The following is a 144179-nucleotide window of genomic DNA, read 5'->3' as shown; positions in this document are numbered from 1 at the left end:
AATATATAATTAAATATAACACCATTCAACCGATTGGGCACAACCTTGGGGAAGAACTAGCAGTACACTTGTATGAGTAATTTAAGGAATCAAGTAATCTCTGTCGCGTCTTTTAAACAATGTAGAATCTTTTAAAGAAAGTTGATTTTAATAGCACTGGTTATAGTTATTTGCACATATATGATGAGAATACACAGGCTGAATGTGGTTTGTTTGGTTTCTTGCAGGAAAGGATGGCACGCCCACTTGGGCAGAACTTAGACTCGACATTATGAACATTTTTGTGGTGGTTAAAAGCCCACTAGGGCGGAGATTTTCGTTGTAACAACTTATCAGAACAAGCATACGTATAATTTTCTGACATATATTTTGTCATGAGATGAATGTGACACATGATGTTAACTAAAATCCTAGATATGTAAAAAGCCCACTTGGGCGGGGATTTTCTTTGTAACAACCTATGCAGAACAAGCATATGTATAATTTTCTGACATTTATATTTTTCATGAGACAAATGTAACACACGATGTTAATTTTATGCTTGGATATGTAGCCACTAAGCCATTAATTTATTTTATTTTATGTTAACAACTGAAATGACTGAAAACAAACTCAATGATACATTGTAGCCCGATTGCAGTATCTCTTCATTGTCTATGGGCACGTGATGCATGACAGAATGCATCTGGGTGTTTACTTTAAAAGTTTGGTGAAATGATGTTACTCCACCCGTGACCAAGAGGTAGGCTTACCTCGAAACGCGTTGGGGCTGTTTATTTTTGCCAATTAAACCTTGAGCACTTAAAACTCAATTTGGGCTTCGACTCTGGTTTCTACATACAGGACCATACCAGTTTTCTTGACATATATATATATATATATATATATATATATATATATATATCAATCAAACAAACGTTTCCCACCAAAGAAACGACCAGGAACCCAGGGGAGAGGTTGGAGGGACTTTATTGTTCAAAGGCTTTCAGTCCAATGGCGGCGAATGCATTTCGGGCATTCCCTTCTTCAGCGCCCAACACCAGACTCGTGCATCATCACCCTGTTCTTCTCCTGCTGCCTCAACAGTGTGTCACATGGGTACCGCTCCTCCCCCTTTGGCAATTAAGCTCACCTGCTGCAGTCCAACTTGATCCTGGGACTGCAACACCCACAATGCAGTGTGGCCGCAATGATGGTAGGTGAAAATAGTGGGGATGGGTTGATTGTCCTCTATGGCGGCGCCCTTGTAGGCTAGCAGGCTCGATGTGTCACTCCACTGTCTTCAAACACCAAGACCCTCCTAGAGTCCCCATGACCGCCACAGCCTCTAGCGTCAGGAATCCGTGTGCAGGGGCGCGACGCTAATAGCAATCAGCCCTGGGAGGTAAAATACCTCGACTGCTCCCTTTATCCTTTGGCCAGGGCGGGTACCAGAAAGTGTTCGTACACGAACCACCAGGAAAGCCGTGAGGCATGCCAGTTGCAAACTGGACCCAGGAACGTGGCGGGGGTATCCTGCAGTGCGCTGCTGGCCAGCGCGGAAAATGTCAAACAAACGTTTCCCACCAAAGAAACGACCAGGAACCCAGGGGAAAGGTTGGAGGGACTTTATTGTTCAAAGGCTTTCAGTCCAATGGCGGCGCCATTATATATATATATATATATAGATATATAGATATATAGATATAGATAGATAGATAGATAGATAGATAGATAGATAGATAGATAGATAGATAGATAGATAGATAGATAGATAGATAGATAGATAGATAGATAGATAGATAGATAGATAGATAGATAGATAGATAGATAGATAGATCACTCGGTATGGCTTCATAGTGATAGGGCGAGGATCATAAAGCATTCATGTCTGTCAGCAAGAGAGGTGAACGTACCGGTGGAAAGGAAAAACATATGTAAGCTTCTTGATTACACGTTTTTACTGCACTCGAACTGCAGGCTGTCATCCTCTCTTACTATAATGTTGCTCCCTGTAGACAGTTTACAAAATGGATGCCAGAATAAGTACGAAACATGTTTATTCAAATATTCAAACAGCAGTTGCTACAGTTATTCAGTGGGATACAAATATGCAGAAGTAAAAAAATATCAGTGGTGGCCGTTGTATTGCATTTCTTTTTAAGTGTATGCCCTCTTAAGAATTAAAATAAGAACACGCTATGCCTCACAGGGGCTCGTGGGGCCCTCGAATGCTTATATATATGTATAATTAGAAACAACTCATTAGTGCATGTGGATGGAGAAACGATGAGGTAGGTTTACAAAAAACGATTTCACCATCAGCTTTGAGGCAATTTGCAAAACAGACTCATTTAGATATGCAAAGATTCACTTACCAGATCTAGCCATGCTTAAAATGCACAACTTGTGTGCAGTTTGTGTTTTCAATCGACATATTACCCTGATGCAAAATGTCCATTCGAGAGCAGAATCAGTAGTGTGGCATGGGGGTATCTTACCACATCCCTTATTTATTCATTTTTTTGCAGGTTTATATAGCGCAAACTCAGGTACTGTAGCTCTTTACATGGACGCCAGTTACGTTACAGAAGAACACATTCATTTTTGGTAGGCATGGGGAGATTAAGTGATATGCTCAGAATCATAGGAAGCTGCGCCAATGCCCAGGCTTGAACCTGGTTCACCCGCTCCAAAGTCGGCAGCTCTGGCAGTAAGGCCAGAACCTCTCCCCTAATGTGCAATGTGATGCAGAAAGATGGGTGACTGCGACATAAGCCATTCCCCTGCAGGGCCCCTCCTAGGTGGAGGCTTAACAGAAAGGCTTTCAGCAAGATTTGCACCTGCAACACACCCACCTACATTATTAGCATTGCAAGAAGTAAGGTAGGTACAGACAAAGGCCTAGAGCTAGCTGAAACATCCCCTGCAAGCAAAACAGGCCTCCTGTACTACACTGCTCATGTTAGGAATCAGCAGAGACCACACCCTTACAAATGTGATTTATCAGGTGCACAAACACTGTGCTAATATGCAAAGCATGAGCTAAGCTCGCTGCAAGGCACTCCCCTTGCCCAAAGCCCAAATTGTAAATCTAGACCTGCAAACACAAGGGCTGCAACAGTACAATTTCTGACTGTGAACACTTTGGGGGAGATTTACCAAGATTTTGTGTTGTGTTTGCGTCACAAAAGTGAGGTAAAACGGCTCAAAATCTTTTTTTCCTAATTTACTTTCCAGTGCTAAACTTGTTTAGCGCTGGAAATAACATAAACGTGATTTGAATCATCGCTAGCGCTGCTTTGCATTACTTTGCGCTATATGGGCATATCAAGAGTGATGCATGGGCATTCCCATGCAAACATTCAAGGTTTCTCACACTAAACCTAATTTAGAGTGAGAAAACGATGCCCTTTTAAACTAGGCGCAAGGAAGGAGAAATGCTTTCATTTCTCCTTCCTTTTCCGACTGTGCATCCGTGCTGTACTGTGCAGCACGCATAGAAAGTGTCTGGGCATAGTATTTTGAACAGGAAGGGTACCCTTCCTGTACAAAACCTATGCTAGACTCACACACACACCCCAGCGCTATGGCGCTAAGGTGGTGCATGGCGCACGGCAGCTGTAATCATCGGCAGGACAAGGGAAAAGGGAGGAGAGAGACATATCTTTGAAAATATGGCGCTCTCCAGCTCCTTCGCTGTCGCGCAACGCAGCGCAGCCTCGTGGGAGGCTGCGCAGAGATTTGTTAAATCTCCCTCTCAGTGTGTGCAGGTGAGGGTATGAGGAGGAGTAAACTGTGAATTCAATGGACGAGTGCAGGTTTTCCTTGATGTACTCCACTTTTTGAGGCATTGTAATTGTTTTTTAAGTTAAAGGGCAGTGATAGCATTGGCAGGAAACTTTCATTTTGGTTGCTGAGAAATAACACTGCTGTCTCATACAGGGCTCATTCCCAGCAATCTTCTGTTGTATTTTTGCTCCATTAATTTAATTAAGCTCACTGACACTGGAATTAACTACGAGTAACCCATTACTTGGTGCAGGGATAGTGAGGGGGCAGTGCAGGGCTATGCTAGTTGTGGGGGGGCATGATCTCCTCCGCCTCTGGTGACAGAGAAGGTTTGTTTTGCCAATTTTGGGGCGCAGTCAGACCCTCCAGGATTTCGCGATTTCACGGTTTGCAGTGAAATCGGCACTTTTGTAAAAATGATGTGGTTTTATTACAAAAGTGCCAGCGAAATCGGCACTTTTGTAAAAATCGCCGCGATTTTTACAAAAGTGCCCGCGAATACCAGCCTAATATTAAGAAACTCACAATGATTCCATCTGTGGTGAAACTGCCATAGGGAATCAAAAAATATGAGAACTACACTAGCCAATATGGCACAGCACAGATCACCACATAAATGATAAGGGAGGGAGACAGGAATGTTCAGCCTGCTTTTAGTGGTAGTCTCAGTAGGCCACCAGGAAAACTCTGCTTTAATGACTAGCGCCAGCAAGATTACCAATTAGTTTATGGACTTCAGGAAGGATGATGTTTGTGTCTGTGGTACATGCCGACCAGAAGGCCCTACTGTTTGGTATGGCAACCTCTCACCTCCCATGCCAGTGCACTAATTGAGGGGAACAGGAGTAGGTCACTTTGTTGACCACAAGAAGCATGTGCAGCAGGTGAGGGGTGAGGAGTAGGTTGACTGTGGTCCCACTGTGCTAGGGTGACCAGAATTTTAAAGCAAGAAACCGAGACATTTCTCAAAAATAGAAAAAGGACTATAATTTTACGTCAACTGAGCGCACAGAATGACAACGCTCCTCAGTAGAGAATTACAAAACAGCAGTAAGAACATACATAAGATGCAATGTTTAAACCCAGTAGCTTGCCTGTGAATTAAATTGCTTTTTGGAACAACTGCTAACAATTTCTGCTTTGTAAAACATAAAAAACACCTCCCCCGGTTCTTAGTCGACCCTCTCTAAACACCGGGACATGGGTTAAATTCCTCTAAATCTGCCCGGACAGCTGGTGAAGAACAGGGACCGTCCGGGCAAATCCGGGACGCCTGGTCACCCTACACTGTGCTGCAGGTGCTACCCTCACAGAGAAGGTGGTGCTACTGGGACAGGAGTCAGATGAGGTGAATACTGTTGAGCATGTCAGAAAGTAGACCCCATCCTAATTGCAAGTGATGTATTCCTGGGAGCACGTGGCCGTGTATGATGAGTAATGAACAGACCCTCAAAAACGAAGATATCTGTGTTTGTTGTAGGAAAAAATGCCAAATAAAATGCCGCAAAATTGCTGTTAAATTTCCATATTTGTGCTGCTAAATTTCCATATTTGTGCCGCTGAATTTGCTAATCCATGCTGCTATATCCTGGGGGGTGACAGTTTGCAGCCCCTGCCTAGAAGAAGATTCAGAGACAGTAAAACCAGGTTGTAGGTTCCAGGATGGGGTTACCCGGTCTGGTAAAACGATGCCCCGTGCTTTAAATGTAAATATAGAAGTGCAGGTACTCAATTTTTAGAGTACTTGTTTTTTCCTGAAAAGTGCTGGTACTCTCCATTAAATGCATTGTGGCAATGCTGCGAAGTGCAGATACTCTACCTTTAAAATTATAGTAGTACAGACACTCAGTACCATCCATGTCACTTAACATTGCCCAGGGCGGCATCCATCCCCTATGACACCACTTCGAACAATTCGCTGTAAATCCTTCACTTGACTTAAGTTGACATCAGCTCAGTGACCAGCCCCTTTGAGAATCAAACCCCCTATTTATTGTTTAATTTCCTACGGTGCTGATAACGTTGCAGCGCCTGAAAACCCCAGTCTACACTGCATTACAAATTGAGGAACCTTCTGTAGAAATAGCCAGCGCTAAAATAAGCAGAGAAATTATTGCCACAAGACAGAGTAAAAGTGCTAAGACAAACAAACGTGTCATAGCTGCTCTGACTTTCTCCTCGGCATCACTTTGTTCAAACAAAATTGAATGCGGCACCGCAAATCATTCTGTTCAGTAAATGATATGACTTTTAATTGGATAGTGATTTCTATGTAAAAAAAAACTGCTGGCAAAATAGCTTTCTGACTGTGCTTGAAGACCACTCTTCAGGGATCGCCCATCGATTACCTTTCATTGCTAATAGCTACCGCGCCTTTTCTTTGGAAGGCCCACTCTTACTTTTATTGTAAATCCTGATTGCTTGACAGACTGCTTGTGAGTTTTTGAAAATGCGCATCGTGCTGAAATGTCAAATGCTGCTGCTATGCGTCGGGGCTGACGGCAGGGAGCCTGAAATGTTTACAACTTGGGCACTGCCAGGGCCGGACAGGCCTTTGATTTAATCGGGCATTTTACCGGTGGAATGAAGTCCTTGGAGACCAGTTTTGAATGACCTGCCTCTGCCACTTTCCCCAGCTCCTTGAAGATAATTCGCAGGTGCAAGGGGGCACCAAGACAGAGAGAAATGGAGGGAAGTGGAGGAGGAGTAGAGGGAAAGGTGCGCGAGAGAGAGTAGAAGGCGAGAGAGAGAGAGAGAGGATGGATGGAAAGAAAGATAGAGTGTGGAGTGGATGGGAGTGGGGCTGGTTTAGACATTTTTGCCAAGGCTTATTTAGGTTTCCAAGGACTCTGCTTCTCATAAACTTCCCCCAATGCAAATGCATTTGACCCAATTAACAAAACTATTTTAGCAATGTATGTTTTCTACTGAAAATACCTCCATTTATGCCTGGCAGCAGCTCACAAATGATGCCTTGCATTTACTACTGCAGGCTCATCTGCCACAAATACAGAAAAACCTGCAGAAGAATACTTACTCAAGGGGTGGAAAGTGGGTATTATAAGGGGAGGTTAGCCTTGTAAGCCCAGAAACGTGTAATTTTGTCGCATTCACCAACTCCAATTTCGATCCCTTCCAGTCCTGAAAATGCATGTCCTCTGGGTAGTGTAACAGATCATCCTCAAGTGTGGGGGAAAGACTTACTCTAATGGGAAAAAATATCCTTGTGGAGAAAAAAAGTAAGCATTTGCACAGAGGGGTCGTTTCCCTGTGCATAATTCTATGTCACATAGAAGTCTAACAGCAGGAACAGGAGTGAAGGGCACCTGCTGCAGCTTTCAAGTCATACTCCTAGGAAAGTTTGTCAACTGAAAAAAGTAAAAATATGTTCTAGAAGAGATTTATATTTCTTCATGGTCTCACATGTGTTTTAGTTATATTTTTTAATCAGGCCAATTAACTTTCCTAGTCAAGGTCTGAGGTATTTCAGAGACATATCACTATTGCAACTGCTGGGTTTGAAACCAAATGGGGGAAGAAAACCGCCATTGTCTTTAGGTCGGCATTAGCCAAAACCTTTTCATTTTAGTAGGTTTTATCTATACTACTAGAGAGAACTGTGTCCTTTGAGCCAGGTAAACTCGAAAAGTACACCACCAATCCAAACACCCAAGACATCTTTGAAAACGTCACGGCAAGCAGAAGGACATAGGCTATATAAAAATAAAAAACATACGTCCTTTAAAAAATTTACGAATAAAAAAAAGTAGTCCCTTGGAAGTAGCGCCGGCCGCGACGTGCGTGAAGACATCGGGAGCGCGGGTAGGAGCGGCGTTCAGGAGCAAGAGGGAGAGCAGCCGACATGAGCGCGGGGAGGAGCTACGGACAGGCAGGGAGGAGCGGCGAGTGGACAAGCGGTGAGGAGTGGCGAGAAGCGGAGGAGCAGTGGAGCGGTAAACTCAGCAGCGCGGGGAGGAGCAGCGGATGAGGTAAGTGAAGCAGCCGTGGGTGCGCACCAAGGGACGGGCAGGGGCCATGAACACCGAGTGCTCAAAAAGCATTTTCCTCAAAGTCGGGACGTCTGGGGAAACAAAGCGTGGGCAGAAGCGGCCAGGACCTACGACGGGCGTGGGCCATGAACACTGAGTGCTCAGAAAGCCTTTTCCACAAAGTTGGGACTTCAGGGGAAACAAAGCATGGGCAGAAGCCACCAGGACCTCCTACGGGTGGGGGCCATGAACACTGAGTGCTCAGAAAGCCTTTTCCACAAAGTCGGGATGTCGGGGAAAACAAAGCGTGGGCAGAAGCGGACAGGACCAACAAAACGGCCGCTCTGCTGCGCCTCTCCTGCTGCGATGCAGCCCCCAGCCCCTTCTGCCCCGGGCAACGCCGGGGCGGGCTGCTAGTATATGATATATATATATATATATATATATATATATATATATATATATATATATATATATATATCCTACTGGCTATCGCCAGTAGGTATATATAGTTAGGATTATTTGTCTATGGGATTTTTGAAAATTCTATGTCTAATAACTTTGGCGTTTGAGGACGGAATCGGCTGAAATTTTCAGGAAAATGGCACATTTTGTTTCTGAGCAGCCCCTGAAAATTTGGTGGAGTTTCGTCAAGGGGGGGCTGAGAAAAAAGGGGGGTCCCAAAACGCGTTTTTCCCATTCATTTTTCCATAGGGCGGTTGGACTCACTTTTAGCTCGAACGGCTGAATGGATTTGCACGAAACTTGGCAAAATTGTAGGGACTGTTAGCCCGATGTGCCTTTGCTAGGTCTCAATATATGTGCTCCAGTAGTTTTTGAGAAATTAACGTTCAAAACAAGATATATATCTGTAACAGCGCTCCGGGCAGCGATCCGGTTCGCTTACTTTTCGCGAAACGGAACTTTGCGCGCAGAAAGCTGATTGGCTCTCCGGTGTCTGTCAACATTCTAAACAGTCCGGAGCGGCCGCCATCTTATCTCTCGGTAGGATCGAGAGAGAAGAGGTGAAAAACGAAGGGGGAATTTATTGAAAGGGTGCAAGGTATATCCCTCTTGACCCCCTAGGATTGTTGTTGGGGTTATTAAAGGGTCCCGTGGGGAAAATAAAAAAAAAATTATTTTTCACGGTAGAAGCGTTTCCCGGGCCGCGAACTGGGCCGCAAACTGGTAGCGAAACGGGAATTCGCCATTTTGTGCTTCGTTTTAATTGTTTAGAGACAAAAATTATCGCCGCACATCGGCCACAATGCATGAATATCGTTGAAAAGTCAGCGATATTCATGCATTATCCAGCAAATGCTCTTAGCCATGTTATCCACCTTCCATTGGATAACAGAAAGCTGATTGGCTCTCCGGTGTCTGTCAACATTCTAAATAGTCCGGAGCGGCCGCCATCTTATCTCTCGGTAGGATCGAGAGAGAAGAAGAGGTGAAAAACGAAGGGGGAATTTATTGAAAGGGGGCAAGGTATACCCCTCTTGACCCCCTAGGAATGTTGTTGGGGTTATTAAAGGGTCCCGTGGGGAAAATAAAAAAAAAATGATTTTTCACGGTAGAAGCGCTTCACGGGCCGCGAACTGGGCCGCAAACTGGTAGCGAAACGGGAATTCGCCATTTTGTGCTTCGTTTTAATTGTTTAGAGACAAAAATTATCGCCGCACATCGGCCACAATGCATGAATATCGCTGAAAAGTCAGCGATATTCATGCATTATCCAGCAAATGCTCTTAGCCATGTTATCCACCTTCCATTGGATAACATGGCTAAAAACCGCTCTGTGCGTGAGCTTTTTTTTTTTTTTTTTTGGCTGCGTGACGTTTGTTAACGTTCGATTCGATGGAAATCAGGAAGTGTTGAACACCATTTTGTCACTGCGAGTAAATATTTTGTTATAAATGAATCCTTATTGATAAACATTGTCTGCGCCATCTTGCGTTTTTGTCCAATGCCACAATTTTGTCGTGCACGGCAGCCATTTTAGATGCCTTGACCAGGGCCACTCTCTGCACGCCGCCGATTCTCAGCATGGCTCCCCACCCTCGCACGCATCTCCCCCACGCAATGGTCACCCCCGCTCTCTCTCTCATGCATGGGCCATATACTTCCCCCATCTGCGCTGCTCTTCTCTGAGAATCACACCCTGTGCCCGCTCGACACCTCCCTTTCACCCTATTCACTACCGCACCCTCTGACACTTCTCTTCCTCTGAGTCCGATTGTCCAGGCCGGACCTAGGCTATCACCTAGCCCTGCGGATGTAGTTTATGGCTCCAGCTGTAGAGTATCCAGACATGCCAACCCTCCCGATTCAGGTGTGAGACTACTGATTTCAGTGCTAGTCTTTCGCTTCCCGATTCCTGCAAGGAAAAACCCGGGGGCATATTTCCAACAACTAGCGGTAATTTTTGTCTCTAACTTGTTTAGAGACAATAATTATCGCCGCACTTCGGCGAATTTTATCGCACATAAACCTTGCTATTAGCAAGGTTTATCGCAAATGCGATAAAAAACGGCCGCAATGCATGAATATCGCTGAAAAGTCAGCGATATTCATGCATTAGTCAGCAAATGCTCTTAGCCATGTTATCCACTTCCCATTGAACAAGCGCATGGTCTTTTAAAGATTTGTGAAGTACTCGGGGCGGCGGTGTGTGTGTGTCCTCTTTCAGGAGCGGGCGGGGGGGCACTGCCAGCAATTTGCAGGCCAGGCAGTGTTCAACACGTGCATCACCTTTTCTCTGCCTGCTATTGCGCTCCATGCTTCGGAAAGGTAAGAAAAAGAACGTGCATTTGAGTTTGAAATGTCCGATCTTGTAGCAGTACACTTGCAAAGCCCACACATGACAATAACCCGATTCAAGGCCCCATTCACCCGATTTTTAAAAAAAATATAGTACTCCAAGACAGTTACATTTTAAAACTTTATTAATATTTAAATATAACGAACGCAACAAAAACTGTAAATATATTTAACCATTTTTTTAAATTAACCAGAACTATAACGATAACAACAACAACAACAATAATATAACTTTTATGCCTAAATTACGCAAACATTTAGCTAATCTGCTAAAGGGGGGAGTCGCCATTTCTTTACAATAATCAATAATGAAAAATCCACATCAATAGGGTTGCCCGTTTTCTCGATGCAGCACTATAGTGCAATATACACAGCACCTGGGGTGTCAAGAGTGAACAGGTCTTTCTTTGTTCCTTAAGATGTTATCTCCGAGAATGCTGATGCATTGGTGTCTGTACACTTCTTTGTCAATTCTGTCAAGATGATAACTGCTTTATAAACAGACGATATCTTTGTTTAGTCATTAGTGTTAAGTGTGTCTGAAACTACAGTGCCCTTCTGTTTTTTTTTCTTCAGGCTCTACAGAGTTTTGTGTGTTGTTCTTTTGAGCGACAATTATTCCAGAGGTTTCAGGTTCACTTGTTTTGTTCTGCAGTGAGTTAACAGCTTTAGAGAGTTCATGTTTATTTGCTATGTCCTGCTGTTCGTGAACTGCTTCAGAGACGTCAGCCTCATTTTTTATGTTTCAGTAGATCCTGGACCTGCCCGGCCGCGCCCAAAATGGCGCCGGTGTAAATGGGACTCGTAACTGCTTGTTCTGTACTGGTTGCCCAACCTTGATATCACGAGATACATATGCAGTTTTGAAGCACATGGCGGAGGCTTGTCTGCTGTAGTGGGGCGCCCCTTTATCGTTTCAGTCGCCATTCCGCCCGCTTTTGCTACACTGTGCCTCATCCGCCATTCAGCTGTTTACCGCCCGCTCTTACGGCTACAGCGTCTCGCTCACCATGTAGTTGAGTTGCTCCCACTCTTGCGGTGCAGCGGTAGGCGGCTGCCACAGGACTCTTAAAATGGCGGCCGGCTCTTCGGATTTGGGCCTGGTCCAGTAAAATGGCCCTGGGACACCTTGGAACTCGGACACTTGTCTGCCAGGGCTTGGGTTCCATTCTCAAAAGCGTCCCCTCAGCCTTGAAGATTGTACAAAAGTCTTGGGGGCCCTCGACTCCCGCAGGCTTCCGGTGGGGAGCGGCTGCCATGATTGCTTGCGGAATGGCCACGACGGAGCTACGAGATGGTGGTGCTCTCATGGTGACGCCAGCTTCAGTCTGAAACATCCAGAAACAAGGTGGGGCTTTCATCGTTTGGGGAAAAAAAATGTTTTAATCCAATGAAAAGTGTTATTTTTAGGTCACATGACCTAGTCTTACATAATTAGGAAAAGAAAAGTAAAATGAACCAATGAAAAGTTTTATTAACAAGTCACATGACCTGTTATGCTTACGTTACGCGCTGCGCGGCGCGCTCTGGATCGTTTCCGGGAAGCTGCGCCTTGCGCACCGGAGCACTTCCGGGTGCGCTAATGCGTCGCGTCATATGACGCATTACGCGACAATGCAGGTGCAGAATATAGTCAAAATGTCTCCACCAACCAGCGGTCGGAATTCCACCGCTTTCAGCAGTCCAAAAAGTTCGGTCAAATCTTAAGAGCGGGAGCAACTCAACTACATGGTGAGCGAGACGTTGTAGTCGCAAGAGCGAGCGGTAAACAGCTGAATGGCGGAAGAGGCACAGAGTACCAAAAGCGGGCGGAATGGCAACTAAAACGGTAAAGGGGCGCCCTACGACAGCGTGTCTTCAGGTGAAACGGATTGTGGGACAAGGTCCAGAATGAAAGATTCTTCAAAAGGGAAAAAATTCCGCCGGACCCCGGGAGCCGGCCGCCTATGCCGGGGGCGATCTCAGGCCTCACCAGGGCAACACGACTTGGGGAGGGGGCAGGAGCCAAGCGCCCCCTCTCAGTCCGCGCCATCTCACCGCCCCTCGGGGGCCTCCGTCAAGCGGTTTAGGGAGGCACCGTATCACATTGTTTTCCAATGCAGTCAGGTCCACAAATGGACCCCACTTACTTTGAATAGTGAAGCTGCAGCAGGTGCAAATAAGGTTTAAACAGTGTTACAAGAACTGCTTAGAACTCTGAAGTATGGCACTCAATAACCAGGACTTATGCCATTTATGTAAGGCAGTGACATGGAAGCAACTCAGGGACAAAAAGCATGAATGAACATTCACGTATGAAAATCTTATTTGGAGAAGGGGTAGAATCCAAACGCCCCCTGCCAGTTCGCGCCACTACACCGTATGTGAAAAATCTGAAGCCATCATTCTACAAACTCTCAACGCTTGTTATCAGTGCATGACTTTCATGCTCGATCGATTGAGCTAGCCGGATCGGGCAATAAAAAGTATAAAATAGTTATGTAAATAGTTATTTAATAAAATGTTTTATTCTGTTTCTTTGGTGGTGTGTTGTGTATATTTATAATATTTGCATAGGGTTTGCCGTTATTTTGGGCGGTGTGGGTGGCGGAGTCGAGCTGTTTTGCAGCCCTCATGGTGTGGAGCTCAATTCATTTCACTATTTTCGTATTTCTCATGAAGGGTTATTCCTAATGTTTGTATTTTACCGAGGTTAAAAAGAGATCGAATAAGTGGTCTACTGATTTTGCTCGATTACTTTTATTTTTTTACACGATTTTTCACTATCTGCAAAGACTAAACAGAGTATTGCGACTTTGTGCTTGTTTGTAAATAGAGAATGATCCAAAGAGAACCAATTGTAAAACAGTAAATGCTTGGATAATAATCAATCAAATGGAGAGACAAGCAGGTACGACGGATTACAACAGGGGTAAAGGTCTGCGTTAACTACCGTTCACTATCTGCAAAGAGAGAGTACTACTAAGAGAAAAGAGGGGAGTGGGGGGGGGCAGCGTTCAAAGCACATCAGCGTGCATAAACACGAAAACGTTTTTACCTATCACGTACTTGACATTTGACAGCTTTTGATGTTTGCTATTAAAAAACCATTGAAATTCACAGAAAAAACCATAGGTTATACTCCATATATAGTTAGGAATTTGCATTTACAAAACCTTGAAAATTCAATGAAAAAACCATTGGTTTTAGGCCATATATAGTTAGGGATTTGCATTTAGAAAACCTTATTTTACTCGCATAAAACCATTGAAATTCCATATATAGTTATAAGCGCTAACTATATATCGCGCACCCGCAATCCACTGCTGATGATGTCACATATTACATCATTCATGACATGGTTAGTGACATCACTGATGACATCACTGATGACATCTCAAATGACATCACTGATGACATCACTGATAACATCTCATTTGACATGACTGATCACATCACTGATGATATCATTCATGTGATAATACCATGAACCTCTTCAGACTCTAATATAACCTTAGATACAATCAGTGTAAACAGACAGTCACTCATCCATGGAGTTACTCACACACCTAGTCAGTTATGCCAAAAATCAATCACACCTCCATTTTCTCAACTATACAGTTATACACACCTTACTTATTCAAACATATACTAACACATATTTACTTTACTCTCTTATACAATCTCTGATACATGTTCACAATGATCCATACAGCCACTCACACATTCACTAGCTCTTATGCACAGTTATTTATAGATGTCAACTCTCACATGTACTGTGTTTTACATATGTACTTAATTTGACATGTAGCACTGAGATATCCATTCACTCACTAATACACTCATGCACAGTCAACCGCCCATACAGCTGTTTCCACATGCAGTTTTGAATCTATACATATAGTGAATCAACTACTCACACATCTATGTACAGAGTCACACACCTCCCAGCCACCCATACACACACACTCAGTTTCCCATACAAATACTTGGACAACCAATCAATAACCCATACAGTTACTCATATAGCTACTGATCAACATATGCAGCAGTTTGTAGAACAACAGATATAATGATGCACAAATTAAAACAGTTTAGTCACTAACCCATGCACTCAGTGAGACACATTTAATCACTCACTCATACAGTCAGTCTTGCACCTACTAAATCCTTCATCCAGACACTTATACATCCACTCATTCTTCAATATGTAAAACATATTTTAACTTTACAGAAACATACAGTCACTGGATGTTGTAATCAGTGATGTCATCAGTGATGTCATTTGAGATGTCATCAGTGATGTCACTAACCATGTCATGAATGATGTAATATGTGACATCATCAGCAGTGGATTGCGGGTGCGCGATATATAGTTAGCGCTTATAACTATATATGGAATTTCAATGGTTTTATGCGAGTAAAATAAGGTTTTCTAAATGCAAATCCCTAACTATATATGGCCTAAAACCAATGGTTTTTTCATTGAATTTTCAAGGTTTTGTAAATGCAAATTCCTAACTATATATGGAGTATAACCTATGGTTTTTTCTGTGTATATATATATATATATATATATATATATATATATATATATATATATATATATATATATATATATATATATATATATATATATATATATATATGTATATATATATATGTATATATATATATATATATATATATATATATATATATATATATATATATATATATATATATATATTCACTGAAAAAACCATAGGTTTCACACCAGTTATACTTAGCTGGAAATTTTACTGACATAAAACCATTGAAATTCCAACGTTATAGTTAGTTGGACTCACTATAACAAGCGCGCCTGCAATGCACTGCTGATGACGTCACATATTACATCACTCATGAAATCGTCAGTGACATCACTCATGACATCACTGATGACACCAGCCAGTGAATGTGTGTCTTTCTGAAAAATTAATGTGTTTTATATATGCATTTGTAAAGGTTGATGGAAGAATAAATGGTTAAATAAGTGTGTAAATGGATGTTTTAAAAAAAAATGATTGGTTAACTGCCTTATTAAGTGTATTTTATTGAATACATATATTAGCGAGTAACTTTTAAATATTGAAATATATGTATCAGTGTTTCACTTTGTGTATAAGAAGCTGCATGGGTTGGTGACTGACTCACTGTTTGTATGTGTTTTGAAGACAGTATATGTGCAGGACTGTATGGGTGGATGAGTGTGTATATGTGTGTGTTAGTGAGTGAATGACTGTCTCACTATTGTCTTTATTAGTAACAACATATATTTTAATCTAGTGTATGTGAGTTTTGATGTATATAAGTGAGTATATGTGAGAGTAAGAGATTGTAAGAGTTCCTGTTTAAATAAGTATATGTTTCTATAAGTGATTGTTTAAGAGAGTAAGTATGTGTAAGTTTCCTTAGAAGTAAGGAGGTAGTGTGTGTATAGTTGTATATGCAAATAAATGGATGTTCAATAGTTTATTTGCATGTGTATGTGTGTGAGTAACTTTTGGATGACTGTCGGTGAATAACAGGATGTATAGATGTATCACTACATATGATGAGTGAGTATATGTATGAGTGACTATATAGAACTGTTGGTGAATGAGTGGATGTGTATATAGATGGTGGAATTACTGAATTGGTTGTTGTAACTGGTATGGGTATCTCCATTTTTTTGAAAATGTTAGTTTCTATTTTTGAATATGTATTTCAAGGGTTACATTGCACTAAAAGGAGGTCTGTTACTCTGTCACAAGGATGGTGTCATGAGTGATGTCACTGACGATGTCATGAGTGATGTAATATGTGACGTCATCAGCAGTGCATTGCATGCGCGCTTGTTATAGTGAGTCCAACTAACTATAACGTTGGAATTTCAATGGTTTTATGTCAGTAAAATTTCCAGCCAACTATAACTGGTGTGAAACCTATGTTTTTTTCAGTGAAATTAATAGGTTTTTTAAATACTAATGCCAAACTAAAACTGGTGTGAAACCTATGTTTTTTTTAGTGAATTTCATAGGTTTTTTAAATGCTAATTCCTAACTATATATAGGGCCTCAAACCCATGAAAAGTAATATTTTTTATAATGAATCCTATATTGTATATTTATATAATACTATTTTTACTTATTTTTTTGCCCTGGAGCGTTGCCGGTGCGCGCCCCGCTGAGCGTCCTGTTAGCACTATTGCCGCGAACGAAAACATCATCGTGCCGTATCGCGTAGCCGCGTCCGCATGATACGCACGGTGTAAGCGCACCCGGAAGCACTCGAGCGAATACGATCGCGCAACGTAAGCATCCGACGCGCGGGCGCGCCTGGGGGCGTGTAGCGTAAGCGCGTCTGGTCATGTGACCTGGAAATAACACTTTTTATTGGTGCAGAACAGTTTTGGTTTCCAAATGATGAAAGCCCGGGTCATCTGACCTGAAAATCACACTTTTCATTGGTTCAGGACAGTTTTTTTTCCAAATGATGAAAGCCCCCACCTTTTTTCCTTATTCTGACTTTGTCCTTTGACTGAGGAAGACCTGTTTGGAGATCTGTGACTAATATTTATACTTTAAAATGGCTACAGTAGCAGCAGCAGCTGGAGCATCTGCACCACCACCACCACCACCAGGAGGACCACCACAACACCACAGTGATGGAGATGAAGAAGAGGAGGAGGAGGAGGAGGAGGGGAGTAGGACATTCCTACCAGAAGACAATACCCCATATAGGCCAAAGCAGCACATTGTGTGGGAGTTTTTTCCATCCCAGAAGGCAAGAAGAAAGTGAATGCGCCAAAGGTGACTTGCCAAATCTGTGGCATTGAACTTTCAAGGGGGAACCCTAATAAGAAATACTCATTTGGCAATAACACCATGATTCGGCACATGCAGCGCAGGCATCCCTAGAACTATGCTGCGGCAGAGGTGAGAGAACTGGACAGCAACCCTCCCCAATCTTCACCCAGTACCTCCAAACGAAAGCAACCCACTCCATCGGGACCAGAGACAAGGGAGATGGTCCCAAACATAGTTTGGGGAATACAAGATCTCCTGTATATTTTGTGGTAAGACCATCACCTATGGTGAGCAAAGCATAAAGCTCATCAACCGTGCTGGTGACGACCACAATTGCCCCAAAAACCAATAATTTTGTCCTGATTTTTTTTTGCTCCAGTTGAGCCGTTTACAATTCCCTGTTTTTTGTTTCACCCCATAAAAATAACAAAAAAAATATAAAATAGTTCATAAAAGCCAAAAAAAGTACAAAATGTTCAAAAAAACATTAAAAAAAATATAAAATAACAAAAAGAAGAAAAAAACCAGTTCTTTTTAGAACTACCTCCAATTTATAAAAAAAAGGCTACATTTTTTTGTCATTCTTTTTTTCCCCATGGTACGCTCCCCGGTCCGCTCCCCTGTGCGCGTACCGAGCACTCCCCCCGCGCAAATCGAAAAAAAAAATGTTTTTTGTCCCGCGGGGCCCTTTTATAGCCCCCACATCAAACCTAGGGGGTCAGGGGGGTCTACTCTGCCCCCTTATGGTCATTTCCCCCTTTGTTTTTGCCACCTCTTGTGTCTCGATCCTACCGAAACACAAGATGGCGGCCGCTCCGGACTGTTTGGAATGTTGAGAGCCAATCAGCTTTCCGTGCGCGAACTCACGTAGCGCGCTGGTTAGCGCCCGGGGCGCGCTTATAGATATATATTTTTTTTTAACCTAAATTACTCAAAATCCACTGGAGCACATATCTTGAGACATAGCAAAGGCACATCGGGCTACCAGTCCCTACAATTTTGCCAAGTTTCCTGGAAATCCATTCAGCCGTTCGGGCTAAAAGTGAGGTCGACCGCCCCATGGAAATTAACATGGGTAAAACACGTTTTGGAACCCCCCTTTTTTCTCGGCCCCCGCTTGACAAATCCCCCCCAAACTTTCAGGGAAGGACCGGAGCGCGGTGAGGCAAATTTGAGGAAATTTTCAGGCAGATTCCTCAACCGGCGCCAAAGTTATTCACAATAGAATGTTGCGATTTCCCTATTGAAAATAATCCTAACTATAACTACCTACTGGCGACCGCCAGTAGGTAGTGTATATATATATATATATATATATATATATATATATATATATATATATATATATATATATATATATATATATATATATATATATATATATATATATATATATTCCAAACAAAGCACAGGGTCCTGCTGGGATTCTTCTACCGGGCCAGGTGGCGCATAAGGATCGGCGGACCACAAAAGCCGATTACCATATAATCCAGGGATTGCTTCACAGCAATAGAAAAATGCGCACTCAGGAATAATTGTGGATTCCTGAGTGCGCATTTTTCTATTGCTGTGAAGCAATCCCTGGATTATATATATATATATATATATATATATATATATATATATATATATATATATATATATATATATAATCCAACTTGTCCCAAATGTGCTTCGCAGCGCAGACTTCTTATTCAATTGCTTTTATTTTTCCATGTTGGTGAAGTGGTGCAAGCCTTCAGACGCGTTTCGGACGCTGTGTCCTTGCTCACTGATATATATATATATTTATATATATGCAGACACTTCTGTTCTCTCCTCAAGGGCAAAATCAGAACAACGAACCACCAACAGCATGAAATATAAGTAGAAGAGATTTATTATCCCTTAGTGCTCAGCAGGACGCGTTTCGGGTAACAGGTACCCTTGATCACATGACAGGTCAGCAGTGCAAAAGCAGTTTTTTAAATACATTTTTTTCTCTTTTCTCCATTTTTTTTTCATCACCATGTGACCATGAAAAGTGAAAACATACTTAATCATTATAACACGCAAATCCAAAGAATGCATGGTTTTACACAAAAGTCAGTGCTAAACACGCTCATCAGCTAAATGCATAAAACACCTTGTATGACAATTTACATGGTAGGTGAAAAAGCATATATATTACCTACTGGCCAGTAGGTATAGATAGTTAGGATTGGCTACCATAGGAAATTCCGAACATTCTATTGGGAATAACTTTGGCGCCGATTGAGGGATCTGCCTGTTATTTTCCTTAAAATTGTCTCGCTGCGCTCTGCTCCTTCCCTGAAATTTTCGGGGGGGATTCATGAAGTGGGGGCTGAGAAAAAAGGGGGTCCCAAAACGTGTTTTCCCCATGTTAATTTCCATAGGACGGTCTGACAAGTCTACAGCCAGAACCGCTGAATGGAATTACGCCAAACTTGGCAAAATTGTAGGGACTGGTACGCAGATGTGCCTTTGCTATGTTTTTTTTGCTCCAGTGGTTTTTATGAAAATTAGGTTCAAAAACACATTAATATCTATATGAGCTTACGGGTCCGCGCACCGTATGCGTACCGTACGCGTACCATACGCGTACATGCACGTACCCTTACGTGTGCAAGCCCGATCCTGATTGGCTGGCAGTCGACTGTCAACATTCCAAACTGTCCAAACCAGGAAGAGTTGGCCACCATCTTGTTTCTCAGGAGAACTGAGGCACAAGAGAGCCCAAAACAAGAGTGGAAAACACGAAAAGGGGGCAGGGTAGAGACCCCCCAACCCCCTAGCCCTTCTCAGGGGGTCTCAGAAGGACCCCCAAGGGCAGAAAAAAAAATCGAAAGATCGCGGGGTACGCGCACGGTACACGTATAGGTGCAAGTACGTACGCGTACCGTGCGCCTATCCCGCGATTTTATGAAAAAAAATAATAATGTTGCCCTTGGGGGTCCTTCTGGGACAACCTGAGAAGGGCTAGGGGTCAGGGAGTCTTTACCCTGACCCCTTTTTGCGTTTTCCACTCTTGTTTTGTGCTCTCTTGTGCCTCAGTTCTACTGAGAAATTAGAGGGCTGCTCAGGTGGTACCAGAAGGATATTAACATATTAAAACGTTATTCGCTAATAGAATTTGCATTTAAAAACCTTTGAAGCTTTTTGGAAAAAAAATAGGTTTCACGCCAGATATAGTTCGGAATTAGCATTTAAAAAACCTTGCAAATTCACTGAAAAAATCATAGGTTTCAGGCCATATATAGTTAGGAATTAGCATTTAAAAAACCTTGCAAATTCACTTAAAAAACCATAGGTTTCAGGCCTTATATAGTTAGGAATTAGCATTTAAAAAACCTTGCCAATTCACTTAAAAAAACATAGGTTTCCAGGCCTATATAGTTAGGAATTAGCATTTAAAAAACCTTGCAAATTCACTTAAAAAAAAACATAGGTTTCAGGCCTTATATAGTTAGGAATTAGCAATTAAAGAACCTTGCAAATTCACTTAAAAACCATAGGTTTCAGGCCTTATATAGTTAGGAATTAGCATTTAAAAAACCTTTGAAATTCACTGAAAAAACCATAGGTTTCAGGCCTTATATAGTTAGGAATTAGCTTTAAAAAAACCTTTGAAATTCACTCAAAAAAAGTTTTAGGGGTGTTATAGTTTGCTGGACATTTCACTCACACAAAACCATTTAAATTGCTCCTATATAGTTAGTTGGACTAACTATATTTCGCGTACCCGCAATGCACTGCTGATGATGTCACATATTAGATCATTCATGACATGGTCAGTGACATCTTTGATGACATCTCAAATGACATCACTGATGACACCACTGATGACATCAACCAGTGAATTTGGTTTGCTTCTTTATTTAAATATGCATTATATATATAGCAATTTGCATTGAAGAATGAGTGGATATATATAAATAAATATTTGGATGGAGGATTTAGTAGCAGTGTAATTGACTGTTTACTTGACCAATTTATAGTGTCTCAAAAAAATCATCGATCTCTTTTTGCAGGACATAGTCAGGAGCCTGAAATCCTATGTACAGTATACGAGTGACTTTCTTAGGAAAATTCATGACATAGGATGGAGGTCCTCGTATCTGTTAATAGCTCTTGATGTGTCTAGTTTATATACATGCATTAGAAATCGGGATGGCATGCGGGCTATTGAATATTTCCTTCGAAATAGGCCAATTATATACTCTCAGCATTCAAACATGTTGCTAAAGATGATAGCATTCTGCTTAGAGAATATTTTTTTTCTTTTTGATGGGAGGATGTACCAACAAATGCAGGGTGTAGCTATAGGGGCCAGCTTCTCCCCTAGCTATGCCTGTTTTTTCATGGGCTGGTAATAGGAGCTGGTCCTCAGGCGGCAACATGAGTTGGTTTTCAACAGCAATGTTATAACTTGGTTACGTTACATTGACGACTTGTTCATTATATGGGACGGAAGTATAGCCAGTGCCACTGATTTTATTGAAAAGTTGAATCTGAATTAAGTTAACCTACTCTTCATGGCAGAGATGAGCAGAGAAAAGTTATGTTTCTGGACGTAAGGATACATGTGGTTGAAAATGAGCTTACAACTACCTTATACCGCAAACCTACATCCGGCAATACACTCTTACATGCCTAAAGCGCGCATCCCCCCACTTATTGAGGAGCATCCCGTACGGGGAAATGCTCCGTATAAGACGTATTTGTAGCAGGGAGGCTGATTGTGAGGAAAAACAAAATGAGTGCAGAGTCAGGTTTCTGGATAGAGGGTACAGGTCAAAGGTGATTGAGGCAGCTATTAGGAAAACTAAGTCACTAGTCAGAACAGATCTGTTGCAGTACAGGAGAAAACAGAACGTTGAAGGAACAGAACAGGAACCGATTAGACTTATCCTTGGCTTTTCGAAGCAGCAGAAACAGATCAGGGAGATAGTCCGGAAAAACTGGCCTATTGTCAAAGGCGACCCGGTAATAGGGGGTCAATGCCTAAAATGCCATTGATAACTTTCAGAAGAAATAACAACATGGGCTCCGCTTTGGTCAGAAGTAATTTTCAGACCAGAGGGAAGGGTTCATGGTGGATGGCAAGGAAAGGTTTCTTCAAATGTTCTGTATGTAAGGCGTGCCAGCATGGAGTCAACACGACTAGCTATACCCCTGCGTTTGGCTCTGCGGCCTGCAAAATCAGCCATTACATAACTTGCAAATCTGAATTTGCAGTGTACGTGCTCACCTGCAGTTGCGATCTATGTTATGTAGGAAGCACTAAACTACCTGTGCACAAGAGGGTGCTGCAACATATCCGTGCCATATGCAACAAGGATGATAGTTACCCTGTGGCACGGCATTTCCAACAAAGTCATAACAGCGACCCTAAGCACCTGAAATATTATGCAATAGATACCATCCTGCCTCAAAAAAGAGGGTGTGGCATTGGGTTCTCCAGGCCTACATACTCCGCAGAATACCCTCTACACCATAAGAACTGTTGGCACGGAAACTAGAAAATGCAAAAGACAAGTTTATTAAGACCCCGTGGGGTGGTGGTACATTCCTACAGCACCCTTCGGCAATGCAAGAAGTATCACACCGAACATCGGTGCAAGTCCTTCTTTTATACAATTTTACAGTCATTAAAAGGTAGGCGGTACATCGTTACAGAGTTTTAGGTACATATATGGTCATTTTTGGAACACAGCCAACTCATGGGAGGAGCTATAACACCACTGGTCAGTTTGGCGGAACATTCCTAAGTGATGACTGGTCAATCTAAACTGCGCATGTGTGGGCTTGACCATTACTAAAAATAGCCTGTTGCTGGGCAAACTCGAGTGGTCAGTGGTACAGAGGAAGGACAAAAGGGCATGCTGACCACGAGGCAACGCATTCTCTAAAATGGCCGCCGTTACATACAAAATGGCATTCAACAACTATAGCCAAGATAAGGGAGGAAACACGTGTAGCAAAGCTTAACACTAACCCGATCATTGTCAAATTACGACAGACGACCCTTTTAGCGTTTAGCTGAAGCTACCTCATAGTGGACATAGTCGGGGTACTCATCTTCTATATCGATAGACATAATCTGTGCACCTTCTTTATGAACCATTTGTTCATGTTTCGCAAAAGCTCGATTGGATGGAATACAAGCAGAGAGACACATAGAGCATAATACAAGGCCACACTGAATACAAAGGCATAAGAAGAATAATATCCCAACTATTACACATAGAATCGTCAGTAACTTCCAACCCCAAGTACTAAGCATTGACCAAAACCACCCCAGAAAGGTCCATGTACCATTATCAGGATGTATCTCAGCAGCAATTTTATGTAATTTGGATATGGCATCATACACAGAAGGTGAATTATCTGGCACCTACACACAGCAACTACTTCCGATAATGCGGCATGCCCCCCCTCGGTCAGCTAGCACTACGTCTAACACCATCCTGTTTTGGAGCGTTACAATTCTAGATATCTGAAGCTCCTCAGTTAAATTTCCTAACGCAAAAGGAGTATCATTGGCAACAGCTTCTACAACCCGAGTTAACCTTCGTATTTTTTGACTATTCAGAGCAGCTCCAACAAAAGAAAACAGGCCTAAATTAAAATCAACATATTGTTGCAACGCAGTGTCCGTTTGGTCTATATCATCAAGGACTACTGCTCTCTTTACCCTATTCAATATGAAATCGTGGTAGAGAATATAGTTGTTATGATACATAGGCGGGGCAATAAACACAGGGGGTAATACAAAGGATATATAACATGTTCCTAACCATCCTATAGGGAGACGATGATAGCCTTTATTTCCACATATAAAGTACGTATTTCGGGAGGCCACAAATGATATACCGTTTGGAGTGTCAAAGGTGAGAGTGGTGTTACATTCACTTCTGCCAACTGGGATTGTACCTTTATTACGAACACATAGGTCAGCTTTAGTATCAATAACAGTGATTACATGAGAATTGGACACATTGACACTCCGTTGATTATTGTAAACTCGTGGTGCTGACACGTTGTCAGGGCGGTACTCCTCCCATTCAAACTTAGTTCCTTCAGCTTGCGGATAGCCGTCTCGATCATTATAACATATCTTATTAAGTCGAAAGAGCAGCCCCCCTTTCGTTGGCCATCGCAAAGTGAATAGGAGGGTGTACCAGGCATTGCAAGAACCATTATGAGAAAACGGGAGTGGGATAAGCGGTGTGCCTCCTTTCTTTTGGTGTCCAGGCAACATCCCACATACCCAGCAGTTCGAAGTATTAGTCATATTGTGAGTGTGATGCAGAATCTGAATAAAACTATTGTTCAAATAAGTTTGTCGGTGTCGCTCTTCATGATAAGGCAGAGTGAAATGAAAATGTTCAGATGGAATCGGGGTAGTCGGTAACAAATGTTCTCGCACCGGTACCACAAGTTCTACTACCCAAGCTATCACAGCTATCACAACAATTGTCAATACAAATAATACAGCACCAAGAATTCTCTTGTCTCGCACTGCAGAAGACGCCATAGTTCAAAGTTCAAAAAGTGTCTCAAAAACACAACTAAAAAATAAAAATATGAGTGCTGAGCTCCGAGGTAGCCGTTGGTTTCTTCTCCGAGATTCAAGACGGGTGTCGCTACACTTGGCAGAACAGATCCCCCCCCCTTGATATTCCCGGCTTCCGTTTCACAAACCCCAGAGCGGTAACTCAACCAGTCTCGCACCCAAAAAAAACTTCTTATCGTGGTCGTAGATTGTATCTTTCTCGTCCAGAAACAGTGTGGTCCGGGAAGGCTCCCTCCGATTCGGCAGACGTTACAGCTGGGCTCTTCTCCTCGTCCAAGATGTCTTAATAGTCAGACAACACAGTTGGGCTCACCAGATCCGGAGAGACACGGCGGCAGTGAGTAGAGTGCACCCACCGCTTCCTGTTAGTGACTCACACAGCCGTACAAGTTGCCAGCAATACCTGTTCGGGACCACGCCACCTCGGTTCCAGGCTGCTTGTTCTCTCGAAAGAACGGATCATGACATGATCCCTAGGACGAAGATTGTGAGCCTCTCCAATGGAATTGTCGGGGAGCGCTTCTCGAACCTGTTGATGAATAGAAGGTAAATCATTTGTTAATCGTGCCAAATAATCGTTCATCATTATACAAGGCACATCATGTAACAATCGAGGCTTAGGAACTCCCCATATGTTCATAGGCCTTCCAAACACCACTTCATAAGGTGTGAGGCCAGTTCGGGAATGGGGCACTGATCTGATAGATAGCGATGCCAGAGGCAAAGCATCCGGCCACTTCAAGAACGTAGATGCCACAATCTTTGCTAGCTTTAATTTCAGAGTAGCATTATATCGTTCAACAAGACCTGCTGACTGAGGATGGAACACAGCATGAAATTTCTGCTGAATTCCCAATCCCTTCATCACGTATTCCACAATTTTCCCAACAAAATGAGGACCATTGTCGCTCCACAAAAATTTACAAACGCCGTATCGAGGGAAGTACTCTTTGAGCAAAACCTTAGCTGTTGTCAACGCTGTATTATCCTTCGTGGGGAAGGCCTCAATCCATTTACTGAAAGCACACACCACCACTAAGACATACTTAAGGTTATTACAACGCTCAAGCTGGATGTAATCCATTTGTAGTACTTCAAACGGTGCAGTAGGTGGAACAAACCCTCCTTTCGGAGTATGAGTCCATTTTGCAGGATTGTGCTGCAAACATATCAGACAGGTCTGCACTACTCTCTTGGCCGTATTGGCAATCTCAGGATGCTCCCAAACTCGCGTTAGCAATCGAGTAATTGCAAGAGCTCCAACATGTGCCAATCCATGTGTCATTTGGACCATCGCTTGCAAGTAAGCTGCAGGCAATTTCCATCTTTCCATGTCTTTACTTCGCCAACAACCCTAATCATCCAGCACTCCCTCTGCTGCCCAGGTTGCGAGTTCTGCTTCAGACGCTGATCTCTGAATGTCTATTATTTCCTCTCTAGCATCATGCCATCGCTCAACCTGTGACTTCACCACATACATTGGAGAGTCATTTCGTGACATAGCCATTTGTCTTGCTATACTGTCTGCAAAGGCGTTACCTTGTCCCACTTTGTCAGTGACCTTTTTATGTGCGCTGCATTTGATTATCGCCACTTTCTTTGGACAAAGCAAAGCATTCAAGAGATCACGCACTAGTTCTCCGTGCATAATGTGTACTCTATGCGAAGTCAAAAACCCACGCTCTCTCCAGAGTAGGCCAAAGTCATGCGCTACTCTGAAGGCGTACCGGCTATCTGTGTAGATGTTCACACATAGGCCAGCACTCAATTCTCAGGCTCTTGTCAAAGCTATTAGCTCCGCTGCTTGGGCCGATTTCTGTGGTATTCGTGCTGTTTCTACCACTGTCTTAAGCGTCGTGATCGCATATGCTGCAGAGGTTGTGCCATCTGGCAGCCTTAAACACGATCCATCAACCCACAGTTCCCCATCCACATCTGGAAGTGGCGTATCCTGTAAGTCGACACGACCCTTTGTTTGTTCTTCAGTCAGGAAAACACAATCATGGTGTTCTTCCTCCTGGCCCTCAGCAACAGGATACGGCAATAAAGTGGCAGGGTTCAGGGTAGCACATCTCTTTAGTGTGATGTGTGGCGCCAACAGTGTGAGCTCATATCCTGTTAAACGTGCACTCGTGAGATACTGGGTTTTCGTTTGATTTAGCAAAGCATCTACCGCATGGGGAACTAACACCAACAGTTTGTGTGACAACACTATTCCCTCACTCTGCCGTATAGCTACTGCTGTTGCTGCAACTGCTCGGAAACACCCAGGTAATCCTCGAGCTACAGGATCAAGTATTGCCGAGAAGTATGCACAGGGCCTCTGCTTATCCCCGTGTGTCTGCACTAACACCGACAATGCGCAGCCCTCTTTCTCATGCACATACAACGTGAAAATCTTTGTGTAATCTGGTGTACCTAGCACTGGTGCAGAACAAAGGGCTTGTCTCAATTGTTCAAAAGCATTCTGACATTCATCTGTCCATTCAAGAGGCATTGGTGTAGTTTTGGACAATAATGCTAACAAAGGTTTTATAATGTGTGAAAACCCCATTATCCACTGTCTACAAAAGGACATTAGACCTATAAAGGCACGTACATCTCTCTGAGTGCGGGGGACTGGTGTATCTAAAATTGCTTGAATTCGATCAGATGTTAATGCACGTCCCTCCTTAGACAAAAGATGACCGAGGTAGGTCACCTTTGGTCTACAATATTGTAACTTTTTCCTAGAAACTTTGTGATTGTTCTTAGCAAGAAAGGAGAGCAAAGCAAGAGTACTCTCCTCACACTGCGCATATGTGTCTGCAGCCAGTAAAAGATCATCCACGTACTGGATAAGAGCTACTCCAGACTGCAATTCAAAAGAATCAAGCTGTCTCTTTAAAGCCTGGCTATAAATGCTAGGACTTTCTGTATAGCCTTGAGGAACACGACAAAATCTACATGATTTATTATTTAACGTGAAACCAAATAGATGTCTGCTGTCGGGATGGATGGGAATTGAAAAGAAGGCATTTTTAAGGTCAATGACAGAAAACGTGGTGGCAGTGGGGGGGACCAAAGTAAGTAAGGTGGTGATATCAGACACCACCGGGTACTGGGGCACCACAATTTTGTTTATTTCTCTCAAATCAAAAATAAATCGAAAGACTTTGTCGTCTGTGTCTTTCTTTAGGATCGGAAGAATCGGGCTGTTACAAACATTGTAGGGAACCTCTTCTACAACTCCTGCAATAATCAAATCCTGAACAATGTGCGTCAGGGCGATTTCACCTTCTCTAGATATCTTATACTGGGGTACACGTGGCAAAGACACTCCCTCCTTAACAGTTATTCGAATAGGCGGAATGAGCATCTGTCCCACATCCGTGTCTGATGTAGCCCATAACGTGTGTGGGAGAGAGGCTAATGCTTCAATTTCCTGCATGGTACAAAGTCTTCCTGCATCCGGGTAATTGTCATTCAAAATAACCCGCACTCCTTCAGGAGCACAGCGTATTGTTGCTCGAAAGTATTTAAGTAAGTCTATGCCCATAATAGTGTTTGGGGTATGAGGTGACAATAAGAATGGGCACAGACTAAAGAATCTGTCAATGCAAAATGCAAGAGGTGGTGACAGTGGGCTTGGAGAGGGTGTGCCATCGAACCCTATACATGTAATCGTTTCGCCAGACAGGGGAGCCCTTGGAACCAAGTTTTTAGACAGAGCACTACGAGTAGCTCCTGTGTCAACTAAAAACTGATCAGTAGAACCCAAAACGCCCGCTGATACATATGGACCTCTTTGATCTACTGGCACTTCAACCGATTCCACACCCCATCCTACGCAATCCTATGCGTGCACATAATCCTAAGACTCTACGTTCTCCCACTCCGATATCTGGTATTGATTCCGTCGATCAAAGGTATTTCGATCATCCTGACCACGACCCCTCGCCTCAAACCTACCACGATCACTTCCTCCACCTCTCGCCCCCGAATAACTATTCCGTGTCCTTCCACCTCCTTGACCACGCTGACTACGTTGCTCACGAAGCACCGGACAATCTTCAGCCCAATGCCCAAACTCTTTGCAGTATGCACATTGGTCCTCAGCAATATCGGTACGACCATAAGACGTACCATACCCTCCTCGTCTGCCTCTATCATTCACCCTTGGCTGCGTAGCACGAACCTGAGCCAACATCACCTTCGTCTTTAACTCCTTCGCCTTCTTATCAGTACTTTCTTTAGCCTCTAATTCCTGCCTCTCATAATACTGAGCCATAGTTAACAAAGACGCAGGGGTCGCCGTGGTCCAGGAACTTTCACTAGTTTTCATATGGCTGAGATACCCGCCACCCCCTCTCAACACAATCCCCAAAGGAGGGAAACCGGAAACAGTTCTTGAAGTTTTTGGAAGTGGGAGGGAGTGACCCTCCTGGCCGTATTTATTAAAAACAAAAATTAAAACATTAAACATTTTCATATTAATGTACAATTTCATTACCACATTGCGATGTTTGGCTAACCTTAACAGATGCTCTAATACAGAGGTTCTCCTAGCCGAACTAACATCCTACAAAACATTTTCTTGAAATATTGAAATTGTACATCCTAACGTTTAAGGGCCAACGGCAAGGTCGTAACCGGTGTCAAGATCCCTAACCAGACATACCCCCCCCACTTGGGAGGGGCGACAGCACTGAGGCGTACTCAAGTGCAACTACTACCAATTTCCCTTGACTTGACGGGGGCACCTATCAACTCGACGCCAGTTAAAGGTCGTTCGAAGACTCGTGTGAGGTATCTAGAAGGTATCGTAGACCTCCCCCCAACCCCACACAACTTACCGCATCTGCCGTCGCAGATGTCACTGGCCCCGGGAAATTCCCCAGGAGGGGGCTGTAACCCCTCCTACACAGGAAGGGGCCTTGACCGCCTTTCCTTTTCTTTCGGCGACCCATCCTTAGAAGGGACCGCCTCCCCGTTGAGGGGCCAAAGGCCACCTCCCCCCAGCGCTCCCATCCGTGTTGGGTGACGCCCACTCATAGGGATCTTCCAATTAGTGCTCACCGATCATGACCTTACCGCCCGACCAAAATAAATACGACAAATGCTAACTAGACTAAAATTACATTGGCCACTATGACCGAAAAGCATGTTTATAAATGGACGTTAAATCCGAATTTCTTTAATCACCAAACTTATAAAAATAGGCCAATCTTTATTACACATTCAACATCAACACGATACTAACACAACCTGTAAATGAAATAGAATTAGCGATCAATTTTATTAAAACAACTGGCTGTCTTCAGGGGCTGGTGGGTGGGTCAAAATTGGCTCTTCGTTCCGTCTCGAGCTCACGTGCAGCGAGGAGGTGCAGCTTCAGAGCACAGGAACAAGAGGATGTCTTCTGGTCTTGCGTCCCTTTTTATCCATCTTCAGGGCGGGCGTAAACCCGCCCCTGCCTGCCCCGAGGGCGTGGCCGGTCGCGTCAGTGTCTAGGCCAGCCCACTCTAGGGCGGGAAAAAAGCGCGCCCCGGCTACGCCGCTTCGGGCATACCAGCCGAGACGCGCCTCCCGCCCAAAATGGCTTCCCGGGGGGATCGAGGCACTCTGCCATACGTTCGGGGGGACCGAGTGGTCGCCCCTTTCCATATGGCTGAGATACCCGCCACCCCCTCTCAACACAATCCCCAAAGGAGGGAAACCGGAAACAGTTCTTGAAGTTTTTGGAAGTGGGAGGGAGTGACCCTCCCGGCCGTATTTATTAAAAACAAAAATTAAAACATTAAACATTTTCATATTAATGTACAATTTCATTACCACATTGCGATGTTTGGCTAACCTTAACAGATTCTCTAATACAGAGGTTCTCCTAGCCGAACTAACATCCTACAAAACATTTTCTTGAAATATTGAAATTGTACATCCTAACGTTTAAGGGCCAACGGCAAGGTCGTAACCGGTGTCAAGATCCCTAACCAGACATACCCCCCCCACTTGGGAGGGTCGACAGCACTGAGGCGTACTCAAGTGCAACTACTACCAATTTCCCTTGACTTGACGGGGGCACCTATCAACTCGACGCCAGTTAAAGGTCGTTCGAAGACTCGTGTGAGGTATCTAGAAGGTATCGTAGACCTCCCCCCAACCCCACACAACTTACCGCATCTGCCGTCGCAGATGTCACTGGCCCCGGGAAATTCCCCAGGAGGGGGCTGTAACCCCTCCTACACAGGAAGGGGCCTTGACCGCCTTTCCTTTTCTTTCGGCGACCCATCCTTAGAAGGGACCGCCTCCCCGTTGAGGGGCCAAAGGCCACCTCCCCCCAGCGCTCCCATCCGTGTTGGGTGACGCCCACTCATAGGGATCTTCCAATTAGTGCTCACCGATCATGACCTTACCGCCACAGGCCGGATAGTTGACCGGCTATCCGGACCCCCCACAACACTCCTACCTAAAGGTCATGTTTCAACGATTTTAACCATGCTAAGAAGTCTCCTAAGAGTAACTCATTCCCCACCCAAGATAAATGCACACCATCCCCCAAATACATACTGTCATCATTAATACAGCTATGAGAAATAGAATGCAATGTCCTGGAACGGAACAACCTACTCACTTTGTTGTTAAGCTTTCTAACAGAATGATTCAAAGCAGGAATAGAGACAGCCCCCCGCCACACCTTTCGTGGAATCAAATGGGACCATGCAATTGTGCACCCCGGAACTCTCCTCGCCAACCAACTTACAGTGGAAAGCATTGCCTCCAGGAGTAGTCGTCTACCGGTGGTGACCAAATCATTGCCCCCTACATGTACTATAACTATAGACGGCGGTGACCTTGTCCGCCCTAACAAACCCTCGAAAAATGTTTGAAACTGGTCAATACAGAGACCGCCTCTTCCGTAGAAGGACATCCTGTACCCGTATTCCCCAGCTACGTGAATCATGTCACCTGCTTTGAATACGTCTGCGGCACGCCTCACGTATGAGTGGCCCACGACCCACACCTCCTTTTTCACAGCCGGTGACGTCTGACCGCTGGCCCGGTGTAGGGTCGACTGCATAGTCCGCCCCGCCTCGTAGGCTTGCGTAACTGAAAACCAAACAAAAACAAGAAGCGTGAGTACATTATTACAGCTTCACAACATGTGCAACCGCACGTATCTCTTATAACAATTGGAGGACCAACGCCCCACTCGTTTCACTTGCTCAACATTAAGACCCCTGGCTGTAGCTTCCGTAGCAGCCCCTATCCGAAAGGAATGGGTCCCAAATTCGCCCGGGTTCAAGCCCGCAGCGGCAATTGACATCGCAAGCACCCGCTGAAACTGAAATTTCGTCAGTGGGGTGGCGTCTGCGTGTCTTAACAAAGTCCCCCCCCATGATGCCACCCTTCGTGCTAGGTAATCTTCTAAACACTTTACCGGACACATGGAGGACCCAGGAATCCTGCGTATGATGACGCAGTCACCCATCCCATCTTGATCAGTCTTGGACCTTACAAAGGAGACAGTCATTGTTTCTCCCCTGATCTGAACGTGTTCTTGGCACAAACCCCCTGCCACATCCAGTTTGTTCCTTGCAACTAGTTCGCTTACCCGCATTGCCCCGTGAAATGCTAGCGTAAAAGCGGCTCGGAACAGCACCGCCTCAAACTGAGATGAACATGTGGCCGGGAGTGTGGCCAACAACTGGGACAATCTGTCCAAACCTATCGGGCGCCTTTCATCTACTCTGCGACCCTCAAGGCGTTGCCACCCACGCAGCGCTTTCTGTACAACGAAAGACGCTGTCGGGTCCTGGATAGCGTGTGCTCTGGCAACAAAGGAAATGGCAGCACGATGCCTCTGGGCCGTAGCCACCGATTTCCCAGCCCTACGTAAGGACATCAGAAAATTCACTACCCATTCCTCGTGACCCCAAAGCCGCTCTCTATCAGTCCCCAAAAAGGCTAAATAGGCCCGAAACGCCCCTTCGTATGCCTTCCTCGTCCTTGGTGCTAGACTCTCTCCCACGAGGTGACGAAGTTCGGGGCACCGAGAGACCAGAGAGCTTCGGGAAAGGGTGCCGGCTCTGGGTCCGCTGAGGGGAGGAAACCCGAGAAAGCCTGCATTTGAAAACGAGACAATGCGTCAGCCGCCTGATTCATCACCCCTGGAACATGCTTTGCTCTGAATAGCACGTTCAATTGCATACATAGTAAAACAATTTCCTTAAGCAGTCTTAGCATCAGTTTACAACGTGCTGCCTGACTATTGATACACTCGACCACGGTCATATTGTCAGACCAAAATATGACAGAGTGATCTTTGAACCCATCGGGCCATGTTCTCAAGGCCACCAAGATGGGAAACAGTTCCAGGAAAGCAATATTACTCGTCAGACCATTCTCATGCCACCATGTCGGCCATTTCTGCGCCGACCATTTTGTGCCGAAGATGGCGCCAAAACCTATGCTTCCTGCTGAATCTGTCCATAGCCCCAACTCTTCAGAGGACACGGCTGGTTTATTCCAGACGATTCGACCATTGAAGTCCGCCAGGAATGCTAACCAAATACGCATGTCCTGGCGGACCTCAGCCGATAGTCTCGTGCGATGATGGCCCTCTTTTAGGCCGACCATCGCTTGGGCAATTGAACGGGAAAAGGGGCGGGCCATTGGTATTACCCTCAGGGCAAAATTCAACTGTCCCACCAACTGCTGTAATTGTTGCAGCGTAACTTTCGATGCATTGATACACACTTGCAGCGCAGCCCTGAACTTCAACACTTTGTCAGCTGGCAAACGGAAACAACCCTCTATGGAGTCTAACTCGATCCCCAGAAACTCGAGGCAAGTCGTAGGACCCACTGTTTTTCCCGGCGCCAATGGCACACCAAACTGTTTCATTAACACACAAAATTCGGCCAAGGCCCGGCCACATTCAAGATCCCCGGCTGCCCCAAGAAACAAAAAATCATCAAGGTAGTGCATTACATATTGGAAACCCGTTTTCTTTGTGAAGACCCATTGTAGAAAACGACTGAATTTCTCGAAATAGGCACAGGATATAGAGCACCCCATTGGCATACACCTATCCATGTAATAACAACCCTGAAACATGAATCCCAGGAGACGCTGGTCGTCTGGGTGTACCGGGAGCAATCGGAACGCTGACTCGATATCCGACTTCGCCATCAGCGCCCCGGGCCCCAGGCGATTCAAAATGGCTACGGCCTCATCGAAGGATGCGTACCGCACCGAACACACTTCTGGATCGATTGCATCATTTACGGAAAGACCTCGTGGAGCTGACAAATTATGAATCAGTCGGAACTGACCTGGGTCTTTCTTGGGGACCACCCCTAAGGGAGAACAAACAAAATTCTGAACCGGGGGTACACTAAACGGGCCGGCGACCCGACCTCGTGCCACCTCTTTACGGATCTTATCCTGTACTACGGGCGTATGCTGCAAGACGGAAAGTTGATTTTTGCACTTCCCCACACCCTGAAAGTCCCCTACCGGGATGCGGAAACCATACGAAAAACCGTTCCGCAGCACCCCAGCAGAAGTACGATCCGGGTATTCACTGAGCCAGGGAATCATCGCCAGGGTATCAATCGGGGTAGGTAAAGGCGCCCCTCGGACTATATTAGACCTGTTTGGCGCCTCCTCTCCCCCCATTATCACCCGTTCTGGCTCTGCACGAGGACTCAGGATGGGACGACCCGCAACCACTACATTCATGTTTGAATTTACACGATCCCTGGGGTCTAGTACATTTACCTCTGTTGAAATTAAAGCAGAAACCCCTTTTCCCAGTATTGCCGGCAGGTTTCGAGTAATCGTCGGCACCCGTACCTGATCGAAAGGGCGTCCCCGCATATTGCCGGGAAGATTCGCCAACATTACTTCCTACCAACGGCATTTTCAACATTCCTGTCTCCTTCATTTTATCCCAAGTTAAGGAATCATAACAATCCCAGGTTAAACTTTTATTATGCTCCTTTGCCTTTCTAAAAAGATTATCGTAACAGAACCAATGGTTACCCTGATGCGATGTCGAGTACCCCATGATTCGTGATTGATAGATTGGAAACTCGGAAAGCAACTCAGGCCTACGTTCCCCCAAGATTGACATAAAAATTCCCCAAGCATTGCCCCAATTGCCAATATTCTCATTCACTTTAAAGGCGGCCATCTTTGCGCGCCAAACACTCGGATGCATGAGATCCTTCTGACTCTTAACATGCTCCACCTCATAATGATCAACAAGCAATGAGAAAATGTTCACATATTCCCCCGCCCAGATCTTTTCCTTAATTGCCAAAGGAACATGTTGACCCAACTTTTCTCTCCGAGAGGGTGTTGACTCATCCCTCGCAATCGGCAATGGCCGCTTACCTGCACCTGACGCTGCCTCTGTGGTCGCAATCGTCCCTGGTGTCTTGTCCACTACTGCAGCCGGCACGGACACCTTGGCTGCTTCCCGTTTCTCACGCAATTGCTTTATCAGCGCCTGCGCGTCGACAGCCGTGGCGCCCTCGTTACCTTTACCCAACCACGCTGCCAATTGTGCCGCCAGCTCGGGCGGCATATCATCCTCGGACACGGGGGTGACCACAACGGGAATCGGATTCCCCTCCTCCGGCACGGGAGTTGGTGCCTCGAGCGGGGCACTGGGACCCGGGATGTCTTCTCCCGCTGCTCCCCTCCTGGGCCTCTTGTTTTTCCCTCCCGGGGTTGTTCCCGCCAAAGGACGTTTTGGTCCCCCTTCCTCGTTCTTATCCACCCGCTTCTTTAGTTCGGACATCTCCTTCATGAGAACACGCAGCATCTGTTCAGTAGTCATGCGTTTTCCCACCTTTTTCGGCATTCTCCAACAACGTAACTGTAAAACAAACAAGAACGATTAAAACGCTCAAAATTGGCTCTTCGTTCCGTCTCGAGGCAGCTTCAGAGCACAGGAACAAGAGGATGTCTTCTGGTCTTGCGTCCCTTTTTATCCATCTTCAGGGCGGGCGTAAACCCGCCCCTGCCTGCCCCGAGGGCGTGGCCGGTCGCGTCAGTGTCTAGGCCAGCCCACTCTAGGGCGGGAAAAAAGCGCGCCCCGGCTACGCCGCTTCGGGCATACCAGCCGAGACGCGCCTCCCGCCCAAAATGGCTTCCCGGGGGGATCGAGGCACTCTGCCATACGTTCGGGGGGACCGAGTGGTCGCCCCTTTCCAATCGCTTTGCAATCTCCGGTAGGAGATTAGCCACATACTTATCGACAAACAGATGCCTACCCGTATCATCCGTTAATAATTGCCCACTGTAATCATGGAACGCTTCTTCAAAACGTGAAAAGAAGTCAGATACCGACTCGTCCTGTTTCTGTTTGCAAGAGGCTAACATAGTCCAATCAATTTTTTTAGGGGGAACAAGCGTTTTTAATTTGTTCAGAATAGCTGTTGGTAGATCTAGAATTAACTGACAAGGCTTACATGCAGGTTCCCTGTCTAAGTCAGCTTGGCCTATAGTTTTCCAATCCGCTCCTAAAATCGCTTGATCATCAAACTTACGAATTGCTCTCCACATATCAGGGGGCAGTATTAACCCAAAGAAAAGATCGATATCAACTAGTGTCATAAAACAGGAAGAAATAGCCCCCTCCACTCCTTCATAGAAAGCTGCCGGATTTTTACGGGGATCAGGTAAAGCGTTTTTCAATGCCATAACATCTGCTCTATTCCAAGGCGTATACACCCAAATATATATAAAATACCCTTTTGCATCCCCGGACAATTTATCATCACTGGTACCTTGCCCTTTTGTGGGAACATACAAAGGTGCAGCTTCACGCATAGGCATAACATGAACTTTAGAACTCTTATCTGCTCCAAAGATAGAACACTCTTTGGATTGCTCCGTCGACCCCGGCGCAGGCACGTCTGCTGCTTTTTGTGCTTCCCGTAATCTGGACGCCTCATCCCGTAGCTGGACCAACCGTTGGAAAAACCCATCCGCATCTGTAATAACAAATAAACCTTTACGCATATTCTCACGATGAACTGATATGTCCTTAGGTTCTAGATCATCTGAATATTTCCTAAATCGTTCTACAACTTCATCTCCGAAAGCACTTAGAAAATACACTTGTTCTCGCTCTGACCATTTATTCCTTTCAATATTAATCTCTGACATAGTTATTTTATTCAAATTGAGTTTCCGAGCAAAACTGCGCAACTCCTCAGCTTCACTAGCAGTTAACCTCTTACTCTTACTCCCTCGACCATCGTCGTCCGAGCCCTCGTCCGGAGCCGTAGGCAAAACGTACGGAGGCGGGCACCGATCTAGTAATGAAAAATCATCAACTTCATTAGTAAGGACAGGATAAAGCGGACGCCGAATAGGAAATTGACCGCTCGTTTGCAAATTACGTTCCCGTGCCTCCCTCTCTTTCTTTTCCTGCAACTCCTTCTCCTCCAGCTGTAAAGCCTTATCTCGAGCAGCCTTGTGCTGCTCTTTTTCCACCAAGGCAATCTCACTCTTCATTCGTTCACGCACTGCTTTCTCCCACATTCGTACACAATCAAACATATCTTGTCTAGACCTGCGCGGAAACAAACATTGCTCCACAAACTGAACCTTTCGTAAATCAAACGACCCATGTAGTGGCCATTGCAACTTGGGATCAGATTTGGTGTATTTATTCCATAATTTACTGTACAATATAGGGGGAAGGCCAAATTTGACATACATTTCACGGTTGGGTGTCCCCTCTGGGGGAGCCGGCTGAGATTCATTTAGTCGATAAGTGGTACCATTCCCAAGACAGCACATTCCTCGGAGTGTACTTAAAACAGGCATGTTCAAAAAGTATCACGAAAACGCGATACCACAAAAATGGCACTTACTATACTTCTCACAAAATGTGCCGCTCAAACACAAACAAAGTTAGAGAAATATCTCTACATGCCTGCCTATGTGAAGTGCACTGCACATATAGTTCAAATCATAGGATCAAATGTTAGCTAACTCAAAACATATTCATAGAACCACAGTAAGTGTCCGCAGACTACCTTACCAATCACAAGCTTACCAAAATCTCAGATATCCAGGTTCCAACTGCCAAGGTCTTTAATCGAATCAGCCAAACCGGCACTGCACGACAACTCAAACAAGCAGGATCTCAGTCGGGGACCGGCGCCACCTGGAAGGTCAGATCAGAAGGAAAGGAAGGAAACACCGTGGGTGCCAAGACTCGGGTCACTCAGAGGCAGCGTACGCGTCCATGGCGAGTTTCCAATCCTTCGTCACGACCTCTCCTTCGGGCATCCGAGTCGCCGATGAGTCCCTTCGTGGTCGCCAATTTGTGGTATTGGGTTCTCCAGGCCTACATACTCAGCAGAATACCCTCTACACCATAAGAACTGTTGGCACGGAAACTAGAAAATGCAAAAGACAAGTTTATTAAGACCCCATGGGGTGGTGGTACATTCCTACAGCACCCTTCGGCAATGCAAGAAGTATCACACCGAACATCAGTGCAAGTCCTTCTTTTATACAATTTTACAGTCATTAAAAGGTAGGCGGTACATAGTTACAGAGTTTTAGGTACATATATGGTCATTTTTGGAACACAGCCAACTCATGGGAGGAGCTATAACACTACTGGTCAGTTTGGCGGAACATTCCTAAGAGATGACTGGTCAATCTAAACTGCGCATGTGTGGGCTTGACCATTACTAAAAATAGCCTGTTGCTGGGCAAACTCGAGTGGTCAGTGGTACAGAGGAAGGACAAAAGGGCATGCTGACGACGAGGCAACGCATTCTCTAAAATGGCCGCCGTTACATACAAAATGGCATTCAACAACTATAGTCAAGATAAGGGAGGAAACACGTGTAGCAAAGCTTAACGCTAACCCGATCATTGTCAAATTTGACAAGGGGGGATAGGGAATGCAAACTAAGAAGGTTGGAAACTTCTTATATTCTTAGATTTGATTCTAAACATCCAAATGGTCTTAATATTAGTGAAGACCAACATACCGTCCTCTAACACATTTTAAGACTTATAGGTTAAAGGATACAATACTACAATGAGATAATTACTAAGGAAGGACCTGATATGACATGAATGATATGATTTTAGAGAAATGCATTCAGACATTTGTCTGTTCCACCAAAAATTAAAGCTTATGAATTTTATAGTGTAAATGTATTTAAGGATAGTATAAATTTGTTGACATATTTATTAGGATTAGGGATACTCTGCGACACAATGTGCCTCCTCTCTCTCTTTACTCTCTATATCTCTACACCTCTCCTTTCTCTTCACGCCACCAGGGGAGCGAAAAGACAATCAGACAGTCTGCAAGAGACATGGGGGAAGCCTGAAGGATTACGAGAAGAAGAAGAAGCAAGCATGAGAACATGGACAAACAGGCACAGGCCAATCGAGACAATGCTTGCCCCCCCCCTGCCCCCCCCCCTGGGGCGCTTTTCCCTGTCTTTTCCCATCCCCCATGTGTTTTTCACTCTGCACCATGTATATATGTCTTTTTTTCAATAAAAAAAAGGGATAGGTTTTTAGAATCATTATATAAAAAGTATATATATTTTTGATACTTCGGATATTTATGATGGTTTTATCTAAGGATTGACCCTGGTAATTATATATATGTTAAATTGACTGCCCTGATTGCACTTTGCACTTTATATTCATACAATACTTTGCACCTAAGATACGTCGCTTTGCTGGCAAACTGAATAATGAAATGATTCTTATTTATTGCTTATTCACTTTATGGTATTGCACTATTATTATTATTTATTAGGCACTTAAATAAGTTTACTTTCAATTCATGGTGGTATACAATGGCACTATTAGCATTTATGCAATGAATTACTCTTCTGTTAAGAAACACATAATTGGAAGGACCCATAATGGGATTAATGTGAAGAACTGAAATTACATTTTGTATGATGTTTCTTAAATTACATAGCAATCGATGCGGAATCTGAGTTTGGCATGTCCGTTCTCTATTGCTTATAGGCCGTATTCCAACGGGGAAGCTGTCATGGGTGGAAGGCCTGTACCTCTGCGGGTACTGTGAATTACTTATCTTGGATGTCAGTCCAGTCTTCATTACTCCCTTCTCACCAGGGTGGAAAAAGGAGTTGTGTGACAGGACTGCTTCATGCTCACAGGTCCTGCTGAAGCTAGGTTCTATTAATCTTATTATACTTGTATTATTTATTTTGCTGACACAACGTGGGCACTTAATCTTATATTCACTGACATATATATTATTGTACATATTTTGCAAGAACATGTATTATTTGATATCTCTATTATGAGAATAAGCGATCACTTTCTGTTTAAAATAAAAGGGCAAAAGCTTAGTAGTACTTGTTATACATTCAAGAGAATAATTATATGTGTGATGGCTATTAGAGAGCTTTCAGTGGCAAGGTCCTTAAAGCTAAAAGTAAGCAATCAAGAAATGTCTCAACCAGACTATGTATTTACGGCATGAGTAGGGCTTGAAGTTGTAGGGTCTTTACACCTCAAATCATGTACATGAGACAGGAGTTTACCAGGATGTTTGAGGAATTAAAGTAAGACAGGATGAAAAGTATGATAAAAATGCTGCTGCAAGTGAATGCATGAATTCGTGATATACAAACTGTTGCCTGATTTCTTATACTCTCTCTGTAAAATAGGGAGCCCCTTAACAATTTACCAGGCACATGCTTTAGACAGTGAGGCACATTTATGACACTGCATGACAGGGAAAGGGCAGGAGTGTGCCGTATTTAAGGCAATATGGTGTATTCCTGTCCTTTACCTTGCACTGGCATCGTTTTGGCAGCCTAGCGCTAATGCAAGAACCCTTGCCTCATGGTGAAAAAACAATCCTGGGATGCATATTCCTCTTTCTCTGTGTACTGCAGGATGCACAGAAAGAGGAATAAATGAGGAGAAATAGAAATTTTTCTCCTTGTTACGCATCCCATGGGAAATACCCAGGTTTATAAGTTCTAACACCAACACAACGCCCATGGAATGCCTTCCCAGTGCAGAGTAAAGGAACACAGCCATTTGCACTGCATTGCGTGACTACAGATTTTCTAACCCACTGAAAGCCAAGCATAGTAACTATGAGTGGCTTAAGGTTAGCGTCACTCTTGCACCACAGTGCGTGGTGCAAGAGCAATGCAAGCCATTCATAACTAGGCCCACAAGTCTTTAGTCATGCAGTCATAGGATCCTAGAAGTGGAGAGGTGTGATGCAGTGACCAGGGCAGCTGACTTCACAGCACAGGGTTCACGTTTCGATCCCCGGCTCAGTCGGCATCTCAGCTCAGCACCATGTGACTCTGGGCAATAGCTCACTTAATTTCAATGAAGGCCCCAGCTCATTGAGACCCGTAAGGGTGAGTAGTTTGCGCTTTACAAATACGGATTTACATTACATTTATATAAGTCACAATTGTTAGGCGTGTGTGCCTTTCTCTATTTAAGCAGTGGCTGAAGGACCCAATCAGCTTCTTTCATACTGCCCTTACCAGCCTAAATGTGTCCATCTATGTCTTAATGGTGAACGTCTAGGTTTAATGATACACATCCCACACATATTGGTGGCAATTCCTGACATAAAGAGCTCCATGATCTCATGCATAATAGTAGTCTTTCAGGAATATTGTGGCTGCTCATGGAATTATAGAGGCTATCTGTGGCATAATGATCATTTCAGAAACTGTTCAGGGGGCCTCAGACAGCGGCTACTGGGCAAAAGCTATGTGACGCTTCTGGAAGGCCCCCCTTCCAGGCCTCGACCTCCATTGATGCAGGTGGGCGAATAGGCATCAGTAGGCCAGGACCTGAACTTCTGATGAGGTTGGTCGTGTTGGGGCTCTCTTGTGTGGAGGCAGCTGACAGTCCTTTTCTCACAGCATTGAGTTCCAATCACAGCAACTTCCAGTCACTGAACTGGGATGCAACAGCAGTCACCCGAATGGGTGCTGAGATCTTCAGGTGCCTTGGCTGCAACGGCATAATATCATCTGAGTAGGATGGCACAAAGCAATTCTGGGCAGTGCAGGGTTTCCTACACATTACAGGAACCTTGTGGCACCTCAGGTTTGGTAGTCTTTGCTTCTTGGAACCTGGTTGGGACCTTATAGCATGGTTTGGCAGTATTATGGTCACACCATCCACAGCTTCTTGTGCCTAGGAGACGATGCTTGGGATAATGCAAGAAGACTACCTCGCCCACCTGGTCTTCAAAGAAGCTGCCCAGACAGATCGGCAGACCCAATCATTGTGTTAGGTGGTGAATCCCTGTTGGACAGAGCCTTACTTCAGTGTCAATTCCTGCAGTTCTTTCTGGGATCAGCCAGTCCTCCAGGGTTGGTGCTTATTTCCCTCTTATAGAAGCTAGACTCCTTGGTTCCCAGGACAAGTTCAGCAATTCCTCCTGCCGTTCGGAGACCAGGTGGTGTTCCCTAACCACTTGGGCTATTTATGACTTCTACTGACCGAGATCAGGAAGAGCCAATGTTTGGCACCCCTTTAAAGGAAACCTTCCTCTCTGGTGACAGATACAGTAGTCTTTTCCCTTCATCCAATTCGATCCATTAAATGGAAGTTACAAGAAGTCTAATTAATAGACCAGAGAATCAGAAAGGACCTAAACAAATTCTAAGTTAAAGCCTGTCTCCTCTTTCCTCCATCCAGTGTCTGGCTTTTCCTGCTCCTATCTCCAGAAGGCCAGCAATACAGGTATGCCACCTGGGGAAAGCAACCTCACCTTCAATCATGTATACATGCCCAGGTCATGGCCACCTGTGGCATATTGTGCCCGCCCCATAATTATGGTCATTCCTACGCTGGCATGCTGTGCGTATCCCTGACAAAATGAGAGAGAGGCTTGAATTATAGTAGCTATCTTTGGCACAAGGGGGCACCGTATACATCCGTTGGCAACCGCTAACGATATATAAAATGCACTACTTGACCCTATGGTCCTCGTTGCGAGTTCAGGGCAAAATTCCAATCCAAGTGCAAACACGTGTTAACACAGGGATTTAACACACCTTCTCAGTTTTGCCTGATAAATTCCGGCAGGTTAAGCCTGCCGAAATCACTGGGGGAAAAAAGCTCGGAAAAAGTCAAAACATGTGGAATTCGGTGTGTTTAAAACAGATTCTGCATGTTATGCCTCATTTGCAAGTTAAAAAGTCGGAACAGGGGGAATTTATCATACGTGGTAAATACCTCACTGCGGAGTAATGTAATTTCCCACTTGTAGTAAATAACACACCTATTCCGTCTAGCTTGTAATAGGCGCTTATGTCTTTTGAAATTTGTCCAAGATAGAGTTGCTCCCAAACTTTGGCTGTCCCACACTCACAGGAAGTCAATCTCACTCACTTTCCTCATTCACACTTTGGCAGGTCAGGACTGTATTTACCCGCCATTACTTTCAAGCACCACAAGCCACCACCTCTTGTGGATGGGAGTTTTTTTTTTTAGCATTCCCTCTCTTGTGGGAGTTTTTTTTTTAGCATTCCCTCTCTTGTGAATAGTATCCTTTATATTCATCAATATTTTCCTTTGAAGGGTCTTGGTTTAACGGTGCACTTTAAACCTTGAATTTCTCTACTTTACTTTGTCATAAAGTTTCCAGAGTAGAACGTTACATCATCCTTGTCACGTGGCCTCTGTAAACCTTGGTAATCCATTAGGTTGCTTGTTCTCTTTCATGTCCTGGAAACGCTAGACACTCTTGAGGTTTCAAAAACGCCCGCAGATATGGAATGTTGTCCTTGTCAAATAAAAACTGTAAATTATTGAGAATGAACTGACTTGTAAATTAGGTTCCTCTCATAAAGTGCTTTTTACTCGTTCGGTAAGAGCAGCATATTTAAGGATGTAATTTGAAAAAGACGTGTATCAAATGTCTGACTCTTCAATCCAAAGGGGCTGCAAATAATTTCTGTGTAATTATATGGGGGCTTCTCATGCTAGTTCTCATGTAAATACCTGTAAAAACTGATGTGTTTACACGAACATAAGAAAATGACTAACACAAGAAAGAATCTGACCTACTGCACACATTCCTTGGGACGGCTTGTTTTTTGATGACGACTTGCTAAAGTGTGGGTTTACGTCAAATGTTTGCACACTGGTTTGAACATTCCGCTGTGTCTGTGCACAGTTTACCCTGTGAGATGCTGTACGTAAATACAGGATGAGGGAAGAAGGTCAATAAAACACAGCTCATTCAAACAACCACTGTTTAGGGCTTTTTACATGGCCTGTGGAGCCCAGCTTCCATCTTGCAAGTACCTGTGACATAATCAACAACAATTGACAAAACCAACAATGCTTGCTTTTGTTGAGGGCAAGCTTGTGTACAGAAACACAACAAAAGTAACTGACTAATATCCACCACTGAAATTACTTAATATTTCACCATATTAATTCACCACAAATCCTTTGTAGCGTGCTACTCGCCAGAAAAGTGCTCAACACCTATCAAGGGTAACAAGTGCTATATGAATGCAAATCTTTCTTCCCCTTTATCCCTCTGCTATCCTTCTCACTCCAAGTAACAGACTAATATCCACCACTGAAATTCACCACTAATCCTTTATAGGCTTCCTGAATAGCGTGCGTCAACAAGCGCTAAATAAATGCAAACCTTTGTCCTCCTCTATCCTTCTGCTATCATTCCAAATCCAAATAACTGACTAACCTATCCACCACTTAAAATGTACTTGCATGTTTCTCTATACTAATTCAACACTAATCCTCTATGGGTCCCGGAATAGCGTGCTACTCGCCGATAAAGTGCTTCGACGCCTCGTCAGGGGTAGTAAGCTCTATATAAATGCAATTACAATACAATTACAATACAATATATATTCATACATAGAGCGCACATGCATGCACATATGCAGGTCAAATACATGCAGGCACCCATGTGCACAGACAAGTAGACATACAGATGTCCATGCATATAAATCCATAGGCACTCCTGCTAATCGCAGATGTTTTCTGAATTCCAGTCAGGCTGTTGGACATGGTAATAATGTTGTCACAAGAATGAGTAACGCAGCGCAAGGAACGAAAAAAGAGACATAGAGGATAGACTGTTTCTTCATCTTCCAGACACAATCAAAGTCCAGAGTTTGGACGTCACAGGACTTCTGCCAAGCTTTTGGGGAATGTCATACTTTACGGAAGAGGAAATCTCTAGCACGTAGTAGTGTCATGCTTCATCATCTGCATCTTCTCCCCACCCTGATAAGTCAGTGCAACCAGGGCGGACTCAACCTCCTCGAAGACTTTAAAAAAGGAGGGAGTTCTTAGATGAAAACTGCTGGAAGAGGCGGGATCCAGATTAACTAAAAATACCTTGGGCGTTCTTCTGTATTTTACCTTTATTGATGAGGATCCCAGGTATATCTAAAAACTAAGACAAACGGGTACACATAGTACAATGACTCAGACCTGTCTTTTATCTTCCAACATGTTTCTGCTATCCAATTATAGCCTAACAGGTCTGGGGCATTCTTCAGAGCGTATATATCCTTGAACTAGCCCCAACGGTCCTAATAGTCACATAGAGCATTGATGCTACTGTATGTAAACTACCAATATCCCAGGTGAATTCTACCTGATACTGCATCTATAGAAGTTTATTAACCTATTCGGAAGAAATGAACAAAAGATACATAACCTTAAAAAAAAATTTGGGTCAAAAAGAATGGCTTTCCTATATTAGTATATGCTTGGAACGTTTATTTATATTGTGGGCTCGCAAGAGCACCCTTACTGCAAACTTTTGCAGACTGACAAATGTGATGAGTGGGAGGGTGTAAATCCCTTGTAGGCGCACATGCAATAAAGACAGATGGTATCAACAATATTTTTATGAACAAATTATTGTATTCAAATAACTAGATTCTTCCTTAACTTAGACTTTGGGGGATACCGGCTTCTAATCATATAATTCCAATCTGTATAATTTCACTCAAAGCCACACAGTTCTGCACAACACAATTCCACTCCACACATTTCCATTGTGCACCACATAATTCAGCAATAAACAACATAATTCAACTCAACAGCACATTTCCACCACACACCAAATACATCCATCCCACACCACAGACTACTACATCCTGCCATAATTAAACTCCATAACATACCAGCACACAACACAAAATACCATTCAACATAATTACAGTCCATGTTACACTATCCCACTCCATATAATTCCAAAACACTAAAAAACACATAATTCCTATCCACATAATTCCACTGCACACCATGCCACATAATTCCACTCCACACATCTACTCAACACCACTCAATTCCACATCACACAATTCCACAACTAACAATTCCAATCTAACCCACATAATTCCGCTCCACACCACATACATCACTCCACTCCACAACACAGGGGTAAAATACATTGTCATTTGCAATGCCAATAGTTCTAACTCGTGCAAATGCAAGACCTTTTGGCATTGCCAATGCTTGTTTACTTTGTGAAGGTCCAGCAGTTCCCTAGACACTCCCCACCTCCTGCATGCCTAGCTTGTGGCCACCATGTGTGGGAATGCTCTTTCAACTCAAGATCTACAAGATGTACCCTGTCACAAGCACATGCACACACACATACATGCAAGGTCTTCTTGACATTTTTTTTGCAAAGAATTATTACAAATCATTCAAGGACACCTGTCTGGTCAAACCTATGCCAATGCTTCCGTCTGTGGACATGTTTGTAAAACCTTATTAATAAAACTACATATAAGATGGCCACCTTTGAAAGGAAGCATGCCTGCACACATTGACTGCCATTTTTAAAAGTGTTTTTTGAAACAAAGTTGTACAATAACATTTAAAAAGTATCCACAAAGACAATTGGCTGGCACACAATGGCAAGCCTATTTACTTTGCCAATGCTTGTTTTCTTTGCGGTATGTATTTTTCTATACATGGCACATGCTAAACCATAATATAGGTGCCCTGTAATGTGTGCCCTAACCCTGAAAACTTATTGCATTCTCAAAGAGAAATTTAAGGTCTCAAAAATGATTTATTCAATTGAAAATGTGTTAAGTGTTTTTGTCCTCTTGCAGTTAATTAAGCGGTCTGTGGATCTTCTATATGAGTGCGGGTGGGTCACTGGAGTTAGATTCTTCAGTTTATTCAGAAAGGAGGAGAACTATATGATGTTACTCAATTAAGTCCAATTTTAGTGTGTTGTTCAGTTGTGAGCAAGTTTGAAGAGGACAGTTTTCAGTAGTTTTCCAAACTGTGTGTAGCTTAGTAAAGCTCTCAGTTTTAAATTCACAGTATTCCATAAGCTAGCACCAACATCTTCCATGGATCTGCCTCATGCTTCTACCATTTACAAGTACACTACCTTATGGGGTGTGCAGTTGTGGAGTGAAGGCTTTGGTTGCCATGTTGTAGGACCAGAGGAAATAGGTAGATGGATATTTTCTCCAGTAAACATTCTGAACAGTGCACTTAATTATTGCTTCCATAAGGAGTCACAGTAATCCATTTTGGAATGTTTTTTGTGGTCGCATTTGTAGAAGTACAGATGCATCTATCTGCCTCATTTTGAATTCTCTTTAGCCTTTCACCTAGACACTCTGGAAACCCTGTTAAGATAATATTGAAAGAATCCGGCTGTGCCATGACACAGGCTTTCCTGAGCTCCATTTGCTGATCTGTTTGGAGACCTTGGAGGTTATCCATAGGATTGGAAGCTTCACTATGTCAGCATTGACTTGTAGTAGATCTGTTTAGATGCTGATTGCCAGGTTTCTAACATTTGACAATATAAATTGTGGTGTTCCAAGACCTGGTATCCACACAAGAGGTAAATAATCAGGGTCTGAACTTCTAGCACCACAACAATTTTATCTCAGCTGGTGCAAAGGAAACCTGAGGAAGCAATGGCCTGTGAGTCTGGGCTATTTTCAAAACAAAGTGGATTTAGGTGTCATTAGGGAAACACCAGGAAACCCATCCTGTTTTTTTCAAGATGTTGAGTAACAGACAATAGTGGGGCATTCCCTGAGGTATGCTGTATGTTGCACTTGAAGAGGATGACTCAACTGCACACACTTTTATTGTTGTCTCTGATTAGACATAAAGGATTTGATTCAAATAATGCTAGATCCAGACATGCCTACAAAAATATCCAGAATTTTGAAGAGGATTTTGTGGTCCATCATTTCATAGGTGGCAGATAGTTCAAGGTTTTCATAGCTGATTTTTTTGTCTTGGTCCAAACAGAAAAAGAGGGTTTCACAGGCGCTTGTCATAGTCAATTCTGTGCTTATTGCAGGACTAAATCCAGACTGATGGTCATGGAGTAGCTTCTTATTGGTGTACTCGTGTAACCTTCCTTTCCATGGTCTTACTGAAGATTAGTAGGTTAGTGATTGGGCAGTAGTTTGCCAAGATCTTTTGATCTGCTGGTGAGTTTTGAGAAGACAGAGAATTACAACATGATTTAGAGCAGCAGTTCTTAACCTTTTGATTTCTGTGGACCCCCAATTTATCCTTAGTGGCACCCAGGGACCACCACCGAGTCATTATTGCAATCTAAGGACCCCCATTGAGTCATTATTGAATCTGGGGACACCTACTTAAGCAAATTCGAAGATTTGAACCACAAATCAAAACACAAAATTACAGAAACAAGTATTCATCAAACAAATACACACTTTGCTTCATTGTGTACATACATTTTATTAATTTGTTATTAGATTTTATTTCATTTTCTAAGCTTTCGTCGATCCCCTGAGTAGGTGTTGGAGGCCTCTTTGGTCCTCGGACCACAGGATAAGAACCAGTGATTGAGAGGGGTGGGAACTACATGCTTTAGTAGAGAGACATTTGTCATGTTTGGTTATATCCAACATAAAGGATGAAGGAAGTGCATGAAGCATTTAACTGTGAACAATTTCACTGGTATACTCAATGCTTTAGTCTTAAAGTCCAGTTTAGGTGCTTGTTCATTTTCCAGAGGTTTAAAGTTCATAAAGGCAGACTGAAGATGAAGAGAGAGAATAGGTCAATAGTGTGCAGATTCTATGTTGTTAGAGATGAGATCAAGACAGTTGGTGATGTTGGACTCCAAAAAGTATAATAGTTGTTTCAAATGATGTTTTGTTGCACTAGTTTTTCTTTTTGGGGCTTCTGTCTTAGAGAGTTCTTGATAGATACAGAAGAACTTCCTCATTTAGTTAGATGCATAATTAATTCATTTGGGGCCATATGTATGAAGCCAAAAATGAGTCGCAAACGGTGCAAATCATTAAAAATAGCGTTTGCGACTAAAAAATCGCTTATCGCAATGTATGAAGCCAAAAACGCATGCAAAATAAGGAATCGCAAATTAGCGATTCCCAAACGTTGCGAAAGTGGTAAATAGCGATTACAATAGCGATTTCCAAAATTGCGCTGAAACCTGTTAGCGAAAATCGCAAATCTGGAAATCGCTATTTAGAAATCGCAATGGAATGTATCAACCAATCGCAAATAGCGAATTAAGCAAAATCGCTAAATAAGGAATCGCAATTACCATCAAGTGGGAGCAGGTGGTAACCAGGTGCAAAGTATAAATTGAAGCCCAGAATGCAACACACTCTCTACCACAATGTCCGGGCTGTACATGATAGTGAGGAGGCGAAGAGTGAGAGCTCTGGCGCAGAGGAGGAGACGGCAGGAGAGGATATTCCGCTTGCGCACCACCATCTTCCAACGCACTGAGGAGGATATCTACACCCATTACAGACTGGAGGAAGATAGCCTACTTGATTTGATTGAGGAACTCAGGCCCCACCTAGAACACCCCACCCGCAGGACACAAGCCATACCCACACACATCCAGGTCCTGTGTTCACTACACTTGCTGGCCTGAGGTAGTTTTCAGGGGGTCATAGCCTCTGCAGGAGGGGTGTCACAAAGTGCCTTGTCTCGCTTTTTCCATGCGTTCCTCGACGCCATGACACATAGAATGCAACACCACTTCCCCAGCACCCCACAGGAACTAGCACAGACCAAGCAGGAATTTTACAACATAGCCCAATTCCCCCACGTCATAGGATGTATAGATGGAACACATGTTGCCATTTCACCCCCCTCAAACATAGAGTATGTATTCCGGAACAGGAAATGCTACCACTCACTGAACATACAGATGGTGTGTGATGCCAAAAACATAATCACCGACATAGTGGCAAAGTACCCAGGAAGCACACATGACGCCTTCATATTCCATCACAGTGGGCTATACCGTAGACTCTCAAGAGGGGAATTTGGAGAGGGATACCTACTAGGTAACAGCACACAATGTCAGCCCACATTTCTCATGGCCAGCATGTGCATCACAGTGACTGACCTTTAAACATTTCCACCCACAGGGGACAGTGCCTATGCAGTCCCGGATTTCATCCTGACACCCTACCTGAATCTTGCCACTGCTGGGGAGCGGCGCTACAACCGGGCACACATTTCAACAAGAGGCACCATCGAGAGAACATTTGGTATTTTGAAGAGCAGATTCAGATGCATTCACAAGAGTGGAGGAGCCCTCCAATACAGCCCTGAGACGTGCTGCAAAATTGTAGTAGCTTGTGCCATGCTGCACAACATTGCAACCAGGAAAGGGACACCAATGGAGTTGAGTGACTCAGAATCCTCTGACGTGGAGGGACCTGGACCCATACACATGGAAGCTGGCGTAGCTGCTGCTGCCGCTGGGCGACAGAGGCGTGATGAGATCATGCGGAATTACTTCTAGGTGAGTGAAAATGATACAATGACAACTTCTGCCTTTGCTAACATGTTTAATTCCCAATTGCAACAATGTCAAAAATCCAAAGAAACATGGATGAACTCTCCTAAACCAAAGCACATGTTTCAATCACAGTGCTACAAAATCAGTCATTAGTACAGCAAGTGCAACACTGTTGCTGGCCCCATTTCTCGCCTGTGTGCAAAAGTCATTTTGCTGCAGTCCCTATTGTTGTGTGGGAGGCCTGGTGCTCCGGCCACTATGGCGCCTCTCAACAGTGGGTGGTGGTGTGTTGGAGCTCCGCACCGACTGTGAGTTCTCCTCACTGGGGGTAAGCACCCCTGGTCCAGCAGTACGCAGCGCATGCAGTTCATCCAGGGTGGCAGTTGAATGCACTACCACAGTGGCAATATCCTGGATTCCATGCGAGAACTCACACTGGGTCTCTATGGCACGCCTTGCCAGCATATTGGTGGAGGAGGCTAGCCGGTTAATAGCGTGAGCGTAGTGGTCCATGCGGGCCATTTCTTTGCGCCTGGCTGCGCGTTCAGCTCGCAACTCTGCAGTCAGCTCCTGCACAGCCCCCCTGATTTCCTCGCATATTCCTCTGTTCCCTGCCCTTATCTCTCTCTGAATGGCCTTCATATGTTTTGCTTGCAGGCGGTGTACCTGAAGCATGTGCATTTCTAGGCCGGCAAAAACAGATTTTTCATGCTGCACACTGGAGCTGATGGCTGTGCGGGGTCTACGCCTGCCTCTGGACTGTGGTCTGGACTCCTGCTGCTGGGGTACTGGTGCATCAGACTGCACATTTTCATTGTCCTCATCCTCATCATCCATTATTCTGAATGGCCTCACGTTCCTCCTACTGTGTCCCTGTGGTCGGATGAAAGGACTGTCCTCCCCATCTGTATCATGGCCATGGCTGGCTTCTCCTGAGGCTTGGGGTCCTGTCTCACTCGCACTGGCTGTAGCCTTTCCACTTGTAGGTGCTGTGGATAGAACAGCACACATTACTTATTTTTTCATTACATGTGATGTTCAAATACATTTTTTCACAGTGTTCCCTGACTTTACTTGTGTCATTCACCTTTCCTGACCTGCACACGTGTAATTTGTAAGATTCTGGTGCTACATCCAACATTACAGGCTATTGTGAATACATCTCCCATAATGCATAGCTGTGACTGCCTGTGTACTTGCTCTAGGCTGACATGTGGTTCCCCTAATCCCTAGGTCGCTGCAGGGGGTTGCTGGGGGTGGTTTAGGGTGGGGAGGCATGCTTCTTACCTGGTCTTGCAGCAGGTTGTGCTGAGCTGTCGAGCACGGACACGCCCGCAACACTCTGTGGAGGCAGTGTGCCCTCTACCAGCTCCTCCAGTGGTGTAGAGTCAGGGACGTTGGAGGTTCCCCCACCGGTGACCTGGGACTGCTCCAGCCTGGCAGCCAACTTCTCCTTGGAGCGCTGGCGCAGGTCGTACCAGCGCTTGCGCAACACTTCTACTATCCGGTGTGTCACTCCTAGGTCATTCACTTTGGCTTGGATGCCCTCCCAAATCCGTCTCTTGCTGGCTTCTGGCACCTTGTGGGAACTCCTCCTGAATAATGCCTCATGGTGTGGCACCATTTCTGTAATGAGGGTCTCTAGTTCAGCCTCAGAGAACTTGAGCTTCCTCTTCCTGCCTGCTTCCCCTTCTTGCTGCTCCTGCTGGCTTGCTGGGACATCCTGGTTTCCACCTTCTGCCATGGCTCCTGAGTACCAAACAACACTCTCACACTCTCTGTCTCAATCCTGAAGCACCATGGGAAATCACTCACTTCCTGGATGGTGATGTCATCATAAAGCATCAGGATTGCGATTGGATGTTTCCAGAAAATCGCTAAATTGCGATTTTTCGCGTGGGAACATCGCATATAGTGATTTTCTGGCAGCGATCTCGCTATATTGCGATTTTCTGGCTGCGAACGTTTAAGGAATCGCTATTATCCACCGCGCAAATAGTTAGCGACTTTGGGCGAATCGCTAAATATTTGCGATTGCGTTGATACATCCCGATTTGCGATTCTGATTTTGCGATTCGGTAATAATTGCAATTACAGAATCGCAAATCGTTTTCTTGATACATATGGCCCTTGATGAAGTATGTATTTTTGGTTCTTTTTGTAACTTTGTAATACTCTCTTTTATGACTTTTGAAAAGGGATTTATATTGTTTAGTCCATGAGTTATGCTATTTGCAGTTCAGGGTGTGGTTTGTTCATTTCAGCTAGTTCCACTTGAACCATGTAGTAAAGGATTTTATACTCATCACTAGCAGTCCGTCCCTACCTTGTCCGGGCGCATTCAGGCTTCCCCTACCCCCACCTGCCCCGATATTGGCAAGCAGCCCATGCCCCCGCCCGCCCCATCCCCCGCCTGCCCAGACCCCCGCCTGCCCCGACATTGCCTTTCCTCATCCGATCTGTTTTCCCGCCTCACCTGACCCCCGCCTGTCCTGAGCCAATGGAGATCGGACAGAACTACCGGCAAAATGTTCCACCCGTCACCTTGTTAGTCCCGGTCCCCCGCCTGCCCCGACCCCCGCCTGCCCCGACATTGCCTTTCGTCAGCCGATCTGTGTTGTTGTAACTCCCCGTCCCCCGCCCACCCTGTCCCCCGCCTGCCCAGACCCCCGCCTAGTCCCGACATTGCCTTTCCTCAGCCGATCTGTTTTCCCGCCTCGCCCGACCCCCGCCTGTCCTGAGCCAATGGAGGTCGGACAGAACTACCTGCAAAATGTTCCACCCGTCACCTTGTTAGTCCCGGTCCCCCGCCTGCCCCGACCCCCGCCTGCCCCGACCCCCGCCTGCCCCGACATTGCCTTTCCTCAGCCGATCTGTGTTGTTGTAACTCCCTGTCCCCCGCCTGCCCCGACATTGTCCCCAGAGCCTTCGCACAGCCGCCGCTCCTTAGTTCACCACTCCTCGCCGCTCTGCTCCTCACCGCCTATGTTGTTGTAACTCCCTGTCCCCCGCCTGGCCTGACACCTGCCTGCCCCGACATTGTCCCCGGAGCCTTACCTCAGCCGCCACTCCTCAGTTCACCGCTCCTCGCCGCTCTGCTCCTCACTGCCTGTCCGCCGCCGCTCCTCCCCCGCGCCATGTCCACCTCTCCGCTGCTCGCACCGCCGCTGGCCTGTCCGCTACTCCTCAGGTCACCGCTCCTCCCCCACGCCATGTCCACCGCACCTCGGACGCCGCTCCTCCCAGTGCTCATGACGTGAGCACGCATGTCGCGACCGGCGCTACTTTGGAGAGACAACTTTTGTTTTTAATATAAATTTTGTAAATAACATTTATTTTTTAAATTTATATAGCCTATGTCCTTCTGCTTGCCCTGACGTTTTCAAACATGTATTGGGTGTTTGGATTGGTGGTGTACTTTTCGAGATTACCTGGCTCAAAGGGCACAGTTCTCTCTTTATAATAGTAGTATAGATTGGATTTTTTATTTTGGCTTGCGCTGGCATGTAGAAGATGGAGAATATGTTGTTGTAGAGGTTGCATACAGATGCCCCATGGTCTGGTAGGCTTGGAAGGTCAATACGGGCAGTGTTGAATGTTGCCTTATTAACTATGGGGCCCTGTGCCACCCATTTATGGAGAACAGCACTTATTTTTCCTTATCGACATTGACTGCGAGCAAGAGAGAAAAAAATACACAAAGGGGAAAGAAGTAGAAAGAGAAAGACAGAAAACCATTGCAAAGTCAGAAAACAGCAACCTGCATGAGAGAGACAGAGAAGCTGTGAGTGTCTCATAGTGGATGGATGGTCTACGAGGTGGATTCAAGAATATGCCGCTTTGGTATTCAATGCATCCACATTTAAAAGTACAGGCTGTCGACTTCTGAGCCAAGTTTTGGGCACTGGCATTCTTTCTATGAAGAATTAAGCACTGGGTAAAGGGAGATGAAGGATAGGTCTGACCAGGTCTGTGGTTGGACAAATGTGTTGGAAGTATCCAAGTAGGATGAGAATAATGGGTTGAGTGTGTGTCTGCCATTCTGAGTTGGACCACTCATTGCCTGATTGATACCCATGACCTACATTTTTCAAGGAAGTTCAGTGCTGGATTGAACTTGAGCTATCAAATCAGAGGCTGAGGGTGCCCATGATAATATGTGTCTCTGCATGGGTCTGCAGTGGAATGATCAATTGAGGTATTTTTCTTAAAATAGTTTGATTGCATCATGATTTTTGATAGACCACTCCAAGAAAGAACAACCAATTAAGGTTAAATATAGAGATGACAACTATGGATTTGATGGATGAATAAGCTGTACTATGTGACACAAGGAATGTAAGATGAGCTGCAGTTGTAAGCAGAAACAGAATATCTATTGTATAAATATTAAATGACCAAAATATCACTGCCCAAATATTGACTACCTAAATGTCTTGAACCCTATAGTTCTAATGAAAAATATTGATTGCAAAGCATCAAACGTAAACATATCTAAAGTTGAACAAATTAGTATTAGAATGCACAAATATTTTTAAAAAGATAGCGTAGTAATTAAAAAATATAATTTAAAAGTACTAAAATTGCTTTAAATTTAGGATGTTGCAAAATTTTTCATAAATATATTTTGCACAATTCAAATTAATTCGTTTTAGAATTATTCTTCATACAACTATTTAAATAAAAAATCAAAACAATAACTTTTTAAAGTAAAACTATTTAAATAGTGAAACATATATCAATTATAAAGATGTTAACATGTTTTTTCTAAACTTATATAAAAATAAAATGAAATACCTTGACTTTTCTATTATTTTTTTTTAAACTCTTTTTTATTGAAAATAGAACAATAACAAACAAGGCATTAATAGACATACAGCTGGGTACGTGTTCAAGTAGGGGAGAAAACGCATCACAATGCAATATAGAACATCAGTATGTGGAATAAGGGGGGGAGGGGAGCAGGGGGGGAAACAAAGCCACCCTACGTTAGGATTAGATAGCATTAGGAATGTCGGATCAGGGGGAGAGAGGAGCATCCAGAATTTCGGTGAGGGGGGGTGTACACACATCGCCCCGGTACGCATTCCATTGACCCCAAATTTTACCCCACTTCCTCGGTCTACCACGTGCCACATACACCGTTTTCTCGCGAAACATACACCAGCCCATGTTCTCCTTCCATGCCGAAACCGTGGGGGGCCTCTGGGAGCCCCACAACTGTGCTATATCTCTCTTGGCAACCATATTCCCCAGGGTTGCCCACTGAGTCTGCGCCACATTATAATCAGTCGGTTCCCATACATTCAGCAAGCAATGCCTGGCTTCGGGTAGTAGCGCAACTCCCGTGACCTCTGTCATCACTGCATGGACTCGATTCCAAAATACTGCTATCTCCGGGCATTCCCAAATTATGTGGAGGAAAGTACCAGTTACACCGCACCCACGCTTGCACATCCCATCAACAGAATAACCCATTCGAATCAAGCGAGGGCCAGTCACGTAGATCCGGTGCAGGATCTTAAGCTGCACGAATCAGAGAAGGGCTGGAATCGCGACCTCCTTGGGCGAGGATATCGCAGATTGCCAGTCCTCATCATATAATTCTAAACCGTCATTGGTCCAAACCTCTCTTAGGTGCACCAACAGGTCAGCACGGTCGTTAATCAATTTTTTGTATATCAGAGAAATAGTGCTGTCTGGAACGTATCCATCAAGCACCCGATCTTAGAGTGGGGATGATTCCGGTATAGCAAAACCTGCAGGAAAAACCGAATTCAACGCGTGGCGGACCTGTGTATAACGGTAAAACTCCTTGTCATTAAGTTTGTACTCTATCTTCAGCTCCTCGAAGGTCTTAATCCTACCTTTGGCCCAGAGGTCGCTGACTTTGCTAATACCGATCCTATCTCAGTTCGCGAAGTCTTTCGTCCTCCACAAGCTACCCAATTTATCAGACGCATAGAGCGGAGTAGCCCAGGTCAATCGGTCCGCCCATCCCATCGCCGCATTCGCACACTGCCACACCCGCACTGCTATATTAGCGGGCCCAACAGTTTCCCTCCCGCTGATTTGGAGTAAAGCGCCCTGTTATAGTCTCCACCGGGTAGCTGCCACTTATCCATCTCAAACGCGGGGTTCAAAACTGGACCGTACATTCCATGGTTGATCGCTCCCAGCTGGAAGGCCCAGTAGTAACGCTTGATATCCGGAAGTGCGATACCGCCGTCATACCAGGGGAGCGTCAATTTGGCAAGGGCGATACGCGGACATCCGCCCCATACCAACTGCCTCTGTAGACTCTCAACCTCACGGAAATAACCCACCGGAATTACATCGAACGTGTTCTGAAGTGCGTATAAAAACCGCGGCAAGGACATCATTTTGAACAGGGCTGCACGCCCCAGGGGGGACAATGGCAATCTACTCCAGGCCGCCACATCAGATTTTAACTGTTGGAGTGGAGGTAGCAGATTCCGTTCATAACGGACAACGGGGTCCTGTGTAATATAGACCCCCAGATATTTAAATCCCGCCTGTGCCACCTGTATGGGACAGCCCCGCGGTAAAGAGGGAGTGTTACCAGAAAGAACTTAAAAAAGGCTTAGTCCAATTAATCACAAGGCCAGAGTTCCTCCCGAACGAGTTCAGCACATCAATCAGTACTATCAAGGACTTCCGAGGTGACGAGAGATACAACAGGATGTCATCTGCGTATAATGATATTCGATCCTCAAATTCTGGGGTCCACTGAATACCCTTCATTGATGGTTCCCACCGCAGCCAAGCCGCCAGAGGTTCCTAGGCGAGGGCGAAAAGAAGTGGGGACAACGGGCACCCCTGTCGCGTGCCCCTCCCCAGAACAAAAGATCTGGAAACCCGACCATTTACCACAATCTGAGCTAATGGTTCCTCGTATAGAGGTTTTACCCAGCCGATGAAACCGGAGCCGAAACCAAACTTTGCAAGAGCAGCCCAGAGATATGGCCATTCCACCGTATCAAAGGCCATCGTAGCATCCAAAGAAACCAAGATGGCCGGATCACGCAGCGACGTCGCTCTCGCCAGGACGCCATGCAGGCGTCGCAGGTTCAGAGCCGTGTTGCGATGTGGAATGAAACCAGATTGATCCGGATGGATCAGGTCGCCGATCACCTTTATCAAGCGGTTTACCAATAATTTAGCTAGGATCTTGGGCTCCGCGTTAAGGAGTGATGTAGGCTGATAGGATGCGCAACAATCACGCGGTTTCCCCTCCTTATGAATCACCACGATGGTCGCAAGTCGCTGATCACGGGAAAGGGAGCCGATGTCTCGCGCTTCTAGGAACATAGCACGAAGATGCAGCGCCATTTTGTCGGGACGCAGTTTGTAAAGCTCGATGGGGAGACCGTTGGGGCCCATGGCTTTTCCCGAGCGGACGGATTGGATAGCATCCGCCACCTCATCAACCGAAAATGCAGCGTCTATCAAATCCCTATCTGAGTCCGACAGGCGCGGCAACGCAATGTCCCGTAACAGTAAATGGGAGTCTTCCTCTGGTCTATCAGAGACTGGGGAGTATACGTTTCGAAAATGTTCCGCAAAACACTCCACAATCTCAACCGGGTCAGTCACACACACTCCATCAGTTCTCTCAACCACTGGAACTACACGACTCGCCCTCTTCTTTTTGTCTAACCAAGCAATCAGCTTCCCAGCCTTGTCTCCCACATCGTACAGCCGTCCCTGCTGCTCTCTACTAGCAATTCTAGCAGCGTCCGTTACCAGGGCTCTATAATCAAGCTGTTTGAGACCAAGGACATGAATCTTCTCCTGAGTGATATCCACATCTAAATCTCCTTCCAACTCAGCTATTTCGGCCTCTAGGCGGACCACTTCCTCATGTTTGCTTTTTTTAGCAGCAGTGATTAGCGAAAGCGCCTGTCCACGGATAACAGTCTTAAAAGCCTTCCACAATGAAACAGAAGAGGATACAGACCCCACATTCTCAGTGAAATAATGATCCAAAGACTTAATCAATTCAGCCCTGGCTTTGGGGTTACGGAGATACCAAGAGGTAATCGGAGCCACTCGACCCTCAGCACCCATCTTCATGTCCATCAAAAGCCAGAGTGGGGAGTGGTCCGAAATACCCCTGGCTAGATGTCTAACTTCCCTAACCATGGAGGCCTGCGCCGCTGGCATCAAGATATAATCAAGCCTAGAGAGACTACCGTGAGCGCCAGAGTGAAAGGTGAATTGCGCCTGTCCCGGGTGCATTAGCCTCCAACAATCTACCAGTCCCAGCATCTGCAAAAAGTCACCTAACCATGACTGTGATTTCGTGAGGTCTCGGGGGGCCTGCGGTCCTCCCTACCGAAAACAACAGAATTGAAATCAGAGTGCCCTCAGGGAGCCCTAAAACCACCCTCCCCAGTTCAGCGAAGGTCGTGGTCTGCAGCCCAGGTGGAACATATACAGAGAGCAGTGAGATGGTCTTCCCTTCCCACCTACCAGTGAGCACAGCATAGCGTCCCCTATCATCAAGGATTATATTGCCTACCTCCAGGGAGATGGAACTCCTGACTAGGATACCCACCCCTCTAGATCCAGTGGTGAATCCAGAATGTGCAATCAGACGATATCCTTGCCGGTTCATAGCATGGCATGTGTTGCCAATCAAATGTGTCTCTTGCAATAAAACTACATCAGGGGAAAGGCGTCTAAATAGTTGTAACACAACCCCACGTTTTATCCTGTCCCCCAGCGCATTGACATTCAGCACAATAACTTCAACCCCCTACCCCCCATCCCAAGAGCAAGTGCTGAATCCACCCCATAGCGTCAAAACACCCAGATCAAGATGTAAGACGATGTGTTGCCTTGAAACAAAATGAAACAAACCCAAACCTCCCCCCCACCCCCAACAAAGCCTGAGAACACACCCCTCCACCCTGCACCCCTGCGATAGACTCAAAAGCCACCCCAACTTGCAGTGTGCCTGTCGCCCCATTATTGAACTAGTCTACAAAAATAAACCTGGAGGAGGAAGAGTCCCATTCTCCCTCGCCACCTCTGGGTACAGTACCATAAGTATCACAAAAGTCATGAAACCACAGCTGCTAGTTCTGTACACAGTCCGAAAACCGGCTACCACTTCTCATTCCTGTTCCGGCGGGCCGCCTTCGGCTCCTCCAGTCCCACCAGAATGTTCCGAGTGATCACGCTGTACCGGCAACGTGTCGAGCCAGTCATTCACGTTCTCGGGGCGATCAAAGAAGAACGTCTGTTCACTGTGTTCAACACGTCGCCGAGTTAGAAAAAGCATCGCATATTTCATACCTGTTAGACCTGACATCATTGGCTTGAGTCTCTCCTCCATTTTTCTGTTTGCCTCTACTGTTTTACGATGTTTTGCTGGTATATGCTTTGGGCGCCGTGTCACTGCTGATCAGTGCCATAGCGCAAGTGCTCCCTATGTTAAAATGATGTATCTATTGTATCCATGTTTGGCTTATTTGGTTTACTGTCAGTCCCTAGTCTAGTGCACCAGGAGTGCCAGGGCTTGTAAATACAAATGCCGCTCGTGGGCTTGCAGCACGTGTTGTGCCACCCACAGGAGCGGCCTTGTAAAAGAATGTCTACGGGTCGGTCATTGCGAGACCCACGTGCAGTCCTGTACTGTCACGCCTGCTGCGCAGGTATCCCTACTTGCCAGCCCCTCCAACCTTTCCTTAACTTCCTGTTAGTCACCCCTATGGTAGGCCCATGGGCAGGGTGCATTGTAAGTGTAAGGTAGGACACGCCTGACCAAGTTGGCATGTCCTGATAGTGAAGTGCCGCCATCTTAGTGCTTCACTATTGCGAGGTAGCCTGCTCTCCGTTGGATAGAATGGGCCGCCGGGATTATGAACGCTATGATCCTAGCTGGCTCGGGGAGCATGGTGCAATGTCGAGTTTGGTATCCCTGAACTCGGGGTTTAATTACGCATCCGTTGGTGTGGATGGTTTTTGGACTCTGGGTTCGAAAGTAGTACTTTTAGAAAGTGTCTATTTTCTTGCCTAACCATATCTGGTTTCTGCTGGTCTTGCGTGTGTGTGACAGGAGCTAGGTGGCTCCACAGGTCTGGATGAGTCAGTGTGGGATGAGGGGGACATTTACGTTGAGAGTAGGGGGAGAGTAGTTGTTGATAGCCTGCCTTGCCTGATACAATGCTGGCTCCACCTCCTGCTAAGCGACTGATGGCTCTGTGCCTGCCATGGACGATCCTAGCCCCACCTCCTGCCAGGAGGGCGATATCTCTGCTCCTGCCAGTATCAATGCTGGCTCCACCTCCTGCGGGGCGTCTGAGGACCTGGCCCGGCTCAATGAATAGGCCAGGTGCGACTACCTAGCTCCACCCACCGCAGACCCAGGGTGTTGGGAAACCCCCGGCATAGACAAAGGGATCAAAGACGAAAAGGGGTATAAGAGAAGGACCCCTGAACTAGGAAATCAGATCACTTCTGACAAGGAACCCTGTAACCAAGGACAAGAAGCCTACTGATCTAAAAGGACTGCCTACCCCTTCTGCCAGTGTGCTGTTGTTGGGGGAATCCTGCAGTGCTTCTTTATTTTTGCCAAGGAACCAGGAGAGAGGAACTGTGTGTGTACTCTCACGCTTGCTAAGAAAATCTCCAAGGACTGGAAGAGTGCCAGTCTCCTGCTGAAGTCACAGGGCTAAAGGACTTCACCTGCTGAAAGTACTATTTGCTGGAAGTGTGAATCCAGCACCTCTGAAAGAACCAGCAATCATGACGATCGGACGCTGGGCCCGACCGACGCCAGCAGCAACGCCAGTGAGTAGGAGTACGGCTCTAACTCCAGAGGACCTCGTGTCTGCCCAGCTGCTGATCGCATCAACCGTGTGCCCTTCGACGCCGTGAGCGCTGCTCACTCTGTGCAACTGCATCATCGACAACGCCTGCTGAGGCCTGATCAACACCGAAGACGCGACGCCGGATTGCTCGACGCCGCTGATCATCGTGTGCTTCATTTTCCTAAGGTACTGTGTTGTTGGGGGTCCGTGTGACTCCAGGCCCGGCGCAGCGCTCCTCGCGGTCGATGCCGAACCTGTGGATTATCTTTGCCCCGGCGTTGTGTAGCTCCCGTGTGAGTTACCCTGTTGCTAAGAACTGTGTTTCCAAGAAGAAGAATTGCTTGATACTAAAGACTTTTATGCTAAAGAAGAAACTACCGTTGAACTATCCTTTTTCCTTCCTAAACGTATTTATTCCGATTGTGTACAGTTTTGCCGTTATTTGGTCTTGTGCTAAGTCTTATATAAAAATACTTATTTTTATAATACTACTGTATCGTGTCCATTTGTAGTGTATTCACTTTGTTACTGTATGTGGTCATAATTGCTTAACACACAGCCTCTGAGATAAGCCTGTTCTGCTCTGCCAAGCTACCAAGGGGGTGAGCAGGGGTTATCGAAGGGTGTGATCCCCTTGCCCTGACTAGAAAAGGAGTGTCCCTATTTGTCAGAAGTGCATACCTCTGCCAACTAGAGACAGCCGGTTCTAACATTGGATGCAGCGGTGAGGATTTGGACCTTGCATTTATGACCCATGTACAGTGATTAGTGTGCGCTACGTAGTGAAAGCAGACCATAACGCAGTCACAATCTGATTCGGAAGGATCCTATTTTTGTTCTCCGCTTTCCTGAAACGTGATTTTCTGAACACTGCCAGTTTTAACCATGAGTGACAACGGAGTCACTACCCCTGCTATCGTTGTTGTTGAAGAGTTCGAGAGGAGTAAGCTAAAGAGATACAAGAAAGAGGAGCTGAAACACTTTTGCAACCAGTTTGAAGTTCCTACCACCGGCCTCTCGAGAAAAGATGATTTTTATAAAGCATTACAGGCCTGGTGGGAGTCCAGAAATCCCTCTGATGTGGTGGTGGTACCCACAGAGGAAGGGGATGAGGAGGTGCCAGTGAATGGACCTGTGCCCTCTCCCGGAAGCAGTGTTTCCTCCAAAGGTCTTTCCCCTGAAGAAAGAGAAGAAAGGGCGAAAGAGCGAGCTTACAACATGGAGATGGCAAGGCTAAAAATAAATGGGCAGTTGGAGTTAGAAAATGCAAGAGGTAGAAGGGAAGCTGATTTAGAGATCAAAAAGTTGGAGTTTGAACGAGAGAAGTTAGCTTTGGAGCGTGAAGCCAGGTTGAGGGAACTGGATATCCAAGCTAAAAAGTTAGAGATGAATCCCTCTGGTGGCAGCATGCCATCCGAGCCTGCAGAAAGTAAGTTTTACTTCCCGAAAGATGTGATCAAAGATTACAATAAGAATGAAGATATTGGTCAATGGTTTAAAGCATATGAGTTAGCATTGTTGGCCCACCAGGTCCCTGAGAAGAATTGGGGAGCGGGGTTGTGGGGTCGCTTTGTGAATGAGGGAAGAGATACCCTGTTAGACATGCCTGTTGCGGATAGGATGTCGTATGCTCATATGAAAGATGCTTTAATGTTGTGATATGGTTTAACCCCCGAGCAGTACAGACAAGCTTTTAGAGAATGTAAGAAGTTGCCTGGTACGACGTGGGTTGAATATGTGTCTTATTTTTGCAGAGCCATGGATGGTTGGGTAAAGGGCAGCAAAGTGGAAAGTTATGAAGCTCTCTATGATTTGTTTGCGTGGGAGCACTTGTCTAATAACTGTTTTCCAGAGCTGCGCCAGCACCTGATTGATAGCAAGATATCTAACCCTAGAAAACTTGCTGAGGAGGCGGACCGCTGGGTCAGTACCAGGGTCCACAAGGGTCCAGTGGGAGACTCAGCCAAAGGTGGGCAGGGTCCCCAGCAGAAGAGTGGGGGGGGACAAGGGTAAACAGAAGGAGTCTCAGAAAGGGCCCCAAAGTAATCCCCAAGGGAAAGGTTCCCAGCCTCCCCCTGAGAAGAAGCCAGGGGCCCCGACGGGTAAACCTGTTCATAGGGGCCCCCTAACCTGCTACGGTTGTGGGCAGGTGGGACACCGGTTTTATGACCCCCAGTGTCCCAAGAAGGATTCGAATGCACCGCCGCGTGCACCCCCTCGTCAGTTGGCAAGTGTAGCCTTGGGAGGGGAGGAGATGGTTGTCCATGGTGGGAGGGGTCCCGCAGAAATGTCCCTGGTCTCGCTAGGAGACATGCAAATGGTCCCTCCACCCCCTCTGCCTAGTAACACTAGTAAATATAGGCAGTGGGTGACCATTAATGGCCATAGAGTGGAAGCTCTCAGAGACACCGGAGCGAGTGTGATGGCTGTCAAGTGTCACTTGGTGTCCAGAGAGCAGGTGGTTCCCCACGCATTCTACCCCGTGATAGCTGCCGATAACTCCCAGAAAGAGTGTGAGGTGGCTCAGGTTTCCTTTGAATGGGGGGGAGTTTCAGGTACTCTTCAGGTTGCTGTGAGGCCCGCCATGCCTGTCGACTGTCTCCTGGGCAATGATTTGGAAGACTCCCCTTGGGCTAAGGTGGAGCGAGCGGCGCACTTGAAAATGTTGGGTGTACCGGAGTGGGTGTGTGCAACCACTCGATCCGTGACAGCGAGTAAGGGTGTTGATGGGGTCCCGGAGCATGAAAGTACGGCCCAGGACCCAGCTCTGAAGAGAAGAGGCAGGAGGCGCGGGAAACCGGCCCCCGATGTTCCCGTGGTCCAGAAGGAGGTAGACCCTGAGGGGGATGCCCTGGAGCCCACAGGGGAACAAATTGCCGAACTGGGAGATCTGCCCGAGCTGACCCACTGGCAGCAGGATGGTGGTCCCTCCAGGGAGGAATTCTGTGCGGAACAGAAGGTGTGCCCTTCTCTTGTGGGCATGAGGCAGCAGGCCTCAGCCCAATCCTCAGGTGATCAGTCAGGGTCACATTTTGTGCACTGGGAGAACGACCTCCTGTATAGCGAGCCTAAGGCTGCTGAGCCTGGGTCAGCCCGTGTGCTGGTGGTACCCCAGCGCTTCAGAGCCTTCCTACTGGGTTTGGCTCATGACGTACCGTTAGCTGGACATCTGGGGCAGGACAAGACCTATGACAGGCTTGTCACCCATTTTTATTGGCCTCAGATGCGTAGGGATGTAGACATCCATTGCAAGACTTGTCGCACTTGCCAGGCAAGTGGGAAAAGCGGAAGGAAGCAGAAGGCTCCCCTCCAACCTTTTCCGGTGGTCAGCACCCCCTTTGACCGGGTGGGTATTGACATTGTTGGGCCCCTGGACCCCAAGACAGCCCTGGGCAACAGGTTCATCCTGGTCTTGGTGGACCATGCCACAGGGTACGATCGGAATGCCACTCTGGTAGAGCTTCAGCCTGGTCAGGAAGTGTGGGTCATGTCCCCTGTGGAACCTTGTGCGCTCAAGGACAGGTGGACTGGACCGTTTAAGGTTGTGGAGAAGAAGAGCGATGTCACCTACTTGGTGGACTTGAAATCTCCCAGGAACCCCTTGCGGGTCCTGCATGTCAACCGTTTGAAGCCCCACTTAGAAAGGTCCGAAGTGGGCATGCTCCTAGCTACAGATGATGGAACAGAGGAGGAGAGTGAGCCTCTTCCTGACCTCCTGTATGCTAAAGAGCAAGACGGGTCAGTGGATGGTGTGGTCCTCTCTGACACACTGACCCTTGAGCAGAGACAGGATTGTCACCAACTGTTGGGGCAATTCCCGGATCTGTTTTCCTTGGTTCCGGGTGTCACGCATTGGTGTGTCCATGACGTTGACACCGGAGACAGCCCTCCTGTGAAGCACAAGGCTTACAGGGTGACTGACAAGATCCGAGCGTACATTAAGGAGGAGGTCTCCAAAATGTTCGCGTTAGGGGTGATTGAGTCCTCTAGCAGTCCTTGGGCCAGCCCAGTGGTCTTGGTCCCGAAGGCTGCAGCGCCTGGTGCTTCACCGGAACTCCGGTTCTGCGTGGACTACCGAAGGCTCAATTCAGTCACGAAGACTGACGCGCACCCCATCCCCAGAGCTGATGAGCTCATCGATCGGTTGGGGGCTGCCCGGTACCTTAGTACGTTTGACTTAACGTCTGGGTACTGGCAGATCGCCTTGACTGAGGGGGCAAAAGAGAGGTCAGCGTTCTCCACACCAGATGGGCTATACCAGTTCCGGGTGATGCCCTTTGGGATGAAGAATGCCCCTGCCACCTTCCAGAGGTTGGTCAACCAGGTCTTGGCTGGCCTGGAGGAATTCAGCGCCGCCTACCTGGACGACATCGCAGTGTTCAGCGCCAGCTGGGAGGAACACTTGCGCCACCTCCAGGAAGTGTTGTTGGCCCTGCGCGGAGCAGGCCTCACAATCAAAGCCAGTAAGTGCCAGATTGGGCAGGGTTCTGTGGTGTACTTGGGGCACCAAGTAGGGAGTGGTAAGGTGGCCCCCCTGCAACCCAAGATTGATACCATCCTGGCTTGGGCACCGCCCAAAACCCAAACGCAGGTGAGAGCCTTCTTGGGACTCACGGGTTATTACAGGAGGTTTGTCAAGGATTACGGCAACATTGTGCCCCCCTTGACCTCGCTGACTTCCAGGAAGCAGCCACGAAACGTGATCTGGACTGATGCCTGTCAAACGGCCTTTGACACCCTGAAAACTGCAATGTGCACAGCACCTATACTCCAGGCACCCGACTTTTCGAGAGAATTCATTGTTCAGACGAACGCTTCAGAGCATGGCGTGGGGGCTGTTCTAGCTCAGGTGAATGAAGAGGGCCGAGACTGGCCTGTAGCCTTCATCAGTAGGAGGTTACTTCCCAGGGAAACGAGGTGGAGTGCGATAGAGAGAGAAGCATTTGCTGTGGTCTGGGCGCTGAAGAAGCTAAGACCCTACCTGTTTGGGACTCACTTCCGGGTTCAGACAGACCACAGGCCCCTCAGATGGTTGATGCAAATGAGGGGTGAGAATCCAAAACTGTTGAGGTGGTCCATTGCTCTACAGGGGATGGACTTTACGGTGGAACATCGCCCTGGTACAGATCACGCCAATGCTGATGGTCTGTCCAGATTTTTCCGCCTTAGTGATGAGGACTCCCTAGGTTAAGGGTAGTTCTCCCCACATTTCAGCTGGAGGGGACACGTGTTAGACCTGACATCATTGGCTTGAGTCTCTCCTCCATTTTTCTGTTTGCCTCTACTGTTTTACGATGTTTTGCTGGTATATGCTTTGGGCGCCGTGTCACTGCTGATCAGTGCCATAGCGCAAGTGCTCCCTATGTTAAAATGATGTATCTATTGTATCCATGTTTGGCTTATTTGGTTTACTGTCAGTCCCTAGTCTAGTGCACCAGGAGTGCCAGGGCTTGTAAATACAAATGCCGCTCGTGGGCTTGCAGCACGTGTTGTGCCACCCACAGGAGCGGCCTTGTAAAAGAATGTCTACGGGTCGGTCATTGCGAGACCCACGTGCAGTCCTGTACTGTCACGCCGGCTGCACAGGTATCCCTACTTGCCAGCCCCTCCAACCTTCCCTTAACTTCCTGTTAGTCACCCCTATGGTAGGCCCATGGGCAGGGTGCATTGTAAGTGTAAGGTAGGACACGCCTGACCAAGTTGGCATGTCCTGATAGTGAAGTGCCGCCATCTTAGTGCTTCACTATTGCGAGGTAGCCTGCTCTCCGTTGGATAGAATGGGCCGCCGGGATTATTAACGCTATGATCCTAGCTGGCTCGGGGAGCATGGTGCAATGTCGAGTTTGGTATCCCTGAACTCGGGGTTTAATTACGCATCCGTTGGTGTGGATGGTTTTTGGACTCTGGGTTCGAAAGTAGTACTTTTAGAAAGTGTCTATTTTCTTGCCTAACCATATCTGGTTTCTGCTGGTCTTGCGTGTGTGTGACAGGAGCTGGGTGGCTCCACAGGTCTGGATGAGTCAGTGTGGGATGAGTGGGACATTTACGTTGAGAGTAGGGGGAGAGTAGTTGTTGATAGCCTGCCTTGCCTGATACAATGCTGGCTCCAACTCCTGCTAAGCGACTGATGGCTCTGTGCCTGCCATGGACGATCCTAGCCCCACCTCCTGCCAGGAGGGCGATAGCTCTGCTCCTGCCAGTATCAATGCTGGCTCCACCTCCTGCGGGGCGTCTGAGGACCCGGCCCGGCTCAATGAATAGGCCAGGTGCGACTACCTAGCTCCACCCACCGCAGACCCAGGGTGTTGGGAAACCCCCGGCATAGACAAAGGGATCAAAGACGAAAAGGGGTGTAAGAGAAGGACCCCTGAACTAGGAAATCAGATCACTTCTGACAAGGAACCCTGTAACCAAGGACAAGAAGCCTACTGATCTAAAAGGACTGCCTACCCCTTCTGCCAGTGTGCTGTTTTTGGGGGAATCCTGCAGTGCTTCTTTATTTTTGCCAAGGAACCAGGAGAGAGGAACTGTGTGTGTACTCTCACGCTTGCTAAGAAAATCTCCAAGGACTGGAAGAGTGCCAGTCTCCTGCTGAAGTCACAGGGCTAAAGGACTTCACCTGCTGAAAGTACTATTTGCTGGAAGTGTGAATCCAGCACCTCTGAAAGAACCAGCAATCACGACGATCGGACGCTGGGCCCGACTGACGCCAGCAGCAACGCCAGTGAGTAGGAGTACGGCTCTAACTCCAGAGGACCTCGTGTCTGCCCCGCTGCTGATCGCATCAACCGTGTGCCCTTCGACGCCGTGAGCGCTGCTCACTCTGTGCAACTGCATCATCGACAACGCCTGCTGAGGCCTGATCAACACCGAAGACGCGACGCCGGATTGCTCGACGCCGCTGATCATCGTGTGCTTCATTTTCCTAAGGTACTGTGTTGTTGGGGGTCCGTGTGACTCCAGGCCCGGCGCAGCGCTCCTCGCGGTCGACGCCGAACCTGTGGATTATCTTTGCCCCGGCGTTGTGTAGCTCCCGTGTGAGTTACCCTGTTGCTAAGAACTGTGTTTCCAAGAAGAAGAATTGCTTGATACTAAAGACTTTTATGCTAAAGAAGAAACTACCGTTGAACTATCCTTTTTCCTTCCTAAACGTATTTATTCCGATTGTGTACAGTTTTGCCGTTATTTGGTCTTGTGCTAAGTCTTATATAAAAATACTTATTTTTATAATACTACTGTATCGTGTCCATTTGTAGTGTATTCACTTTGTTACTGTATGTGGTCATAATTGCTTAACACACAGCCTCTGAGATAAGCCTGTTCTGCTCTGCCAAGCTACCAAGGGGGTGAGCAGGGGTTATCGAAGGGTGTGATCCCCTTGCCCTGACTAGAAAAGGAGTGTCCCTATTTGTCAGAAGTGCATACCTCTGCCAACTAGAGACAGCCGGTTCTAACAATACCCATATCTCGCAGTCGCCGCTTCACTTCCAGGAATCCCATCCTTTGTTTCTGAACGAACTGGGTGAAATCAGGGTAGAAGCTCACCGTAGTGTTTTCAAACTTCGTGGGGCCACCCACTCGCGATGCCTGCAGGATAGCATCTCTATCTCTGAAATTGAAGATTCTGGCAATTATAGGCCACGGGGGGCACCCAGTTTCGGCTTCCCACCCAGCACTCTGTGTGCACGTTCCACCGCAAAAAAGTTGCTCAGGCCTTTGGGGGCGCGATGGTTTAAGATGAGATCCTCCACAAGGAGATCCGCGGTGAACTCTTCCGATTTTTCAGGGACCCCAATGATACGAATGTTATTACGTCTGGCCCGACTTTCAAAATCCTCCAGCCGACAGGCGAAGAGATCATTGGAGGATCGTAGGTTGCGAACCTCCGTCTGTAAATCGGAGACATCAGTCGTAAGGCTGGAGGTCTTCAGATCCAAGGATTTGACCATTTTGTTGGTTTTTGATAGGTCAGTCCTGATCAGGTTGACATCAATTGCCACTATGTCAAGCTTTAGATCCAGAGCCTCATATTGTTGACCAATGGAGGTTTTCATACTAGCAATAGCGCCCATGACATCGCGCAGGGGCAAATCATCCACAGCAGTTGAGGAGTCGCCAGCGTCCTCTAGAGACCGACTTGAGCCACGGGGGACCCTTTAGGATGGGTATAGCGATCCATTATGCTCGTTTGAATAGTGCCCCCACGGTGAACGGTCTTGGTCGCTATCAGGCTTGCCCGCCATATTGGGTGCTGCGCCCCGAAGGGGCCTGTGGGACCTGGTAAAAATGACTCCTCACACTTCATCCACGGGGATCCCCGGATGCGATACCGGGCGGGATATCCCACGACCTGGGACACTCTGCAGTTGGCACACAGAAAAGTTGCGGAGTCCGGTTCCCGGGCTGGCAGAGCGATGCAGAAATAGGAGGAGGCAAAGGAACCAAAAACGAAACCGAAAGTTAACTCTGGGGTCGTAGGCGGGACACGTTGGCGGTTGTTGTTCAACTACCACCTGGACACCATGATGACTCGAGCCCCGGGCAGTTCCATAGAGCAGGCCACAAAGAGTTCAGAGTGTCGTAGTTGTGGTTCCCGGAGTCCAAATCAATTTCTGGAAGTGGCTTTTAGATCAGCTGGGTCACGTTGTCAATAACCCGTCGTCGTAGTCAGGATAAAGTTCAGGATAGATGCGGGAGGTGGCGAGGGTCTCGGGAGCCCTGTGCTCACGCGACCATCTTGGTTGCGCGCGAAGCTCCTCCCCCGACTTTTCTATTTTTAAAAATAGTAAACATTTAATTAAAATGCACAAAATAATCAAGGCCTTTTTAGTAATTTAAATATGTATTAAATATATATAAATGTAATATATCCATATCTATAGTCACATTAAAAAAAAGGTTACAGGCATGTTACAATTAGCAAACAACATAAAAAGAAAATCTTAGAAAGTCACTGAAAAAAACAATAGGTACAGGGATGTTATAGGTAGGAAAAATGATTTAAAAAACCTTAGAAACTCACTGAAAAAACCAAAGGTTTCAGGGACGTAATAGTTAGGCTCACATTTCACTTGTACAACTTCTGAGGATTTTTTAATGTTGTTTCCTAACTATAACATCCCTGCAACCTATTGTTTTTTTAAGTGAATGTCTAAGGTTTTTTGAATTTTATATCCTAACTGTAAGTAACCACTATCTTTAACAGTGAGTGTGTGAGTGACTGCATGACTGACTCAGTAGGTTTGTGAGTGGGTGTGGGAATGTCTGAGTGGGTCTGTCAGTGGGCAGCTAAGTGTATGAGTAGGTCTGTGAGTGGATGCGTGAGTCTCTGAGTAGGTCTGTGAGTGGGTGTGTAAGTGTCTAAGTGGGTCTGTGAGTTGTTGTATGAGTCTGTGTGGGTCTGTGAGTGGGTTTGTGGGACTGAGTGGGTATGTGAGTAGATGCAAGTGTCTCTGTGTGGGTTTGTGAGTGAGTGCGTGTAGGTCTAAGTGGGTCTGAGAGTGGGTACGTGGGTGTCTGAGTGGGTCAGTGATTGGGTGTATGAGTATCTCATTGGTCTGTGAGTGGGTGTGTGAGTTTCTGAGTGCTCTCTGTTTTGTCTTTTTCTGCTCTGCTTTGCCTCTCCTGCTCGTTTTTCTGCCCTCAGCTTTTCCCTTTACTGCTCTGTTTTGCCTTTCCTGCTCTTTTTCCGCCCTCTGTTTTGCCTTTTCTGTACATTTTTTTGCCCTCTGTTTTGCCTTTTTTGCTTGATGTTTTCTATCTACAATGGGAGAGGAGGTAGCTATCTATCTATCTATCTATCTATCTATCTATCTATCTATCTATCTATCTATCTATCTGTCTGTCTATCTATCTATATTACCTACTGGCGGTTGCAAGTAGATAGTTATAGTTAGGGTGCAGTTTCCGTAGGAAGATCATTTTTTTATCTGCAAATAACTTTGATGTAGTTTGATGAATCCTTGCAAAGTGTTCAAAGCTAGTTTGATGCTCACTTCAGCTGCTATCTTTAAAATTTCATGGTGATCCGTCAAGCTGGGACCATGAAAAAGGGGGTCCCAAAATACGTTTTCCCCATGTTAATTTCCATTGTAAATTTTAAACAAGGCTACTACCCGAACTGCTGAAAGGAATTACACTAAATTAGGAAGTAAGGTAGCTTTTGGTCCAAAAAGCGACCTTTTTGTTAAATGGTGTAAATCCGTTCAGTAGTATTGGAGTTATTTAAAAAAACAAATCAGGGACGCAGTGGATCTGCGACCCCTCCCAATGTCGTGCTGAGATCTGATTGGCTGCCTCACTTCAAACCATGAAGTGTTGGCAGCCGTCATGTGACTCAGTTGGACTGATTCACAGAAAAAAGATTTTTTAAAAAGGCAGGGTAGAAACACTCTGACTCCCTAAGCCTCATCTGGGTCCCACAGGGACCCTCCAGGCCAAAAAAGGATTAAAAAAAGAATTTCAGCAGGAGTCATGCTGGATCCAAGAATCCAGCCCAAAAAAATTTCTTCAAAATAAAGCTCAAGCTTCCTTGCTTCATTAATTACAGGATCCCAGGTGGGCCAGGTCCCGGGAGAAGTTGTAATTATAGGAGGGGTGCACGGCCCCCCTCCTCGGGCTTACTAATGAGCTGTGGCTCACCACCTTCAGAGGGCTTATTTTAGAAAAAAAATGTGGGGAGGCCTCCCCCGCTACCCCAAGGACCACCATTGCCGGGGATTCGTTTTTTTTAAATTGGGGGACCTTCAACCTCCCTGGGGCTCTTTGTTTAAGAAATAGAGGGGGTTATGTGGACCCCCTGCAGCCCTGGGGACCACTACCTCCACATAGCTAAATTAACATTGGAGGGGGGCCACCCGGCCTCCCTCATGGACCCATAGATGGCCCTGGGGACTGTCACCCCTCAGGGCCTACTCCGGCAATGTCCCGGGGTGCCCACCCCTGGGACATTATAGTTTGCTATGGCTTGACGGGAGCGTAACCTCTCCCACCATGCCATAGCAAACTCTGCTCAATTTTGAGTATGTGAGAACTTGTAAAATGCTCTCGCTTATGTGGGGCAGAGCGGAATTGCTTTTGGACAGAGGCAGCTGCATGTTCAGCATCTCTCTCTTTGTCGAAAAGTAATGCCTGCTCCCGCAGGACACCAGGGGCCAGTAGGGAACATGGGGGCCTTCAGGCTCCCATGTGGTCCCCAACTAAAATGACTGGTTGCCCTGGGTGGGACCGGGGCATCCAGTATTGTGGCCAGGCCCCGGGTGATGGGGTCCCTGGGGCCAAAATCAGCCCAAAAGGGCAGCCCCATGGCCCCCCTCCCCATTGTAAAATTCCTGGCCCTGAGGATGGGCTGTGTGGGTCTTACTGGAGGTAACAGGATGGGGTACTTGGTGCAAAAGGACCCTCGAGAGCCAAGGGGACTTCATCCTCTAACTGGCAGCATCCCTGGAGGCACATTTGCTGAGTAGTGGTGAAAGGGGCAGGGCCACCAAAAACCTCTCAGCAAATACACTGTGTGGGACTTACTGTTGGTAAGAGGAGGGGTAGTTGGCCCCCAAGGACTCACAATAGCCAAGGGGACTTCATCGACCCTACTAGATGTCATCAGTGGTCAGTGGTCAGTGACATGAGTGATGTCACTGACCATGTCATGCAATCCTGCTGTGTGGGACTTACAGGATGTAACAGGAGGGGAATTTGGCCACTAAGGACATTTTTGGGGGTCAACTACCACTCCTGCTACCTTCAGTATGTTCCAAAAAGAGGGTTTGCTAAGGAGTCTTTGTAGGCACGCCTCCTTTCTCCACCACTCTGCAAATGCGAATATCTCCTTAAAAAACGTAGAAATTCACTGAAAAAAAACAAAGGTTACAGGGACGGTATAGTTAGGAATTAGCATTTAAAAAACCTTAGAAATACACTGAAACAGGTTAGAGGGACTTATACTTAGGCTCAGATTTCACTCATGCAAAACCAGTGAGATTTACTAATTCAGCAGTTATAGTAATCTGAGCTAACTAAAACTCATGACCCCTGCAATGCACTGCTTATGACCTCACATATTACATCACTCATGGCATGGTCAAATGACATCACTCATGACATTACTGATGACATCTGAAATGACATCACTGAGGGTATCATCCAGTGAGTGTAAGTGTTTTCTAAGAGTTTATGATTGTTAAATATATATACTAATGTATTACAAATGCTACTGCTTCTAACATATATTATGTGAGTGGCTGTGTGACTGCATGTATCCATGTGTATGGGTGTGTTAGTGGCTGTAGGGGTGTATAAGTGAATGTGTGAGTAGCTGTGCATGAGTGAGTGGCTGTTTGAGTGGGTGTTTGGTTAAATGAGTTGGTGTGTGAGTGGCTGTATTGGTGTCAGGCCCAGGGGCGCTTGCGGTCTAGGGCCCGCCCCATTTGGCCTTCGGCCATGTCCCAAACGTTTATGTGGAAAGACTCATGGGTCTTCCCCTGCTGGACATTGGTGGTTGCTTTGTTATAGGGCTAGGGCAGGCTAAACTTTGGAAATGTATTTTGCCCTAAAAATTCCATTGATTCCCTATGGTCCGCGAGATGAGTGAGGTTTGGCAGGGTACGCAAGATGAGTGAGGTTTGGCAGGGTACGCGGGATGCGTGCAATTTGGCAACCGCGTACCGCGAGATGCGTGCAATTTGGCATGCTGTCGCATTTCAATGCCGCATGCAGGGGAAATTACTCGGGTGTGGTTACGTTGATGTACGTGACCACACCCAAGGATCTGTGCTCACTATTCTGGAGATTTCTGAGAAGGAGGTTGATTCCAGGCAGGCTCTGTGTTTTGGTATGCTGTTTAACCCTTTGATGCAGATTCGTGTGTGCCGCGCTGGAGCAGTCCTTTCCGGAGGACCTTCTTGAGTTGGTAACTTCTCCGGCAGTCTTTGAGAAGGTGGTTTTGGACCGGATTTCTTCGAGGAATTTCTTCCTTTGGGGTCCAGAGTTTGCAGATAAACCTATAATTAAGAGTAGGTCGTACTCTTTAGGTATGAAGGCGATTTAATGCACAAAAAGGTTTTTATTTTTTGTATTTACAGAATCTAAAGAGCAAGAAAGATTTAAACGCTGTTTCAGTTTTTTATATCATGTTATTTAAGGAATTAGAAATCTTCAATGTTTTTGGTATGAAGTAAACCTAACATAATATTTCGAATAGAAAGTTATTGTTTTAGCACAGAAACAAGATAAATCTCTTGCTTATGTTTTCTACATGTAACTTGATTATGAAGCTATAACAAGACAAAATTAGAGTGTTTTGCAATACACAGTTTTGTGCTATGTGAACATGTTTAAAGGTTTTGATACTATCTAACAGTGAACAATTTACAGATGATAATGTAAATCGTGCTATTTTTTTCTGAGAGAGTTTTATCAGAAAAGTACAGATGTTTTATGTGCAAAGAAATATCAAGCATTTGGAGAATAATTAGTATAAAAGGTCAAATTGCAAGAGGTTTAATTGCGATATTATTCCACAGAATTTTGTGAAGTGAATCTAGTTTTACATGAAAACTCCATGCTTAGATTGCTGCTTGCATTACGGAAAATTTACTGAAATATAAGTAAATAGGTATTAGTGTGTGTCTAACTTTTTCCTTTTCAGATCTCCCTCCCAGCTGTTCCCTTCCCAACTCCCTTTTTTCCCCCCGCTTGATCACTTCAATATTCTGTGTAATAATTACAATCAGAATTGGAGGTATCGAGAGGTGGGCCCTTATATCATCGCATCAGATTCCGAGGAAGACTTCGTCTGACAGAATAGTGAGCCCACAAATTATTTTCCTCCCGATCTGACTGTGTTGACATAATGGCCACCATGGATGATTTACTTGCGGCAATAGTTAAAATGCAGGCAGATTTAAATGAAACTGTGGCTGCTACAGCATTGTTGTCTGATAAAGTAGATAATATTCAGATTTTGAACACTCCCCTTCCTGAGGAGGCGCAAGACACTAGAGCTTCCACAAATATATCAGTAACTGTTCCACCACAAATTCCTCTGGCTGCGCCAGAACGTTTTTCAGGAGACCCTTCTAAGGTTCAAATATTTTTAACACAAATAGAATTGCATTTCTCTTGTAGACCTGCAGCATTTCCCACCCCTCAATCCAGAATAGCTTTTCTAACTTCTTATATGTCTGGAGATGCTGCAAATTGGGCAGTTCCGCTAGTACGTCAAGATAGCGCTCTATTGTATAACTGGCGGCGCTTTGTAGAAGAATTTGAGAAAGTATTCGACAGACGAACAGTAACTTTGTCTGCAGATCAAGAACTGTTACAATTAAGACAAGGAAATCGAGATCTCATTGCCTACTTGTCACATTTTAATAGATTGGTCGCAGAAACCTCTTGGCCTGAAGAAAAAAGAGCAGCACTTTTCTATCAAGGGTTGAAGGACGATCTGAAAGATGTGTTAGCTCAAATTGACCCACAACCAACAACTTGTTCAGATTTAATTAATCTAACTTTGAGATTGGATCACAGACTATCAGAACAAAGGGGCGATTAAAAAAAGAGGAGAGAAACCTAATTGGAAAAGTGAAACTAAACCCAGAACTCATTTCACACATTCTGAATCTAGCTCTGAACCAATGGAAATTGGAACCCTTAGACAACCATTGTCAAAAGACGAGAAAGAGAATAGACGCAAAAATGGACAGTGTCTCTATTGTGGACGCAAAGGACACTTTGTGAAAGATTGTATGTTGAAACCTAAGAATAAAACTCCAACCACAGGTAAAGTGTCAGTTTTGGAAACAAAAGACTTTGAGTCGGGAAACTAACATGCCCAGGATTGGTAGAAGGGGATATCTTGGGAACCATTGCTTACCCTTCAATAAACTCTTGTGTAAGTAATTACAAAGCACATTTTCGATTAGCAGTTCAAATACAACTGATTCACAAAATCTGGCAAATGGAAGTTTTAATTGACTCTGGGGCCACAGGAAACTTTGTCGATTTAAAAACCGCCCAGCGATTGAGTATCATCTGTGAGAAAAAAGACACTCCTGAAATAGTCCAAGCCGTAGATGGAAAAGTTTTGTCCGGAGGTCCAGTCACCATGCAAACCTCAAAGGTAATAATGTGTTGTGAAGACTCAAAAAAGAGATATCATAGAGAGGAGGTTCAATTCGATGTAATCCAAGCACCTCAATACGGCTTTATTTTAGGAATGCCATGGCTCTGTCTACATTATCCAATTATTGACTGGCAAAAGAGAGAACTTGTATTCCAATCTGATTTTTGTCAATCATCTTGTATGGGAACTCTCACAAAAACAATCAGTCAAATTGCTACTGCAGAAGAAAAAGAGACAATTCTACCCAAATGTTACAAAATGTTTCAGGAGGTATTCAGTGAAGAGAAAGCAGAAGTCCTTCCTCCTCATCGCAGCTATGATTGCCAAATCGATCTCATGCCGGGTTCATGTGTACCGAACAGTAGGATTTATGCACTCTCTGAAACAGAAAATCAACACTTGAGAGAATACTTGGATCAATATCTTGAAAATGGGTTCATTCGTCCTTCAAAGTCACCAGCTGCCTCCCCTTTGTTTTTTATTCCAAAAGCAAATGGTGAATTAAGAACGTGCATTGACTATAGGGCTTTGAACAAAATCACCATCAAAAACAAATATCCCTTACCATTAATCCCAGTTCTTTTAGATCAAGTAAAAACAGTAGTAATTTACACCAAGCTTGATCTAAGAGGAGCATACCATCTGGTGAGAATCAGACAAGGAGACAAATGGAAAACTGCATTTAAAACTAGATATGGACTGTTCGAATATTTGGTAATGCCGTTTGGTCTTTGTAATGCGCCAGCAGCCTTCCAGTTTTTCCTCAATGATGTTCTACGGGAATTTCTAGATTTATTTGTTATTGTCTATATAGATGATATCTTAATTTATTCCGATTCAGAAGAAAAGCCCGAAGGTCATGTCAAACAAGTTTTAAAGGCATTACAATCACACAATCTGTATTGCAAGTTATCCAAATGCGATTTTCATGTCTTTGAGGTCGAATTTCTTGGAGTACTGCTCACACCAACGGGCATGAAAATGACTGATAGAAAAATAAAGGCAGTAGCAGAATGGCCAATCCCAAAATCTGTTTGAGATGTGCAATGTTTTTTGGGCTTCGCAAACTTCTATCGACGATTTATCGATCACTTTTCAGCAGTCGTAGCTCCCATAACTCGTCTGTTACAAAAAAAGGTGAAGTTCGAATGGACTACAGAAGCAAATGAAGCATTCCAAAGTTTGAAAAAAGCTTTTACTGAAGCCCCAATTTTGATGCATCCTGATGTGAATGAACCTTTTATAATCGAAGCGGATGCCTCAGATGTTGCAATTGCAGCCATTTTATCTCAGAGACATCACAAAACTGGTCAAATGCATCCTGTCGCTTATATGTCTCGTAAATTGAATGCAGCTGAACAGAATTACATAATTGCAGAGAAAGAGTTGCTTGCAATACTTGAAGCATTCAAGGAATGGAGACATTATATTATGGGAGCAAAATTCACAGTAACAGTGTATACAGATCACAGAAACTTACAATTCATGAGTTCAGCCAGAATGTTAACTCCACGACAAATGAGATGGATGATGTTCTTTGCAGAATATGATTTCATAGTAACCTATCGACCTGGACAAGACAACAAAAAGGCGGATGCTTTATCCAGGAAAGACTCAACATTACATAAGTGTGAAGGAACTCCACAAGCAATAATAGAACCTGACAAAGTGATCTGTTTGTTGAATGCTGATCAGTTCTTAGACAGTATACATGAGAATTTTCCTCCATCACAATGGGAGAAATGGAATAACAAGAAGAAAAACCAAACAATCAAAGAAGGAATACCATTTCATGGAAAACAAGTCTACCTTCCAACCACGGAATTACAAGAGACGGTCTTTATTTGGCTACATTCCCATCCTATGGCAGGACATCCAGGTCCAAAAAAGACTGTAGAAAAGATTCAAAACTTGTTTTGGTGGCCAACTCTCAAAAAGGATGTTTCTTTGATGGCTCAAAACTGTGAAACATGCGCTAGATTTAAAACTGATCATAGCAAACCAAAAGGTTTGTTACAAGTCTTACCAACACCAATCAAACCATGGGAACATGTTTCTTTAGATTTCATCACGAATTTACCACTAGTGAATCTTCATTCAGTAATTTTGGTAGTAGTGGACAGTTTAACAAAATATGCCCATTTCATTGCTTGTAAAAAATTGCCAACAGCAGGACAATTAGCGCAAATACTACTAACAAACATTGTGCGATTACATGGTTTGCCTTCAGTGTTACTGTCTGATCGAGGGTCTCAGTTTTCATCTAAATTCTGGCAGCAATGGTGTCAAAGTCTACAAATCACATCTAATATGTCTACTAGTTACCATCCCCAAACTGATGGCCAAACTGAACGATTAAATCAGACATTAAAGCAATACTTAAGATGTTACGTAGGAGACTCCAAGAGATCTTGGTGTGATTTGCTTTGGATTGCAGAAATGGCTTATAACACATCACCACATTCTTCAACTGGGTCATCTCCATTTGAGGCTCTCTATGGCTATTTACCAAACACAATTCCTTTAGTATTGCCCAAACATGTAAGTGATACACCTGCAGTACAGGATGCTATACAACATATGCAAACTGTTCACCAACAAACTCACCAACGTTTACCACAAAGTAAGGAAAAGTACAAACAGCAGTATGATAAACATCATAGACCTGGTCCAAGATATGTTGCTGGGGATAAAGTTTGGTTGTCTACCAAGAACTTAACCTTCAAAAGAAAAAGTATGTTTCATCATAAGTTTATTGGACCATATTCAGTACTTCGTCAAGTCAATCCAGTACCGTACAAATTGTTACTTCCAAAAACTTTGAGAATCCATCCAGTGTTCCATACATCCCTTTTGAATCCAGCTAGACAAAATGTTGCAACTAGGCCAGCGCCAGTTTTGGTTCAGGGTAACTGGGAATACGAGGTAAAGGACATACTGGATTCTAAACTAAGGAGAAGCAGATTGTGGTATCTTGTCTCCTGGAAAGGTTACGGAGCTGAGAACGATTCTTGGGAACCGGCAGAGAACATTCATGCCTCTCGCTTGGTGCGACGTTTCCACCTCCTTCATCCCTCGAAGCCGGGCCCTAGACCGCTCCAGGGAGGGGGGAATACTGTCAGGCCCAGGGGCGCTTGCGGTCTAGGGCCCGCCCCATTTGGCCTTCGGCCATGTCCCAAACGTTTATGTGGAAAGACTCATGGGTCTTCCCCTGCTGGACATTGGTGGTTGCTTTGTTATAGGGCTAGGGCCGGCTAAACTTTGGAAATGTATTTTGCCCTAAAAATTCCATTGATTCCCTATGGTCCGCGAGATGAGTGAGGTTTGGCAGGGTACGCGAGATGAGTGAGGTTTGGCAGGGTACGCGAGATGCGTGCAATTTGGCAACCGCGTACCGCGAGATGCGTGCAATTTGGCATGCTGTCGCATTTCAACGCCGCAAGCAGGGGAAATTACGCGGGTGTGGTTACGTTGATGTACGTGACCACACCCAAGGATCTGTGCTCACTATTCTGGAGATTTCTGAGAAAGAGGTTGATTCCAGGCAGGCTCTGTGTTTTGGTATGCTGTTTAACCCTTTGATGCAGATTTGTGTGTGCCGCGCTGGAGCAGTCCTTTCCGGAGGAGCTTCTTGAGTTGGTAACTTCTCCGGCAGTCTTTGAGAAGGTGGTTTTGGACCGGATTTCTTCCTTTGGGGTCCAGAGCTTGCAGATGAACCTATAATTAAGAGTAGGTCGTACTCTTTAGGTATGAAGGCGATTTAATGCACAAAAAGGTTTTTATTTTTTGTATTTACAGAATCTAAAGAGCAAGAAAGATTTAAACGCTGTTTCAGTTTTTTATATCATGTTATTTAAGGAATTAGAAATCTTCAATGTTTTTGGTATGAAGTAAACCTAACATAATATTTCGAATAGAAAGTTATTGTTTTAGCACAGAAACAAGATAAATCTCTTGCTTATGTTTTCTACATGTAACTTGATTATGAAGCTATAACAAGACAAAATTAGAGTGTTTTGCAATACACAGTTTTGTGCTATGTGAACATGTTTAAAGGTTTTGATGCTATCTAACAGTGAACAATTTACAGAAGATAATGTAAATCGTGCTATTTTTTTCTGAGAGAGTTTTATCAGAAAAGTACAGATGTTTTATGTGCAAAGAAATATCAAGCATTTGGAGAATAATTAGTATAAAAGGTCAAATTGCAAGAGGTTTAATTGCGATATTATTCCACAGAATTTTGTGAAGTGAATCTAGTTTTACATGAAAACTCCATGCTTAGATTGCTGCTTGCATTAAGGAAAATTTACTGAAATATAAGTAAATAGGTATTAGTGTGTGTCTAACTTTTTCCTTTTCAGATCTCCCTCCCAGCTGTTCCCTTCCCAACTCCCTTTTTGCAGAGAAGTGGTGTGGTATCCGAAGACCTCCTAGCAATCCCGCTGTGTGGGACTTGCAGGAGGTAACAGGAGGGGTAGTTGTCCTCAAGGATATCCTTGGAGGCCAACTACCCCTCCTGGGTCTTTCAGCACTACTGCAACCTTGTTTCTAGTGACTTTTGTTACCGTGCCAGCCTTTCTCATTTTCGGAGACTCTTCAGAGTATTTAGTTTCTTACTTTAGGATTTCAGTTGGGCATCAGCTGCAGCTTTGGTCTACTCAAGTGTATTAACGCTGCTTTTAATTGGTTGGACACTGTTTCCCACATTACAACTCTCTACGCATGATTGCAGGTGGACTGCACTTTGGGCTTTTTTAATTGGAAGCGGATACTGATGTATATATTTATTGAATCTGCAGTCTTGAAAAAGTAGTCTAAGATGAAACACGTGTCTACCTACTTTAAATGGCCTTCTCTTGGCCGCACATTTACCTACGATGAGACTGTGAACTTGATTTACGCATTTCAGAGGATCCGGCGTACAATACTGAGCAGTATGAATTTTTGGAAGATTTATATCTCCATATGTTTCAATTCTCAGCCTTGAAAAAGTCATCTAAGACAAAACACGTCTTAGCTGTCTGCTAATCTAAACACAAGCATTGTTGGACCATTGAATATTTACCAATAAAAGTGGACCTGCTTTTTGGAAGCAGACCATCAACGGACTTTACAGTGCTCTTAGTCTATTTATAAAATTTGGTTATGTGAAAAAAGATTTTCTCATATACATTGTTCACTGTTACTGTGGCAAAGTATTTATTGAGCACTCTTGATTTCAAATTGTTTTCACTAACCCTGCTTATCGGAGGTGTGGAATATCTTTATACCACTGCTACCAATCTTTTTCGTTTAAGAATGAAAAGTTAGTTATTTGACAAATCTAATGAAAACATTTTTGAAATGGCTACATTTTCTTTAAACAGTTATTTTCAAATAGTTTGAACATTTTTTTTAAATTCTTTCTATTGATTATACAAGTAAGAAGAGACAGTGGTGTTGCAATAGAAAATACAATATATCAATCCTCTGTGATACACATATAGCAAATTGCAGTATTACATCACAAACGAGTTTCAATGCTGGGACTTACGAATACAGGTCCGCTTCTTCTGTTAGTAGCAAAGGTGCCTCACATATCTCTCCTCAGTAGTTATTCCAGGTGCCCCAGATCGAGGACCACTTTTTCGGACACCCCCATGCAATGTATACTATATTTTCCCAAACCATGCACCAGTCAATGTTTTGTTTCCATTTTGATAGTGTAGGTGGCACATCAGACCCTCAGTGCTGCGCTATGTCCCTTTTTGCAGCTGTTAGACCCAAGGTTACCTAAGTTTTCTCGGAGGTGTTAAGGTCCGCTGCCTCCCATATGTTAAGGAGGCAGCATTTTGCTTCAGGGTGTATGTTTTTATGCAGGGCCATCCTAAAGGTCTGATGTATACCTTGGCAAAATCACTGAATATTATCGCATTCCCATAGGATGTGCATAAATGTGCACCCCTCCCCACACCCTCTACGACAAACACTCCCACCTTCTCTCCCCATGCGTAGCAACTGCAGTCCTAAAATATAAATCCTATGAATAATCTTGATTTGAACCAACCTCAATCCGGCGGAGGTACCCACCTCCCGTGGGGACTTCATCGCCTCCCGCCATTCATCGTCATCTATTTCAAGGTCATCTGCCACCCAGTGCTCCCTAAGCTTCTCAAGGGGGTCAGGGGTATTGTGCAATAGTTTCTTGTACGTAAGGGAAACCACTTTTTCCGGCAAGTAGCCATCTACTAGCCTATCCTTCAACGGGGAGGAGTCAGGGAGCGATGTACCCTTTGATATTTTCATGTAGAGAGCATGGCAGTTCTGTAAATAACGGAAGACTTATGTATTCGTCATGTCATATTGTTGTTTCAGTGCAGAAAACGATAGTTCCTCTCCCTTGGACCAAAGATTACATACACGAGATAAGCCTATGAGGTCCCATCTATCAAACCTCACCACATGGTCGGTTGGGCCAGTGAGCGTCAATTTTCTCCGCGGGGAGTATAGTACCACCTGAAAGTTTCCACTCGGCAGAAGGCATCTATCCATGGCATATCCTGGATCGTGGGGGTCGCGGTAAGTGGCCTGGTTGATTGCAGCAAGTTGGGCGGCCCAGTAATATTTTTTTATATCTGGGAGGCTTATGCCGCCGTCATACCAGTTGAGGACCAGTTTTTTATGTGATACACGAGGTCTCCCGCTCCAGATGAATTCCCTCTGAAGATCTTCTATTTTCCTGAAATAACTGTCTGGGACCGGATTGGGCGCATTCTGTAATGCATACTGCATACAAAAAGCGGGGTAGGGACATCATTTTAAATAATGCTGCGCGCCCAAGGAGTGAGAGAGGCAGTGTCTTCCATGCAGCAATATCTCGTTGCAACCTCTGTAGAGGTGGGCGCAAGTTCCTGTCATAGTGCAGTTTGGGGTCAGAAACCAAATATTCCCAGATAACAGAATCCACCCTGTGCAATCTGAATGGGGCAGTCGTCAAACAAATCGGGGGCGCCATGAAGCACATACATTAGTGATTTATCCCAATTAATGGAAAACCCAGAGTGTCGTCCAAATGCTGCAAAAATCTCTAGGATACTTCTGAGTGATCTACGGGGGGAAGTTAAAAAAAGGAGAATGTTATCTGCATATAGCGGGATGCAATCCTCCTAATCCAGTGACCATCTCAATCCACGAATAGCAGGGTCTTGTCCGATCCAGGCCGTCAGCGGCTCCAGGGACTAAGCAAATATTAGCGGTGACAGCGGGCACCCGTGTTGGGTACCCCGGCTCAACTCAAAGGCCTTAGAGTGCTTGTTGTTTACTATTACCTGCACCTGTGGTGCTGCATATAATAGTCTTATCCAGGATTCAAAAGTAGGTCCGAAGCCCAACTTCTCAAGCACTTATGGTGTCAAATGCCATTGAAACATCAATGGATAATATAATGGCGTCTTCTTGGATCGTGTAAGCCCTGCCCAAGACACCATGTACTATTTAGGGCGGTGTTCCGCTGAGGCATGAAGCCTGATTGGTCAGCATGTACTAAACTGCTTATGACCTAATTAACCTGGTTGTGAGTAGTTTGGTGAGAATTTTGGGCTCCACGTTAAGAAGGGGGATGGGTCTGTATGCAGAGCACCGATCCCTGGGTTTTCCTTCTTTATGGATAACCACTAGAGAGGCTAGACGATGGTCTGGTGGGAGGGCGCCCACACTACTACTTTCTTCCTACATTGCCTTTAGGCATGGGAGAGAAAGACTGGGCATAGCTTATACAGTTTGATGGGGAGCCCATTGGGACCCATGGCCGTCCCTGATTTAAGACTTCGAATGGCCTGCACTATCTCTACATTTGTTTTAGGGCTATCAAGACATAGCTTATCGTCAGGGGAGAACGTGTGCAGTCTGATATCACGCAGGAGGGCTCTAGAATCTTTATAACACATTTTTAAGAGCCTTTAAAAATTGAATATGTGGTGTATGACATTTAATTTAATAATATTTTTACATCTCTTTTAACACAGAAAAAATAAACCATGTTATATTGAGATATACAGGGATTCCGTAATGCTTTTTCAACCCCAATGATTGTTGGTACTTCTCTTGTTTGATAATATATACAGTTTATTATACAACAACAACAAATAAGATCATCTCATCTAGCTAGGAGAGCTTGAAGTATACTGTCCTTTCTAAAACTGAAGCTCTGGAGGCACACATGTCCTCAGTGATTATTAAGCGGTGATCCCATTGGATGATCAAAAGATTAGTTTGATCTGAATGAAGGGTTATTTTCCTAGACAAACTATAAGGACCAATAACAGTGAAAGGCCTGTAGATGGTCATACCCCTAACAAGAATGCAATTGGGAACTGGCTAGCTAAAAGATTAAAAGCTGGAAATTTACTGAATGGGGGGGGTAGTGAAATACCTTCCTTCAAGCTCGATGCTAGGGAGCACTCCACCTCCCTTATCCAGAGCTACAAATGATTGTTGAGTTTGAACAAACCTAGTAAATCAACTAGGTTGATGAAGGTAGAAAGGCCTGTTTAAATACCATTAGTATGGGCAAAAAATACCTAAAATTAAACCAATAAATAGGCAAAGAATTCCTACCCAATTTAGCAATATTCCGCTTGAAATCTATTGTAGTCTCAGATATCAAAACTCCACATTTGTTAAAAGCTATATAGGTAAAGAACTTTCTCAAATTAATGTTTGTACTCAAACTATGGCATCTAACCCTTTCAATTTAAATGATGTTGGGCTAAGATTAGTGAAGGCTAAAAGGCAATTAAAAGTCTAACTAGCCTGCAACCAAAAAACCTTGGGTTTTGTCTGCACCCCACGTTTCAAGGGTACTGGGTGAAAGGGGGGATGTAGATTGGCCCTACTTGATTATGATTGTGAGGGGACTGGAGGTCAACTTTGGTGTGCTACACAGTCTGTGCATACATCCCCACCTGGAAAACTATAAGGAAAAATAAAAATAGTTTATTTAACTGTAAAATAAATATCACAAATATGTTCATATTAAATGTTAATGTAAATTAATTTTCCATATTTATTTTAAATGTAGCACACAGAAAATACTATAGTACTTTTAATTTTTAATGAATCCTAATTATTGAAATTATATTAAATTAAATTAAATAAAACATTCTGAAGTATAAATTAAAAAATGCATTCTCACCAAAAGAAACAAAAACTATTATGCATTAATAATTATTAAAAGTAATGTATTGAATTAAGTCAAATTAATGCTAATATATTTTATTAAAATATATTGTTAAATTCATTTTGTTTGTTTGTAGAAGGCCTTATTTCGATAAAATGTTATCTTAAAAAGCATCACAGTAAAAACAATCACACATTACACATTTCCACAAGATAAAACAAAAAGGGAGTGGTCATACATTAATTTTGTAATTCTAAATGGGTATTCAAATATTTTATTAGGAAGCAATAAATATTTACTATTTTATGTATTTTTAATATTACAGTATATTTCTTTATATTTTTACCTGTCTCAAATAATCTAATTTCATTTCACATTATTTCCAATGTTTTTTTTAAAGTTCCCTACCTTCATTATTTTCTGTGGGGAGGCATTGCAGTATCAGTTGTTGGCCATGTGTGGTGCTGAACTTACTACTGTTTTTTTTTAGGAGAAACTTACACTCAGATGTTGTGAATAGCCAAAAGTAATACACATGCTCAAAAGTGTAAATTACTCAAAAGTTGAAGCTACCTTTATGAATCTGGCCCTGGAATGTTTGTCAAGTTGATACTTAGAAGATTAAAGTGACTGTGTATCAAAAGAAAATATCATTATTAATGAACAAGTTGAATTTATAAGTGGGAACTCAACCAGTGTTTAACTGCCAATGCCTGAGCAGTCTCCAGTAAGATTAGAGTAAATATTTTGTTGCTTCATGAAATTCAAAACTCATTTAATTTGGTGGATAGGTCTGCCCTAGGGTCCAAACTGAGAGATTGGAATATTCCAGCAGATTTGCTTTCAGTGCCCCAACATTTACATGCGGGTAAACTGGGCACAAGTTTTAACGTCAAATACTAAAAGACTTACCTTTCGAAATCTCTGTCAAGAACTGCCTATAATGAGCATGTTTCTTACCTCCAATGTCGTTCTCCCTAATTATTAGCGTGTTATTAGCAACAATTGCTTCATCATGGCTTTTTACCTCAAAATTGGGTAATGGACATGTCAGCAGCTTACTTTTTGCTGGTGACTTGGAAATAGCTGATCCAAAGCAAATTTGTCTCCAGTGGAAAATAACATCCCTTGAAGAATATCACTTATCCAACAAACATATTATCAATTTAAATGAAATTAAAGTGATGGTTTGTGGTAGGAAACAAAACAAATTCAGGGGGGGTTAAATAAAAATAAACTGGAAATTATTGAAGAATATTTGTATGTAAGCATGACTTTTACTAAGTTCTTATCTTGGACACAGTATTGGAAAATGATAAAATCAAACATGCAGAGCTTAATGCGTGCCATAGAGAAGTTTTACCATCTTTATAGTGGATTATTTCAATGACTTCTTATTGCAAAAATAAATGGAAATAATATGCTGCAGTTATTATTATATGAACTTGATCTTTTGGTACTAGAGAGTAAAACAATGTTGTCAACTCTATACATTCCACGTAGGCAATCAATACTGTACAGGTGTGTTTCAGCAGCACTTTCCCCATGGACCGTTCATGGTCAAATTTGGTACTCGCTTAGCGCATGCAGCTATAGCTTGGCATGCCAACCTTCGTGCTCTTCCATCTAGGGGAAAACAGTTAAGATGGAGGTCAGATAGATTTTCCCATATTAGCTCGCTTAGGAAATGTTCATGCAGCTGCAGCAAAAAATGTTGAACAGATTTGTGCAAAAATGTGCATGAAAGAAGCACTTTACTCAGAAAGCATGCTTTTAAAGGTCTGGTGTAAATGTGTCGAGTAGTTTTGTAATAATAATGATAATATTAATGATCATAATAATAAACTTTCAAAAAGGTGCCTGGTGAGCTTGAAAGAATTGACACTTTTGTATATCTTGGTGTAAGAAAGTGTCCCTGTGTGTATGGTCACCCCACACTTTTTGCTCCAAATGCTGATGGTTATGACTCTGAGAGTACACTGGAGTTTGCTGCCCAGACCCCAGTGCTGTGCTGTCTCCCAAAATTGTTATATTCAACTTGGTAATCCAAAATTGGCAAAGACTTTACCCCCTTATAAGTCCCTCGAACATGGTGCCAGGTGTATCCAGGGAATAGGTGGAGAAGGGGTCCCCAGGACTGTCGCACAGTTTTTTGTACCGTCCTGGGTGACCTAAGCAAACTTCTATTGCAAACTGCAGCTGCAGTGCCAACTGCTTGAACTCGACTGTGCCCTCACCATGTGAGGCACAGTAAAATACACTGCCTCTAATACATGTCAGACACCCCCAAGGTAAGCCTCTTCAGCCCAGGAGGCAGGGTGCATTATATTAAAGGTGTGGACATATAAATGCAACTGTATATGTCCTGAGAGAAGTGTGGCTCAATGATTAGAGCGGAAGACCCTGATGCCGAGGTCTAGCCCAGGACCAGGGTTTAATTCCCCGCCTTGGCGGGTCTTGGGATCAAAAAATTCCACGGACCTGATAATTCTCGCCTCGGTGCCTATTCCAATCATGGAGTTCCACTCTGCAACTCTGGGCAATAGCTTGCCTAATCTCCACAACGGCCCCCACAACGCTAAGGATGCCTGGCCTTCACCTTGGGGGTGCCCAGGAGTGGACGCCTCACAGGGAAAGCCAGCCTTTGTCGAGGCTGGGCAGATGTGCTTTCCCCCAATATCTACAGTCGAAAATTAGCTATGATGCTTGATGGAGGCCTTTGCATCCTTGACTTTCACGAGTGCAATCCCCGTGCTGTTCCTGTAACCAGTAGCTTCTTTCTCCTCATCTGCTGCTCTGATCTGTGCCTGACCTTTTATACACAAAAGAGGCATGTGAACTCGCAAAGAAGCCCCCCACCGTTGCCCCCCCACACACTAGCGGTGTGCACCGTCTTCCCGCCCTTTACACACTATGCTGGACAGCTCACTCGAGGGACCCCGGCGCCCTTCGGTGCGATGGCAAAGTTACACACACATGGTCACTGGAGGCAACTCTTCTGGCCCTACGCAGCTGTAGTGCAGGAAAAGCACTATACATTTACCCAACGAGGTAGCACTGTCTGATTAGCCAGTAGAAAGTATTCCAGTTAAGTATGGTGCAAAATCGCAAACAAATCCGTGATTTTGAGGGAAATTCACGAATTCGCAGATTTTTTTGCAATTTTGTGCAAATTTGCCAACCGCTGATTCGCAAAATTCCCCCATACTTAGACTAAACATCAACACTCTGAAGAAAGGGGCCCCTTTGGAAGCCAGAAGCACCCTCAGCTTACCCTAGAGCAGTGGCACTAATCTCCTGAAAACTGCAGGCAAAAACACTCACCAGATCAAAAGAATCACTGGCCATTGGACCTTTTTTAGGATCACCCAACTCCAAGTGGTCTACTGCATTGTGGGAGTTGTGGTCTTGTCTGCCCTGAGGTTTCAAGGCCTCTACGTAACTCCCCTGGATTTGTGAAGTTCCAGAAGCTTTTCGCTGTGCTTACCGCTGCCAAGTCTTGTTGGTCACCAATCTGGTAGCCGACCCCCACACTCGACGCTACCTCTACAGGGAATACCGTGCTACCATCATCTAATGTCAACAGCTGTGTATCTATTGTGTTTTTGCATTTTGTTTCTTGCAGCACTGTGTAAGCGGTAAAGTCAGCACCAGTGCAGCTCCCGTTCAGCACCAAGGACAGCAACACAATGCTGCACCCGGCCTCCACAGTCTAGGTAAACTTGAAATAACTGCTGTGGCTTGGTCCTGGGGTGCACATGACCATACAGCTATAAGAGTTCCAAGTAACTTGACACGCAAGTGACAGATTGCCCCTAGTGGTTTTTGCCATTGACCGCAATTATATTTTATGTATTTTACTGCATGGATACTTCAAAAATCTATAACTCCAATTATATGTATGCTATTCTGTTCAAGTTGGTGTCTAAATAAAAATACACTATATTTTTATGAATTGATATTGCATTTCTCTTGAGTCGTGTCAATTACTCATCATTAATGTTGGTACCATGAAGTGCTATACACATGTTCCTCTAGTAAAGCCTGATTGATCTTTGCCACTCTACAAGGACTGAGCTAAGGATTTATTAGTGTGAATTCAAAGGCCATCTTTAGGGCATTGTGATAATATTACAGGGTAAGACTACCCAGCCATACCACATAATATTCTAGTTTCCTAAACTTGGTTACATGTAATTGCAATTTATAACATTGCAACTTCAGTCAGTCACATTTGAATTTTTGGAAAATATGATTGGCTGATGAAATGAATCAAAAAAGGTTTTGCATGCCTTCTTTTGTACAAAATCACAAACTCCTCTGTGTGCGAAACACAATTCACAGCAAAAGAGTTTCATTACGAGAGGTGTCTCACCCAAGGGACTGCTGGAAGGCACACTGAGGCTTTCGAAATAGAGATAAAAAAAATAATTACTATGGTAAATCATGATCACACAGCATCCTTTTTACAACTGTAGCAAATATATTTACTAAAATAAGCCACAATTTTTATGAAATCTCAATTTTTGGAAAAACAAAAAAGCTGATGGACAGAATACACTGGTAGGGTGGATATGTATTTTCTCCTGGTCTGGCAGAAGGTCAGGCCTAGCATCCAAGCTATGCTCCAGCCAGATGAAATGTGCAGTGGGGGTTACCCGCCCTTTTGCCAACCCCCACTGCCCACTGAGACAGGGAGTGTACAGCAGGAGTTTGCCTGCTGGATGGGTTGGGGACTGAGCCTGGCCATGTGTCAGGTTCTCATCCAACCAGCAGCTCGCAGAATGGGTGTTGGATATGCATGGCTGGCTGGGTGGGAACATGTCAAGTAAATGCAAAAAAACCTAGAAATTCTGTAAAAAATCCAATTGTAAAGTTTAATTCACCTGAATGAAACTTTAAAATCTGCCAGCTATGCTATGCATCCAACACCCTAGAGCACACCACCCGATATGCTCAACCCAACAATTGCACAGGAAATCATCTGATCAAAGATAAAAAACATGGAAGGCCTTATGAGTTACCATGTGCGTTGAGTAACCCTTGACACCTGAGGACTTCCAACCATCATCAGTGTGATGCCCTTAGTGCTACTGGTATGCCTAGACGTGGGTCCTATGTTCACTGTGACATAGGACTCAGGCTTCAGTCTACTGATGAGACTCAAATAGGGCAAAACCAGTCTGGAAATGCTTATGCTCAGAGGGAACCTGGCAGTTTCAGCTGGACTCTTTGTTTTGTATGGATCCAGATTGATGTGCAGTGGCTGAGATTAATTCAAGCATTCCACCCATCACTTTTTTGTTTTCATTATTTGAGCACCTGAAGTACAACAGGGATGCTTTGGCACATGTCTAGTGCTCATTGTTCCATGGAATATAAACTGCAACCTAGTGACAAAGCCCACATAGTCTGGAATCAATAAGGGGTTGCTTGTGTTCTTATTTACAGGGGACCTGGGTTGGGCTGTTTCAATTGGGACAGAGCCAAGGCTGATTTGCATAATGCTGGTTCCTGTCTGATGTTGCAATGTGGGTTAAAACCATTATGCACTGGAAATCAGGCCTGAGTAATGATCAGTGGCAGAGACCACCCATCACTTTTTTAGATTTCATCTGCACAATGCTTGCACTGTGTTTGCGAAATCTATTGTAATAAATAAAATATTTAAAGGAACTGAAAGGCCACCAATTACTTACCTTTACTTACCAATGCTTGGCTCACACATCACTCTTGTGTCCCTGCTTTCTAGTTGCCTCTAACTCCCCTCCAGCTTTCTCCTTGGCTTGGAATCTTCGTCCATGCCATGGAGCTTGGACAAAATACTTCTTACTGTGACCAGAGTCCTTCCACTGCATATTGCACTATTTGTGTTAACCCACCTACCCCTGCCCTCCGCCTCTGTTGCTTTTGATGAAGCCCCCGCTGCTTTTAACCCACCACCTTCTCCTCCCACTCTAGGTTGTTTTACCCACTCCCTCGTTTCCCTCCTGTGCCCTCTCTGGGTCCACACACTCATCCCTCGTGTCCTCCACCCTTGTGTCTTTTTTGTCTTCATTCGGGTTCTTTGTGCAGTTTTATATAGCGGGTACTCAACCCAAATGTCTTGGAGCGCTTTACATGAGCACCAGTTACATTAAACATGAAGATTTTAATTTTGCTTTTTTTTCTCTTACACACTAGGGTTAAGTGATTTGCCCAGAATCACCAAAAGTAGGGCCGACACTGAGACGCAAACTTTATTCCCCAATTCCAAGGCCAGCAGCTCTGACTCTGAAATGCAATATTTGTGTTAACCCACCACCCCCACACACTGCCATTGTTTTTAACAACCTTCCCTTGCTTTTAACCCACCACATCCTTCTCACACTCTCTGTTGTTTAAACCAACCCCTGTATTTGGAAAAACATTGACAAAGCCAGTAGTTCTCACATAGGCAAAATCTATTGGTTTGCCATAGCAGGTTGTTATTTACAGTGCAACAGGAGCCATTTTGTAAAGAGGAAGATTAATTTGCAGATACCTCCATCATTTAGTGCTGCATAGCCATGGCAGGGACAGCAGAAAAGAATGTTCTGCAGCCGCCATCTGCTTCTCTAAAGAAAGAAGAAGTTATTTGTTATGTTATAAAGCTTTGTTATGTTATAAAGCTTTTGAAGCGCACACTGTTACTCGAGAGTGTCCTGGCGCGGAGGAGAGCACAGATGAAGGCAGGGATCAGATCAAATTAGTAAATCATGTGGAACATGTGTGTTTTCAGCTGCTTCTTGAAAGACAGAGGTTCTGAAATGAATTGAAGGTAAGCTGGGAGATAGTTCCAGGCTTGAGCAGCCTTGACAGAGATAGACTTGCCCCCCAGCCGCACTCTTCGAAAGCGGGGAACAACCATCCGGCGTTGTAACGCTGAGCGCAGAGGTCGCTCAGGCACATAGAGAGTGAACCGCTTCTTAAGATAAGTGGGACCCAGTCCATGCAGGGCCCTATGGGCCATGGTGATTGCTTTAAACTGCACCCTTTGGTCCACAGGGAGCCAATGTAATTATAGGCGATACTGTTGTGTACTAGATCTCGAGGGGGCATTAAAGAGGAGCCTGGCTGTGGTATTTTGCATAATTTGAAGCCTGCGCAACAGATAGTCAGGCAGCCCCAAGAACAAAGCATTAGCGTAATCCAGTCTGGACAGGATCAAAGCAAGGGTGATCGTTTCTTTAGCTGCTCTCGGGAGGAAAGGAAACACATTTTTAAGTGTTTTGAGAGGGCCAAAGCAAGTGCCCGTCAGTTTTTTATATGGTCACTAAATCTAAGATCCTCGCTAAACCAGATACCCAGATTTTTAGCTGGCCCTACCTTGAGCACTGGGCACGGGAAGTCTGGGGGCCAAACGTGGGTTTTAAAGTCATCCGGGAACTGGCCATAGAGAAGGACCTCCGATTTATCCTCATTACATTTAAGGGAGGCTTGGGCCAGCCATTGAAATACTGAGGCCAGATAAGTCTGGGCAATGCCAATATTTAAGACAGAGCCGTCCCAGGTGAATTGTACTGGGGAATGTGTGGAACTCCAGGGATAGAAGATTTGTACTATTGCTTTGACAACTGTAAATGTGTGATATTTGGAAATGTATTATAGTATACCTGATGAATGCCTTGTGCAAAGCTTATGAACAACACAGTAGGTTTGAATTAGCTATGGATACCACACAATGACAAAGGTTATAGGCCTGGTTGTTTTTACTGAAAAGGTACCATAAAGGCAGTAGTCTGACATACTGGTTGTGAAAAGCATACATTAAAGTCAGTAGGTATTTTAGTGTAGATTGTTATTACTCTATATTAATGCATACAGATATGTATTTTGTTACATAAAATCTCACAAATTACGTTTGTGGGTGAGGATTTTGGCGTTGGATACCTTCCCTGAGAAACCCTAGGGGTCGAATAATTCCATTTGAATAATCCTTGTTAGAATCCCTTTGGAAAGTCTGGCAGGCTAGGCTCTCTACAAGGATCTTGAAATAAAAAATATCATTAAATAGTACATATATCTGTTAATATATAGATATATATCCATACAGATACACAGAGGGCCTTTGGGTCAGCGTTTATTCTGCCATTGGTTTGCCTGAATGTCTTTTAAAGCCTGCTTCCACCCATGACAGTGGATAATGGGGTAATGGTTCAACTCACATCAGTCAATGGCTCTCTTGCTCTGTGAATGAAGGCAGTTTCTGATCACAGGTGTACATTTACCTCAAAATGAATGTGCTTCAGTCAAAGGGATGGTTGACTTCTCTTTTTATAGTTCCCATTTGGTTTCTTTGCTTCTCCTCCATTAATTTATTTTTTCTTCTACAGCGCTCTAGGAAGTGCTAACAGGTCGATTGCTTGCAGCTCATTTCCTCTGCAATGTGCCACATTCTATATGGTCGCTTAATCTAAAACAGGCGATCATTAAGGCATGCAATAATCCATAATGAATCATTGTTTTACCATTCCAAGATGGCTACCTCTTTGTTCTAAACATGGTGTCCATGCTTGAACTTTAAAACAACAGTAGACTATGTGAAACCAAACCAGGATGGCCACCTAGTGCTATATTTAGCTTCACTTTTGCAAGAATAACCCTTCCATGTTTAGACGGCAGCAAGTTTTCTTTTTTCTACTTGTATTCTTTAAAATTATCTAGCATACATAGTTGAGTGTGTGCATTTTATTTCAGTTGTGTTAAACTGTGGATGAAAGAAAGAGAGAGTGGCGGATAAATAGATACATGAGTTTAAAGATGAGAGACAGAGTGAATGCACAATGACTTATTGAGTGCCTAAACCCATCAATGACACAAATAATAAACCAGTCCTATTGGGATTGCCAGTGCTTGCTTATCCGTTATGAGAGTTGCAATACTTTACATAAGGAGACCACAATTTCCACCATCTTCACTTTCCCCATTACGCTGAGACAGTCCTGCCTGACTCCACTCTCCTGCAAGAGAAAGGTATACTATGTGGTAAAGGTAACAATAAGGAAAACAAAAAAATTACGCGAACTACGAGTAACCGAAACAAATTACTCTCCGAATTAATGAGCATGCAACATGGTTGCCGATGAGAACAGAAGAGTGGGGTCGGCTTGTGGGGGAAAGTATGGTGTCTTTGTCGCAATGATGTAACTAAAAACAATGCGGGTAAACTGCAACTGAAAACACAGAGGAGCTTTCTGTGGGGGCCTGTGGTGCGCAGTGTCCCCATCAGCAACGAATGACATGTGGTTGTTCCATCTCTGATCGCAGTAATGAAAAGAGAATTGTTTGAATGGAAGAGTAAACATGACTTCAGACAGGCAGTCAAACGTTCTATTGTGCTGAAAAACAAACCTCAAAACGGTTTCCTTACCAGTACCACGAACAGCTCTGCAGAAACCAAATGAAAAACAACTTTTCCTCCCCTTTCTAGGCAGGCAATGCTATCTGTACGGTCGATCTAAGATCTATACATCGGCCCAGTGCAAGTGGCGTTAATATGCCACAAATCTACTGACTTCCTTTTTACAATAGGCATTTTTTACATGTACAAAGCCACACACAGATAATGGCTCTCATATGCTATGGCCGTTTGCCCGTTATAACACCCCAGGTGTGCAAGTTAACGGCATCCCTTCAGTTAAGAGACCTTACATAAGATGGTGAAGAACCGATTCAGTCTGTTGTGGCTAAATTCCAACTCTCGGATACAATTATGATGAGGCTACCAGGAAAGGGCAATTGCAAAAATAAGCTTACTGAATGTAGAATTTCAAGCATAGGTCTTTGTTGGTCCAATGTCACAGTGGTACTGACATTTTACTATCTTGGAAATGGAAGATTATAGATGCCAAATCTTCAGTTTGCTAATTTGCGATATTTCCAACTTTTCAGTGTGCTGATATACGTAATTTCACTGCTATGTATGTGGTACTTTAAGTGACACGTATTATGACTAGGGGTGGGCGAAGAATTCCGCTGCGCAGGTGGTGTTTGCAGAGTTTTGCCCACTCGGCGCGGAGTGCAGAGTTCTGAAAAACTCTGCGAAGTGACGCAGAGCTGAGTTTTTTCTCTCGAGTGAATTGCCATCGGTAAGTTGGCGAGTGCTCATGAGAAAAAATCACTGGTGTTTTTCTGGTGTTTGCAGAGTTTTGCCCACTCGGCACGGAGTGCAGAGTTCTGAAAAACTCTGCGAAGTGACGAAGAGCTGAGTTTTTTCTCTCGAGTGAATTGCCATCGGTAAGTTGGCGAGTGCTCGTGAGAAAAAATCGCTGGTGTTTTTCTGGTGTTTGCAGAGTTTTGCCCACTCGGCGCGGAGTGCAGAGTTCTGAAAAACTCTGCGAAGTGACGCAGAGCTGAGTTTTTTCTCTCGAGTGAATTGCCATCGGTAAGTTGGCGAGTGCTCGTGAGAAAAAATCACGCTCAATACCTCTTCCCTGAGAGATTTGTGATCGTGGGCGGTCATGGGAGGTCGTGACTGCTCGTGTTGAGAAATCTGCCATTCGCGTTGAGGAAGCTGCCGCTCGAGTAGAATGTCCACTTTAGCTGGCAGAAAGCAGCAGCGTCCTCTGGCACAACGCGTGGTGCTGTTTGCACTGATTTAAAAGTACAGGCAAACTGCCAGCTCTAAAAATCAGTGCGAGCAGTGCAATTTAACCGAATGCGCCGCTGGCAGAACTCCGCGGAGCGCAACAGAGTTTTTCTAGCACTTCGCGGAGTTCCGCGCAGTAAAACTCTGCGAACTCCACCCAGGCTTAATTGTGACTAGAAAGACTTATGAGCATGTAATCAGGCAGATTTCACATATTACCCCATTGTGTATGTTATAGTCCGGAAAGGAAATTAAAACCGCTGGAAGCACATGGGTGGAATGCTCAAACGAAGCCGATAAGAGATTTGCTGTTTGTACCATATTTGTGGTGCCATAACTGGTTTCATCCCACTGTTGTCCAGTGCAGCTGAAGTACCTCACGACAAACATGGACGACTTGCTGTTCTACATAGTTGCCAAGTGGCCCCACTAGCAGAAATTAAAGAGACTGGTAAATTAAGAAACAAAAGCTTTGCTGGCATTTTTACAGTTAGCGGTGAAATTGAAAAAAATAGGAACACAAATTATAAAAGCATTTATTTGTAGCAGGTTATATTTTCCATTTAATTTTTTGTGTGTAAAAAATAAAGGTCATGTTTTCATTTCAATCGCAGTTTTACTTAGAAGATGACTGAACATCGCTCATCTGGGGCTGCTCTCTGAAACAGCAGAAATCCCAGAGAAAAGCTAGCTCAATTCGATCTTCATATCAGCAGTCTTGAGACCAAATGCTCACACACCAATAGTGTGTTTACCTGCATTACCAGGTAGCTAAAGCCGGGTTGCCTGTCTGATGTGGCCAAGTGAGGCTAAGTGGCGCTGCACATTCTTAATGACAAAGATTTTGAAAAGTGTGGGTCTAAGGTATGCAGTAAAATTATCTGAAAGAACTAAGGAACTAATTATGAGTTTGGCGGCCCATCGGCCCGCCAAACTTGCAGTTGAGGTGTCGTGGTGGTCAGGGACAGCCCCACCGGAGGTACGGCCACCGTATTACAACTACGGCAGTCGGACTGCCATAACCACTACGAATCCGCGATCCCTGGTGGTGGTTCGGAGATCTGAGGCCGCAAATGGTTAGTGGTGCTGCTGCAGCACCCCCAAGCGGGAAACATCCTTTACAACGCAACTTTTACCACGCAGTGCCTTTTCGACGCATCTTTTACAATGCAAACCATTACAACGCATTGCGCTGGGGGGCGCTCTAGGATAGGGAATAGGTTTAATTTACTATCCAACACCTTCCCTACTATCCACGGGGACTGGAGTTGGAATAGTAAATTAAACTATTCACTATCCAGCGCCCCAAAGCACTATGCGTTGTAAAGGCATGCGTTGTAAAACCGCGTTTTAAAAGGCATTTGTGGTAAAAGCATGCGTTGTAACGTCATACATCCCCCCCAAGCATATTGCGAGTTTCCTCACCACCAGCGGTCTCATGGAGTTGCTCATGCCATGAAAATGCCGGTGGTGTGGAAACTAAGTTGGGTCTGGGGATACATGCAGGGGTTCACATGGTGTGCCCGCCCTGTGTGCATCCAACCGGTTTCCTGCACGGCTTGGACAGCACAGTCCATGCCGTACAGTAACTGGCTTTGGCGCTTCCATTGCATTACCTTTCGAATAGGTACCACCTTGGGAAATTCAAACGACCACTCACCAGACCACGAGGAAACTCGTAATCTGGTGGGTGGCTGGTGGTCGAGTTTGCCAGTGTGGGAGTGGGACGCTGTTGTGGGTGCCAGTTCCCACACCACCAATCTCGTAATCAGGCCCTAAAACTTAAGAAAGTTATAATGTACTCATGCTGTCTGCATAACAACTATGGAATTCTAGAATTTTCATAAAATTATTGATACATGTATTTTTCTTCACAAGACACAAGGTCAGCCTGAGTCGAAATTTCATAATGTTCTGCAATCAGCAAAAGTACCAATACCAAGAACAGGGTCTGGGCTCACTGGCAATAAGGACAAGCCTCACCAGAAACTAACTATAAACCAAAAGCAGTACCAATATTGCCACACTACTTGGATTATGGATCACAGGTGATCACTCAAATCACTGACTGAAACAGTAATTCTCAGGAAATCTTTTATCCGGAATGAATCAAATAAGTTTTATTTTTTGCGTCACATATATCAAATCAATGAGCATTTTTTTTCATTTTGATACAAACGACATTTGTTTAGTTCCACATAACATATCGAAAGAACATGAATTCGACAAACAAAAAGACAATGATTTTTCGCAACAAACTCTCGACTTGCATTCGACATTCATACAAAACAACACATAGTATCTACATACATATAACCATCATATACAAATATTTACAATATTACAATTTAGGAAAACATAGCATTGGAAATCAGCAAATAAAGAGTATTGATATGTTTGAGAGTCAATCAAGAATTCCTAATGCTGGGTAGAAGAGGTCTACGCGTTTCGATGACCCCTTGTTGTGGGGAAATCTCATCAGGACCATGTGCCTGTAAATGGAGAACGAGATTGGGTCAACTATAGGGACAAAACCATGCCTCTCAACGCTACAGTGGGGTGTGGGAAAAACTAATCCTACCTCTCAGTTGCTGGGTTCTCTTTTGTGGTTGAAACTGTGAACAAAAATAGAGTCTCTTTTAGCATCTGGTTGAAAAAAAGCGCTTACACTCTCTTGAATAACACATTCGCTCGTGAGTACTCACATAATTTTACGCATGCCGCGGTTGAACAATTTTCTCGTGTCACAAATTCGGGTGGAAGTGGAGATCTAGAAGAATAGAAGGGCTTGTCAGGGGACTATTTATAAGACTGGTGGCGGTAGCCGCTATGGTTGAAAGGGGCGACTTACTTTTGTATTAGCGCGGAGGTCAGTCGGGTGCTGTTTCCCGCATAGAACAATGTAACGGCTTAATCTGGTATCCTGAAAGGAAAAGGAAGCTGGTGTCAGGTCTCCAGTTACTTGCGGAAATCGCTCCTCGCGCGGTTCTAATCTACCACGGTGTTTCGATTTACCTACTTAGCTCGAGTCCGCTGAGTCAATCGGGGGGTCCATGCTCTTCGGTCTCTGTCAGTAAATGCAGCTACCGGCACCATCCAGTCGGTATTCCTGATCTCGTGTGTTCTAGTTTTACTCACTTCCTGGTTCACAGGATTGTGGGGATTGTAGTTTGGTTGTCCGTTGTCATGGAAACGGAATGCGTTTCTGTTGAATTGGGTCATGTGCAGCCGGGCTCACGGTCTGCGCAGGAGACCGCAACCCGAATGGCGATGTTTTTATATTCCTTGACATCTTGAGGAGTTTACAAGCGGTAAAGCTCGGAGAGTTCATTGAGGCCATTTGTCGCTGTATTAAACTTGACTATAAGCATGGCTTCATTGCGTGACAGTTTCTCTTCGATGTCACCACCTCTGGGGTCTTTCTCAATTTTCGCGATCACTGTCCATTTTAAATCATCTAGGGTGTGCTCGTGATTCATCCAATGATTAGCTAGTGGGGCAGTTGTCACATTCTTTTTTATCCGTGATTTATGTTGGGTAATACGGCATCTTACCTCCTGACTTGTTTTGCCGATGTACAGCTTGTCGCAAGGGCACTTGATGCCATATATGACGTACCTCGATTTACAATTAGTAAATTTCTCATGTTTCCAGAACATTTGTTTGTGTTGGAACAGATCTCCTTCTTCTGTGCTTGCACAACAAATGCAAGACCCGCACTTATGATGTCCTCAAATCGGTGGCAGTCCTAGCATGGTGCCAATTGTTGGTATGTTCTGTTTTATTGCTGCTCGAACTAAATGATTAGCAACGCTTTTGTCCTTTTTGAAGGCAAATAATGGCTTTTCTTTTAGTGTCTCATCAACATTTTCCACTAGATGCCAGTTTTGTAAGATAGTTTTTTTAAAAACATTTGAGTTTGGGCAAAATGTGGAGACACATACAATCCTGTTTAGAGTTGGTTTGGCCTTTTTGACTAGTAGTGTATCTCGAGGGATCCACCATACTCTCTTCATTGTCCTTCTCAGTAGTTTTATAGGGTAGCCTCTTAGCGCTAAATTGTCTGTCAGGTTAGCAGCATGGAACATATATTCGTCTTTGAAATGGCAGTTTCTCTTGATCCGCAAGTACTGTCCGAATGGAAGATTTTCTTTCAAATTACGCGGGTGATTACTATTAAAATGCAAAGCCTTGTTTCTGTCCGTCAGTTTTTTATACAGTGTCGTGACCAAGCCTTCATCTGTTGGGTATACCTCGACATCGAGGAATGCCATTTTCACTTTAGAGAAGTTGATGCTGAATTTGATTTCCTCTGTTCTTGAATTGAGCCACTCATGAAATTCCTTTAGGTCTTCTTCAGTCCCTCTCCAAGTTAGAAAGACGTCGTTGATGTATCGACTCCAACTAGTGGGGTGCCCTTTCGCCCCAGAATTAGCTGTACTATTTATGTCATTATACGAAGAGAAATTTGTTTATCAGTCAAATCCATTCATCGAAAAAATTACTAGTTGGAGTCGATACATCGACGACGTCTTTCTAACTTGGAGAGGGACTGAAGAAGACCTAAAGGAATTTCATGAGTGGCTCAATTCAAGAACAGAGGAAATCAAATTCAGCATCAACTTCTCTAAAGTGAAAATGGCATTCCTCGATGTCGAGGTATACCCAACAGATGAAGGCTTGGTCATGACACTGTATAAAAAACTGACGGACAGAAACAAGGCTTTGCATTTTAATAGTAATCACCCGCGTAATTTGAAAGAAAATCTTCCATTCGGACAGTACTTGCGGATCAAGAGAAACTGCCATTTCAAAGACGAATATATGTTCCATGCTGCTAACCTGACAGACAATTTAGCGCTAAGAGGCTACCCCATAAAACTACTGAGAAGGACAATGAAGAGAGTATGGTGGATCCCTCGAGATACACTACTAGTCAAAAAGGCCAAACCAACTCTAAACAGGATTGTATGTGTCTCCACATTTTGCCCAAACTCAAATGTTTTTAAAAAAACTATCTTACAAAACTGGCATCTCGTGGAAAATGTTGATGAGACACTAAAAGAAAAGCCATTATTTGCCTTCAAGAAGGACCAAAGCGTTGCTAATCATTTAGTTCGAGCAGCAATAAAACAGAACATACCAACAATTGGCACCATGCTAGGACTGCCACCGATTTGAGGACATCATAAGTGCGGGTCTTGCATTTGTTGTGCAAGCACAGAAGAAGGAGATCTGTTCCAACACAAACAAATGTTCTGGAAACACGAGAAATTTACTAATTGTAAATCGAGGTACGTCATATATGGCATCAAGTGCCCTTGCGACAAGCTGTACATCGGCAAAACAAGTCAGGAGGTAAGATGCCGTATTACCCAACATAAATCACGGATAAAAAAGAATGTGACAACTGCCCCACTAGCTAATCATTGGATGAATCACGAGCACACCCTAGATGATTTAAAATGGACAGTGATCGCGGAAATTGAGAAAGACCCCAGAGGTGGTGACATCGAAGAGAAACTGTCACGCAATGAAGCCATGCTTATAGTCAAGTTTAATACAGCGACAAATGGCCTCAATGAACTCTCCGAGCTTTACCGCTTGTAAACTCCTCAAGATGTCAAGGAATATAAAAACATCGCCATTCGGGTTGCGGTCTCCTGCGCAGACCGTGAGCCCGGCTGCACATGACCCAATTCAACAGAAACGCATTCCGTTTCCATGACAACGGACAACCAAACTACAATCCCCACAATCCTGTGAACCAGGAAGTGAGTAAAACTAGAACACACGAGATCAGGAATACCGACTGGATGGTGCCGGTAGCTGCATTTACTGACAGAGTCCGAAGAGCGTGGACCCCCCGATTGACTCAGCGGACTCGAGCTAAATAGGTAAATCGAAACACCGTGGTAGATTAGAACCGCACGAGGAGCGATTTCCGCAAGTAACTGGAGACCTGACACCAGCTTCCTTTTCCTTTCAGGATACCAGATTAAGCCGTTACATTGTTCTATGCGGGAAACAGCACCCAACTGACCTCCGCGCTAATACAAAAGTAAGTCGCCCCTTTCAACCATAGCGGCTACCGCCACCAGTCTTATAAATAGTCCCCTGACAAGCCCTTCTATTCTTCTAGATCTCCACTTCCACCCGAATTTGTGACACGAGAAAATTGTTCAACCGCGGCATGCGTAAAATTATGTGAGTACTCACGAGCGAATGTGTTATTCAAGAGAGTGTAAGCGCTTTTTTTCAACCAGAGGCTAAAAGAGACTCTATTTTTGTTCACAGTTTCAACCACAAAAGAGAACCCAGCAACTGAGAGGTAGGATTAGTTTTTCCCACACCCCACTGTAGCGTTGAGAGGCATGGTTTTGTCCCTATAGTTGACCCAATCTCGTTCTCCATTTACAGGCACATGGTCCTGATGAGATTTCCCCACAACAAGGGGTCATCGAAACGCGTAGACCTCTTCTACCCAGCATTAGGAATTCTCGATTGACTCTCAAACATATCAATACTCTTTATTTGCTGATTTCCAATGCTATGTTTTCCTAAATTGTGATATTGTAAATATTTGTATATGATGGTTATATGTATGTAGATACTATGTGTTGTTTTGTATGAATGTCGAATGCAAGTCGAGAGTTTGTTGCGAAAAATCATTGTCTTTTTGTTTGTCGAATTCATGTTCTTTCGATATGTTATGTGGAACTAAACAAATGTCGTTTGTATCAAAATGAAAAAAATTGCTCATTGATTTGATATATGTGACGCAAAAAATAAAACTTATTTGATTCATTCCGGATAAAAGATTTCCTGAGAATTACTGTTTCAGTCAGTGATTTGAGTGATCACCCGTGATCCATAATCCATGTAGTGTGGCAATATTGGTACTGCTTTTGGTTTATAGTTAGTTTCTGGTGAGGCTTGTCCTTATTGCCAGTGAGCCCAGACTCTGTTCTTGGTATTGGTACTTTAGCAGAAGACTTTCTGCGAGGTTGTTTTCAGGCCCCAGTGGGAGCGGCTGAAAGTTTGGGATAGTAAGTTTTGGTTTTTTTATTTTAAAGTTGTGTTGTAGATTTATTGGATTGGATGCGAGTGAGTAAAGCACAGTATGTCTGAAGAGCAAACATTTGCCTATAGCGAAGACCATATAAAGAACCTATTGGCAAAACCACCCCCCTTCGCTTCAGCTACCTTGAGTACAACTGCTAGGAACCAAAACGAAACCGAGAAACTCTTAAGACTTAAGAAAAAACAAATTCGCACAGACCTTCATGGTCATTTTCTCCTCCAGCAACTGAGAGCTGGTACAATACCAGGAGGACTACAGATCAAAAATATCCCCGTGATATTCACAGACGACCCCATCTACAAAAAGGGATACAGTTTTATTGAGACCAAGTGTAGCCGAGATCTCATGGTCTTAACGGTCGAGACAGCACAAAGAATCTCATTACAACAACTGGAAGAGATAAAAACTTTGGAAAGTGAGATACAACAAAACCAACTTATCCCGGACGCCAAAACATTACTGGAGAAAGTCGAAAAGGATATTTTGGAATTTAAAGACTATACAATAAATCAAAAAGAAAATCAGTTTCAAAAGGATAAGAAAAACTTTAATTTAGAAAAAACATATCCATATCTACAAACGGATTTTTACTCTAGAGCGGACTCAAGGAGATATTTAGGAGAATACCAAGGACGATCGACAAACAAATTCATTTCCTTTTCGGATACCTCGTCGGCATCAAGCAGTAGTGATAGTGAGAGTAACAACCAAAGGAGAGGTGGCAACAAAAGAGGAGCATTTCAACAACAACCAGGACCCTCCTCGGTTCCTTTTTTAGGAAGAAGCCAACCGGTAAATCGAGCACGCCCACGGTACAATCAGCCATGGGAAATGTCAACACGGAGGCAGAACTACAAGAACTGGTAGTCTCGCCGATCTTCAATCTGTCAAACCAAGTCCTCACTACGTCGGAAACTAGTATCTTAGAAAAAGGTCTTTCCTTTGTCCCTAGGAGACACACCAATTTTGTGAAACTCAAAATGGAGGCACTTGAATTTTGTCGAAAAATTAAATTAAAATCTTTCCTTGCACAAACACCAGTGAATTTACCATTAGAGGTTACAGGACTGAGAAAAAAGTCAACATTCTGCCCACCAGGGAATAAAGTTGCAAAAGAAGTAATCACTTTTGAAAAAACAATCCTATCAGCCATAACCAAAATGGAAGAAGGACGAAAATGGACAAAATTCAACATCTCACAGGCTGAAAAACGTGCTTCAGAGAATCTCAAAAAAGACACGTCAGTGGTAATAAAACAGGCGGACAAGGGAGGAGCAATTGTCGTATGGGACACTGAGAATTACATACGAGAAGTGATGAGCCAACTCAACAACGCTAGGTGCTATAGGAAAATAGGCAAGAACCCCACTACAGAATTGCAACAACAACTTAACCCAATCTCGGAAAAAGGCTTGGCTGAGGGAATAATTGGAAAGAAAGAGTTTGAATATCTCAAATGTAATACTCCACGAATACCCTTATTTTACGTCTTACCAAAAATTCACAAAGACGAAACCCCCCCCCCCGGAAGACCAATTGTCTCCGGATGTGAGTCACTATTTGAACCAGTGTCCAAGTTTGTAGATTTTTTCTTGAAACCTTTTATGACAGAAGTGAAATCATTCCTTCGAGATACGACTGATTTTATCAACAAACTTTCCACCATTCCATTTGAACAAAACAAAGACTTCTTAGTAACAATGGATGTATGTTCACTGTATACCCAGATCCCTCAGAGTGACGGTCTGGATGCAATACAGTTTTACCTAGACCAACGACCCAGACCTACTAGAGTACCAACAGAGTTTATTATGCAATTAGCAACATTGGCATTGAAGAAAAATTATTTTAACTTCAACGGAGAATTCTTTTATCAGACAAGCGGTGTAGCCATGGGGTGCCCTTTCGCCCCAGAATTAGCTGTACTATTTATGTCATTATACGAAGAGAAATTTGTTTATCAGTCAAATCCATTCATCGAAAAAATTACTAGTTGGAGTCGATACATCGACGACGTCTTTCTAACTTGGAGAGGGACTGAAGAAGACCTAAAGGAATTTCATGAGTGGCTCAATTCAAGAACAGAGGAAATCAAATTCAGCATCAACTTCTCTAAAGTGAAAATGGCATTCCTCGATGTCGAGGTATACCCAACAGATGAAGGCTTGGTCACGACACTGTATAAAAAACTGACGGACAGAAACAAGGCTTTGCATTTTAATAGTAATCACCCGCGTAATTTGAAAGAAAATCTTCCATTCGGACAGTACTTGCGGATCAAGAGAAACTGCCATTTCAAAGACGAATATATGTTCCATGCTGCTAACCTGACAGACAATTTAGCGCTAAGAGGCTACCCCATAAAACTACTGAGAAGAACAATGAAGAGAGTATGGTGGATCCCTCGAGATACACTACTAGTCAAAAAGGCCAAACCAACTCTAAACAGGATTGTATGTGTCTCCACATTTTGCCCAAACTCAAATGTTTTAAAAAAAACTATCTTACAAAACTGGCATCTAGTGGAAAATGTTGATGAGACACTAAAAGAAAAGCCATTATTTGCCTTCAAAAAGGACCAAAGCGTTGCTAATCATTTAGTTCGAGCAGCAATAAAACAGAACATACCAACAATTGGCACCATGCTAGGACTGCCACCGATTCGAGGACATCATAAGTGCGGGTCTTGCATTTGTTGTGCAAGCACAGAAAAAGGAGATCTGTTCCAACACAAACAAATGTTCTGGAAACACGAGAAATTTACTAATTGTAAATCGAGGTACGTCATATATGGCATCAAGTGCCCTTGCGACAAGCTGTACATCGGCAAAACAAGTCAGGAGGTAAGATGCCGTAAATCACGGATAAAAAAGAATGTGACAACTGCCCCACTAGCTAATCATTGGATGAATCACGAGCACACCCTAGATAATTTAAAATGGACAGTGATCGCGAAAATTGAGAAAGACCCCAGAGGTGGTGACATCGAAGAGAAACTGTCACGCAATGAAGCCATGCTTATAGTCAAGTTTAATACAGCGACAAATGGCCTCAATGAACTCTCCGAGCTTTACCGCTTGTAAACTCCTCAAGATGTCAAGGAATATAAAAACATCGCCATTCGGGTTGCGATCTCCTGCGCAGACCGTGAGCCCGGCTGCACATGACCCAATTCAACAGAAACGCATTCCGTTTCCATGACAACGGACAACCAAACTACAATCCCCACAATCCTGTGAACCAGGAAGTGAGTAAAACTAGAACACACGAGATCAGGAATACCGACTGGATGGTGCCGGTAGCTGCATTTACTGACAGAGACCGAAGAGCGTGGACCCCCCGATTGACTCAGCGGACTCGAGCTAAATAGGTAAATCGAAACACCGTGGTAGATTAGAACCGCACGAGGAGCGATTTCCGCAAGTAACTGGAGACCTGACACCAGCTTCCTTTTCCTTTCAGGATACCAGATTAAGCCGTTACATTGTTCTATGCGGGAAACAGCACCCGACTGACCTCCGCGCTAATACAAAAGTAAGTCGCCCCTTTCAACCATAGCGGCTACCGCCACCAGTCTTATAAATAGTCCCCTGACAAGCCCTTCTATTCTTCTAGATCTCCACTTCCACCCGAATTTGTGACACGAGAAAATTGTTCAACCGCGGCATGCGTAAAATTATGTGAGTACTCACGAGCGAATGTGTTATTCAAGAGAGTGTAAGCGCTTTTTTTCAACCAGAGGCTAAAAGAGACTCTATTTTTGTTCACAGTTTCAACCACAAAAGAGAACCCAGCAACTGAGAGGTAGGATTAGTTTTTCCCACACCCCACTGTAGCGTTGAGAGGCATGGTTTTGTCCCTATAGTTGACCCAATCTCGTTCTCCATTTACAGGCACATGGTCCTGATGAGATTTCCCCACAACAAGGGGTCATCGAAACGCGTAGACCTCTTCTACCCAGCATTAGGAATTCTCGATTGACTCTCAAACATATCAATACTCTTTATTTGCTGATTTCCAATGCTATGTTTTCCTAAATTGTGATATTGTAAATATTTGTATATGATGGTTATATGTATGTAGATACTATGTGTTGTTTTGTATGAATGTCGAATGCAAGTCGAGAGTTTGTTGCGAAAAATCATTGTCTTTTTGTTTGTCGAATTCATGTTCTTTCGATATGTTATGTGGAACTAAACAAATGTCGTTTGTATCAAAATGAAAAAAATTGCTCATTGATTTGATATATGTGACGCAAAAAATAAAACTTATTTGATTCATTCCGGATAAAAGATTTCCTGAGAATTACTGTTTCAGTCAGTGATTTGAGTGATCACCCGTGATCCATAATCCATGTAGTGTGGCAATATTGGTACTGCTTTTGGTTTATAGTTAGTTTCTGGTGAGGCTTGTCCTTATTGCCAGTGAGCCCAGACTCTGTTCTTGGTATTGGTACTTTAGCAGAAGACTTTCTGCGAGGTTGTTTTCAGGCCCCAGTGGGAGCGGCTGAAAGTTTGGGATAGTAAGTTTTGGTTTTTTTATTTTAAAGTTGTGTTGTAGATTTATTGGATTGGATGCGAGTGAGTAAAGCACAGTATGTCTGAAGAGCAAACATTTGCCTATAGCGAAGACCATATAAAGAACCTATTGGCAAAACCACCCCCCTTCGCTTCAGCTACCTTGAGTACAACTGCTAGGAACCAAAACGAAACCGAGAAACTCTTAAGACTTAAGAAAAAACAAATTCGCACAGACCTTCATGGTCATTTTCTCCTCCAGCAACTGAGAGCTGGTACAATACCAGGAGGACTACAGATCAAAAATATCCCCGTGATATTCACAGACGACCCCATCTACAAAAAGGGATACAGTTTTATTGAGACCAAGTGTAGCCGAGATCTCATGGTCTTAACGGTCGAGACAGCACAAAGAATCTCATTACAACAACTGGAAGAGATAAAAACTTTGGAAAGTGAGATACAACAAAACCAACTTATCCCGGACGCCAAAACATTACTTGAGAAAGTCGAAAAGGATATTTTGGAATTTAAAGACTATACAATAAATCAAAAAGAAAATCAGTTTCAAAAGGATAAGAAAAACTTTAATTTAGAAAAAACATATCCATATCTACAAACGGATTTTTACTCTAGAGCGGACTCAAGGAGATATTTAGGAGAATACCAAGGACGATCGACAAACAAATTCATTTCCTTTTCGGATACCTCGTCGGCATCAAGCAGTAGTGATAGTGAGAGTAACAACCAAAGGAGAGGTGGCAACAAAAGAGGAGCATTTCAACAACAACCAGGACCCTCCTCGGTTCCTTTTTTAGGAAGAAGCCAACCGGTAAATCGAGCACACCCACGGTACAATCAGCCATGGGAAATGTCAACACGGAGGCAGAACTACAAGAACTGGTAGTCTCGCCGATCTTCAATCTGTCAAACAAAGTCCTCACTACGTCGGAAACTAGTATCTTAGAAAAAGGTCTTTCCTTTGTCCCTAGGAGACACACCAATTTTGTGAAACTCAAAATGGAGGCACTTGAATTTTGTCGAAAAATTAAATTAAAATCTTTCTTTGCACAAACACCAGTGAATTTACCATTAGAGGTTACAGGACTGAGAAAAAAGTCAACATTCTGCCCACCAGGGAATAAAGTTGCAAAAGAAGTAATCACTTTTGAAAAAACAATCCTATCAGCCATAACCAAAATGGAAGAAGGACGAAAATGGACAAAATTCAACATCTCACAGGCTGAAAAACGTGCTTCAGAGAATCTCAAAAAAGACACGTCAGTGGTAATAAAACAGGCGGACAAGGGAGGAGCAATTGTCGTATGGGACACTGAGAATTACATACGAGAAGTGATGAGCCAACTCAACAACGCTAGGTGCTATAGGAAAATAGGCAAGAACCCCACTACAGAATTGCAACAACAACTTAACCCAATCTCGGAAAAAGGCTTGGCTGAGGGAATAATTGGAAAGAAAGAGTTTGAATATCTCAAATGTAATACTCCACGAATACCCTTATTTTACGTCTTACCAAAAATTCACAAAGACGAAACCCCCCCCCCCGGAAGACCAATTGTCTCCGGATGTGAGTCACTATTTGAACCAGTGTCCAAGTTTGTAGATTTTTTCTTGAAACCTTTTATGACAGAAGTGAAATCATTCCTTCGAGATACGACTGATTTTATCAACAAACTTTCCACCATTCCATTTGAACAAAACGAAGACTTCTTAGTAACAATGGATGTATGTTCACTGTATACCCAGATCCCTCAGAGTGACGGTCTGGATGCAATACAGTTTTACCTAGACCAACGACCCAGACCTACTAGAGTACCAACAGAGTTTATTATGCAATTAGCAACATTGGCATTGAAGAAAAATTATTTTAACTTCAACGGAGAATTCTTTTATCAGACAAGCGGTGTAGCCATGGGGTGCCCTTTCGCCCCAGAATTAGCTGTACTATTTATGTCATTATACGAAGAGAAATTTGTTTATCAGTCAAATCCATTCATCGAAAAAATTACGAGTTGGAGTCGATACATCGACGACGTCTTTCTAACTTGGAGAGGGACTGAAGAAGACCTAAAGGAATTTCATGAGTGGCTCAATTCAAGAACAGAGGAAATCAAATTCAGCATCAACTTCTCTAAAGTGAAAATGGCATTCCTCGATGTCGAGGTATACCCAACAGATGAAGGCTTGGTCACGACACTGTATAAAAAACTGACGGACAGAAACAAGGCTTTGCATTTTAATAGTAATCACCCGCGTAATTTGAAAGAAAATCTTCCATTCGGACAGTACTTGCGGATCAAGAGAAACTGCCATTTCAAAGACGAATATATGTTCCATGCTGCTAACCTGACAGACAATTTAGCGCTAAGAGGCTACCCCATAAAACTACTGAGAAGAACAATGAAGAGAGTATGGTGGATCCCTCGAGATACACTACTAGTCAAAAAGGCCAAACCAACTCTAAACAGGATTGTATGTGTCTCCACATTTTGCCCAAACTCAAATGTTTTAAAAAAAACTATCTTACAAAACTGGCATCTACTGGAAAATGTTGATGAGACACTAAAAGAAAAGCCATTATTTGCCTTCAAAAAGGACCAAAGCGTTGCTAATCATTTAGTTCGAGCAGCAATAAAACAGAACATACCAACAATTGGCACCATGCTAGGACTGCCACCGATTCGAGGACATCATAAGTGCGGGTCTTGCATTTGTTGTGCAAGCACAGAAAAAGGAGATCTGTTCCAACACAAACAAATGTTCTGGAAACACGAGAAATTTACTAATTGTAAATCGAGGTACGTCATATATGGCATCAAGTGCCCTTGCGACAAGCTGTACATCGGCAAAACAAGTCAGGAGGTAAGATGCCGTAAATCACGGATAAAAAAGAATGTGACAACTGCCCCACTAGCTAATCATTGGATGAATCACGAGCACACCCTAGATGATTTAAAATGGACAGTGATCGCGAAAATTGAGAAAGACCCCAGAGGTGGTGACATCGAAGAGAAACTGTCACGCAATGAAGCCATGCTTATAGTCAAGTTTAATACAGCGACAAATGGCCTCAATGAACTCTCCGAGCTTTACCGCTTGTAAACTCCTCAAGATGTCAAGGAATATAAAAACATCGCCATTCGGGTTGCGATCTCCTGCGCAGACCGTGAGCCCGGCTGCACATGACCCAATTCAACAGAAACGCATTCCGTTTCCATGACAACGGACAACCAAACTACAATCCCCACAATCCTGTGAACCAGGAAGTGAGTAAAACTAGAACACACGAGATCAGGAATACCGACTGGATGGTGCCGGTAGCTGCATTTACTGACAGAGACCGAAGAGCGTGGACCCCCCGATTGACTCAGCGGACTCGAGCTAAATAGGTAAATCGAAACACCGTGGTAGATTAGAACCGCACGAGGAGCGATTTCCGCAAGTAACTGGAGACCTGACACCAGCTTCCTTTTCCTTTCAGGATACCAGATTAAGCCGTTACATTGTTTTATGCGGGAAACAGCACCCGACTGACCTCCGCGCTAATACAAAAGTAAGTCGCCCCTTTCAACCATAGCGGCTACCGCCACCAGTCTTATAAATAGTCCCCTGACAAGCCCTTCTATTCTTCTAGATCTCCACTTCCACCCGAATTTGTGACACGAGAAAATTGTTCAACCGCGGCATGCGTAAAATTATGTGAGTACTCACGAGCGAATGTGTTATTCAAGAGAGTGTAAGCGCTTTTTTTCAACCAGAGGCTAAAAGAGACTCTATTTTTGTTCACAGTTTCAACCACAAAAGAGAACCCAGCAACTGAGAGGTAGGATTAGTTTTTCCCACACCCCACTGTAGCGTTGAGAGGCATGGTTTTGTCCCTATAGTTGACCCAATCTCGTTCTCCATTTACAGGCACATGGTCCTGATGAGATTTCCCCACAACAAGGGGTCATCGAAACGCGTAGACCTCTTCTACCCAGCATTAGGAATTATCGATTGACTCTCAAACATATCAATACTCTTTATTTGCTGATTTCCAATGCTATGTTTTCCTAAATTGTGATATTGTAAATATTTGTATATGATGGTTATATGTATGTAGATACTATGTGTTGTTTTGTATGAATGTCGAATGCAAGTCGAGAGTTTGTTGCGAAAAATCATTGTCTTTTTGTTTGTCGAATTCATGTTCTTTCGATATGTTATGTGGAACTAAACAAATGTCGTTTGTATCAAAATGAAAAAAATTGCTCATTGATTTGATATATGTGACGCAAAAAATAAAACTTATTTGATTCATTCCGGATAAAAGATTTCCTGAGAATTACTGTTTCAGTCAGTGATTTGAGTGATCACCCGTGATCCATAATCCATGTAGTGTGGCAATATTGGTACTGCTTTTGGTTTATAGTTAGTTTCTGGTGAGGCTTGTCCTTATTGCCAGTGAGCCCAGACTCTGTTCTTGGTATTGGTACTTTAGCAGAAGACTTTCTGCGAGGTTGTTTTCAGGCCCCAGTGGGAGCGGCTGAAAGTTTGGGATAGTAAGTTTTGGTTTTTTTATTTTAAAGTTGTGTTGTAGATTTATTGGATTGGATGCGAGTGAGTAAAGCACAGTATGTCTGAAGAGCAAACATTTGCCTATAGCGAAGACCATATAAAGAACCTATTGGCAAAACCACCCCCCTTCGCTTCAGCTACCTTGAGTACAACTGCTAGGAACCAAAACGAAACCGAGAAACTCTTAAGACTTAAGAAAAAACAAATTCGCACAGACCTTCATGGTCATTTTCTCCTCCAGCAACTGAGAGCTGGTACAATACCAGGAGGACTACAGATCAAAAATATCCCCGTGATATTCACAGACGACCCCATCTACAAAAAGGGATACAGTTTTATTGAGACCAAGTGTAGCCGAGATCTCATGGTCTTAACGGTCGAGACAGCACAAAGAATCTCATTACAACAACTGGAAGAGATAAAAACTTTGGAAAGTGAGATACAACAAAACCAACTTATCCCGGTCGCCAAAACATTACTTGAGAAAGTCGAAAAGGATATTTTGGAATTTAAAGACTATACAATAAATCAAAAAGAAAATCAGTTTCAAAAGGATAAGAAAAACTTTAATTTAGAAAAAACATATCCATATCTACAAACGGATTTTTACTCTAGAGCGGACTCAAGGAGATATTTAGGAGAATACCAAGGACGATCGACAAACAAATTCATTTCCTTTTCGGATACCTCGTCGGCATCAAGCAGTAGTGATAGTGAGAGTAACAACCAAAGGAGAGGTGGCAACAAAAGAGGAGCATTTCAACAACAACCAGGACCCTCCTCGGTTCCTTTTTTAGGAAGAAGCCAACCGGTAAATCGAGCACACCCACGGTACAATCAGCCATGGGAAATGTCAACACGGAGGCAGAACTACAAGAACTGGTAGTCTCGCCGATCTTCAATCTGTCAAACAAAGTCCTCACTACGTCGGAAACTAGTATCTTAGAAAAAGGTCTTTCCTTTGTCCCTAGGAGACACACCAATTTTGTGAAACTCAAAATGGAGGCACTTGAATTTTGTCGAAAAATTAAATTAAAATCTTTCTTTGCACAAACACCAGTGAATTTACCATTAGAGGTTACAGGAATGAGAAAAAAGTCAACATTCTGCCCACCAGGGAATAAAGTTGCAAAAGAAGTAATCACTTTTGAAAAAACAATCCTATCAGCCATAACCAAAATGGAAGAAGGACGAAAATGGACAAAATTCAACATCTCACAGGCTGAAAAACGTGCTTCAGAGAATCTCAAAAAAGACACGTCAGTGGTAATAAAACAGGCGGACAAGGGAGGAGCAATTGTCGTATGGGACACTGAGAATTACATACGAGAAGTGATGAGCCAACTCAACAACGCTAGGTGCTATAGGAAAATAGGCAAGAACCCCACTACAGAATTGCAACAACAACTTAACCCAATCTCGGAAAAAGGCTTGGCTGAGGGAATAATTGGAAAGAAAGAGTTTGAATATCTCAAATGTAATACTCCACGAATACCCTTATTTTACGTCTTACCAAAAATTCACAAAGACGAAACCCCCCCCCCCCGGAAGACCAATTGTCTCCGGATGTGAGTCACTATTTGAACCAGTGTCCAAGTTTGTAGATTTTTTCTTGAAACCTTTTATGACAGAAGTGAAATCATTCCTTCGAGATACGACTGATTTTATCAACAAACTTTCCACCATTCCATTTGAACAAAACGAAGACTTCTTAGTAACAATGGATGTATGTTCACTGTATACCCAGATCCCTCAGAGTGACGGTCTGGATGCAATACAGTTTTACCTAGACCAACGACCCAGACCTACTAGAGTACCAACAGAGTTTATTATGCAATTAGCAACATTGGCATTGAAGAAAAATTATTTTAACTTCAACGGAGAATTCTTTTATCAGACAAGCGGTGTAGCCATGGGGTGCCCTTTCGCCCCAGAATTAGCTGTACTATTTATGTCATTATACGAAGAGAAATTTGTTTATCAGTCAAATCCATTCATCGAAAAAATTACTAGTTGGAGTCGATACATCGACGACGTCTTTCTAACTTGGAGAGGGACTGAAGAAGACCTAAAGGAATTTCATGAGTGGCTCAATTCAAGAACAGAGGAAATCAAATTCAGCATCAACTTCTCTAAAGTGAAAATGGCATTCCTCGATGTCGAGGTATACCCAACAGATGAAGGCTTGGTCACGACACTGTATAAAAAACTGACGGACAGAAACAAGGCTTTGCATTTTAATAGTAATCACCCGCGTAATTTGAAAGAAAATCTTCCATTCGGACAGTACTTGCGGATCAAGGAAACTGCCATTTCAAAGACGAATATATGTTCCATGCTGCTAACCTGACAGACAATTTAGCGCTAAGAGGCTACCCCATAAAACTACTGAGAAGAACAATGAAGAGAGTATGGTGGATCCCTCGAGATACACTACTAGTCAAAAAGGCCAAACCAACTCTAAACAGGATTGTATGTGTCTCCACATTTTGCCCAAACTCAAATGTTTTAAAAAAAACTATCTTACAAAACTGGCATCTACTGGAAAATGTTGATGAGACACTAAAAGAAAAGCCATTATTTGCCTTCAAAAAGGACCAAAGCGTTGCTAATCATTTAGTTCGAGCAGCAATAAAACAGAACATACCAACAATTGGCACCATGCTAGGACTGCCACCGATTCGAGGACATCATAAGTGCGGGTCTTGCATTTGTTGTGCAAGCACAGAAAAAGGAGATCTGTTCCAACACAAACAAATGTTCTGGAAACACGAGAAATTTACTAATTGTAAATCGAGGTACGTCATATATGGCATCAAGTGCCCTTGCGACAAGCTGTACATCGGCAAAACAAGTCAGGAGGTAAGATGCCGTAAATCACGGATAAAAAAGAATGTGACAACTGCCCCACTAGCTAATCATTGGATGAATCACGAGCACACCCTAGATGATTTAAAATGGACAGTGATCGCGAAAATTGAGAAAGACCCCAGAGGTGGTGACATCGAAGAGAAACTGTCACGCAATGAAGCCATGCTTATAGTCAAGTTTAATACAGCGACAAATGGCCTCAATGAACTCTCTGAGCTTTACCGCTTGTAAACTCCTCAAGATGTCAAGGAATATAAAAACATCGCCATTCGGGTTGCGATCTCCTGCGCAGACCGTGAGCCCGGCTGCACATGACCCAATTCAACAGAAACGCATTCCGTTTCCATGACAACGGACAACCAAACTACAATCCCCACAATCCTGTGAACCAGGAAGTGAGTAAAACTAGAACACACGAGATCAGGAATACCGACTGGATGGTGCCGGTAGCTGCATTTACTGACAGAGACCGAAGAGCGTTGACCCCCCGATTGACTCAGCGGACTCGAGCTAAATAGGTAAATCGAAACACCGTGGTAGATTAGAACCGCACGAGGAGCGATTTCCGCAAGTAACTGGAGACCTGACACCAGCTTCCTTTTCCTTTCAGGATACCAGATTAAGCCGTTACATTGTTCTATGCGGGAAACAGCACCCGACTGACCTCCGCGCTAATACAAAAGTAAGTCGCCCCTTTCAACCATAGCGGCTACCGCCACCAGTCTTATAAATAGTCCCCTGACAAGCCCTTCTATTCTTCTAGATCTCCACTTCCACCCGAATTTGTGACACGAGAAAATTGTTCAACTGCGGCATGCGTAAAATTATGTGAGTACTCACGAGCGAATGTGTTATTCAAGAGAGTGTAAGCGCTTTTTTTCAACCAGAGGCTAAAAGAGACTCTATTTTTGTTCACAGTTTCAACCACAAAAGAGAACCCAGCAACTGAGAGGTAGGATTAGTTTTTCCCACACCCCACTGTAGCGTTGAGAGGCATGGTTTTGTCCCTATAGTTGACCCAATCTCGTTCTCCATTTACAGGCACATGGTCCTGATGAGATTTCCCCACAACAAGGGGTCATCGAAACGCGTAGACCTCTTCTACCCAGCATTAGGAAATCTCGATTGACTCTCAAACATATCAATACTCTTTATTTGCTGATTTCCAATTCTATGTTTTCCTAAATTGTGATATTGTAAATATTTGTATATGATGGTTATATGTATGTAGATACTATGTGTTGTTTTGTATGAATGTCGAATGCAAGTCGAGAGTTTGTTGCGAAAAATCATTGTCTTTTTGTTTGTCGAATTCATGTTCTTTCGATATGTTATGTGGAACTAAACAAATGTCGTTTGTATCAAAATGAAAAAAATTGCTCATTGATTTGATATATGTGACGCAAAAAATAAAACTTATTTAATTCATTCCGGATAAAAGATTTCCTGAGAATTACTGTTTCAGTCAGTGATTTGAGTGATCACCCGTGATCCATAATCCAAGTAGTGTGGCAATATTGGTACTGCTTTTGGTTTATACTGCAATCAGCAAAAGCATAACAATTATTCAAGGCCGGTGCTTTGTATTTAATACCTTTTTAATTTTATTTCACTCCTCAATCTATGAACTCATCTTGTGAAATCAAATAATACATTTTTGTGTTTAGACAAATTTAGCATAACAAAGGAGAAACAAATTAAGTTTACTTGTGAAGGGCAAACAGTCCTTTTATAACACACTATTGGCTAAACTCAGCTGATGAGGTGATGGGGAGAAATTAATGAAATGCTTTACTATAACCGAAGATGCATGGCACTTGGCAGTGCTCGTAGTTTTGCTTTTAACAAGCTAAGCAGTGTTTTAAGTGGACTAGCTTCTCTATGCTGAGCCTTAATTTCTGTCCCTGACAGTGTTGTCCCAGCAAAACATACCTGGATGCCAAGAAGAAAAAATAAAAATATGAGTGGCAGGCTTAGAGACTGTACCCAACTAAAGCACTTGTAGAGGGAGCCTGGGGGAAGAAGGAGGATGATAATGACCAGTAGGAAGATAAGGAGCAGGAGGGTTATCACTAGGAGGCTAGGATCACCACAGCCATGAGGACTATGATTAGAAAAACTAAGAACTGAAAGCCCTAATCCATGAGGAATAGGGTGACAAAGGCCAGAGGGGACCATGAAAAATGCAAGAGGGTGAACAGGATCAGGGTGAAAAAGGTTGGGGTACCAGGTCCAGGGTGAGAAGGATCAGGAGGACAGAGAGGATTTAGACCAGGAGGATGAGGACTGAGTGGATCAGGACCCAAAAGAACTGAAGGACTAGCAGTAGGAGGAGCAGAATGCCCTGGGCCCATAAATTGAGGAGGGCTAGGATGGCCTCAGAGCACCGACCAGGAGCAAAGGGGTGAAGAGGACCTGGCTCAGGAGTAGCAGACCCAGGTAGACAGACCCAAGAGGAACAGAATCAAAAGAACAATGGACAGGAGGGCCAGAACAACAAAGATCAGATCAAGGAGGGCCAGAGCTAGCAGAATCAGAAGGCCGTTGATCAAGACTACCGGGATGAATATAAAGTACCAGGAAGTTCAGACACGATAGGACCAGAATTAGAAGGGTGAGGTTCCGAAGAACACTAAATTAGGATCACAAGGACTAGATAGACAATGGCAACTCACAACATGAGGACCAGGGCGATAATATTAAGACCAGAACCAGGAGTACTATTATTACGAGGACCATGAGAGAGGGGGCCAGGGTCAGAACTATAAGAACAAGGTGGAATAAGCAAACCAGGAGAACTGGTAGGACTAGGGTGGGACCAAAAGAGCAGAGGACTAGGAGGGCTAAGGAAACCAAGGTCAGTGGGACCAGCACCAGAAGGCCAGATCCAGGAGGACCAGACCCACATTGGTCAGGGGGACCAGAAACAGAAGGATTCGTAAGATGTAAACAAGGGGAACTAGATAAACCAAGGTAGCAGCACTGAGAGATAGATGGATCAGAATTAGGGTGAGGTGGATTAAAAGGGCCAGGACCGGAAGCCTATAAAGCAGGAGAACTAGGAACCAGACACAAGTGGCAATAGTAGATTGGAATGATGACCATATGGATTAGAACCAGGAAGGCCAGGGCCAGGAAGTTCTAAGGTTAGCATAAACAGTAGGTCCTGGACCATGGAACTAGAAAATGCTAGAATTATCAGTGGCTGACCAGGAGCAGCTATTGCAGAACCATGAGGACAAGGATCAGGAAGACTGGATGGAAGGATCATGGCGCGACTGATGAGGACTGTGAATATTAATACCAGGAAGACAATGGCCTGAAGAACCAAGCGACTAGGACAAGCAGGTCAAGAACTAGGAAGACCAGAGCCACCAAGGCACCTGGAAGATCAGAATAAGGAGGGCTAGGTGCCCGAAAAGGATCATGACAAGGAGGACTCGAAAGAAGGTCTAAGAGGGACTTTAAGGACATGACCTAGGGGACCAGGGCCCAAACTACTAAGTGAAGTCGATCGATCATCTCTGGTAGCAGGACCAGGATGAGGAGGATAAAATGTAGGAAGAGCAACTAGAGTAAGTAAGACCAATGGACTAAAAATGGTGGCCAGATGGATAAGAACCAAATGACAAGGTTCAGGAGCATCCACACAAGGAGAACCAGAATCAAGTGGGCTAGAACTAGATAAGGGATAGAAGCAGGAGGAACAGGACGACTAATACCAGGATGACAAGGACTAGGAAAGCTAGAACACGAGGCTAGATGGACCAAGGGTACCAGCAGAACCAGGACTCGCAAACTAGGCCTAAATGGTACATGGTTAGAAGAACCACAATACCGTGACAAGGGCCAAAATAACCAGAAAGTAACTGGAAGTGAAGGGCCACGACATGGCCCATGAAATTCACCCGACGCTGCAGGCTCGGAGGACCAGGTCCAGGAGAACTAGGCCCAAGAAAACAAAAACTCTAAGGACCTGAACTAAGAGGATCAGTTTCCAGGGGCACAAAATAGAGACTAGTACAAGTATTAGGGATAACAAGAATAGGAGGACTAGGAGGGTGATGCCATGTTCCCAGGCAGTCAGAGCCAGGAAGATAAGCAGGCCAGGGTCTCGGAAGACTAGAGCCACCAGGAGGAAAATAACAAGGAGGACTAGGTGGACTAAAATTATCATGATAAAGAGGACTGGAAAGAGTGTTAAGAGGGCCATGAAGATCATGACCTAGGGGACCAGGGTCCAAAGTACAGAGTGTAGCAGATCAATCATCTTGGGTAGCAGGACTAGGGTTAGGAGGATCAAATGTAAGAAGACCAACTAGAGTCAGTAAGACCAAGGGGCTAACAAACCGTGGCGAGAAGGATCAGGAAACAAATTAACAGGCTCAGGAGCACCCAAACGAGTAGACCCAGAATCAATTGGGCTAGTACCAGTGGGTGCAGTACTGGGTGGACCAAGAGGACAAGGAATAGAAGCACAAGTACCAGGACAATCAAAACTAGGAAGGCAAGGACTAGGAAAGCTAGGACACAAGAGGCTAGGTGGACGAAGGGGACCAGCAGAACCAGGACTTGCACACCAAGACTATGTGGTACATGGTTAGAAGAGCCACAACAAGGTGACCAATGCCAAAAAGGCCCAGAAAGGAGCAGCGTGGGAAGGTCCAAGACAAGGCCCATGGAATCCATCTAATGCTACTGGCTAGGACAACCAGGTCCAGGATTACTAGGCCCAGGAAAACCTAAACTATAAGGACCAGAACCAAGAACATCAGGTTCTTTGGGAACAGAATGGAGACTACGACAAGAATTATGAATAGCAAGACTAGGGGGACTGGGGAGGGTGAGACCAGGTGCCCAGGCAGTCAGAGCCACAGTGATAAGCTCTAAAACGATCAGATAACAGGTACACCAGGACCAAGGAGTTCAGGAAGATCAGGTGTACCAGGACCAGGAGGACCGGGGTGAGGTGAAAAAGGAGCGTTAAACAAGGGAATTCAGGGCCACAGCCAGGAGAACCAGACCAGAGGGGTAGGAACCGGATTGCCAGATGGATGCAGAAAAGAATGGCAAGGCGCACGAGGACCAAAGCAAGGATAACCAGTCCAATTGGTGTAGGACAAGGAGCAGGAAGACCAGCACCTGGAGGATCAGTACCAGATCCATGAGGACTAGAAATGTCAAGAGCATGAGGTGTAAGGTCAGTGGGATCAGGGGACCAGAATACACAAGGAGACAAAGGGGACCTATACCAAAGACACCAGGAGGACCAAGCCATGAGAACACAGTAAAGAGGACTAGAAGGATCAGGACCAAGAATACCAGCTAGAAGGACCAGGGTGAGCAAGATCCGGACAGCCAGAGAGAGCAAGATCAATGGAATTTGATCTGGATGGTCAGGCGAACTATGACCAAAGTGATCAGACCCAGAGGGCCGGGACCAGTGAGTACAAAGGATAATTAAGACAAGGTATAGGGCCAGGAGGACTAGGAAAAACCAAACCAGGAAAACAAAGCCTATGAGATCTAGGCCTAAGTGGATCAGAACATGAGAGGCCAGATGGATCAGGGGAGTCCGCAGAACCAGACCAGGAGCTTGTATACCATTAACTTGTTGAGTAGGGTGAGGAATATCAGAAGTATCATGTCAGAGGGGTGAGGGTAGGAAGGACCAGAAAGGAACAGGAAGGGCTAAGAGAAGGGGGCCTGGAAGAACCAGAATGGCCGGGAGGACCACAACCAAAAGGTCTAGATTTACAGAGATCCAAAGAAGGGGGCCAGGATTAAGAATATCAGGCTCATTGAGCACAAAACCAGGAAGACCAGGATCAGACAGGCCAGTCCAAGAGTGAAGAAGACTAGGCCTACAGGACCTAGAGGATCGGGAACAAATATCCAGGAAACCATAATCAGAAGGAAAAGCGATAAGATGATCAGGCCAAGGAGGACCAGTTGGACAACAACTAAGTGGATCAGGAAAGCCAAGACAAACATGCCAAGGAGGATCAAGCCCTGGCATACTAGGACAATATAGAATTGGTTTAGGTAGACTAGAAGGATCAGAATTAGCAGGACCAGTAATAGGACAAGAAATACAAGGGAGGGCCAAGAACCACAGGAGCCAAGACCTGAAGTACCAAGTGAAGAAGGAGGACAACGTGTAGCAGGATTAGGAAGAGGGGGTAAGGGGGAACAGGACAGCTAGAGACAGAATGAACAAGGGGACCAGAACAAGACCAAGATGACCAGACCAAGCCACAGAGAATGTAATAAGGATGACAAAGGCCAATGAATGCAGTACCAGGTGGACCAAGATGACAGGGGCCAGGTATTTAAGGATTGGGATGACCCAAACCAGGAGGGCTAGGACAAGAAAGCCATGTATGGAAGGACCCAACAGAGCAAGAGGAAAAGGGAGGATCAGTCAGACCAGGACAAAGGTGACAAGGACCAGGAAGTCCAGGAATGGCCAATACAACTAAAGGCTGGGGCCTGGAAGTGCCAGGAAGGCCCTGGGCCAGAAGAATGTATGGCATTACAAAGCATACATTTACAATGCATGCCTTTACAATGCAGTTTTTACATCGCAACCTCCTTTACAACGCATTCTTTTACATGTCATTACATCACATTTTCAAAAACTACCTTAACAACGCATTCCAATACATCACATTATACCTTTACAACGCATACCTTTACAATTCATACCATTACATCGCATTTAAGGTAAGTGTTGGATAGTATAGGGGTAATAATTACTATTCTAACTCCAGTGAGTGCAACAGTAGGGTAAGTGTTGTATAGTGTAGGGGTAAAAATTACTATTCTAACTCCAGTGAGTGCAACAGTAGGGTAAGTGTTGTATAGTGTAGGGGTAAAAATTACTATTCTAACTCCAGTGAGTGCAACAGTAGGGTAAGTGCTGGATAGTGTAAGGGTACTGTGCGTTGTAATGGTATGCATTGTAAAGACTTGCGATGTAATGCATGTATTGTAGTGACATGCGTTGTAATGACAAGCGTTGTAGTGACATGCAATGTAATGGCTGCGTTGTAATGACATGCTACGTAAAGGATGTTGCGATGCAATGACTGCTATGTAAAGGTAGTGCGATGTAATGACTGTGTTGTAAAGGTTTTTTCCCGAGCCAGGAAGGACTATAACCAGGAGTACCAAATTCAGAAACCTAGTACCAAGATAAGTGCTACTAAGGGGACCAGGATAAAAAGGAGGACCAGGTGGACCAAAACTACACAGACAAGAGGCGTTTGAACAGGACCAATAGTAGAACCAGGACCAAGAGGCACAGAAGGACCCCAATGAGAAAGAAGGGGACAGGGAGGAGTAGGAGACCTATGTGATTCCAGGCCATATGTATTAGGATATGCCTTTTGTATACAGTTGTTATTCATGCCTCTTATGCTGTCAACCTCTAGAAACCCGCTCGTTTTCAACCCATTTATAGAACTGATGGTATTTACTGAAAACTCAAAGCATGCAACATGAATAAAAAGCAAGGACTGTCACACTCTGAGTTCTGATTGATAGCTGGTGCTGTCTGAAACTGGGAGAGTGATGTAAGGGGGATCTGGTAGCAGAGAGCCTGAAACTTCACAAAATGGACTAATGGTGGATGGGTGAAAAGGGTGTGATCAGTGAAGCATGGCAGAAAGGGTTTGAGAAGTTCAGAGTGCTAAAGTCACCAAAAGGTGTTTATGGCCAACAAAGACAGGGGCCAAAGGGTAATGGCAATTAGCAAAGTGAGCTCAAGTTCATAAGAAGGGGATGACGAGAAGAGAAGGGATTATGCTCCCTGCATATAAAAGTTCTCCTATGGCACACAAGTCTCTGAGTAAACAAGCATTTGCAATGCAATAGGTCTCGCATTTACGCGAGTTTGAGCTATTGGCATTGTAAATGACAATGCCTTTTATTTATGTTTTGTTTATGTTTGGTTAATATGTAAATAAAAATGCTTTGTCATTTACAATGCTAATAGCTTAAACTCTCACAAAAGCGAGACCTATTGCATTGCAAATTCTTGTTATAAAAGATTACATTCATACCAAATACATAGCAGGGCAGTTGCAATGTTTTTGACCATTGACACAAAATATTAGCCAAACCCAGCTCTTCATAGTTACTAAAAACAAGAACTTTGGCATCATCGAGTTGTAGGTTTTCTATGACGAAGCCCCATGTTGTTTATCATCTAATGTGTAAACATTATACAAAAAAGAAAGCATCTCATCTGAAGAAGGCGCTATAAAACCCTTAGTAACTCTCTATCACCAAATCCATCCCAACACTCGAATGCCATGTGAGGGTTATTGAGGCACTGAATAAATGCCAGAGCTGTAAGTATTGGTGCAATAACCACCATTATACTACACTACCTATATACAAGTATATATTACTCCTCTGTTTCAAACCACATCTTAACCACAAACAATTGACTTACAGAGCAGCATTCACAACCCTCAGGCACTTCTGATGTACAACGACAAAATCAACTTTGGGTTCCAATTGTGCTTTTGAGGATCTACTCTTGCAGCACCAAATCCCAACTGACATTTTCCCAGCTATAAACAGACATAGTACATAATTAAAGTAAATCACACCATTGTTGAACAGTCATTCACGTACAACTTTAGTAAGTGCCATTCACAAAACTGCAAACTGCAATTACAAACTCAGGGCTTTCGGACTAAGCCCACTGAGTATAATATGCAAGTCGTTTCACGTCACTGTTTCTACAACTTTCCATTTTCATTGCAAAACTAAGCTCATTCTCCTCCAACAGTGAGGCCGTAGTACGCACAGCTGTATTGTGCGCTCAAAAAATAATTCTGTCTAAGGGGTTAACCCTCTGAGCTGCAGCCTGACCTGCACTCCCTGGGTGCTGCAGTAAGAAGATAAGGGTAGGTGGTTACAGTGTCTGCCGGCAGATGCTGGGAGGGAGAGCATGGCCGGGGTGGGTGGGGGGAGAGCTGCACTCCCCGTGACCCCCTGCGCCTCGGCTCTCCGTTGCTTCTTCACACCCGTGGTGAAGAATTTTCTTATCTGCTTGTTAAATAAACAAGCAGATAAGAAAAGTCTTCACGACAGCCGCAAACCAGGCCATGGTGTCCGGAGGGGCTGTCTGAATAACAGACAGGGTGGCAACCAAAAACACTCCTTTCCATTGGGAAGCCAACTTTTACCATAAACACTGATGCTACCCAATGGAAAAGAGGGACGGGGTTTAGAGTCCCCTTTAGAAATTTTTTATACCAATATCTCCTGGAGAGGCGGAGCAGCTGCGCCCTAAAAAGAGCTTGGATTGGCAGCTGTATTAGTACTGAGCACGAAGGCCAGCAGTAGCAGCTTCAGCACTAGATGAGCAGTCTGCGAAACTCTGAGGGAAAGTTGAAGGGTGGTAGAGCTACATATGTGACAGAAAGGATTGGAAGGGCAGCAAAGAGACCCTGAATGTCAAGCCATGTAGAGTCGGTGTGACTTCCAGGCCTTTCTGCAGACATCCATGTTTGTGTTGATAGTGTGTATGTGCAGTGGATAATTATCAAGTATGTAGAAGTAAGACTCTGGTCCTCATTTATGGGGATTTGGCACATATTTTTACTTGTTACTCCTCACCTCAGGATGCGCAATATTTTGACTCATTCCCAGGTTTGCAAGTCCTTATAAATCTGGGAATGTGTCAGAAACTGTGGGAGTTGCTTGGGAACACCCACCACAACACTCATGGAACAACTCTCTTGCGCAGAGTAAGGTGACATAACGATTTGCGCCTGACTGCCCCACAGGCGGCTCCGATGACCGGAGCCGCGTGTAGGGCAGTCAGGCGCAGGAAATCCCTACTAGCAGGTGCTAAATAGCACTACGACCCCAGTGTTTTAGAGGCTCAGGGTGCCAACACCATTTTTGGCAGCAAGTTCTCCAATGCAGAAACCTCTTAGGAAATAAGTAGGCACACATCAGCCTTTTTAGTATAAAAATTAACTTTTCTCTAAATAAGAAGCATTTTTTCAAAAGACGTGAGTAAGGTGGGGATCTGTGCACCCCGTCCTGAAGAAGAAGCCTAGCTTCGAAACATGTGAACGCACACACGAGGTAATGTACATTGATATACACAATACCTTAGAATCACCCTTTTAACAGTACCAGCCCGGGGATCCAATAAATTTTTTTGTAAAACCTCACGTGCCAGGTACTTTTTAACATCACTATATCACTTCGGATCCCACCACTCACCTATGTACAAAAAACCACACATAGCCAATAAAAAGTGCTCCCACGTAGTCGCTGGTTAGCAGCACGCCGCACCCCGTAGAGGGGTGCGAAGACCCCCATGATGAAGCATGACACCAAGGGTCCTTTTGGTGTGTGAGGGGTATTTAAAAAGCACTGCATGCTCCCCACCATAGTAGGGATCACCCTAACATACTATCTCCGTGGATTATCTTTGTTTATGAAGTTCTCTAAACGCAACACAACTATATACACAGGTATGTCTTGATGCTACTAATGTCAATATAGTGGATTTCTATCACTTGGTGTGTGAAACCCCCAAACTATATTTTACAGTGTTTTTAATGATTATAATTGAGGTAAAATCTGACCTTGACATTCATATTGATAAACCATTAAATATTCATATACTTTATTTTTTCACATTTAAGGACCTTTATTGTTGTCCAATTCACTACCTGCCACAACATGTACTGCTGCTCCTAGCACTTCACCAAAACTTGGACCGGCATCACAGAGCACATAGATGGTAAAGAAAGGAAAGTGAAATGTCTGCTCTTTTGGTTTTGGGTGCACTTTTTTGATTTATCACTGGCAGGCTAGCTGTATGCATATTGCCATGCATCTTTATTTGTAACCTGGTCAATATGTAATGTAAATGCTGATTCATTTATTTTGTGTCTGATAAAATTACCCTTCAACTTGGAATTCTAAAAGAAGCACTATAATATACCTGTTTGGTATTGTGTTAACTTTGCACCAGATGAAACTTAGTATGGCTCAAAGTTTGTGTATAAACAATCAAAATATCATCTTCAAGTTTGAGTTAGGAGGGCTTACTCTCTTCTATATGTCTCTTCTCCCGGTGTCCATCTTGCGAACATCAACACCGATGACAGTACGGGACCTACTGACAACTGCATTTAGGCTGTCAGTCAGGTAAGTCTGGGAACCATGGATCTTAACTTCTACATCTTCTCATTAGTCATTTCACTAACTTTATTCATACTGTTTAATTTATACAAAAAGTTTAAACTGTTTCATTAGTGTTTATTGTTTCCCTTTCACATATTTAGCTGTAATGTGTCAGCATTTGTTGTCAGGATCACCTTCATAGTTTGTCAATAATCAATGAGGATAATTCTTTTCTCTAAAGCTGCTGGATCAAGCGATACATTGGTAACACCAATTACGGGAACACTGGTTTAGCAGTTGACAATATGGGGGGCAATGCAGAAAAAAAACTGCTGGTGTGTTGGAATTTTCAAGATATAATAATTCCAAGCATGGATCAACCTTTAATTTCATGTGTTTCTTTATGTTCACATACCTGGTTTTACTAAATTAATTTCAAGGCAATGTCAATTAAAGTGCTGTGTTTAACCAAGGACACAAAGCTGTATTGTGCTTGAACTCTTTACATCTTCTTCTTGGTGATACTGTGGACATTGCCCTGAATGAGAATGCTGCACCATCTACAAATGGGATGATGGTCATGCATAGAAGGTGACTCTCCATCTATAGCTATCTCTCTAAAGAACACCGTCAGATGACAGGCAGACACATGCGCTGGATAACATACCAAAATATTACCTGGGCATGGCTAAGATGGCATGAGTACACTTTAAAAATTTGAGGTAAGAGAGTGCAAGGCAACATGCTTTGGCCATGAAGATGATAGAGGCAATATGCAAAACATGCCAATGTCATTCTTCACAACCAATACATGCATAGGATTATACAGAGGAAATACCAAATGCCAACCTAAAACCTCTGTCCCAATCACCTGCACCACCTCAACCTCCACCACTATCAACGCAACCACCATCAATCCAATCACCAGAACCTCACCCACCCACAAGACAAGCCCACTCTCAAACAATCACACCACCAGTATTGCGTAGGATCAAGCACAGTTTACGAGCTTGCAATGGTCACTCTAAGTCAGATAAAAACCCAATACACACGTTTAAGGGGGCATATTGTCATTCCAGAATTGATTTCAATGTATTGGACTTACCAGCTTGGCAATTCCTGAGTTACATGAAGAAAATTGAAAGAGAAGACAATGATCATAATGCCTTGGATCTAGATCTAGATCATATGTTTATTCTCTCCAACTGTAAATCAGCAGGAGAGGTTTTTTACCTAATTGTGACAAGCAACAATCGGCGAAGGATCAAATGGCCCAAGATAGAGGGTAACCAAGATATTATCGCTCAGATATCTAAAAAAGTAATTCGAGCACTCATTGACATGAGAGCACAGGGAAGTGTGCTTCAATCAACTGTCAAGTGTTATATTATGCTAACTGAGGAAATTGAAGACTTCTGTAAAAAAGGGAAGAGCTCTACTAATTATAATAACAAAGTAATTTGGGTCAATGAGTCTTGCAAGTTGGCAAGGAAAGAACACATGGGAGCCATCAAATCTAGACACAAATCGATAGTGGCACAAAAAAGGTATCTATGCATCAAAGCTCAATAATTAGCAAAAAGATAATGGGAAGAAGGACATTGGTGAGATCAAACCATAGCAGCTAAAAGTAAGAATAGTAAGCTGTTGTGGCATATTGTGGTTAAGGGTAGTAAGAGACAGGTCCTTGCTGAAGATTACTACATCCAACTGATGGCTTGGGAAAGCCATTTTAGCAAACTCTATGCCTCTGAGATCCAAATTACACTGAAAATAGATAATCCATTAAGTGCAGGCTTAAAGAGAGACTCAAGGGATACTAACCTCATTGACTTTAGCCTGGAGGAAACCAGGCTTTCTCTTTCCACACTGCAGAGAGGGAAAGCGCTGTGTCTAGAAAAAAACCCAGGGCACCTGTTTCTCTCTGAAGTGGAAATATGGAGTGTTGTCCACAAGAACTGTTTTAATGCTATTTAAATGGTGCTCAAGTCCCTGGCACTCGAATAGGGGTGGAAGTGGTCCCAGTGCACGAATATGGAGATAAAAATGACCCTGCTAACTATAGGCTGATGAGCCTGATAGACATATCCCGAAAATTGTTTGGTAGACATCTGCTGGGCAGATTACATGACTGGATTTAGGAAAATGAAATTCTCTCACCCCTACGGGCTGGCTTCAAAGAAAATACAGGCACAATTTACCAGCTTTTTAGATTTGTTATAATTTTGTGGAAGTAGGTGGTGATTAAGAAAGAACATGTGTACATGGTATTTGTGGATTTACGGGCCACCTTTGACCTAATCTCCAGCAGGAAATTGTGCGGTGTTGTAGCGCTGTTAGGTGTCACAGGCTACCTGCTACAAATGATTATTAGGCTCCACCAGGGAAACTATGGCGAGATAAGCTAAAACATAATAGGAAACTCTCATAAAGCATTAAGGTGGGCAGAGGGGTGCAACAGGGTCCCAACATTGTCCTGGTCCCAACATTGTTCACCCTATACATCAATGAACTACTTAAGTCCTTACACAACTGCATTGGGGACCCTCCTAAGATAGCTGGTAGCCCAGTCACATCTTTAATGTTTGCGGATGATACAATACATATACCCAGAACATCAATGGGACTAAAAAAACAACTGAATAGAATTTCAGCTGCATGTGATGAGTTTGGCCTTGAAGTGAATGTAAATAAGACAAAATGTATGGCGTTTAATTCCCACAAATCATTTCAGGGCATAGTGATGCTGGGAAACACCATGTTAGAACAAGTGAATTAATTTGTCTAATTAGGGGTTAGATTCTCATATACAATAGCATGATCCCCACACATTTTTAATTTCCAGCTCACCCTACAGCATGTTAGCTCTGCCATATTTAAAAAGTTGAAAGCAAGTACACATAGGCAGTTACCCCTGCTATTACCATCTAGCGGGCAAAATTAGTAAGTGCTGCTTTATATGGTGCTTTGATCTGGGGCTTTCAGAATGCAGGGCCCATTGAGAAAACAGAAAATATCTTTATGAGATCAATACTGGACTTACCATGTAGTGCATACTTAAAGCCAACATGTTTGGACTTTGGTCTCTAAAACATCGCACATGTGGCAGCATTCAGACTCCTAGCCTATTGGACAGTACTTTGGTATAATTGCACACAACTCCTCATGACAGAATCATTTCTGGAAATGATAGCATTGGATAAACAAAGGGAGCATTCACTGGTTAAAATATGTCAAAACCTGCCTTTTTAATCTCGGAATGAGTGAACTGTGGACCAATCCCCACAGCATGAAGATATCCCTTAAGAGGAGATACTGGTCCCATACTTGTGCCCATTGTTTAACCCCTTCCACACTCATGACGAGCTGGGCTCGTCATGGTGTAGCCTCCTCAAACACTGATGACGAGCCCAGCTCGTCATAAAACAATGTAAAACAACAATTTGCAGCACAGAGGGGGAAAACGCATAGCAGCCATGGAGTTAAACCCTACTATGGTGGGGGATTTAACTGGCAGGTTTTTGGACTTCAAAGACAATCCTCATTGTGAGAAGTTCATGAACCAGATTAAACCCCGAAAGCAAAATCCTTAGATCTTCAATTTAGATATGGCGTACTGCCACTTAAGGGTTTTCGCTATAGATGGAATGACCAAATACCTCGTACCTATGTCCATTCTACCCAGATAGCCCTGAAATAGAGGATTTTTTTTATATTCCTCTGTCCCAGATATGCTGCAAATAGGAGGTACTGGTTAGTAAGAATCAGTCGTATCTTGTCTGTAAGACAAATGAGGGCTACTAATAGAATATTTGGAAGTGACACAACTGAATGGCCGATTTTTGCCTCATCAAGATATTTGTTTTATGCATGGAGATTTAGATATAAGATTACACCATTGTATGACAAGTAAGAATGTAGTTCTTTGAGCAAACTATCCGTCACAGCCAGAAGATTGATTAGGACCGTGAAATTAGTTACAACAAAGGTCTTTTTCTTATTTACTGATTAAGTGTTAACCTCCTAGGTGTCTCCTAGATAGTTTTGAGTACTGCTGTATACTGTGCCCAGTTTTGATCTTGTATTTTAATGCATATTAACTAAATTATGACGACATGTACAGATGGTAGTAGGACATTTCTATTACGTGATGATAAAATGTGAGCAGGATTCTCAATTTCTTTTTAAAATATGTGATTTTTTACTGTTTGAATGGAAAATGTGTATTTAGTTTTATATTTAATGTCATGTGCTTTTATGGTTTTGTCAGAAACCAAAAAAAGATTATTACTACTAGTATTGTGTAGGCAGAGTAGTAAATAAAAACTCAAAATACCTTTTGTTTGGCTAAATGACTCTATCCTGAAACACACTTGCTGCAAACCTTTATGAAAAATAGAATACTGCATGTCTTTTTTTAATTAAAAAATGTGTGTCTAGCTTTCATCTGTAATAAATGTTTGATGTTGAAGGTACTACATAGGAAAGTGTTATTTACGTTTTAATCTTTATATACCTTCAAACGACATTGCAACATGCCATTATTATAGTGAGACTTTTACAAAAAGACAAGGGAACCCAAAAGGTATGCCGTAGGGACCTTGGGCAGTATCATATTACACAGAACATTTGTCCCTATTTATGGACAGAATAATGTACAGAAACAATAATCATACACTTGATAAGTGATATGTCTTTTGTCCAGCCGGACAAGAAATGTATTTTTAGCGTTCAAATAGATTTCACAAGATGTGAGAACCAATTAATGAAAAGCGGGCACAGCCATGACCCTTAACATTCAAGACAAAACAACGAAAAAATGGCCAAAAGGGCAAAGCAAAAATCTGTCTGTATACTTGTAGTATCTCTCCCAACCCCCAGTGCAGAGCCCTTTTTTTGGCTCTTTGGGGAAGTGCATGCTTAGGTCTCCATACCTTTTGTTGAATTTAGATATCCATGCCAAATTTGTGTCCTTTTTCACAACATCCTGGGGATTCCAAAGGTACCCAAGGTTAGTGGATTACCTTGGACGGGACCAGGTAGGTAGCCAAAAGCTAGCTATCTTTTGAGATTCTTCGGGGAAAAATAGGAAAAAAGCACCCTGGATAAAAGTGTCTGTTTTTATTTTCCTAAAAATGGCATCAACATGAGAGCAACAGCTGTGGGATACCCTTCTGTGCTATTGATGCCAACATGTCCATTGAAAAATGAAGAGATGGGGCATGCCAAGTGACAGGGGATCTTTATCTGGGGGAGACATTCATCACCTTCGAGGATGCCCAGGACTCCTTCAGGGTCGGCCCGGGCCATTTCGTACATCGTGCCCAACTGGAGCATGTGGTGAAGGAGGTGTGGAGTGATTTCTCTGCTGTGCCGATGTCCTCAGAGGTGCTGGGTGGCCTAATTGGGTGGGGATGAAAGACACCTAATTGTACACTTTTATAGGGCATTTAGCAGGTGACATGTTTAAGCAGCCATACACAGCGCGACTAGCCTGGGGCGTGAGTTGGGAGAGACTATTGCAGACATTGATTGAGCTTGCGCAGCAGCCTTGTTGCACACAGTATACTGTAATAATAGATTCAAGCTACTTCATTTTCATGTTTTTTTACACCGCACTTACATAACACCTTACCCAATAAATAGAATTATTCCCTCTAGAGGGGCTAAATGTGTGTGCTGTGGGAATGCGGGTGCTACATTTTTGCATTTGGCCAGGGAGTGCATTGGGGTTCAAACGTTCTGGGGACAGGTGTTACCGAAAATTGAGAATGCCACCAGAGTAGTGATCCCTCTAATGCCGCTTGCCTGCCTGCTAGGCATGGTGGAAGGACCCAAAAGATGCAAAATCTCCTACAATCTTGCCCAGGTAGCTCTTCTTCTGGCCAAACATCACATAGCCATTAGCTGGTTGGGCACTAGGGTGTCACTGGTAGCTCAGTGTAATGGGGGATGGCAGAGGAACACCCTACATGCGGTTGTTCCGCACTGATGAGAAGGCGGTGGAAGAAATATTGCTATGGGCCCAATTGCTTGAACACTTAAAGGGGGAGGGGGAATCCAGCACAGCAAACTTCTTGGAGGATGAGGGATGATTGTCCTGGCTAAAGTATAAGCTGATGTGACAATAATATGGAAACAGTGGCTGGGCGATGGCGCACACTCCAGTTGGGTTAATCGCTGTCCATATACATTACAAAATCTTTGTGCTTCAGGAGGAGGGAGAGCCACCTAATCTCCGACAAAACAGAAGAAGATCTAAGTCTTCTCCTTACACAAATTTATTATTAAGCTCCAAGCACTCAGTGGTATAATCACAAATGTTAAATCCAGTTATTAATGTCCAATGTCTTTTTATGTAGACACATTTTCTTATCTGGTTATAATTTTCATCTGTACACAGCTTTTTTCTTGTTCGACAGCCCCTTGAGCAATGCTAACATGTGTTTCGTCTGTTTTTATTTACAACTGGACTTCGTCAGGGCTCATAGCAATAGTTAAATTCATCAAGGCTGAAATACACAAAATCGTGTGGTAAGGAAATGAAGAAAATCAATATGTTGCAATACAACCTCATGTATAAATAGTTCTACATCTAAAAATGCAATTGTCTCTTTATTATGGTACATAGTAAACGACATATTATAGGGGTTGCTTTCCAGATGTTCTTTAAAACCGTGTAATTGCTCATTTGTGCCAGTCCCTATTAAAAGAATATCATCTATATACCTGCCCCAAAAGTATATATGCTGTATCCAATTGCTTCCTGGTGTGCCCCAGATCCACTCCCTCTCAAACCAACCCATAAAGAGGTTGGCGTAAGAGGAAGCAAATCTGGATCCCATAGCTGTACAGCTTATTTGTTAGTACCATCTACCCTCCAACAAGAAAACATTATTCTGAAGGATAGTACCAATTATCTTCATGCTCATCTCAGTTTGTAAAAGTAATTCTGCAGGACTCTTCTGTAAATAATGTTTAATGGCAGTCATGCCAAACTCATGAGTAATGTTTGTATAGAGGGATACGACATAGAAAGTAACTAAGTTCATCTCCTCATCCCACAAAATGTCATTCATCATATTTAAAACATGCTTCGTATCCCGAATATACGATGCTAGTGATGGTACTATGGGTTTCAAAAAAGTATCCACAAACTGAGACAGATGTTCTGTGGGGCCCCTATGCCGGATACTATCGGTCGGCCTGGTGGAAAAGGTGCAGACTTATGAATCTTTGGAAGAGTATATAGGCATGGGTACCTAGGTTTAACAAGCTTGAGAAATGTATATTCCTCCAAAAAAAGTATCCCTTGCTCATGCCATTGTTTAAGTTAATTGTTAATGGTATTAGTAATATTTATTATCGGATTAGCATCCAGCCCTGTATAGCATGTTGTTTTCATCAACTGTGTATATACTTTGTTGTTATAATCTGACCTATTCATGACCACTATACAGCCTCCTTTGTCCACCTCTCTTATAATCAGGGACTCGTCACATTTCAGCTGTGAAAGTGAACGTCCCTCTTGTTCAGTGAGATTGTACATACCTTCGTGTCTACTTCTAATCTTAATTATTGGTACACAATCCAAGTCATCACATACATTTTTATAGAACACATCAAAACAGTTATATGAGGGGAAATTAGGGGTTTATTTAGATTTTTGTCTTAGTCCACTATCGCTAGTATGTCCATAATGTATGCCCATTTGATGTAAGAAAACCTTTTCATTTACAGGAGTACCCTCTTAAGGATCAAGTGAAAATAATAAGACAGTATCTATTGATTCCTGTATTACCGTTACGCTATATGATACTGGTCTGTTCTCTTCATCAGGTCTAATAGATTGTGTGGCAAAATGTTTCTTCAGTTTCAGTTTCCTGACAAATTTATATATATCAACCGTCAATTGCTCATTTTTTACCACAGTAGATGGACAAAACCCAAATCCTTTTTGTAGAGCTTTAATCGTGTCATTAGTCAAAGTAGGGTCAGACTGGTTAAGCACATTTACATTCATGTGTTCCGGGTTAGTATCTGTATTTATTACTTCCTCTTTGTCCATGACCTGGTGCGCATACCTGCTCTGTCGCTTGACTGATCTCTTGGTTCCCTTTCCTTGTCTGATGTCCTGCTCATGGTATACGAGTAGTAACCTTTCTGTTCTCTGTTCTGATTTGCCTCATTTCTTCTAAAAAACGATTACTACCAGAATCCGAGTTCACCTCATTTATTTCAGTATTACTTTCATTCTCACTAGAGATAACGCTGGATGAGCTTGCCCTCTCACTATCTCCTTCAACTAAACCCTTTGTTTCCTTATTTATTAGATGGTCAAATTTACTGGCAAATGTAAAAACTCTGCCTGACAGGTAGTCTCGCTCATCTCACTTCAGTTTCCTTGTTTTGCAAATCTTAATTCATTCCTGATGCTTGGCAAGAATTTCTTTTAAAATTACATCATTTTTCTTAGCAACTTTCCTTTCGGCATTATCAAAATTTCCATAAGATTCATAGAGTTACTAATCAGTTTCTTCTCCCATCTTAACAATAGATCAGGTTCCAAATCATCATACGTAGGAAATGTTTGTGCCAGTAGGCCCCTTGGTATCCTATTAAGTTTTAAATACTGTTTCAATGTTGTGGCATCTCATCATTTTGATTGTTCTGTAATTTTTAGTCTTTCTAGTTTGAAATATTTCTCTTTTAATCCTTCACTCCTCATTGGTTTAAATTGTGAAGTCAAACCTGCATTCAGGCTGCTGAATAATTCTTCAGCTACTTTTTCTCTTTCTGCCAAGTCAGACATCAATTATTTTGTGTTCAGTCTAGTAAAGACCCGTGGGGCTGCACTACCCAAACAAATAACAATAATATGGAAACAGTGGCTGGGTGATGGTGCACACTACAGTTGAGTTATTAGCTGTCCATATACATTACAAAATCTTGGTGCTTCAGGAGGATGGAGAGCCACCTAATCTCTGACAAAACAGAAGAAGATCTAAGTCTTCTCCTTACACAAATGTTTTATTAAGCTTCAAGCACTCAGTGGTATAATCACAAATGTTACATCCAGTTAATAATGTACAATGTCTATTTATTCCGACACAGTTTCTTATCCGGTTATAATTTTCATCTGAACATTGTTTTTTGTTGTTGTTCGACAGCCCCTTGAGCAATGCCAACACGTGTTTCGTCCATTTTTATTTACAACTGAACTTCATCAGGGCTCATATCAATTGTTATATTCATCAAGGCTGAAATACACAAAATCGTCTGGTAAGGGAATGAAGAAAATCAATATGTTGCAATACAACCTCCGCCAGATAACCCGGTGTTGCAACAAGGGTGGGGAAAATTATTAGTTTGTAGGTGCATATTCCGTGTAAGATTAGATCAAAGTGAAAATCATTGAGTTAACTTTGTAGACCATGCGAGTGAGGGAATAAATGTAATAGAACTCTCTCAGCCAAGTAAATATCAATAGTTGATAGTCTCCATTCCTACACCGTAGTCAGAAGGCCGGTGTCATGCTCAAAAAACATTGTTGGCCCCCCTTCTATGCCATGTTTCTTTATCCTTATTATGGTTTGGGATTATGGACTAACACTTACTAATACTCTCTACAATGATTGTCGGAGTGCGGTAGGATTGGAAACAGTGGAACGGTGATATATGAGTAATGCGGTCAGAGTATAATGTATCGAGACTATGGACTAATCTTAATACTAACAACAGTACCTAGCACCCTAAATCATAATAGATTGGACGCACTCTATTTATTTGATCAAAATTTGCAAGAAATATACTATCTAATATCTATTTGATAACTACAAGATGGCCGCCAAAAATTCTGAAATAGGGTCTTTGCATTTCCTATGAGAGGATCGATACGTTGATTTTCGGAAAGTACATAACATAAAAAGTGTGTTTGCTTTGTTTGCCCTAAGTTGGCAGGGTATGCCAAGACGTGGGTCCCTTGCTCACTTTGCCACTGGGTTCAAGCTAGCCTGGCTGATGAGGAGTGTTACCCCGAAACCAGTCCAAGGATGCTTGTTTCCTGCCAGGGAAGACCTGGCTTGGCAGTTCGGTCTGAACTGTTCCCAAGAGGCACGGAGTCAAGACTGATTTGCATATGGCTGGGTCTGAACTGGGGTGGCGAAGTGAACTAAAGAATGATGATGGATTCAACCCAGATCTGTGTCTGGGGGTGACTGTCTGAAAAGTTTCAGTACTCAGTCCATCATCTCCTTGTGTTTGCCATTTTTGAAAGCTGGACAAATATGGGAATCCAGGAGGGGGTAACATGCATCGCTCACACCAGATTGCTTTACCCCGAATTCCTTGCAAACATCAAATTTTGAATAAAAAAACAAATTTTCCTCACATTTGTGTGAAGGAATGTTTTTGAATCTGCGGGGAGCCAGAAACTTCCTTCCACCAAGCATTCCCCTAAGTCTTCGTATAAAAATGTTACCTCACTTGTGTAGGTAGGCCTAGTATGCGTGACAAGAAACAGCCCAAAGCATAACATGGAAACATCAAAATTGTCCACTCAAAACTGACCTGTTTTTTGCAATGAGGGTAGCTGTGGACTTTGGACCCAAACTCAAGCAGTACGTAGGGAAACCTAGCAAACCTGCACATTTTTTAAAACTAAACACCTAGATTAATCCAAGGTGGTGTGACTTTTGTGGCTCTCATCAGGTTGTTTTACCCAGAATCTATAGAAAACCTCAAACTTTGACTAAAAAACACATTTTCCTCATGTTTCCGTAAAGGTAAGTTTCGGAATCTGCGGGCAGCCACAAACTTCTTTTAACCTAACATTCACCCAAGTCTGTTTTGTGTTGTGGGCACTCGGCCTACCCATTTGTGTGGGTAGGCCGAGTGCCCACAACACAAAACAGTCCAAAACGCACCCTGGATACTTGACGTTTTTCCACTTAAAAAAACTTGTTTTTTGCAAAGTGGGTAGCTGTGGATTATGGGCCATAACTCAGATGGCACCTAGGGAAACATAGCACACCTGCACATTTTTTTAAACTAGACAACTAGGGGAGTCAAGGGTGGTGTGCCTTGCATGGATCCCACAGGTTTTCTTACCCACAATGTCCTGCAAATCTTCAACTTGACGTGCAATTTCACATTGCTGTGCATTTCCGTGATGGAAACTTCCAGAAGCCATAGGAATTCCCAACTTTCCTACCACCCAGTGTTTCCCCACTTGTTGTGATAGAAACAGTGCTGCCACTATTGTGGTTAGTGCCCGCAACAGGAATGGAAACAAACCAAGGTCAACGGGAGCCCTATCCATAGTCATAGCTGTAGAGAATAAATGAACGAGGCTATTCCAGATTTTAATTATGTGAAACTTTTTGCTCATTTAAGCTTGTCTCTATATATATCATATTTAATTAGGAGTTTCAAACTCACTGGCGTCTGTTAAGCCATTCCCTTTTATACGCAAACCACACCTTCTAAATGGTTAAGTAGTCTCACAATCAACACATTTGCCATGCCCCCAAAGATTGTTTTCTGGCATATTGGGCCCCTCTTGTTTCTAACATGCTTAAAACATGGGGTATAACTATATCGCACTGTTAGTTGAGCTGCAGGAAGAGAACAGGATCACTGCAATGAAGTTAACAGAGATGAGTGCAAACACTCTATTTGAGGTGAAATATTACACCAAACAACCAGCTAAATAAGTGGACAGAGCGATACTCCTGTAGGGCGAAGGCAAAGCCACCTCCCTGCGCTTATTAGAGAATGGGTAACAATAGTTCTCGTGCTCAGCTGCACTATCAAGGCAGGCCTAATATGAGGCAAATCCTGCAACCTATTTTCAAGGTATAAGCCTTATCCCACTAAACTCCTAAAACTCTGCATGAAAAACTGACCCTGACTTAGTCCCACTTGATTCCTCTCCGTCCTTTCTTCAGAGTGACCCTCTCCTTGCCTGCTTACCTCTACATGCCTTTTATTTCTGAGTATAGCCTCCTCTCAGTCTCACGAGTGGTTGCTGTGAACTCTCTTTTTATAATTCTGCAATTGGCTGACATCTCATTTCATAGATCACTACCACTCCCCTGTAAAACCCTATTATCCCGGTAGCCTACCATTACCTAATATTTAACAGGATACCGCACCAACACCTGAAACCACAATGGTGTGCTCCGCATCGAGGGCTAACTGGTATTAATTTCATCTAACACAAAGTAACTGAGAACACATAACTAACTGCAAAACCACTTAATTAACCACTAATCTTGGGTTTCGGAGTAGCGTGCTACTCGCCGCAAAGCAGTTCAACACCTCGTCAGGGGTAGTAAGTGCTATATAAATACATTTACAACTACAAAATGAAAAATGTATCCTGCCTTTTGAAAATGGCCTTATACTGTGGCTCACCGAGTCCCCGCAAGCAAACATATGACCATATAACAGCTGTGATTATTGTGTTACAGTGTTTTCCATTTGAGCTAGATGTAATAAATTCAACATTTATTCTATTCTGAAACTATAAATGTGTATTTGTGTTATGCCCCCAATGTAATATACACTTTCAAGCCTTGGTAGGTGCTGTAAAAATACAAAAAAATAATATAAATAATTGTAGAACATCGGAAATTACCAGGAAACAAGCTACGTTCGGAGATGTAACGAAAAATAATAAGGTCCCAATGCGGAATGTGGCGAGGACCCCGGAGTCTCCCACATCTTGGGCTGAATGGGAGACCCCTGAGCCGCAGGGGCTGCAATGTCTAGGTAACGAGCGTCCCTGGATTCATCGCAGATTTTCTTCAAAACAAAAATTTGGATTTTGAGAGGTTAAAAAATTCCCAAAGTTTGATGAGCAGTACTTTCAATAGAAACTATATCGAGCGAAGAGCCAGCTCTGCTTTTAAATACAATACAGAAAGTGTTTTTAAACTCAGTCTCTTACCTTTTTTCACATCAATTAAAATACACACAATAACTCTCAAACTGGCTGACATATAATGAGAAGTGTGCCATGAAGGTAAACCCTCTAATTTTGCATTTGGAAACCTGTTGCACAGACTTTAGTTACAATCCCATTGGGTCTAGATGTCCACTGTAGCGGTGGTGACATGTGAAAGGAACTGCCCAAATTAAACTGGCGGATTTAGTTTCACGCATGCCTACATTTAATCCTATTAAAAATGTTTACTCAAAAAGGCATTACAATTTTTTTCGTCATCCAATTTATTTAAAAGAAAAACCCTGATCTCCCAAACTCATTATTTTAGAAGATATTATAAAATCGGCTCAAAAGCCTTTAGTAGGTTAAATGTTGCCACCTACCGGCTACATTTGAGAAATGCAACTGTATTATTTTTAATATTAGACACTGATGTTCCAAGAATTCAGGCAACGCAGCCAATAAGGTTGCTCTGCTGCGTTGCGTCAATGGGATAGAGAACTACGCCATATCTCCAAAGAAGTTGTGCAGTTTTGCTCTCTCCCTGTGCTGGCGCACATTTGGTAGTAAAGCCCCGACGCAGGCAGCCTAGTGGTCAGCATAAACCTTCTGCAGCAGGGCCGGACTGTTAACGTAAACCAGCCCTGGCAATTAAGTTGGACCGCCACCTCTGACCACATCCACCACGGATTCTGTCACTAGCACCCTTTAACGTTGACCAAGTCTCCACAACCACTCTCTCTCAGATGCATTGAACTAGTTATATTGCACCACTCGAACCAATCTAGGGAGTCACAGCACGTTGCATCACACACACATTACACAGAGACAATCAATCATAGCTGTGTAAATCAGTGTATAGGAAACGTTACATAAGCCAAAGGACTATAAGTGTACGAGTCACGTCATCCATACTGGTATGCAGTATAGTTTGAGTGCTTGGTGCGGATAAGCACAAACTTAGAGTCGAAAAAGAAACAGCATAGTTGGGAGTTTTCTTGAAAAATAAGAATCGATTTCTTGCCAAATTAACAATGTTTGCAACATTAATCAATGATCTAATGTATACTTTGCAGTGTGTATGCAATTCAATGATGAAAGTTAATAGATCACTGTTGTATATAAGGACTTTAAGTTGTAAATTGCAAGTAACACAAGGATGTCTCTTTTAAAAGCAGTAACCTGCTGATCTGTTTACATTATATGCACTCTGTAATCTACTTGGTACACTTTATTTGCAGCAGGCATATTAACCCTCTGCACTAACTTCACATAAGTCAAAATCCCAACTATACAAAATGCTGATATCTCTCCAGGAAGATAATTAATCACAGGAGTTATCTTGACATTTTTGTGATGTCTGGTAACTGCCTGAGGGAAGGACCGCTGCAGCAAGTGCTTTAAAAACATCATAAACTTGCAAACACGGTGCCCCCAGGCAGCCAGCCACCGGTGCGGTGGCACTGATTGCACCGCCCTAGAGCCGGACCTGGCCTGGGATGGGGGGTGGGGTGTGGGGGTAGGGTGCGAGGGCTCCTTTGAAACACTGCTGCTGCTTTTGTTACAGGGGCTGATATTGCAGCACTGCTGCAAAATCGGCCTGAGTAACTAAAATGACCCCGCCAGTCCAAAAATAGCCCCAGGTTTCTGGCCCACTGTGAAAACGACTTAGTGTCCCTTACAGCCAGTCTGGCACTGGCAGACGAGGTCCCTTCCAGTTCACAAACTATGCTTTAAGGCAATTTCCTCTTTGTATTTCTGATGCAGATGCAAAAAGGAATAATACCATCTATTGTTTGTAGTAGCAACATGTTAAAAGGTGGTGTAAACTGTGACTTTTTCTTAAATCCTGTCACATTGTCATTAGAGGTTGTTAACTGGAAATAGTAATGAAGTCGTGATTTTCAACAAAACATATAGATGGAGTTACATTCTACATTTGAATGCACCATGTTGATTAGTAGGAACAAAACGGTGGCCCTTATTGAAAACCTTATTTTCCAGCTTTGTTAAAGAGGTATTAGAAAGGGCACACACCATATTCATGGAAGGATCTAGTGTTGGCTTCTGCCTCTGCTGGGTCTAATCATTGATGCCATATGTGTCTTTTTTTTAGCTCTTTTCTCCTTTCTCTCTTCCACATCCCCAACCTCTCTCAAAGAAACACCTGTTCATGTCACCAAAATTAAGACTGAAGGGAAATAAAGATAGACAGTCTATTGCTCAGTCCCTCATATTGACTGCTCTCATCACTTGAGGCTGACGTCCAATTAGCAGGTCCTCTTTTTTTAACTATTTTTATTGATACGTACTGAGTGTTCAGTACAGTTAAGGTACAGTTATATTGAATTGCCGTCCCTTTCTGTTCTTTTAGGCCTATAATACATAGCCATTTACAATAGAAGTTACAGAATGCTGTGGCAAATTATGGTATACATTATGCCCACTATAAATCCATATCAGTCTGCCAAGCCCTCCATATCTTCTCCCTTTTCCTCAGGCACTCCCTACTCTGATGTACCATATGTTCTGCCTACCTGCACAATTCTAGGTCAGTTTTTCTCTCTTCTATTGTCGGCACGACAGTTGCTCCCCACCTCCTCGCAACTCCCGCTGCCAGGCCCAACCACCTTCTTACTTGTCTTGGCCAGACTTCTTCCCCCGGGATAAGGAGTAGGAACTATTTAGGTGCTATCGGCACCTCAACGCCCATGACTGCAGCCATCACCTTTCCTAACCTCTACCAGTATACCTGTAGGCATGGGCGGAAAATCCGTTCCGCTCGCGGATTTTGCGGATTTTCGGGAAATCCGCAATCCGCGAGATTCGCGAATCTCCCGCAAAATCCGCAAATCCGCGAGCAGCGGATTTTGCTCGCACTGCTCGCACTGTTCGCGTGAGTTCGCGTGAGTTTGCGCCCCGCGAATAAGTGCAAAATTGCAGAAATACGATCTTAGCAAAACTGAAAGTAACTACTTACCAGGTTCAAAAGTTCAGGCTCATCATTAGTAGCCATTTCCTGTAGTGCTTCCTGAGGGGCCCCTCCAGAGTTCAGTTGCCAGTTGCAACTATTATGTGACCCTGCTCTGAACCTCAGAATAGTTACACATATGCCACAAAGGTCCTGAATTACAGCTAAGGGAGACAAGCAGGAGCCAGGCTGGAAGTTAAAATCCATTAATCAGCCCCTAATTCATTATTGTCAGTTGGGGCAGGGCAGGTGTTGTAACTAATTTTGCAACAATGAAAGCACTTAGCAAGTGCAAAAGATCACTAATCAGGGCGCACTAAGGAAGCAGGTGCGAGCTAAAAAAATATTCTGTGACACATTAATCAGCCCCAAATTAATTCAGGTCACTTGAGGCAGGGAAGGTGTGCTTTGCTTTGCTGAAAATAATGTACACTGGACAACCAGAGGGTGTGGTGATGAAACAGAGGGTGGCATGGGTGGGCCAGAGGGTGGCATGAGTAGTCAAAGAGTGGCAGTGGTGACAGAGAGTGGCAGTGATGAAGAAGAGTGTCCCAAACAGGCTGGACACGTAGAAACAACAAGTTCGCGAAACTTGCGACCCGACAGGTAAGTTCGCAATTTGCGACATTGTACAAAACCCTCGCGAACTGGCAGAAACCCGCGCAAACACAAAAAAAAAAAATCCGCAAATTCGCGAGAATTCGCGGATTTTGCGGATTGCGAATCCGCAAATCCGCAAAATTCGCGAACGCGAGATCCGCAAAATTCGCTCATGCTTATATACCTGTAGCACTGGACATTCCCATAATAAATGGAAAATGGTCCCCTCCAAACCACACCCTCTATGGCAGTGTGTATCTTCACTATGCCCATCCTGTGCAATACTGACATGGGGAGAACACTCTGTGGAGAATCTTCAACTGTATTAGTCCGAACCATGCCCATTTTGCCACCTCTCTTGGGTCCTGTATTGCTTCCACCCAGTCCTCATCTTCAATTGGGCTGATATCCTCCTCCCAGGTCAGTGAGCCCAGAATGATTGGTGCATTGTTAACTATTTTCGTGTACAGCAAGAAAATGGCTTTTTCATGTAACGGTTCAGTAAATAATCTGTCTTCTAATGGAGAGGTCTCTTCCAGCGTCTCTCCTTCACAAATATACTTCTGTAAGGCATGTTCTAATTGCAGGTACCTCAGTCATTCCCCCTTCCCCATCTCATAGTCCGCTTGTAGGGTCGTAAATGTGATATATGCCTTTAAGTGTGTTTTCAGTAAAAGAACAATATCCGGTGCATATCGTTTAATATATTGTAGGACCACTGATTTTTTAAGTTTACCATTGAGTCCGTTCACTTTCCAGGACCACACCATCAGCGGGGTCATCTTCCATTTATGTCCGGCCACGAGGGAATGTGTCTCTGAGCTAATTGCCTCGGCAATATCGTTTGCTCTTGTGTTTTCACATTGCATTTCTTACATCTTAGCTGTCAACAGTTCCTTTTGTGCTATCCCGGAGCCTTTAACTTTACAAATAACTTATCCCTGTCCCT

The sequence above is a fragment of the Lissotriton vulgaris genome, chromosome 7 (assembly GCF_964263255.1).
Source record: "Lissotriton vulgaris chromosome 7, aLisVul1.2, whole genome shotgun sequence".
In the NCBI taxonomy this organism is placed as follows: domain Eukaryota; kingdom Metazoa; phylum Chordata; class Amphibia; order Caudata; family Salamandridae; genus Lissotriton; species Lissotriton vulgaris.
Note: the sequence above shows the minus strand (reverse complement) of the source record.